The sequence below is a fragment of the Chaetodon trifascialis genome, chromosome 6 (genome assembly GCF_039877785.1).
Source record: "Chaetodon trifascialis isolate fChaTrf1 chromosome 6, fChaTrf1.hap1, whole genome shotgun sequence".
Taxonomy (NCBI): domain Eukaryota; kingdom Metazoa; phylum Chordata; class Actinopteri; order Chaetodontiformes; family Chaetodontidae; genus Chaetodon; species Chaetodon trifascialis.
Window position 1 is genome coordinate 28,964,124 of NC_092061.1, and position 144,179 is coordinate 29,108,302.

The 144,179-nt window shown below is 42.5% G+C and overlaps 3 protein-coding genes across 5 annotated transcripts; 1 reads left to right on the forward strand and 2 right to left on the reverse strand.

The window, feature by feature from the left end:
- Positions 1–466: 466 nt before the first annotated feature.
- LOC139332543 (putative nuclease HARBI1) lies at positions 467–74,232 on the reverse strand. The gene is made up of 4 exons (XM_070964568.1): positions 73,968–74,232; positions 73,644–73,811; positions 2,604–2,689; positions 467–589 (listed from the first exon to the last, which is right to left on the reverse strand). The coding sequence occupies exons 1-4, from the start codon at positions 74,230–74,232 to the stop codon at positions 467–469; spliced, it is 642 nt and encodes a 213-aa protein (XP_070820669.1).
- Positions 49,923–57,956, reverse strand: sub1b (SUB1 regulator of transcription b). Of its 2 annotated transcripts, none has more exons than XM_070963649.1 (5): positions 57,883–57,956; positions 55,879–55,948; positions 55,455–55,574; positions 53,762–53,870; positions 49,923–51,074 (listed from the first exon to the last, which is right to left on the reverse strand). In XM_070963649.1, the coding sequence occupies exons 2-5, from the start codon at positions 55,945–55,947 to the stop codon at positions 50,995–50,997; spliced, it is 378 nt and encodes a 125-aa protein (XP_070819750.1). In that variant the 5' UTR covers position 55,948; positions 57,883–57,956; the 3' UTR covers positions 49,923–50,994. The 2 variants fall into 2 exon arrangements, with proteins under 2 accessions (XP_070819750.1, XP_070819751.1); XM_070963650.1 differs by having other exon boundaries at positions 55,879–55,951; positions 57,883–57,946.
- Positions 74,233–107,715: 33,483 nt separating the features above from the next.
- LOC139331996 (leukocyte surface antigen CD53-like) lies at positions 107,716–112,331 on the forward strand. Of its 2 annotated transcripts, XM_070963645.1 has the most exons (9): positions 107,716–107,753; positions 107,982–108,060; positions 108,854–109,042; positions 109,431–109,505; positions 110,173–110,283; positions 110,492–110,599; positions 110,931–111,014; positions 111,921–112,121; positions 112,161–112,331. In XM_070963645.1, exons 2-8 carry the CDS (start codon positions 107,998–108,000, stop codon positions 111,987–111,989), a joined length of 699 nt encoding a protein of 232 aa, XP_070819746.1. In that variant the 5' UTR covers positions 107,716–107,753; positions 107,982–107,997; the 3' UTR covers positions 111,990–112,121; positions 112,161–112,331. The 2 variants fall into 2 exon arrangements, with proteins under 2 accessions (XP_070819746.1, XP_070819747.1); XM_070963646.1 differs by lacking the exon at positions 107,716–107,753 and having other exon boundaries at positions 107,818–108,060.
- The last annotated feature ends 31,848 nt before the right edge of the window (positions 112,332–144,179 follow it).

The following is a 144,179-nucleotide window of genomic DNA, read 5'->3' on the forward strand; positions in this document are numbered from 1 at the left end:
CGGTGGGTGACAAGGAGGTTCCGGGCACGCCGTGTCCTGGCACCATGGCTGAAAGCCTGGCTGTCCCCAGCACCAGTGTGTCCCGACTGCATGAGGCACCAAGAAGTGGCCGAGTCCTGACAGACGCTGTCCTTCAAACACAAAGGGACACCATCAGTGCCATTAATGAAGTCCGTGACGAACTCCAGCAAATACGCACAGTGATGGGCAACATGTGTAAGGTCATGTCTGACATTGCCAGCTCCATTAAAGATCTTGTTAAAGAATGAAACATACTTGCTGTCTTATTTAAAACGCCGCATGACACCTTCACAGAGCCTTGCTCCCTGCTGAAATTCCTCATGTCGAGGAGGTGGTCCTCGTGGTGTGGGGGAGAGAGGCCATGCGGGAGGGGAACAGCATTCCCCAGTGCCACATTGTGCAAAACTCCACAAGCCATTATTAATTTAAACACCTTTTTAGGGTGTTAAAGCAGTCTGCCCCCTGAGACATCCAAACACTTCCACCGACCTTTGAGGAGGCCGATGGCTCTCTCCACATTGGAGCGCGCGCGAGAGTGTGCCACATTGAAGCGCACCTCCTCTGCGCTCTGCGGGTTGGTGAAGGGGGTGAGGAGCCAGTGCTTTAGGGGGTAGCCACTGTCACCTGCAAGGTATAACAGAAGAGTAATTATAAATCAGGCTTTAATGGGTAGAATCTATACAATGGTGTTTATGTACTAAAGTCAGCTATGGAGTTCCGCAGGGTTCTGTGCTTGGACCAATTCTATTCACCTTATATATGCTTCCTTTTGGTAGGATTATAAGGAAGCATAAATTTTCATTGCTATGCAGATGATACCCAGCTATATTTATCAATGAAGCCAGAAGAAACCAGTCAGTTAACTAGACTACAAGCATGTCTTCATGACATAAAGACCTGGATGACCTGCAATTTTTTGATGCTAAACTCAGACAAAACTGAAGTTATAGTAGTAGGCCCTAAACATCTTAGAAAGTCACTTTCTGATGACATAGCAGTTATGGATGGCATTGCGCTGGCCTCCAGCACCGCTGTAAAGAATTTGGGAGTTATCTTTGACCAAGACATGTCCTTTCACTCCCATGTAAAACAAATTTCAAGGACAGCCTGTTTTCACCTACGTAATATTGCAAAAATCAGGCATATTTTGTCTCAAAATGATGCAGAAAAATTAGTCCATGCATTCATAACTTCCAGGCTGGATTATTGCAATTCTTTACTATCAGGCTGCCCAAATTCGTTGCTGAATATTCTTCAGTTGCTCCAGAACGCTGCAGCACGTGTTCTGACAAAAACCAGGAAGAGAGATCATATTTCTCCAATACTAGCTACTCTGCACTGGCTCCCTGTAAAGTTTAGAATACAGTTTAAAATTCTCCTCCTTACTTACAAAGCCATAAATGGCCAGGCACCTTCTTATCTTAAAGCGCTCATAGTACCTTACTGCCCCACTCGAACACTGCGTTCCCAGAATGCAGGTCTACTTATGGTTCCTAAAGTCTCAAAAAGCAGAACAGGAGTCAGAGCATTTAGCTATCAAGCTCCTCTCCTGTGGAACCATCTTCCAGTCTTTGTCCGGAAGGCAGACACTGTCTCTACATTTAAGAATAGGCTTAAAACTTTCCTTTTTGATAAAGCTCATAGTTAGGGCTGGCTCAGGCTTGTCCTGGACCAGCCCCTAGTTATGCTGCTATAGGATTAGACTGTCGGGGGACCTTCAAAGATACACCGAGCTCCTCTGTCCTTCTGTCCCTCTCCATCTGCACGCTTTCATGTCCTACCACGGCGTGTTACTAACTTAGCTCCTTCCCCGGAGTCTCTGTGCTTTGTCGTCTTGCAGGTTCCACAGTGGCTGAATCTGGATTGTGGATTGCAGCTGCGTCTCCCGCCTTGGCCCTGCCTGACATCCACTGCAACTGCTACTGCTATTATTACATCCACTGTCACTGTTACTGTGATTGCACGTCTGTCTCTCTGTCTCTCTCTCTCCCTCTCTCTCTCTCTCTCTCTCTCTCTCTCTCTCTCTCTGACTGCATTTCTGTCTGTCTGTCTGTCTGTCTGTCTGTCTGTCTGTCTGTCTGTCTGTCTGTCTGTCTGTCTGTCCCTCTCTTGCTCTCCCTCTCTCACCCAACCGGTCAAGGCAGATGGCCGCCCACCCAGAGTCTGGTTCTGCTCGAGGTTTCTGCCTGTTAAAAGGAAGTTTTTCCTCGCCACTGTCGCCAAGTGCTTGCTCATGGGGGAATTGTTGGTTTTCTGTAGATAAAAGAGCTTGGTCTGTACCAGCTCTATATGGAAAGTGTCCTGAGACAACTTCTGTTGTGATTTGGCGCTATACAAATAAAACTGAATTGAATTGAATTGAATTGAATTGAATTGAATTGAATTGAATTGAATTGAATGTACTTACCCAGGAGCCAGCCATTATGTGCAGCGCCTACCTGCAGACTGCTCCCTACACTACTATGCGTCAGGATGAATGAGTCATGTGTTGACCCAGGCCACCGTGCCACTACATTCGTCAAGCTCATGTCCGAGGTACAAATAATTTGTACATTGAGTGAATGCACATTTTTTCGGTTCACATAAGCAAATTCATTTTCACTCGGAGCCCTTATAGCAATGTGAATGCAGTCAATTGCGCCAATTACATTTGGGAAACCGGACATTGCTCCAAATTGCCTTTTAATGTTGGCCTGTTCACCCACAGTGTAAGGAAACCTGATGTATCGACTGGTCATTTTTATAATGCCATCCAAACCGGCTGGCATTATGGCGCTGAGGGATGGCTGCGATATCCCAGACCTAAGGACATAATTTAACTGAATTATATCATACCCAAAAGGGGCTCTAGACAGACAATGTAACATTATATAATATTAATCATATCAAACACTTACCTGTCGGCTAATTCCCGCTGAAAGGAGCCAGTCGCCAGAAACCCCAGAGTGGTCAGCACCTGGATATGCACCGGGACGGCGCGGTTCCGGCGGTTGGGTCTATCTAACACTGGGCCCAGTTCAGCACATAGATCCAAGAGCACCGCTCTAGGGAATCTAAAACGGCTTATTAGCCAGTCATCATCATGGGCCAGGAAATCTCTGTGGTCCCTAAACCTTCTCTCCATCCTGATCCTACCATTTGCGTGATCTTCCAGCAGTGCCAGTGCATCCATTGTGCAGCATTACGCACAAGTGTCACCACACTATTTATATGCTTACTCAGCAGATTGAATAATTGTTACACACCTGGTCACAATGGATACTAATCCATCAGTGCCATCCACCACTCTGTATCATTTGAAGATGGAAGTATGATATATGAACATTGTGCATACAGTAGTAGGCCTCACTAAAGGAACACATCTATAACACTGCAGACTTGGGTGTTTATGATTACGCGGGTCTATGAGTCTGATATGTGATAACATTAAATGTATGAGATCAATCTGGCTTCAATTCACCACCTCACCATCTGCACCGCCAGTTCCCCTGTCTCCAAAATATTCGTACGCAAGCATCAAAGTTGGTGTACCGGTGTGCACATTCTCAAGTTTATTTTTATAAATCACAACCTTTGCGTAGGAAGTTGCGTATGCAACTTTCAAGCCCCGTTTTGTGCGTAAGCAAGTTTTATAAATGAGGCCCCAGGACAATCTGGCAATGAGAGCAGCCCTTACATACCCATACCAGCCTGATACGTGCCAGGTGCGCTGCTGATCAGGTGGGCAGAGCTAAGAGCAGGAACACACCCAGCATAGACAGACAGGGAAACAGACAGCCAACCAGATAACACGAAGGAAAAGGGGAATTGAGAACACTAGGAACAGACAGGTTTAGCGGATCGTAACAAGTTGGAAGTGTTTTTTAAGTTGATCTGAGGGAAATTTTGAGCAATTCATTTATGAAGGTCCTTGAGACAGCTAATGAGTGAGACAATATAAGTTAAGACACTAGGGTCACAGTTGAGGTAACCTGGGTATCGTTTCCATCCATCCATCCATCCATCCATCCATCCATCCGTCCATCCATTTTCTCCCGCTTCATCTGGGGCCGGGTCGCAGGGGGAGCAGTCTGAGCAGGGACGCCCAAACTTCCCTCTCCCCGGACACTTCCCCTAGCTCTTCCGGGGGGATACTGAGGCGTTCCCAGGCCAGCCGAGTGACATAGTCACTCCAGCGTGTCCTGGGTCTTCCCCGCGGCCTCCTTCCGGTGAGAACACCTCCCGAGGGAGGCATCCAGGGGGCATCCGATAAAGATGCCCGAGCCACCTCAGCTGACTCCTCTCGATGTGGAGGAGCAGCGACTGTACCCTGAGCTCCTCGCGGTTGACAGAGCTCCTCACCCTATCTCTAAGGGAGCGCCCCGCCACCCTGCGGAGGAAACTCATTTCAGCCACTTGTATCCAGGACCTCGTTCTTTCGTCATGACCCAAAGTTCATGACCATAGGTGAGGGTAGGAACATAGATTGACCGGTAAATCGAGAGCTTCGCCTTTCAGCTCAGCTCCTTCTTCATCACGACAGACCGGTGCAGCAACTGCATTACTGTGGCCGCTGCACCGATCCGCCTGTCAATCTCACGTTCCATCCTTCCCTCACTCGTGAACAGGATCCCAAGATACTTAATATAGGCACCTGCTCACCTGTGTAGTTAGAGAGAGAGAGAGAGAGAGAGAGAGAGAGAGAGAGAGAGAGAGACGGTGAGCGGGGTCGACATATTGTTGTTGACCACTGTTTTGAACGCTGTTTTCTTTGATCACTGTGATCACTTTGATTCTGAGTTTGTGCACAGTATCATGAGTTGATTATTGTTTTTCAATAATAATAATAAAAAAGCTTAAACGTATTTTTCCATATTGCAGTGATTTTTTTCCATTAAGCGAGTCGGACAAAGGAAGGCTCTGGCCTCAGCCTCTCAGCGACTCTTTGTGTTTTGAAGTTGCTACATTTTTGTTGACAAAAAAGGCATTAAAAGGAAACATCATCATACAGCGCAACAGATATAACGGCGATAAACTACGGAGGTAGGCGCTGGCTGTTTATCAGAGTTGGAACCACCGGCAAAACGGACTACAGCCAGGTAGGCTCACCTGTGGATGTGCGCATGAAGCTGTATATTAATGGAAGGAATGCGGCTTGCATATTGACTGCTATTTGTTCACTGGGAACGATGGCTTGATGCATTGAGGACTGAATCCTTTGGCATACCGGCGTTATCATTATTGATGCAGAATTTATCTCCATGCAATAAATGTGTGAATTTCTGCTTTGTCACTCTGACGTTGTTGCTGCTCTGCTGCTATGTGGCACGATGATTATTGGAAAAATCAAAGGATGTGTTTCAAAGGTACAAACTGAAAAATCAAGGGATGTGTTTTAAAGGCACAAACTGAGGAAAAAGTCAAAGTGAAACCAAAGTACGAAAATGAGTGAAACAAATGCTGGTGTTGAAATAGAGTGTGGGAAAGGAGAAACCAAAACCAAAAAGCATGAATTCAATTCAACTTTTTGAAAATGTTATCACGTCACCTCTACTGCCTGAGGACGAACAAAAGAAACAAAATCAGTGATTTGCCAGCATCGTGGAATACACTGACACATTTGAAGAGGATTTTAAAGAGTGGCTAAGTGAGGAACCACAACAGAATAACAAACTTGGTCAATCGGATCCTGCTGCAATCAGAAAAGGAGTGCTTCATTGCCCAACAGAGGATGAAGATCAAGCACCAACTCAGGCTGTGTCCATAATCATGACAGAGGACATGCAAGATAACATATAACCAAGTGACAGTGTGTCAGATGTAGGAAGTAGAGCATTCAGATCACAAAGCTCTGCTACAGGAAGAAAGCAGTCGTGGCTCCTGACAAATTTCTCAGGGGGGGCAACTGTTGCGATGATGGCTAAGATGACCCGTTCAATGAGTAAAATAATAATAAATAAAAGTCTACAATTTATAGGCAATGGATGCCATAGCAATAATCAAATCAACACTGTGCGTATCGTCCGAGCACGCATCAGTGCATATGATGAAATCTTGTTGGGGCAAGCCCTCCTGGAGCCCACAGAAATGAATTGTAAGGTCCAAAATTTTGAAAAAAAAAAAAAAAAAATACAAAAAAAAATCTCAACATGTAAGTCTATGACAGTGCCTGGGATGATTTTCAATCTGACTGAAATCATCCCAAGGGGGCGGGGCTTATGGTTGGAAAGTGATATTCAGGCTGCTGAATGTCACAGCAATATTCAGGCTGCTGATTGGGCAATAATATCAAGACTCAGACAGGCAAAATAAACAGTTTTCTCTTTTCTTTTTTTTTTTTCGTGTGGCTTAAGGAAGGCAGTGCCCACTATGGGCCAGCCGCCCCAGGAAGAAAGTCTGCCACTTCCAGTATTTCTTCTGCATGTCTAAGAGCTGAGGTTGAATTGGTAGCATTGAAAATAAGACAAAAATTACTAAAGGACAAGCATGAACTGGAAGAAGAGGAGGAACCTCTACGAAAGAGGAAGGAGCAGCTACAATTGGATCTGGAAATTGCAGCACACATGGCTAAACTAAATGTATTCAGATCTCAGAGCATCTTAAATGGGAAAAGCTCTATGACGAAGATGGATTTAGATGGAATGAACTCATATTTGGAGAAAGGACAAGGAAAGACACAAGCCCTCAGTGCCAAGGCCAATCCATTTGTACCACAAATGTCACTGAAGGAAATCAAAAGTGACCACATGGATACATGGATAAGGTCTGAGGAAAAGAATCCATTTCAGTTCATGAATGCAGAGTCTGTATCAGTTAAATGCCATGAACCTGAGCAACATTCAGTGTATCACAATGCACAAGGAAGTGCACAAATGCAATATGGAGGAGCTCTAAAAGAAAGCAAAATGAAATAACTACACTGTTGATACAGCAGCAATGTCTCTCATCTTTGCCAAAGAGAGAAATACCTTTTCTTACCCTTTGATGGTCTTTGATGGTGATCCATTACAATATCATGCATTTGTGAAGGCTTTTGAGAATGGTGTGGAAAGGCGCACTGGGAGCGACAGTGACCGACTCGATTTCCTAGAGCAGTACACTACGGGTCATCCCAAGGACCTTGTCAGAAGTTGCCAGCACATTGATCCTGAGAGAGGATATGTTAAGGCTAAGTTTTTATAAAAGGAGCCGTTTGGAGACGAGCAGAACATTGCTGCTGCATATATGGAACATGTTTTTTCATGGCCTCCCATGAAAACTAAAGATGTCAAAGCTCTTCAAGATTACAGCCTTTTTCTCAGAGGCTGCTGTAATGCCATGGAAGACGTGCAATATCTGCATGAGCTAGACATGCCAGCTAATATGCTGATTATAATAATGAAGTTGCCCTACAAATTCAGAGACAAGTGGAGAACTTAAGCCTGTGAACTGCAAGAAAGGTGCAGTGGGAGAGCTACATTCATGGACATCACTAACAAGTGACAACTGACCAAATGTTTGGAAACATACAGGATGCTCTATCGTTGCCAACAAATAAAGGTGTGAACAAACACAGTCCACCACTTCATTCTGGAATTAAAGGAACTAGCATTGCGACTACTGTGGGAAACAAAACTCAGCCTGGAATCAAAGGGAATGAGCCAATTCAAATGGCAAGGAAGACATGTTTTTGCTGTGGAGGAGGACACGCATTGGACCTGTGTCCCCAGTTGGGCAAAAGAGAACACAAAGAGAAGATAGGTTTCTTGAGGGAAAATTATATCTGTTTTGGCTGTCTGTGTATAGGACACATCAGTAAAGATACCAGAAATTGGATTTCCTGTGAAAAATGTGGTCTCAAACATCCAACCATACTTCACATTCCTCCAAAGGAAAAGGAAAAGGACCCTAACCAAAATGGGAAGAAATCAGAGGTGTCAGTGGACAGCACTCTGGTGTCGAGTGGTCTTACTGGGGCTGGTGATCATGATTGTAAGCTTCCTATAGTGCCAATGCAAGTCAAGTCCAAAAAAGGCAGCAAGTTACCACTTACGCTTTTTTGGATCAAAAAAGTACAGCAGTATTCTGCACAGAGGCACTGATGCACATGGAGGAACTTGTATTGAAACCACCTGAGCACAAGGGGAAGCTGGTGAGACAGTACCTGACTGGGATGACAACAGTGGTGTGGAGAAGAGGTCGGTCAGCGGTTGGTGACTAGTATTGACCTATGATGAGCACACCTGGTCATTTGAGCAGGTAGCAGGCCACAATCAAACTGCTGGAGCATTTAAAACTGAGTAAAATGTGTTGTCCGTTAAAATACGTGTACCCAGCCTGCTGGGATGGATACCATCTCTCCAGTAAAAGGAAGAACAATTCCAAAAGATGTTAAAATAAAAAAAAGATCATGGGGTTTAATAAAAAAAACATCCTGTGTGCTGCACTGGCAGACTGGAACCACGTATGGAGGCTAAGGATCCAGCTGAAACGGCCGATGTGTTGGCCCAGAGTCAGAGGTCCGGAAATGAAAACAGACTTTCCACAGTCTTTCTGCACATAAAGGAGCCTGCTAAAATCATGTTTTAAAATTTCAGAAATCTGGTTGGAGACGTCATTGTATCCATAACAACATAACAACATTCCTGGTGCTGGGATACCTCGCCAGGAGGCCGGGAATTTTCGCTTGGATGTCAACCACTTCAGCACCAGGAAAAAAACTATGTCACCACCAATTGTTTCCTGACGTGCCTCATAAATGAGTCACCAATAACCAGGGTGACAGGAGACGCAGCTTGCGGATGAGACTGTGGACCCGGTATAGGAGTGGATGATGGAAGACAGACAGAAGAAAACCCCAGAGGAGCCGGGTTAAAATTCAGCTGTGCATGGCGAGGGGTGGGGCGGGTGGTTCGCCCAGGTCTGATCACCGGGACAACCGGGAGTAGTGGAGATCTGCTGTATTCATTTGAAATCCTGGGAGGTGAAGAAGAAGGCCCCAGGCTCCCAGCCAGCGGAGGAAATTCTTGTGAGTCCAGGATGTCATAGCGATTTCGTAGCTGGATGTCACAGGTCGTAAGAGTGCGAAGTGACAGCCTCTCCCTCCTTTTGCGATTGGTGACAACCACCCAGGTGTCCGGGTGCGAAGGAGTGGAGCTGACTGGGGCCTTGGGTTTAGCCCCAAGCTGGAACCAGGAGTCCTCAGGAAAGGCGGGTGGAGTGGAACACGTGGCCAGGGTCATAGTTGCGTGTTGTGTGGAGTCAGTAGCTGGAGGAGTGGAAGCATCAGCCGAGCAAGGAGCCGTGGCCTCAAGCTCTTTACCGGTGGCAGAAACTTGTCCAGGGCCGAAGAGGATAGTGTCCAGGTGTCTCTCAGCTTCCTGGATTTTGTAGAGAGTGGAAATCCTCTGCTCCAGCTCAGCGATTTTCTTACCAAGGTCGACACAGCTTTGACAGCCGCATGGTGAGGTAAGTGGAGCCATGGCAACTGCTAAATGTGGGCATGGCTATTAAAAGACAATCGCTGCGTCCTCCCTAAGAATATCTCCAAAGCTTTTTTTTTTTTTTTTAGCTTCCACCTTTGTTCAGTTACAGTTCTCTGAGTTAGAAAACCAAAGTGAGCACTCACAACAGAGTTTTAATCTGTGTTTTCACTTGTTTTTCCCAAGTTTGTTTCCTACCGCAACAGGAAAAGCAACCGGAACTGGAATTGTGAAATAGTGTAAAAATTGTGTGATGAATAAAGGGGATTGTCCCTCCGGTTCTTCTTGTGTTGTGAGCAGCCAGAGCTCAGTGAACAGAGTGTCAGTGGTGAATTTGGATGAAATTTGGCAGCTATTACAAGATCAGCTTACCATTAAGGAATGAGGAACTCAACATGCCATACAATAAGAAAATCACTGAGCAGCCAGCCTTACACCTGAAGAAGAAGAAGAAGAAGAGGCTTCAGAGGGATTCATCATTTCATGCTGATTATATGGCCTTCAGGTATGTTGAGACTGCAATCAACCCAGCTGATGTTGCCTCCAGGGGTGTGAAAGTGGATACATTTCTGAAAGATGCAACATGGGTGTCAGGGCCTCATTTTCTCTGTCAACCTGAGAGTGAGTGGCCTGTCAATCCAGATGATGTTCATCAACTTCCTACAGATGACCCTGAGGTCAAGAGAGCTGCTGCAGTGAATGCTGTACAAGCTAGGGAGGAGCTTGATGCAGTGACTTGATGATCCATTACTTTGACCATCGGATCCATCTGAGAAAGTCTGTGGCTTGGATATTAAGATTTAAGACCTGGTTCTTGTCCTCTGGTTTCTGTGTCAAAAGAGGAGAAAGCTGAGCATGGTTCTTGCACAGTCAGAGTTAGATGCAGAACAACAGTGACATTCATTGGAGAATGATATGGAAACTTTCAAGAGGAAGACTGTTTCAAGTTGTCTACAAATGGAGAGAGTACTTGGCGTGGAATGGTTCATCCAGTCTGATACTTTCAAGTTCAAGATTGTGATCAAGGACAGACCACTCACCAGAAGAGGAATTCTCTCAACAGATAGCTCCATCTATGATCCTCTTGGTATCTTGAGTCCTGTCATCTTGTCTGCGAAGAAGATGTTAAGGAATCTGTGCAGGAATGCACTCAGCTGGGATGATGTCATACCTGAGTCAGTTGCCAAGGAGTGGACCAGTTGGCTGGAGGAACTTTGTTATTGGGAGAAATGTAACATCATGAGATGTCTGAAACCATTGGACTTTGGAGAAGAACATTGCTTTGTGCGTCAGGTGCGCATCAAGAGCAGCTGCCTGGACCGGCCAATTACCAAGGTCTGTCTGTTGCAGGAGTTTGAAGCTGGATGAGGACCAGCTGCAGAACATTGTGCACTTTGACCCCTAGCTTGACTTTGACTGGCAGAGTGATGGTGAAAATCACTCTTGAATGAGGCTATGTGCTAGTAACCTCAGGTCTTACTGACTTGTGACCCATTTACAAAATCATGAGGAAGATAGAAGACGGAAATATAGAGTCATTTTATGAACTTTGATTCAGCTGGTGAGCTGGTGCAAAGTCAACAACCTGATCCTGAACGTGAACAAAACCAAAGAGATCATTGTCGACTTCAGGAAGAACCAGCCCAGCCATGCTCCACTTCTCCTCAACAACACAGCTGTGGAGGTGGTCAGCAGCATCAAGTTCCTGGGGGTGCATATCACAGAAGACCTCACCAGGTCTGTGAACTCCACGTCACTGGTCAAAAGGGCACAGCAATGCCTGCACTTTGGATGTGGAGAGCCCACCCTACACTATCATTATTGATTGTTATTATTAGGCATATTAGTCATAGTTAATGTTCTACAGATTGTTAACCTGACCCAATTCTACTCAAGACCTTCATTAGGTGACTGTAATCATGGTTCAGCATGCAATAGTGCTTAAGGAGAGCAGTTGGTATATTAAGTCTTAAAAATCAAGTCATGTCTAACCATGCCAATAGACTGCTTTTTTGGTGACTGTAAAGTTTTGAAAAGGTGAACATGTTTGCATTTTAGGCCAAAATTGTAATATTTTAAAGACTCTAAAGAGAGAACAAATCTTACTGTGAAAACTAAAAGCCAAAACAATCATAAAATATTGTAATGCCTGATTAAATGTTCTTTTTTCCCTGTCAGTAATTCAGTGAAAGGCCTGCTTCTTGGACTACATAGTCCATGTCAAGCAATGTTTCGGATATAATATGGTAAGTTAGACAGGCTTGCTCTGTGCCAGACATGTTTTTAAGCTAGGAGTCAGCCTAGCCAACCTCCAGTTAGATCAACTTAAATAGACTCAATGGGCTCTATTTTCGACTCCGCCGCCTCCAGGTGCGGCGCAAAGTCAGGTTCGCTGCGCGATGGGGTGTGGCGGCACAGACTTTGCTATTTTCGCGTGCTGCGCCACTGGCGCATCTCCTCCCCCTTCTCATCTCAGTCCCACCCAGCGGCGCAACTTGGAAAGAGAGAGGGGAGAAGGCCTGGAGTGGGTTTGACACAGCCGAGTCAAATTTTCACCAATCACAGCAGCTCCTCGCCTCACCTTTAGGATGCCACGGCTGCTTCTGGTTGGCAAAGCGACATCAATTGATTAGTTCGCATCCGTTTCACCTGTGTACATTCAGTCAGGGTGAGTGACCATTACGCGTGCCGAACACACTTGTGATTTTGTCAGATGAGATACTGATCAAAATTTAGGTCTGACTGTGTGTGCTGACTCAGATAGTTGCATTGAATCGTGGCTGTTGCTAATTATTGATCGCAGTGTGGGTTCGATGACTGACCAAACACTGCTGAAAACACCATTAAAACCATGCTGCCGTCTTGTTGACGGTGTGATATATGGCGTCATCAACCACGTTTTCAGTGGATAGCTGTTATTACCTAGCAGCCACCCATGCAGAGGGGTGTCCCCATGAAAGACTGTAGGAATGCTAGAATTTGCCAGGATGAGCGAGTCATGTGCCGACCCAGGGAAAGTGGCATACAAGTTTGTCACCAGGCAATTTGAGTCACAGATCACCAGACATCCCTGTTTCACCCGTGTGCATTTGGTCAGGGTGAGTGACCATTACGCGTGCAGAACACGCTTGCGATGTTGTCAGATGAGATACTGATCAAAACATAGGTCTGACTGTATGTGCTGACTCAGATATTGCATTGAATCGTGGCTGTTGCTAATTACTGATCGCAGTAAAATGCCAGACACTGTGGAAACCTGACTGTGAGGTGTTGGTGACGTGAGCGCATGACTCTGCTGGTTTAGGTAAATCCACTTGCCCGGCGATGCGCCGCTGGCACACAGAGTTGACCAGGTCTGAGGTGGCGAGCTTTCAGCGCACTTTGACGCCGTCAACGCAGACCAAAATGGTCGCAAATCCCAATGCGCCGGCTCATCATGCTGACACCTCCCCGCCACTGCGCTGCCAGCGTGGCAGAGTTGAAAATAGAACCCAATGTGTGCTTTTGTCCTTTTTTAATTAGTTGCACAATACTCCCATCTAGTGGTTCAATAGAAGCTCTGAACTTTCACACTTTTAAGTTCACACCCAAGGTTGTCTTAGTGCTATGCTCACAGTGTACAAGTATATTCATGAAGAGGAATAAATTGGACATGTTCAAGATACGCTTTCACAATCAGTTGAAATGGGTTGAAGATTTAGTACACTGTGGCTAAGTGACATTTCATTAGCCTTATTATGCCCACTGTATGGTCTGTCTCTCTACTGCTTCTTCCTGGCTCTCCTTGATATGCTTGGATTCATCAGTCTGTGATCAGTCTAATGCTGCTGTGTTTAATCTCCTCACAGGAATTATATGACATGCCATCAATATATACAGTACTGTAAGCTGCTGTATATTTTGGTGCAACAGGTTTGATCAGCTTAATGTAAACATTTCTCAAGTGATTTTTTTGAATGTGTAATCTACTTCACTTTAAGGTTTTTTGTTGTTTGTTTTTTTTTTCGTTTTAAAAATTGCGTTACTGTGTAAATGAAGTGGGATATACTGTGTATTCCAAATGTGCTAGTGTCATTTTAAAATTACATTTACTCACATTTTGTAGATTACCAAATGGACAGAAAAACATGACTTCTCAAGAACAAAGTTGGAACTTACAGAAATGATGGCCATAATGTAACCCTGGAGTGACTAGATTTTTTCTGAGAAACTCCCGTTAATTCAATAGTATTGCAGTTAGTGTTTAAAGTAAAATTTCATGTAAGTAACAGACTGTTTGTGTTCAGTGAACACATTTGGATTCTCCAAAAGATCAGTTGCTTTAAGTGGCCAGTGATCCAGTTAACCGTTTTCTTCAAGAAAAAGAAGGATAACTTCTATGACCCTCTCTTTCAACTAAGTCAACTCTTGGCTGTCCTCTGCTGCCTACCAAGACCAGCCTGCTGTTAAAAACAACTGAAGATGCAACACAAGAGCCCTGCATTATTTCTTACACACTGGATGCAGCAGTCTGCTACTGAAGGAGCTGCTTAAGCCCCCTACTGTCTCATGCAGGGGGTGGAATTGGTTGTCCATGATCGATGTCAACCCGGCTAACACCCTCCTCTATGGTATCCAGAGGGAAAATCAGGATTAGCTCTTTGGTTGTAACTACAGTGTATCTTGTTAATCACAGACAACAGACAATGAAGATATTGTAAAAACACACAACACCCTTCAAGATAGAAGGCTGAGTTTTAACATAGCTAGTTATTTTTGAAAATATATATTCTATATTACACTTAAATTGAACTGTTGATTTTTCACAGAAATTAGTTCAGGAACAAGACCATGCCTCAAACACACCCTATTTCCACACTAAGGTATTTAAGCACTCCCGATTCATTAATTTCCCCTCGACTTGTTTTCTGCATGGTCTCATTCTCTGCAAGTCAATGCCACCGCCAAATCCAGCTGTGCTCAGAAATCAACTTCCCCCAACGGTCGCAGCACAACAACTATGCTTGTAAACATCAACATCCTTGCTCTACAATCTCACAGAGCCACTAACATGGTTGCAGACTGTAACAGCACATCACAGTTCCATGCTGTTTATGCTGAAAAAGTGGCAAAATAAAGCATACTCTAATTACAGTTGTAGACACTGTGTACACCAACTACAGTCAATGTTTTGAAAGTGCTGTTGATCAATACTATTCTCCCACAGTGCAATGCAGAAAGGAAAGGGAGAAGCAGTAAATTGTAGATGGTGGTCAGACAATTCCAGAATGATTTTGGTAAAGAAAAACAGACATGTTAATTTTCAAGGAAAGTGACATTTGACAATCACAGTCACGATTAACATTACATATTGGATCATTTTAATGATAATAATAATAATAATAATAATAATAATAATAAGAAGAAGAAGAAGAAGAAGAAGAAGAACTTGACAATTTCCCCTGGGGAAATTTTGAAAGGGCCACGGGGGCTACTGCCGGAGTGTGTACATTATGACAATGCAAACAGCGGCTAATGCTAAGCTAACATTAGCATGTCAATAACACATAGAAAAGATCTCAAACACCATTAGAATGCTTTTAAGAATCATTTTAATGTAGGTTAGCATGTCAGCATTAGCATGCTAACATTAGCAAATTAGCACAACAACCTCATATCAAAGTCAAACCTGTCTGCACCAACAAGATCATAGGACCTCATGTTAGCATTAGCATGTTAGCATTGTGGCTAATGCTAACAGGCCAACATTACTCATCACATTACATTTCAAACTCACCAGTAATAGTAAGCAAGACAAGTGGCTCATTATCAAGCCACTGCAGAGCTTGATGACGAGCTGATCATTTGAATCAGCTGCATAGCTGCAGCTGAAGCTACATGTGTGTTTGTGTGTGTGGGAGAGGAGTGTTCAGAGAAGTACCGAGTCTCAGAGGTTGCCATTGACTATAAGGGCCCCCCAGGCAGAGAGACAGGGGCAGAAAGAAAAGTGGAGAATAACAGCCATTTTCTGCCTCTGCACTGGTCTGACATTTGGGCTTATGCTGACAAAATGGTAGCTCCTATCAGAAAAAAAACACAGACCGTCATCGCTGTCAGGACTTCCTGAACGATTAGTGTGATTTTGGTGTTTCTACAGTCAATATTTCGCAGACACTTGCGAGTTTAAAACTCTTTGTATTGAAAATCTTGAAAATCTTTGTATTGGAGTCAATGAGGAGCAGAGACAGACATGGCTGCACTTAGAGACTGTTAATTCAAATTCTGTAAGTCTCTTCGATTTCTTGAGCACATTGTGAGAGACAGAACAAATATGTCTACAAGCTTGGAAAAAATCATGCATGTAGAGTGTAAATTTTGGCTGGGAGGAGTGTGGAAAGAGAAAAAATCTGGACTTTTTTTTGGCTCTCTCCCACTCTGACCGATGACATCACCCACTCTGACACGAACTTTCCGTGCAATACACACCCATTATAATCTCCAGCAGTTGCCATGGTGATGGGCGCTTTTGGCTCTGTGAGGGTCTGAGAAACGTCTGAGTTTGGCCTTGGAACACCCCTTGAGCAAATGACAAAAAGGTTTGTCTACAAACCTGGAAAAAATCATGCGTGTAGAGTAGGGGTCGACAACCTTTAACACTCAAAGAGCCATTTTGACCCGGTTTCCACGGAAAAGACAACACTGGGAGCTGCAAACACTCTTTGACATCTGAAACAAAGATGTTAGCCTATATATATATATATATCTTTACACTTGTAAAATAGTGTTGCTTATGAAATCCATGCAGTCCATCCATGTTTCAGAAAATTAAATTTTATTTATCAAATGAACACATTTTGAACTCTTATAAAAAAAAATAAAAGTCGTTGAAGGTCTCTTTCAAATGAATTAAAAAGCTGAACTTAAATTATCCATCTAGCAAACAAAAATGCCGTGAGCAGTCATCCTTTGGGCTTTCGGAGCGTGTAGCGGAGCCTTGACCTGAATTTAAAAATACAATGGAAAAAAGAGCGCTATTTCACTGAACAATGAAAATAAATATTTGCAAAATAACTGCCTGAATATTTTACCTGGTTAATGGGACTTCTGCTCCTGAACCTCTGCGCACAGCGTCTGCAAATCAGGGCTGTAGGAAGTCACTTTCATCTTTACGCAGGACTGTAAGCTGCCGTCTGTGAGGCGTGAGCAGTGTTTGTTTTTAACATAGTTCAAGGTGGAGAATAGCTGCTCACGTGAATATGTGGACCCAAAGATCGACAGGACTCCGAATGCATATTTCTTCATGTTTTTGTAGGTGTCGGGATGGCATTCCATGTTTCAAATACAAGTTTGTCCGGTCTTGAAAGGTTCACAATATCACTCCATTTGTGATTCTGAGCAAGAGTGGCCTTCTGACGGGAAATATCTTCAAGATCATCTCTCAGGCGTTTAAACTTTGACACCCATATATCTCTGTCGGCTCTGTCGGCTATGTCAGCCAGCTTTATTTTAATATTTCGAGATCACAATAATCTAACAATTTACAACTACAATTAAACAAACGAACAAATACAAATAAGATACTTTGTTCTGATATTGTGCAGTTTTGGTGTTGCTGGGCTTTCCAGACGTGGCCGCACTTAAAGGCTGCTAATTCAAATTCTGTAAGTCTCTCTGATTTTTTGAGCACATTGTGAGAGACAGAACAAATTTGTCTACAAATGTGGAAAAAAATCTCCCACTCTGACCGATGACCTCACCCACTCTGAAACGAACATTCCGTGCAATACACACCCATTATAATCTCCAGCGGTTGCCGTGGTGATGAGGCCTTTTGGCTCTGTGAGGGTCTGAGAAACGTCTGAATTTGGCCTCTGCGCACCCCTTGAACAAACGCTTCTCAGGCAAACAGCAAAACTCCTATTGCTAAAATTTCTTCACCATCAAAGCCACAAGGCTTTGCTGTACACGCTGATCACTTTATTTTTTCGCTGTGGTTAAAAATGTGAATTTTAGAGCGAGTTAAAAAATGGGTGGCTTCTGTCTCTCCTGTTTTTGATTTGTATTGGACCTTATGGGCCAGGTCAGAGTTACTCTCCTCGCTCAGAGGATCAGAAGTCAAACATCCTAAGTCCTATTGTTTAGCCAGGCACATTGTGAGAATCAGTGCAAGCGGCACTACAACTTCGGAAAATTTCACACATGTAGAGTGAAATTGTTGGTTTGGAGGAGTGTGGAAAGAAAAAAATTTCAGACACTTTTCAGAACGTCTCTCCACTCTGGCAGTTGGTCTCCACTCTAGCATGAACATTCCGTGCAATACCCACCCATTGTAATCTCCAAATTTCTCCCAAAACGATCATGGTCATTGAACAGCGATTGATCAAAAACTATACGACCTATCAAAACGTGGAATAATACACCAATACACAAGACTTGTGTCTACGTTTTAAAGTTGGAATGGCGTCTTTAGGTGAACGTATGCCAGAGCAGTATTCCTTTGAAAAAGGTCGAATTTTTTTTCACTTTTTTCGCATCATCCCATTTACTTTGAATAGGAAATTTTCGTGCAATCGTGTATAAAGTTGTATAATAGCACACCATCCTGATCAAGACGCACGTTTTGATATATACTTTGCCTGGGTGCTCACTATCGTACTAGACAAATTCCCCCCGGTGAAAAATTTTGAGAGTGATACAGTGCGCAAACGCCGGGGTGTGTGGCAAGCGCTAGCATATTAGCACAAGAAACCAAAATCGTCAAAAAGTCAAACCTGTTCATAGGACCCAATTTTATCATCACCCACAATGCTAAGCTTACATTAGCATGTGAAATAACACATTGAAAAGATCTGAAACACCATTAGAATGCATTTAACAATGATTTTACTGTATGTTAGCATTAGCATGCTAACATTAGCATATTAGCAAAACAACCTCATATCAAAGTCAAACCTGTTCATAGGACCTCATGTTAGCCACAATGCTAACAGTGGCTAATGCTAAGCTAACATTAGCATGTCAAGGAACACATTGAAAAGATCTCAAACACTATTAGAATGCATTTAAGAATCATTTTACCACAGGTTAGCATGTTAGCATTAGCATGCTAATCCTTAGCATGTTAGCACAACAACCCAGCATCAAAAGTCAAAGCTCCATGCACCAAAAAGTTCATAGGACCTCATGTTAGCATTAGCATGTTAGCATTGTGGCTAATGCTAACAGGCCAACATCACTTACTACATTACTAACATTTAATTCTCACCAGTAATAGGCTCAGATGTGGCTCGTTATCAAGCCACTGCAGAGCTTGATGAGGAGCTGATCATTTGAATCAGCTGCATAGCTACAGCTGAAACTACATACTGTATATGTGTTTGTGTTTGTGTTTGTGTAAGTGTGTGTGTGTGTGTGTGGCAGAGGAGTGCTCAGAGAGGCTCAGAGGTTGCCACAGCAACCTGAGGTCAGGCCAGCAGTTGCCATGGTGATGACCCCTTTTAGGCTCTGTGAGGGTCTGAGAAACGTTTGAATTTGGCCTCGGCGCACCCCTCGAAGAAATGCTTCTCACGCGTCTCTAGGTGAACGTATGCCGGAGCAATAGTCCTTTGAAAAACGTTGAATTGTTTTTCTCTTTTTTCGTGCATTTTTCGCGTTGTAAGACATAAAAATACGTATTCTGTAGAGAAAAATAATAGCACACCGATCCCGATCGAGCCACATGTTTTGGTGTATCATGTGCCTGGGTGCTCGCTATGGTTTTTGACTAGTAGCAAACTGTAATTTATCCGGGGGGGGGGGGGGTGGCTGGAGCCTATCCCAGCTGTCAACGGGCGAGAGGCGGGGTACACCCTGGACCGGTCGCCAGTCGATTGCAGGGCAACACACAACAAACAACCATTCACACTCACACTCACACCTAGGGGCAATTTTAGAGTCACCAATTGAGGCACGCGCACTACCTGCTGCACCACCATGCTGCTGTACAGAAGATGAATAATAATATTATATGAGAAGAAGCAGCGCACAGAAGAACAACAGCGTTCAGTGCTCAGCACTGTATCACTAATAAAAAGAAAAAAACATGCAGTATAACCATAGGGCTTGGGGCTTTGCCCTATTGCCCTACGGCTATTTCATAGGCAAGTCCCCTGACTAATACTTAAGAATGCACATGCATGTATTGTACCCTGCTCACACATTGTCTGTACTTTTTAGGTAGTCAAAAAGAAGACCCAAATGCAAGGCACGGGTGGTGGGTTACCAACAGCAGACCTCACCCCAGCAGAGGACAAAGCCTTGGCACACAACAAAGGCAGGCCTGTGTTGGAGGGGATTCCTGGGGGGACAGACACAAACATATGTCCCTCCCAAGATGCCACCCGCTTCATACAAGGTACATTCTTCCATTTCTAGATGGGACATAACCACATTCATATCGAATCCATTTGGGCTGTCTGACTTTGGTTTGCCTTGCAGTTTCTGGCAACATTGTCACACTGTTGGAGCCACCAACACTAGAGTCACCAACACCAGAAGATGCTGATCCAGTGAGTACTCTGTAGGTCTGGCATGTCTCGTCTACTAGCTTCAATATTAATCCCATTAAATGTGATAGGGTGAAGGCACCAGTGCATCAGCAGCATCAGCAGCAGCAGATGACAGCGAAGATGAGGAGACCATCTCTCTGGATTCTCGAAGGCATGAGGTTACGGCTACCGTGCAGATGACATGAGGCACACGGACTGTGGACTTTTCATCTGTCATCCCACTTGCACCCCAAGTGCTATGATTGGTTGGAAGTTGAAACACTGGCTGTATTAAGGCTAGAAGAAAGGCACATAATGTAACCAGAAGTGCAATTTCCCAGATATATCAAAACACCTTATGGCAATAAAAAGTGAGTAGAGGGAGCGGTTTGATTATCTATTCTTTGAGGTAGTAGGTGACTATTTAAAAAAAAAAAAAAAAAAAAAAATTTGCAGGTCGTGAGGTGTGAGGGTGCAAAGATGTTCCTCGTTAAGTCAAGTGGGCCACTAGCCTATATGAAGGCCCAAAATGGTGTGTTCCTTTCTGCTCTAACAATGGCGTACCCATTCTTGGAAGATGTGGTGGATGAGGAAGCACTCATGCTCAGGAGAGCCTTCAGGCGAGAGAGAGTCTTCAGGGACCGGTTGGACCCACTGGCATTCCCTGATGACGACCTTTATGAGAGATACAGGTTTTCTGCAGATGGCATCAGGTATCTGTGCAGACTGCTGGGTCCCAGGATCGAACACCGCACAGCACGGAGCCATGCACTGAGTGTGGAGCAGATGGTTTGTGTGGCCTTGCGCTTTTTTGCTAGTGGAGGCTTCCTGTTTTCAGTGGGGGATGCAGAGCATCTGAACAAGGCCACAATTTGCCGCACAGTACGGAGTGCGTGTCTGGCTATTACAACATCCTACATCCTACATCCTTTCACAGCATCAATGTTCAGGTGAACATGACTTTTTGACATTGTCAATTAATGAACACTGCACATTGCTTGTGATGTGTGTTGACAGGTTTAGTAGTGTTCATCTTATAATTTCAGATGGTCTGCAATGCTGACTGTCTGATCAGCAATGTTGTGGCAAAGTGGCCTGGCTCAGTCCATGACTCCCGAATATTTCGGACATCTGGAATCTATCAGCGCCTATCACAGGTGATAGTGATGTGATAGTGATTGTGATGATGAGATTTTGTATTGACAGGTGAATTCTCTGGTGTCTTGCTGGGGGACAGGTGGTATGCCTTCCAGCTTTTTCTCCTGACACCATACACAGACCCCCAGGAAGCACAGCAGGCCTGGCGTGGTACACCCTGGACCCTGGTCGCCAGTCACTCGCAGGGCACAAACACACAACCATTCACACACAATTTTAAAGTCACCAATTAACATAATGAGCATGTTTTTGGTCTGTGGGAGGAAGCCGGAGTGCCCGGAGAAAACCCACGCATGGACGGGAAGAACATGCAAACATCACACAGAAAGGCCCGACCCAGGAATCGAACCGGTAACCTTGTTGCTGTGAGGCACACGCACTACTTGCTCTGCAGAACCCCACACAATGCTCTAGCTAATGTCCAATATTGTTAATAAACACAGACATCAAAATCAAAAGCAAGACTTTAGCAATAAGATTAGAATCCGTAATCCCTTCACTTATACACCCAGACCAGACAGGGTTCATTAAAGGGAGACACTCTTCGGAAACATGCCTGTGAATATTCTCATTCATCCGGGTCATTGTAAGCTTTAGGGCATTCAATCGATCACAACTGGACTTTGTCAGTTTGTCTTGGAAGACGTTTCGCCTCTCATCCGAGCAGGCTTCATCAGTTCATGCACACCAGACTAGATAGGACAGCTCTAGTCCAATGAAATGGTGTTAGATTCAAGTATTTATCCTGTGAATGAGGCCAACCCCCAAAACCAAGGATGGTATCACTCTATCCCCCATTAAGGCGGGGTAGGGTGCGACCCTTGGGTGTCAACGACATGGGTGTGCGATGGGTTCACCAGTATCCCCCATTGTGGCTAATTTGTACATGGAGAACATGGAAAGAACGGCCCTGAACTCTTTCAAAGGAACAACACCAAGTCATTGGTACAGATATGTGGATGACACATGGGTAAAAATCCAAAGCCAAGAAGTGCAAGCCTTCACCGAGCACATTAACTCAGTGGACAAGAACATCAAATTCACTCGAGAGGATGTCAAGGACATGAGTTTGCCTTTTTTGGACTGTAATGTCCACAATGGAGAGAACAGGAGCCTCCATATTGGGGTTTACAGAAAACCTACTCACACAGACCAGTACCTCCTTTTTGACTCACATCACCCACTGGAACACAAACTGGGTGTTATCAGAACTCTCCAACACAGAGCTGATAATGTTCCAACCAGCCAACAGGCCAGAGGCAAGGAACACAAACACCTGAGGGATGCCCTCAAAACCTGTGGTTATCCCAGCTGGTCTTTTGTAAAAAGTTCAGCCGCTTCCAGAAAGAACAGGGTGACAGAGGAAGAAAAGAGAGACAGACGGCATAACATTGTCATTCCATATGTGTCTGGTGTATCAGAGAAACTCAGGCGAATCTTTAACAAACACAACATCCCAGTACATTTCAAACCTGGGAACACTCTCAGACAAAGGCTGGTGCACCCCAAAGACCGGACACCTCATACTCAGAAGAACAATCGAGTGTATGCAGTCCAGTGCAGTGAGGAATACACAGACTTATATTTTAGGGGAAACAAAACAGCCACTGAGCAGACACATGGCACAACACAGAAGGGCTAACTCTTCAGGTCCAGATTCAGCTGTTTACCTGCACCTCAAGAAGGAAGCACACTCCTTTGAGGATAAAAATGTGCATATTCTGGACAGAGAAGACAGGTGATTTGAAAGAGGAGTGAGAGAAGCCATCCATGTCAAGGTTGAAAAACCATCTCTGAACAGAGGGGGAGGTCTGAGACACCACCTATCTCCCACATACAATGCTGTCCTTTCATCTCTTCCAAAGAGATTCAAAAACTTAGCCTCTGAAAATAAACAACAAAGCCATTCACACATGGCTCAAGGAGCCTCCCAATGACAAGAATGGGACACTAACGAGGCAGACGACTGTCGTTGACACCCAAGGGTCGCACCTTACCCCGCCTTAATGGGGGATTGTTTGCCTCACAATAGAGTGATACCATCCTTGGTTTTGGGGGTTGGCCTCACTCAGAGGATAAATACTTGAATCGAACACCATTTCATTGGACTAGAGCTGTCCTATCTAGTCTGGTGCGCATGAACTGATAAAGCCTGCTCGGATGAGAGGCGAAACGTCTTCCAAGACAAACTGACAAAGTCCAGTTGCGATCAATTGAATGCCCTAAAACTCTTCAGAAAACATGAGAAGATTATTTAATAGAACTATACACAAACAAAACATACACCAAGATCCAATACCTGGTCATAGCAGTAACTTTAGATGCAGAAAATGCGTGACAGAGTAAAGTGGCCCTTTCTCTTCACCTCCCTCAACCATTTTGGCTTCGGCCCTCATTTCACCAACTGGATCGAAATTCTTTATAACTCACCTTTAGCATCTGTAATCACCAACAGACTAATATCCAAATCTTTTTCCCTAAACAGAGGTACCAGAAAAGGATGCCCAATATCACCACTCCTTTTTGCACTGTTCATCGAACCACTCGCCTCAGCCATTAGACAGAACAATAACATCTCAGGTATTCAAACAAATTCACCACAAGATCAGCTTATATGCAGATGACATTCTACTATATTAAGCAGCCCCCTCTACCTCCATTTCATCAGTCCATAAACTCATGGACAGTTTTGGTAGGGTCTTTGGCTATTCCATAAATGGGACCAAATCTGAGATTCTACCTCTTACTCATATTGACTGGGATGCTGAGGTTGGGGACTTACCCTATAAACAAACTATTCAATCCATCAAATACCTCAGAATCCATATCCCAAAAAACCCAAAGGACATTTTCAAACTGAATTTCACACCACTACTGCAAAATATCAAAGATCTCAATCGATGAAATAAGCTCCCACTATCTCTAATTGGCCGTATCGCACCAGTTATAATGAACATTTTCCCCAAAATCAGTTATCTAGTTGACATGACATCCGTCAATCCACCCCTGGGCTGGTGTTTCTCTCTGAACTCAGCAGTAAGCTCATTCCATTGCAAAGGAAAAAAAAACCTGGATCAAATTAACCACTCTTCAAAAAACAAAACAATATGGTGGACTTGATGCCCTAAATTTCTATCATTCCTTCCTCTCTCATCAATTGCAGTATATTCGCCATTGGACCACCAATTCAAACCCTGCCTGGCTAGACATAGAACAAACCACGACCTGACCACCCAAGACATTATCTTCATAGACAAATCAATCAGAACCCATGAATACTTCAAATATAATACAATAAACACTACTCTCTCTGCCTGGTGGAAAGCAAATGAAACTCTTAACCTTCAACTCGTTCCATATAATTCCACCCCTGTCTGGCATAACCCCATGTTCACAATGCTAAACCTATCATCTTTACAACTTGGAAAAGGAGAGAAATAACTGGCCTATGGGACCTTTTCAGGGATGGCTCTTTCATGACCTTCGACCTTCTGAAACAGACATACAACTTACCACCAAACTGTCAATTTCAATACCTACAGCTCTAGAGATAATAAAAAAAAAGTCATTGATATACACAATTTTTTCGTAATCCGACCCCCCCTTTACTATTCACTCAAACCCAAGAAACTACCCTCCCAAATCTATCTTCTCACATCATGACAACACTACTTCACTACCAACAGATAAATGAACTTCAGATTCCAACAGAAATCAATTGGCAAATAATCTGCAACACATTCACTATGTCATCCAATTCTAACATACAGCCAATCCAATACAAAATATTACACAGAACACATATCACTACCCATAAAATGCACCTGATGGGCCTCACTGATACCACCACCTGTATACACTGTCCTACCATAACAGATAACTACCTACATCCACTCTGGAACTGCCCCCTAGTCAGACAGTTTTGGTCGGAGGTCATGACAGAGCTAACCAAGATCCTCAGCCTCAGCATCCCACTCTTCCCCACCATAGCCCTGCTTGGTGACCTCGCCTCCTTTTCAATCCCAAAACATCTGCAAACATTCATTCTCATCTCCACAACAGTTGCCAAAAAAAAAAAAAAAATATTTTACTTAATTGGAAAGACTGAAAAAAATATCAATTAAACACTGGTACAACTTACTAACTGAACATTAAAATTTGGAAAAACTTACATCCACCATGAAAGATAATATCAACTACTACAACAACATCTGGTCTCCTTTCTTGCAATACATCAAGAGCTGATCCCCCTACCCACCCACCCACCCACCCACCCATTGTTTTTTGTTGTTGTTTTTTCTTCTTCCCCTCTACAAATTCAATACCCTTCAACATGTCTGCTCAACACCCCTTTATTACAATGATACCCCCTATCCACTGTCTTGTCTAGCCTTAGGTTGTTTATTTGTGTGTTTTGTAACTGCCCCTTAAGGTATCCATCTACATTTGTCAATCTACCATGTCCTATAAAGTCTTGTACTTGTCTAACGTTTGTTTAATGTGTGCATAAATGTTCAATTAAAAAAAAAAAAAAAAAAAAAAAAGGCAATTTCCACGGTCATGGAGTGACCCATCACAGATGGCAAAATCAATCCCCCTCAGCAACGACACTGTGACGTGAAGGGTCAGCGAGATGGCACTGGACACTGAGAAGCAGCTGTGTGTCATCCTGCGGAGCAGTCCATTCAGTATTCATTTGGAAGAGACAACGACATCCGACAACGATGTCCTGCTGATGGCCTATGTCCGTTATTCATCTGGCAACGATATAGCTGAGGAGTTTTTGTTCGTGAAATATTTAGAAACAGACATGCAGGGGCAAACAATTTTCACTGGAGGAGTATTTGCAGGAGAAGGGCATCCCCATTGCCAACATCCTTGCTTGTGCCACTGACAGTGCTCCTGCCATGGTTGGCAGGTACCGCATTTGCACCACTCTTGAAGGAGCAGGCACCGCACATCCTGACAGTCCACTGTGTGCTGCACCGTCACAACCTGGTGGCCAAAAACATCAGCCCTCCACTCCATGAGTTTTCTGCACAATTTCGCTCTTGTTCTTTAAGTCTGTGAATACATGTTCTGATATATTAATGAATGATTCTTTTATGTATTCTCCTCTTGCAGGGAGGGGAGTGGGGCTCCAATGGTCCTTCCCGCTGTGTGCAGCGCATGGTGAACATAGCTGGAAGGATCATTGGAGCCCCACTACTCTCCCTGCAAGACATATACCCCACCTGCCTCACCCGCAAAGCGACTACAATTGTGAGCGATGCAAGCCACTCTGCACACAATCTGCTCAGCCTCCTGCCCTCTGGGAGGAGGTATAGGAGCCTCCGTTCCCGCACCACCAGACTCACCAATAGCTTTATCCATCAGGCTGTTAGGATGTTAAACTCTCTCCCCTCCCTATCCTCAACTCCATCCAACACGCTGTCAGGAAGTCTTTGTACTACTATGCCACTTGCACACTTCTGTCAAACAGAAAACTTCTGCTGCTATTACTGATGGTCTTTGCACTATTACAATCCTCAAACTTAAACTTTTTGCTGCTACTTATACATTTACAGCGTGAACTCTTATTCTCTATTGTTTATTTTTAGTATTTATTTTCAGTTTACTGTTTACTATAGTTGTTAGGACACGTCTGTCTTTATTCTTTGTGACTGTGCACTTTACTTGAAATTGTCACACCGTGGGATAGTGGGAAACGTAATTTCGATTCCTTTGTATGTCTGGTACATGTGAAGAAATTGACAATAAAGCCAACTTTGACTTTGACATCTGTGAACAGCTTCCCATGCCTGACTATTTCCTGTGTGGCCACAAAAGCCACTAGCATATGTAGTTAAAGACTCCATTCACTTCTTGAAATGATTTTTGCTCAGATCAATCTTCCCTATCATTTCAGAAACAACCACATCTCCATCCTGATATATATATATATATATTTTTTAAACATCTTTTTATTTCCCAAGAGTGTACCATAGACCAGCACCAATATGAAATCATACAATCATAACCAAGTACACTAATTTTCTTCATGTCCCCTAACCCATCCCTCCTCCCTCATACCCCCAAACACAACAGAACCAGCCCACAGCTAGTAAAAAAGAGGGAAAACAAAAACGAAAGAAAAAAAAAACACAATAAATTAATAAAATAAAAATAAAATATACACAAAAGAAAAAAGTGAGGCAAAAAATGAAAAATAGTGACAAATTTGATGGTTATAACACCTTCATGATCCATGATCCACAATACGTATATAAAAGTTCAAGGTCATGTAGTCCAAGTTAGGAAAAAAAAAAAAAAACAGAGGGAAAAAGACCCCCCAAGAAACAGCCAAATCGGTAGACAATAACAACAACAAGGAACAAAACAAAAACAAAGGGGGAGCAAAAAATTGTCCAGGTCCATTATTGGTCTCCTCTAGAAAGGTAAGAGAGTAATGGGGACCAAAGTTCTTGAAAAATATGTCCCCAATTATTTTTTTCTAGAGTCAGTTTTTCTAAAGGTACAAACTGTGATAACTGGTCCAGGAACAGCTGAAAAAAGGAGGCGATTCATTTTTCCAAAGTAAAAGTATACATTTCTTTGCTAAATATGTTATGATCATTAATATTCTGCATTTTTTGGAATCTATTTGGAAATCTGGCATATCATTAAGTAAGTACAGACAAGGATTTAAATTAAATTCTATTTTGAGGACAGATTTAGTGAATGAATGAACTGAATGCCAAAAACTTTTCAACAGATGGCGATGCCAAAACATATGCAAAAAAGATCCCTCAGCCATTCTGCATCTTGGACAGTTAGGCACATTATTCTTAGAAATTTTATGCATTTTTATAGGAGTGAGATAAAATTTATGAATGAATTTAAAATTAGTTTCCTTGATGTTAATAACTTGTAAATGGGAAATGTATTCTTTCACAGATATTTACCCTAGTATTTTCATCTAATCCCATCCCTAAATCTTTTTCCCAAATATTTAATAGGATTGGGAAAGATGATTGAGCTTCATTGGCTATAACCTTATAAATTTCACTAATCTTTCCTTTAATAGTGATGGAGGATAGAAGTATCTCCTGTATTTCGGATAATCCATAAATTAGTTCATTTTCCTTGATGAGTGAATGCACAACATTTCGAATTTGTATTTAAAAAAGTCTGTATTAGGAATGCAATATTCAGTTTTCAAATCGAGAAATGATTTTAACTGCTTGTCTTTATGAAACAAGTCTTTAATTTTTTTTATACCGAGATTTGTCCATTTACCTGTGTCAATTGATTTCAGATGTTTAATCAGATCAGGGTTCTGATGGATGGGAGAATAGATGGAAACACAATTGGTGATACCAAGTTTCCTCCTACAGTCTTTCCACGCTAGAAGTGTATTAAACACCGTAAAACACTGAGCCATGTTTTTTATCTTATTATTTTTTTTTATAAATATGAGAGAGTCCAAAGGAAGAGGATTGAAAAAAACTGGCTTCCATCTGGACCCACAGTGAGTCTTGTCTCCCCAATGACCATGATACCAAATTTCACAATTGGGCTGACCAGAAGTAGAACTGGAGATTGGGGAGACCTAACCCCCCCAGAGACTCTGGTTTCATAAGAGTCAGTATACTGATTCTTGTTTTTTTATTATACCAAATAAATTTTGAGATATGTTTGTTCAAAGATTTAAAAAATGATGTGGATAAATAACATGGCAACATTTGGAAGAGAAAATTAAGTCTTGGGAGAACATTCATTCTTACAACATTTATTCTCCCTGACAGAGATAATGGCAATGAAGACAATTTGCACATATCCGATTTAATCTTTTCTATAAGGGGGCTATAATTTTCTTTAAATATATTATTCAGATCCAGCATAATATTTACTCCCAAATATTTGAAACCTTCTGGTGTCCAATGAAAGAGACAAGATTTATACATTTTGTCTGTTGGCGTCATGTGTAAGAGGCAGGCATTAGATTTGTTGAAATTGATCTTGTATCCTGAATGTTTTCCAAATTGTTCTATTAGAGTAAGAAGATGTGATATTGAGCTTTCTGGATCCGTTATATATAATTATATCATCAGCATATAACGACATTTTGTGTTCTCTATTATTAATGTTAATTCCTTTCAAGTTTGTATTGTCTCGTACACATGAAGCCAATGGTTCAATTACCATTGCAAAAACCAAAGGCGACAATGGACACCCCTGTCTTGTCCCTCTCAAAAGAGAGAAGAAGTCCGAAGTCAGACCATTTGTGATATCTGCTGCTTTGGGGCTTTTGTAAATTGCCTTAATCCATTCAATAAAATTCGACCCCACATTAAATCTACTCAAGACTAAGAAGAGAAAGTTCCATTCGACCCTGTCGAACGCCTTCTCCACATCCAACGAAAGGAGTAGAGAAGGGGTTTGGCAAGTGTCCAAATAGTTAATCATATTCAAAAGCCTTCTTATGTTGTCAGCAGAAAATCGCCCTTTTATAAAGCCTGACTGGTCCGGATTAATTAATTTAGGCATAACAGGTTCAAGTCTTTTTGCTAATAGTTTAGTAATGATCTTATAATCATGGTCCAGAAGGCTTATAGGTCTATATGAGGAACATTTTAAAGGATCCTTTCCGCTTTGATGTAACACACTAATGTGTGCAAAGTTCATTGATTGAGGGAGTATTTTGTTGTGACAGAAATTATTTATCATTGACATAAAAATCGGCTGAAGATCATTCCAGAATTCTTCATAGAAGCTGGAAATCCGTCTGGGCCTGGACTTTTATTCGTAGGCATTAAGTTAAGTGTAGCTAGAACTTCTGCTTCTGTGAATGGCAAATTCAAATTTTGTTGGTCTGATTCCGATAATTTAGGTAAATTAATGTTCTGAAGAACATTATCCAGTTCTTCTTGTGAACTTACACTTTGAGATGTGTAGAGTGAGGTATAGAATTCATAAAAAGCTTGATTAATCTTTTTTGGATGGTATGTTGTTATTGTCTTTGGGGCAAATTAACCCTCTCTGCTTCCTCCTTTTTTAATTGATGGGCAAGTAATTTCCCAGGTTTATTACCAAATTCATACTGCTTTTGTCTGACATGATTTATTTTTTGTGTGATTTCATTTGAAATAATGAGATTTAATTTGACTCTGGCTGCAGTTAATTGTCTCCAATTCTCCTCTGTTGCTGCAGTTTTATGAAGTGCTTAACATCTCTCTACTTCTTTCTCAAGTTCTTGTCTTTGTTTTAAACTTTCACATTTTTTGAAAGCTACATATGAAATAATCAACCCTCTTAAAGTAGCTTTTGCCGCTTCCCCGATAATATTGGGGTCTATAAGAAAATCGTTATTTTCCTTAACGTAGTTTTTGATCCACTCTTGCATTTTAGATTTAAATTCTTTATCCCTAAGCAGGGAAGTGTCAAATCTCCATCGCTTAGACCTAAAGTTTTCTCTATCCAAATGAATGGATAAGTGAATTCTTCCATGATCAGAGAGAGTAATTGGATTAATTCCACAGTCATTTATCATATGCATATATCTAGAGCGAATAAAAAAATAATCTATTCTAGAATATGAATTATGACCATTTGAGAAAAAAGTATAGTCTTTGACACCCTGATTTAATTCAAGCCAAACATCAATTATTCCACACTCTGCACATAACCCTGTCAGAACCTTTGATGATTTAGGACTAAAGTTCTTAGTCTGACTAGATTTGTCTAAAAAAGGGTTCAATGTACAGTTGAAATCTCCACCCATCACTCCAAATCCTTTACAGTTTTCATTGAAAAGCAGCACCATGTCAGACATAAAAGTTGGCTCATCTGTATTGGGGGCGTAAACATTTAAAAAGGTAATCGGTGTTCCATATATCATGCCGGAAATTAAACCTACCATTTGGATCTATGACTGATTTTTCTAAATTAAATGGGATGTTTTTATTAATCAGAATAGCTGTTCCTCTGCTATGAGTTTTATATGAAGAAAAGTAAACCTGACCCACCCAGTCCCTCTTCAACTTAACATGTTCATTATCTGAAAGATAGGTTTCTTGTAGAAAAGCGATATCAATTTTGTCTTTTTTTAGAAGAGTCAAAACTTTTCTCCTTTTAATGGGATTTCCCAATCCTTTAATATTCCATGAATTTATTTTCAAGTCTGACATGGTGACTGCCGTACATTTCCGGAGTTGCCATTAAAAATGTGTAACTGAAGAGATATATGAAATTGTCACTGTTTTTATTAAGAAACTTAATGATAAAGAAAGAAAAAGAAATATTAACACAAAAAACAAAAAGAATAAACAAAACATCCACCCACCCCAGCCGTGGTTTTATTGTCAACGGCAAATCAACCATATTCATTGTAGGCCAGAGAAACAACAAGGTAAAAAAAACAAGAAAAAAAAAGTCCTCCTTGTGTTGCTGGCGACTTGGAGCATTCTGCCTCAGTGCTCCTAATTAGTGAATTATAAACACAACATATAAATCCTGTTCTCCCCCTCCAAAGGAGAGGGGGATTTGGACTAAAAAAAAAAAAGTGACCAGTTATTAAACTTCTACATATACCAATTAAAGAGAAAAGAGTAAAATAAATAAATAAATCTTGCAGTCAGATTCCAATAAACTTAGACTGAAATCCAAAAAACAAACAAACAAACAAACAAAAACCCTAGCAATAGATAATGACAATTAAAAATAATAAAATAAAATAAAAACACACACACACACACACACACACACACACACACACACACACACACACACACACACGCTCCCATTGTGCAGCTTGTAGAGTATCCTCTAATGTTGAGATCCTCTGCTCCGCTTCATCCATGCGCTGCTGTTGTTTCTCGAGTACTTGACTTGTTTTTGTCAATGTTTCTTTCATTGTTGGTACTTGCGCAGTCACACTTTCCAAACGAATATCAATGCCATCTAAGCGGCTCAGTATCTCAGATCGTTGAGATCTTAGTTCAGTCAGTATCTCAGCAAGTGAGGGGTTTGTATCGCTTTCTGATACTCCCCACCAGTAAATGTTTGTTCCTTGAGTGCTGGTTTTTGTCGTAGGTTTTTTCTTGCCATTTTTGCGTTTTCTCTTCCTTTACACGAGGAATCAAATGTTACACTTTCACTCAAAGCTTAGGACTAGATGCTACTTACTTACTTACTCATACAGAGTGGAGGTAAAACAAACTAAATTGAATCACTGAGATTGTGCAGCGCTCTCAGCTCAAGCAGCCATCTTGCCTTGTCCTCTGCCATCCTGATATTTTTGAGCAAAGGCTGCATGTTTTATTCCAGAAATGTCTTGCGACGTTTGACTTTTTGCTGTTTGCTAATTTCTCATTACATATTAAGCATACCAGTAAACCAGTCTCATCAGCAGTGAAAGCAAGTGAATCTGCCAACGTAGCATTAAACATTCTGTTTTCTTTAGACACTTTTCTTAGATTTATCCATAGTTGGAATACCTGCGGTTGAAAAGTTCAAGAAATTGCACACGGAAGGGTGTTGCACATTGGCAGTTGTGGCGCATATTATGAGTGACAAAAAATGTAACACATTTTATTTTGATTTTACAAGATCACCTTGTCGCCTTCAAATTTAGAATTACATTTTAAAAACTAATGGACTAAAATAAAACTTTTTTTTTTTTCTTTGTGCACCATAAAGTCCCCACGTTATTGTTTCAACCTCCTTGTTTTACCATGCTCAATTCATATTATAACCAGTCCACTCAGCCTCTCTGCCCCACTACAACCCTCAAATGCTTCAAGGGGGTGTGCAGCATCCCGTCTGGACTCTCAGAATCAAATCTATTGAAAAACAGATTCAGTTGATTTGCTCATTCCAGTCTCCAGATTTTGGGTCCCTTCCACTGTCACTGCTGTGGCCTGAGCAGGCCTCTACTCTCCACCTCTCTACTTGTAATCCTCCACAATGTCCACACTCACCCCCTGGATGGAAACAGGGGTCACCGGTGCCTTGGTTCTCCTCAGGTCCACGACCAGTTCCTTAGTCTTTGCCACAATTAGTTGCAGATGGTTCTGCTCACACCATGTGACAAAGTTGTGCACAGCAGCCCTGTACTCATCCTCATCACCCTTACTGAGTCATCAGAAAACTTCTGAAGATGGCAGGTCTCTGTGCAATAGACAAAGTCCATAGTGTAGAGGGTGAAGAGGAAGGGATAGAGGACAGTCTCCTGCGGGGCCCCAGTGTTGCTGACCACTCTGTCTGACACACAATGTTGCAGGCACATGTACTGTGGTCTGCCTACAATCCAGGACACTAGGGGGGTGTCCACCTGCATTACTATCAACTTGTCACCCAGTAGAGCTGGACGAATGGTGTTAAATGCAGTGGAGAAATCAAAAAACATAACCCTCACAGTGCTTGCCGGCTTGTAGCGGTAGATGATGCTGTCCTCAGTTGAGCTGATAGGCGATCTGGAGAGGGGAGTGGGGAGTGGTTGATAGTGGTCATCCAGGACAGGCAGCAGGGGAGTTGGAGGGGGGATGAGCCAGGCCTGCAGTGTCAAATCTATTAAAAAAGAGATTCAGGTCATTGGCCCTGTCAACGCTGCCTTAGAGTGTTGTCCTCAGTTGTTGGTCGTTCTGAAGCCAGTGATGGTGCTCATTCCACTCCAGACCTCTCTCAAGTTGTTCTGCTGCTAAGGTTTGTTGTCTGGAAACACCATACCTTCCTGGTAGGCACAGTATTTTCCACACAGAAGTTTATGTAGTCTGCGATGCAGGTTGTCAAACTGTCAATGTCCTCCCTGTGTGGACTACACTTTCCTGTCAGTGATTTCAAAGCAGTCCCTCAGTGCCACACTGGACACGTCTGACCATCTCCTCACATACCTGATGGTTGGTGGTTGCTTATTCACCAAAGGTATATATGCAGGAATTAGATAAACCAGGTTTTGATCGTAATGGCCCAGTAGGGAAAGCGGTGATGAACTGCAAGCATTCCTAGTGTTTGCATTCAGTAAGTCCAGTGTTGCATTGTCTCTGGTATGGCATTTAACATACTGGGTGAAGGTGGGGAGTGTGGGGGACAGGGAAGCATAATTGAAGTCACCAGAGATGAGGAGGAGGACCTGGGAATGTGATGTCTGCAGCTGTGAGACCACTGTGTGCAGGAGCACGCATGCTGCACCAGCCAACAGGGGGATGTACATCATTATTGCAATGACGTGCGAGAACTCCCTCTGAAGATAATATAGCTGAATGCTAATGGTTAACCGCTCAGTGTCTCTAGTGCAGTGCTCCTGTTTTACACTGATTTGCCTTGGGTTACACCGTCTGTTGTTCATAAACGTTGCTATGCCTCCACCTTTCCTCTGACTGCTCTCCTTCGCTCTCCTGTCCATTCTCAGCTGTTGGAAATTGTCCGGTGTAATATGCGAGTCCGACATGAGTTAATTTAACCAAGTCTCTGTGAAGCACATGAGGCTACACTCTCAGTACTCCCTCTGCAGTCTGGTTAGTGCCATTAGCTCTTCCATGTAGACAGCACTTCTAGCAATGTGTTGGTTTGTTTTTGTTTTGTTTTTTCTGTTCAACTATATGATGTGTGGTGGCTTCTGTGTGTCTGCACTGAAGGGGGGGTTACAGACACAGCACACACAGAGAACGAGACAGAGAGACAGAGAGCCGCTACAGAGACAAAACGCTGGAAAAGTGAGAAAATTAGTGACCGCAGGAAACGTAGTAAAATTTGGATGGATTCCAATTATATCGATAATATAAAGGCAGAGTGTAGAGTTAAGGTTAAAATCTCAAATCGAGCAGGCTCTCCAAATAACCTGCACCGGCACGTTAGAACTGTACATCCATCAGTGCAGTTGGAGAAAAAAAAACAAGCAAATGAAGGAAAGTGCTAGTTTGTCTACTGCAACTGTTGTTGCTGCTGCTGCAGTGTCTACCTACAACCCAGAGCTCTATGAGACAATTTGTGCAAAATGCTGTGACCCCCCGTCTTAGGCATGTGATGGCACGGAAACTGTGCATTGTAGCAATAATGAGAGAGAATCTTCTCCAAAACAGGGCAGGGCTATTACCCTGTTGGGGGACAGAGTTCAGCAGGGTAATAGTTCTGGGGAAGAAGCTGTCTGTTGAGCCTGCTGGTGAAGGAACGGAGGCTCCTGAACCTTCAATCATATGGTAGCAACACAAACAGTCCATGGTTGGGGTGGGAGCTGTCTCTGCTGATGCTGTGTGCCCTTCTTAGACACCTGAGGTGTCCTCAATAGCAGTTAGCTGGGCACCAGTGAACTACTGAGTGGTTTACACCACCCATTGCACAGCCTTCCGCTTGGAGGGTGTGCAGCTGCCGTACCATACTGAGATGCAGTTGCAGTCAGGATGCTCTCAATGGTGCAGTGTCGATGTGAATGGGGGTGTGACTGCAGCCTTAAGTTTTCCTGTAGTCCACAATGAACTCCTTGGTCATCTTGGTGTTAAGGGTCAGGTTGTTGTCGGCACACCAGATCACCAGCTGTTGAACCTCATCCCTGTAGGTTGACTCGTCATTGTTGTTGATCAGACCAATCACCGTGGTGTCGTCTACAAACTTGATGTTGCAGTTGGAGCCATGCACAGGGATGCAGTCGTGGGTGAACAGGGAGTAGAGGAGAGGGCTCAGCACACAGCCCTGTGGGACGCCAGTGTTCAAGGTCAGGGTGGCGGAGATGTGGTTGTCTAATCTAACAGACTGGTGTCTGTTGGTCAGAAAGGCCAGGTTCCAGTTGCAGAGGGAGGTGCTGATTCCGAGGTCACTGTTTGTTGACCAGCTTGGAGGGGATGACTGTGTTGAATGCTGAGCTGAAGTCGATTAACAGCATCCTCATGTAGGTGTTGGGGATGAGTGTGATGGGGCGGAAGTTATTTAGGCCCACTGCAGCTGACTGCTTCAGTACCGGCATGATGGTGGTGTTCTTGAGGAACGTGGGGACTGCCTCGACAAGTTGAAGATGTCCGTGATGACCCCAGCCAGCTGCACGTCATTCAAGATTGCGGCGCATGCACAATGTGAGGCTCAGCGTCTCAATAGAATTCAGGATAGAGTTATTATTTTCTTACTGGTTCGAGTCTATTCACATTTCCTATGCCAGACAGACAAACTTCAGCTCCTCCAATTGATTGCCAGGACAGAGAGGCCAGCCGACTCAGCTACATCGACCAGAAATGACTGCCGCCGTCCTCGAGATTGTAAACAAAGGAGAGGGAAGTGCCAAGGTCTACAGACTAAGCTACGGCTAACCCCGCACCGGCTACCGCTACCCAGTATCTTCCTTACCAAACGAAGAACAAAATGGATGTAGCAGAACTAGCCTCCAACTGACCTTCTCTTACCCTCTCTGACTTCTCATGAGAAACGGAGTTGTAAACCAGTCTAACTGATTGAACTATAGACCATCTAGAATGCTCATAATGAAATGTGATTTCGAAGAGAGACAGGATGTCTGGCTCAGTAAAGTACTCTTCTCATATGTTGAAAAAGAGAAAGCCAAAAGGTCAACGCCTATCTCCTACCCAGGATGTCCCACTCAATGCTGACTACTCCCCCAATAGCCCTAAGGACTCAATACAGTAAAGCCGGCTGGGAAGAACAAAGGCCAGGTTTCAACTGAATCCACAAACCGAGTCCGCTGATGGGTTGCAAAGTAGCCAACCTTGAAATGAACTATTTGTAAGCAGGAGGACTTTGTTTCTTGGTGTACCTGACAATTGCATCTCTGTATGACTCAACGCTGGATATATTCACATGACTAACCCATGATGTGTATGATGCCCATGTTCTCTCATGTCCCATGACAAGCTGTGAATCTAATGAATCTAACTTTGTTTTAAGATTTGCCTGAGGCTCTGACATGGAGCCTTCCTACCATCTAAGGGTTTGTAGGGTTTGAAGTTGATTGTGCTTTATTAGACTTTTATTATGGAATAATCACAAGGATGATAATCATTTTGGCAAATATAGTCTGCCTTTCTTTATTTCTTTATCTTTATTTCTTTCTTTTTTCTTTTTTTTTTTTGTATTAGTTATACATTGAGTCATTATACATGTTGGGATGAAACTGTACCAGGATTATCATTTAATGTTGTCACCCAACCATAGGAAGTGCCTAATGCATGCTGTGAACAGTGTTGAAATGTCATTGAAAATTTGTCATTGAAATTATATGTGATTGACCATAGTGAGAAGCAGATGAGCCCCTCGTATGAGTCATTGATTAATTCCAGCTCCTTGAGGCGATTGCGTCACAAACCGTCTCACATGTTCGACGGCCTGCCCATTAGACACGCCCCTGGAGCGAGGCTTAGATGTCTGCAGCCGCAGCATGAATTCAGTAGTGTGTGCGCGCGTTACTCAGTTTTGTTTTAGGTTATGTTACGTTACGTTTAGTTTTGTCTTTTAGCACAGTCGTTTTGCTCTTTAAGTTTTTCGAGCTTTTCGAACTACTCAAAAGCCTTACCGAGTAGCGTGATTTACTTTTCAGAAGACGTGTCTCTATAGTTTTGCCGTAAACTTTAATTTTTCTAAGCCAAACGTTTTGTCTTTAGTAAATTCTCGTGAAGTAATAATAATTTTGGAGACACTTTTCGACCGGCCATCGAGGAGGTTATCAGTCTTATTATTGTTAAATCTAAAGTCTTGCTTCGCGGTTGCCAACCAAGCTAAAGCCCTGCAGCCTGTCGCTAACCCGCTGGTCTGGGTCAGAACCATCCAAAGCCGTTCCTCGCCTGTCACCGACGCTGTCGAAATCCAGTTCCTGAATCATCACTGTCCAATATCAGCTCAACCTTGGTGTGCCTGGGTCTTCCACCAGACTGCCAAGCAGACGAGCCACGGACGGACACTGGAAGCATCTTCGGCTAGTTTGGAGCAGGCCTCTACAGGAACATTGCTGACAAGTAGGCATGCACTAAGCGGGTTTGAATAAGAGTTGGTCTGTGAGGTTACGATACTGTCAATTTATCCAAATTCTCTTAACTACTCGTTTAATCCCTTAACTTTACGTTCGCGTCCCTATTATCACCTTACAACTACTTCTCACTATCGCCAAACTTGTTTTACCATTGCGTTGCCATAAGTTTCTTTTGTGTCATGTCATATCACCTCATATTTTCTGTCCTACTATTCATGATATATCATTCGTTATCCATCATTCTGCTTAATAAATGAGATTTTGATATAAGTCCTGGTTAGACGTCCTAGACGTGTCCTTTTGAACTGAGTATATACGATCCCTGTATCCAGAATTTACACTTCAGGTTATCAGACTGGTTTACTGTTAGTTCATTCGTTAGTATTTTATCAGCGTTATAGCAGTTAATTTCTGCAGTCCTTCTTAGCTGAGGAAGGTGGTGCCCCGTTATTTTATCAACGAATGCAACATCAAATTAAGGTAGTTCTCCTATACACTACATGGACTTCAGATCACATCACAGAGAATGTTTATGGACTGCAATGTCATGATTTTCACCGAAACGTGGTTTAACAACAGCATCTCAGGTAACGTGACAGAGCTGGAGGGACGCTGCGTCTTCCGAATATCTGATGATCAAGTGCAGGTCTTTTTGTCTGCCTATGTAGCGGGGTTCACTCTGCGTTTTGTGATTTTTGAATAAAGACTGGGTAGACGACAGCTTATTTATCGTCACCAGCCTGCGTCCGTATTGAAATATAGTAGAACAATGATGAACACGCAGGTCCCTCTTATGGATATGCTCCACAGCACCTTCTCTCTCAAGTCCAGAAGCAGAAAGAGCGGGAACTAGCACATTACAAAACTTCCAATCACAACAGAAGTGTCCATTGCCAGAAATTATTATTAATAATAAATAATAAACAAATTCTATTTCCTTTGTAATGACTTCCTTTGGCCTTTGGAAATGCTTCTTTGCTGCCTCTGGGTCATACTGAGTTGCCGCCTGTCGCTTTGAAGGGGACTCGATGCGAAGCCTCTTGCGGTGTGTCGCCACATACTTTGGGTTGCTCTCCAGCCGATCTTGCAGTGTCTGGCAGAGTTTGGAGAGCTAAGACACTCCTTCTTGCTTCCAGCAGCTGTAAATACAGGTGTTAATATAATATTAGTACTGCTAAGAAACAATAACACATGATAACATATGTGAGCATGTTTGTCAAAAACAATGCAGCTAATAAATAAAATTCAGCCCATTTTTACATTGTTGTGAAAATAAAGCGGCATTCATGGGACTCTTACCTGCTTCCTTCTTTGTCTGCTGCGAGCTGATATCTTCACAGCTGCTGCCTGAACTGAAAGAGCTGGCTGGGCATACCTGAAGCCACACCATCTCATAATATGTCTTACAGGCCGCTGGAAGAAAATATATATTGGTTTGAAATAATTAAGGCAGGCTTCAGTAAAAACAACAACAAGAAACAACAGAAAGGGTTTAAAAGACTGCTGTCCACACCATCCATGTCTGGACTCCCAGTTAAAGTCGCCATCAAATATGACGTCACCGTTTCGTTGTGGGGCGAGTTTAGTCTGTAAAACGCAAAAAGTACAAACAGGTCATGCAACGTTTACATTTACTTATATTCTGCAGAATATTTCCTGTATATTTTATAAACTTACCCCTGCTCAGGTTCATATCGCCTGTCGTGTCTGTCACTATTGTGCAGACGTCGCACCTTTTCCTTTAAAATACAAAATACATTGTAATGTTAAATGTAACGTGAACAATTACCAAACGTTCGGAACGTAGTGCAATAAGAATAATAAAGGTTTGGCGCCCTAAAAACTGCACAATGTGGTACTAAATGCTAACGTTACGTATGTAACTTACGCACCCGTCTCTTCGTCTCCGCAGCTGCAGTTCGGTCGGGCTGCTCCTCCAGAGCGAGCAGTCTGGCTTTTTTCACGGCCATTCTCCTCGCCAACTGCGCGATCAGCTGCATTAGCAGTCAAGACAATCCACTGAAGACACTGAGCAGTTTCTTCTCTAAATTGTTTGGACTTTCTGGATATGGTCGCTCCACAGCCAGACCGTTCACTCGTCGCAGAGGAGTGCCTTCTGGGATGAACTGAAGACGACGTCCGGCCATTGTATGAACAGAGTTAAAGTTTAGCAGGACCCGAAACGTAACTGTTCTAATCCAAGCTTGATTCACATTCACAGACATGCCGAGGTCGTTTTCTGCCGACATCATTGCGTCAGAGGAGGCGTCCAATCATATGCGAGGTCGCGCTCTCGGAATTTCTTGCGAGACCATTTTTGTTGTGTAGAATGAAAAACATGCTGTGATTTTGTAAGGTACTTTGATTTTCTATTTTTGTACCTGAATATTTTATAAAACATGTAAACTTCTTTAAAGTGACATCATCGAAAATTAAAAAAAGAAAAGTTACTTTGGTGTATTCCCTTTTTATTCCTACTTAAAGAATCATCAGTGGACTGACCCTGCTGGAATTTTGCAAGCTAATCACACAAGCATTGTTCATCTGGTGTTGTGGTGGCAAAATGCGAAAAATTGTGACCAGTGTCCAAGAACTGTAGATGCTTTAATTTTCACAATTTTGATTTAGCAATTTAAGTGGAAAATTAAAGACCTTTGAGAGTCAGGACACTTATCCGGTATGTAACCTATAAAATTATTTAAACACACTTTTAAATCCTCATGAAAAAAAAAAATCTTTGTATTCTGTAGGCACAGAACACACACACACACACACACACACACACACACACACACACACACACACACACACACACACACACACACACACACACACACACACAATCCCAATTTGCATTTGTATAGCTTTGCAGCATTTACATTTGCATTTTAACACCTCATGGTCACAGTGGCTGAGAGAGAACTTCCACAGCAATTTACAGTGACGGAAATTGACGGAAATGTGACTTTTCATCCAGTGAAAGCCTATAGTACCTTAAGATGGATCCCATGGCATATGCTATTTAGCTCAGGTCACTCCCTTGATCAGGAAGGTAGATGCCTCTGAGACAGCCACATTATATTCCCCATTACATAGACACAGTTTTTCTTCCATGGTACGACATATACTCAACACTCAACAAGAGCTCAAATCCCTGTCCACAGTTGTAGAAAGACACCTTAATGTTCTTAGTAGGGTTACCTTAGCTGAGCATAAGGAGATGCAGGAAGTTAAAACTGTAGCTTTGCAAAACCACATAGCCCTTGATCTCTTATTAGCATCACAGAGAGGCACATGTAAGGTTATTTGTACTGAATGTTGTTCATACATCTGAGATGCAACAGCTGAAATTATGGATATGGTTCATGACACAGCTACATCAAGGGGCTCTATTTTTGACTCCAATGCCAGCGTGGCACAGGCTGCGCACCTAGCGCAGTGGTATTTTTGTGCAGCACAGGCAGGCGCACTTGGTATTTTGATAAACCAAGGCGTACAGAGGTGCGCCAGGATGGGCGTTGTGGCGCAGTAGGGGGAGGTGTTGGCATAATCAGCCAGTGCATTTGGATTTTCGTCCCATTTCGGTCTGCGCCAGCGGCGCAAAAATGCGCTGACCTGGTCAACTCTGTGCGTAAACCGGCGCTCACGTCACTAATACCTCAAAGGCAGTTTTCCACAGTGTCTGGCTGTTACTTACTGCGATCAATAATTAGCAACAGCCACGATTCAATGCAACTATCTGAGTCAGCACATACAGTCAGACCTAAATTTATATATTTTGATCAGTATCTCATCTGACCACATTGGTTCGGTACGCGTAATGGTCAATCAACCTGACCAAATGTACACAGGTGAAACAGGGATGTCTGGTGATCTGTGACTCAAATTGCCTGGTGACAAACGTGTATGCCAATTTCCCCAGGTCGGCACATGACTCGTTCTAGCATCCCTACAGTCTTTCAGGGGGGCACCCCTCTGGATGGGTGGCTGCTAGGTAATAACAGCTATCCACTGAAAACGTGCTCGATGATGCCATATATCACGCCTTCAACAAGACAGCAACATGGTTTTAACGGTGTTTTCAGCAGTGCTCGGTCAGTCATCGAACGCACACTGCGATCAATAATTAACAACAGCCACGATTCAATGCAACTATCTGAGTTAGCACATACAGTCAGACCTAAATTTATATATTTTGATCAGTATCTCATCTGACCACATCGCAAGCGCGTTCGGCACGCGTAATGGTCACTCACCCTGACCGAATGTTCATAGGTGAAACAGGGATGCAAACTAATCAATTAACGCTGCTGTGCCAACCAGAAACAGCTGTGGCATCCTACAGAGCATATATACTGCATCTATCTCAGAGCACTCGAGAGACAGAGAGAGACAGACACATGGAAAAAAACGTAAGTGATGATCGTTGTCCGCTATTACCCATGTCATTTCATTCCAAATACAAATGTTATCATAGTAATGCTTAACGTTATCTACTGTACAAAGATGGAGTACATTATTGCTTTGAAGAGGATGAGGAGGAGGAGGGCCGAGGATTTACCATCTAAGGACCTCATATTTAGAAATGAATGATGTCAGTCTCCTCCTGGGAGAAGTTTGGGCGTCGGACACTTTCCTGCTCAGTCATCCTCGAAACTTGTCATGCGCCTTGCCAGTGTTGTTTTTAAAGGTGAGGTGAGCAGCTGGTGTGATTGGTGAAGATTTGACTTGGCTGTGTCACTCCATGCCTTCTCCCCTCCCTCTTTCCGAGTTGCGCAGCTGGGTGGTGTAGTATTCTGAGCACGTCTGTTGTAAACACTGTGTATTGGAATGACGTAAGCAAGGTGCGCCAGAGTGACAGTGTGTAGAAAAAACACAGACGCAAAGAATAAAGTTGGAGGCACATGTTCGCCCCAGTGAGACCGACATAAAACTGTTCTGTTTATTTAGACAACTAACTGTCAATAACACGAGAACAATACATGGTGTCAGGTCATCTTAGTACGCATCGACCTGCCGATGGGAGATGGAGAGTACAGGTGTTCCCACCCCACGGATGGACTGGGATTCGTCTAGCCTTCCCGACACTTGGAGAAAGTTTCGCCAGCACGTTGAGCTGATGTTTTCCGGTCCCCTACATGCTAAAGAAGAGGAGGAGAAGTGCAGCTACTTGCTACTTTGGATCGGTGAGAAGGTCCGCGATGTATATTAACACATGGACTCTTACAACGGATGAAAGGAAATTGCTGAAGACGTACTACGACAGGTTTGAAGCCTATGTGACGCCAAAAGTAAACCCAATTTTTGCACGATATAAGTTTCATGAGAAGACACAAGGGGAAAACAAGAGTTTTAATCAGTTTGTAACTGAGCTAAGGTTGCTAGTGAAAGACTGCAATTACCCCAATAGCAATAAGATGATTAGGGACTGCATTGTTTTTGCCATAAACTCACCAAGAGTGTGTGAAAAGCTAGTTTGCCACGGTCCAGACCTCATGCTAGAGAAAGCTATTGACATTGCCCGTTCACATGAGTTATCACAGCAACAATTAAAGACAATGGTTAGCCCCGTTGCTAATGTGGCTAGTCAGTCCGTGCATGCAGTTAGCAGAAGAGCAACCAAAACACAACAGGCATGCCATGGACGCAAAACGACCATCGGGACAGACGGTGACAGTGCCGTTAGGAGCAGAGAGTGTGGTGCATGTGGGCAAGCACAGCCGCACAGAGGACTGCCCAGCAAATGGACGGCAATGCAACAAATGCAAGAAATTTAACCATTTTGCCAAAGTTTGTTGCACACAAACACCACAGAAACAGTTAAAATTTAAGCCCAAAAAAGTGCATGCTGTCTCAGACTGCATAGAGCAGACATCACCAGAGCTGTATTTTGACACTATAACGAAACTACATGCAAACACAGCCAGAGAACAGGCATTTGCAGAAATAGAAATAGGCAAAGCGAGGCACAAATTAAAGTTCAAAGCCGACACAGGTGCCCAAGCTAATGTGATACCAGCACACATGTTCCACAAAATGTTAGGAAGTGTAGTGTTAGGCCCATCAGACAGTGCCATCTCAGGATATGGAGGACAGAGGCTTAAAGTTAAAGGAGCTTGCAAGCTAACATGCAGATACAAAAATGAAACAGCTATGTTAGATTTTGACATAGTATATGTTAAAAACACTCCCCCTGTCTTGGGTCTGAGAGCATGTCTAGACCTAAACATAGTTAAACTGCTACACACAGTCGAAGTACAGCCAGGAACACACACAAGCATCACAACAGAGTTTGCTTATGTGTTCAAGGGCACTGGACTATTTCCTGGAGAATGCGTCCTTCATCTCAAGCCCTCAGCTACACCAGTGGTGTGCCCCCCTCGCCACATCCCATATGCTCTCCGCAGCAGGCTCAAGGATGAACTGGATGAAATGGAGAAAATGGACATTATCGAAAAAGTGACAGAGCCGAGTGGGTAAATGCTTTAGTGGCAGTGGAAAAACCCAAAACCTGCCTTGATCCTCGCCCCCTAAACAAAGCCATACAGAGGCCACACTATCTGCTTCCCACTCTAGATGACATTATGCCGAAACTAGCCGGAGCACAATATTTCAGCATGCTAGATGCCAGATCCAGCTATTGGTTGACCAAACTAAGCCAGGAATCATCCATGCTGACCACCTTCAACACCATCTATGGCAGATACAGGTTCAAGCGACTCCCCTTTGGAATAATTTCTGCACAGGATGAGTTTCAAAGAAGGCTTACGAGGCTTACGAAGGGCTTCAGGGCGTCGCAGCTATCGTGGACGACATCCTGGTATATGGCCACACCAAGAAGGACGCAAACCTGCGTGCCATGTTGGAGAGGACTAGAGAGATGGGGATAAAGCTCAACGAGGACAAGAGCATCATATGTGTGCCAGAGGTGAGCTATTTTGGTCACAGACTGACATGAGAAGGCATCCGGACTGACCCTAACAAGGTCAAGGCGATCAGAGAAATGGCTCCCCCGCACAGCAATAAGGCAGAGCTGGAGACCATACTGGACATGGTCACCTACCTCTCCAGGTTTGCCCCCAGACTCCCCGAGGCAACAGCTCCTCTCAGACAACTGTTAAAAGAGAGCAATGAGTTTGTGTGTGACTCAAATCATGACATTGCTTTTAAACAAGTGAAAGACCTGCTAACCCAGGAGCCTGGCCCTGTACTCACATACTTTGACCACACAAAGGATGTTAAGGTGTGGGTCGACACATCAAAATGTGGGCTAGAAGCTATGCTACTCCAAGGAGAGAAACCAGTTGCATACGCATCCAAACATTGACTGAGACTGAAGAAAACTATGCTCAGATAGAAAAGGAGCTGTATGCGGTGCTGTTTGGATGCAAACAGTTTCATCAGTACCTCTACGGTCGACAGGTGGTTGTCGAGTCAGACCACAAACCGCTGGAGTCAATCATGCGAAAGCCTCTGGTAGCAGCTCCCCCACGACTGCAACGGATGATACTGCAACTACAGCGGTATGACATTATCATTACACATAAGCCTGGAAAACAGATACCAGTTGCAGATACACTTTCCAGAAAGGCCATCGAGTGCAGTGAGAGCTCACTGAGTGAAGGTATGGACTTGCAAATACATACCGTGGTCAGTAATGCACCAGTAAGTGACAACAAAATGGCAGAGATCAGAGCCGCCATGGCGCAAGATGAGCAGCACTCAATATTGAGGCGGGTCATCACCTCAGGGTGGCCTGCGTCACACAAGAAATGTCCGCCTGCAATTTCAGCGTACTGGAATCACAGGGACGAGATATCAGAAACAAACGGCATCCTGCTAAAAGGAGAAAAATCCATCCACACAGGGCACTTAGGGATCGAAAAATGTAAGCAACGAGCAAGAGATGTTCTTTTCTGGCCTGGAATGGGAAAACAGATAGAGGCGCTGGTTGAATCCTGCGACATCTGCCTGGAGCGACGCAACTCCATCCAAAAGGAGCCGATGATATCACATCCGATCCCAGAGCGACCTTGGCAGGTGATCGCCACGGATTTGTTCATGTGGAACAACACCAACTATATTGTTGCTGTTGATTACTACAGCAGATACTTTGAGGTGGAAAAAAATCACCAGCCTCACATCCAACACAGTCATCAACAAACTCAGGGCCATGTTTGCTAGGTTTGGAGTACCACAGACGCTAATCAGCCCACTGTACCCACAGAGTAATGGGTTAGCTGAAAGGACTGTCCAAACAGCCAAAGGCCTCATGGACAGGGCACAAGCACAGCGGACAGACCCCTACCTGAGTCTTCTGGAGTACAGAAACACCCCCGTTGATGGACTGAAATCACCAGCACAGCTGTTAATGAGCAGGCGTCTGCGTTCAATCCTTTCAACCACTGACAAACAACTTGAACCAGAGCTTGTCTGCCGCAGCACATTTCACAGCAGGAGGGAAACCTGCCAGAAACGACAGAAACTGTACTACAACAGGACTGCAAAGACCCGACCTGCCCTGCCAGCAGGAGCCACAATTCGTTTCCAGCTGCCAAGTGGAAACTGGGAGCCTGCAGCAGTTACAGATTCAGCACGCACACCGAGGTCATACAACATCCTCACAGGTGAAGGTCAGGTGCTCAGACGCAACAAACGTCACCTCCTAAAGACTGAGAACAGCACAGATCGAGAAGCACCAACTTGTGACCCTGATCCTGAGAATGCTGAGCCAGTGACTATACAACAGGACACCGTGGTTCAAACAGGCCTCAAAGAAACCCTGCACTTCACCACCACTAAGTCAGGTCGCATTGTGAAACCAAGAGACAGACTAGACCTGTGAAGAAAATTGTTCAAATGTGGAAGCATGCCATGTGTTGATGTTAAAAGTGTTTCTTTTGACCCTGCAGTTAAAGTATGCCGGAGTTAACAGTGCAAATGTGATATGTGGCATTGCTAATGTTTACAGAAATGTTCGAGAAAAAGAATTTACTAATGGCATGTTCTATTTCAGTTATATCCTGCCTATACACATTGATAGGAGTAACTGCCTTGAAGTAGCTAAGCTAAGTTTAAAAGGTTTGAAATAATAATGCTATAATATTGTTGGCAGCTACAGCTATTTGCATTTTTTTAAAAGAAAGGAGATGTAGTATTCTGAGCATGTCTGTTGTAAACACTGTGTATTGGAATGACGTAAGCAAGGTGCGCCAGTGCGACAGTGGGTAGAAAAAACACAGATGCCAAGAATAAAGTTGGAGGCACATGTTCGTTTTATGTGAGACCGACATAAAACTGTTCTGTTTATTTAGACAACTAACTGTCAATAACACGAGAACAATACAGGTGGGACTGAGATGAGAAGGGGGAGGAGATGCGCCGACGGCGCAGTGCACAAAAGTACCAAAGTCTGCACCGCCACGCCCCATCGGTGAAGCGGACCTGACTTTGTGCTTGTGCCGGCGGCGGAGTGAGAGAAACTGGAGGAGAATGGGAGTTTCTGTATCAGAGAAATTCGGACAATGGGTTTTCATTGATTGACAGTGCAATGCAATGCAATTAGAGAACGGATAGTTTTACTTTTGTGATATCTTAAGGCTGTACGCTTAGAGATCTGTATACACCATCTCATCATTATGTTGTTTTTCCTTTTATTTTAATCTACTAATATACTAATGTTTTTTTTAACTATTTTAAATTTTTTGTAATCCACTATTAATTTTTGTATTCAGGTCAACGCTTGCCTAATTGAAGTAAGTCAGTGTACTCCTTCTGTTTTCAAAAGATTATATGACTTAGGCTCTAAGACGTAGATACTCTGTTTTTATTGTTAGTGTTTTTACATGGATCATTGTAAGATGTCCAATTTCCGAATGATGTGAATGTCACCAGCTCTGAGCTGATAAGAATGTCTTAGGAATGATTATGAGTTTTAACAATATTTTTCTTCTTCTTCTTCTTCTTCTTCTTCTTATTATTATTATTTATGGATGCCAGCGTAGTTTCTATAGTCCTACCTTAATTTTATTTAGGTGTTCAAGTTAGGGTGGATCATGCTTTTGTATTTGCTAAGTATTGGCTAATCAAATGTGAAAGGGATATATATACCTTTGTGGTTGAAGGTATATATACCTTCAACCACAGAAGGATGGATTGCCTGAATTCAGAACCACCTCACTGGTGGTTTAAAAACTCACTGGTTGGTTCCAACGTAAGCTTTTGAGGAGACAGAAGACTGAGGGTATTGATTTGGCTGATTCTGTTTGATTTCAGATGACATAAGTATGTTTTCCTTGTTTTAGTTCTAATTATTCGCTCGTAACATGTCTTTATTTGAATTTTGATTATATATTATTCTCCTCCCCCTTCTCATCTCAGTCCCACCTGTATTGTTCTCGTGTTACTGACAGTTAGTTGTCTAAATAAACAGAACAGTTTTATGTCGGTCTCACTGGGGCGAACATGTGCCTCCAACTTTATTCTTCACATCTGTGTCATTATATATATTTGATTATAATTTTGGGTTTAAGAGACAGAAAAATCATTTTTCCGGGGTTTCCCAGAATTTGTTATTACTTATGCTTATGTTCTTGATGATTAGAATTCCACTTTGTATTGTATTACAATTGTATTTTCTTGTGATTATTGATAAGAAAGCAGAGGTTTTAATTGGTGGTCACAGAGCCTATTACTCCAAGTCTAGTCTGGAGATGTTTGACCTGTGGCTCCTTCTATGGAGGATATTTGCATTGTTTGTAAATCACATATACATCTATCAGGTGTGTTGTGGTTTACAGATAGTGTGGCTGTAGGCCAAAGGGCATTCAAATTTGAGGGCTTTGTGCAGTTTTCATATGTTCATTGTTTGGATGTCACATGGTTCAATTAGTTTATTGATTAGTGTAGATCTTACGATCAAAAAGGGGGTAACTGTGAAGGAATTTCACAGGCCCTCTGTACAGTTAGGAGTCCAAAGGTCTCAAGGTTGGACAACACAGAGACCTCAGACACATACAAATTATCATAATATTCAGAGACCATTCTAGCAGACAGCAGATAAGAAGTATCTCCCTGTTCTAGCAATGGAGGTAGCCAAGGTCTTATAGATAAACTGTGCAGACATAGACGGGACCAATTTAAGGAGGACTGCTCAAGTTCATATTTTAATAAGGAATTAGGTCAAAGTGTCCCCAGGTAGAGGATTGAAGGTCAGGGCATATGTAAGTACAGTAGGAGGTATTGTTTGGTTTTGACTATCCAATAAAGTACCACAGATGTAGAAGGTAAGTATAGAATATCTATAGTAGGGAATAGTTTGAGTGGAAGGGAAAACAACTTGTGACATTGGGGGTATTAATACACGCCATTAGAAGGGACATCTTCAGGATTTGGTGTGGCACTACCTTGGTTTACTTGTGGACACTGTGTTGCTCATCAACTTCTCCTTGATGCATCAGGCCTGCAATAAATGCTTCTGCATAAGACACCTGAAGTCTCCTGGTGAACTCAGGATTATCCACACTGCTGAAGCAGCACTCACAAAATTAATGAATTACATTAACATCAACAGCGCTTTAAACATACTCTCCCTTTTAAAAGCAAGCTTAGGACCTACTTGTTCTCAGGCCTATGGCTAGCCAGCATTTCCATCTCTCTGTCTACCTCCCTCTGTTTTCATCCATATGGGTAGGCAGGGGATGAATCAATTTTATGAAAACCTTACTTATATATATTCATGTTCTGTTTTATTTTGTTCACATGTGTAGTGTGTGAAGCACATTGACCACTATGTGACATTTAAAGTGAAAAAATAGTGGAAATGATATTCACTATGAGGCTACAGACACGTCCTTATTGTTTTCTATCTTTATTATAATTGTAATACATTTCAAAGCACATACATTGACAATTTAAGTGGTGAAGTGCAGCCCACATCTGAATATGGTGAAACTGATATGAACTGCAAATTGATGGATGTTCATTGTGCAGCAGTAATGAAGAAACTTCGGGGAGGAACTTCTGAGAAAACGGTTTATGTGTGACAGACTAATTGTAACCCTAGTTCAGCCTGATGGTCTCCTTTCCAGTAGAGGTTTCTAACCTCCCTGGAGTATAGATGCTTAAATAAATTATTAAGACTTACACATACATAGGCCTGGACTAAGTGTAAATGTGCACATGTATTTAATGATTCTGTTTATGGAGTCATTAGTGAAGCAAATAGGAATCTGCAAATGATATAGTGACATCTATTTTTGTCAAGTATGGGAAAATTATTAGTTTTGTGAAAACTATGTGAAAGGTCATTGAAATCTGGCCTTACCCACTAAGGCCACACGTGCCTCATTGGTTCACAAATCACATTTTTTATGGCTGACAGAACTGGCTACCATAAACCTGATTGGGTAATGTAAATCTAATACAATGCTTTTAATAACTTTTAATAATCATTAATTTTCAAAACCTTACTCACAGTTCTACCTATGAATCTAATCAGCTGTAAGTACATGACTGACTGAGCTTGGCTTTCAGAACTGAAGAGCACTGATATTGTGTGCTACATACCACAAAGGTCAGATGAAACCAAGTCTGATTTATATTTACATGATAGTCAAAATGTGAACATGAACTTTCACAGTGACTGAACAACAATACTAAGCTAGTGCCTCATTTTTTTATTCAATACAAACATCACTGTATTTATGCAACCTACCCACATACTGCAATGATCAACCACCTACTCATCGACCCATACCTTTACTACAACAGCTCAAAAACAAGTTTCACACAAAAAACCAGAGAATGCAGACAACACTAGATGTATATAACTAAAAATTAGAGATCATTAGAAAACAATCCCAGTCTTACAAAACTGATTAGCCAACATGTTCAATTAGTTCAACAGATATCATAAAAGGAATGCTTATATTCTCTTAATGGCATCATCAATTTCTGAAATCTGGTCCTTCAGTTGACTCCATTGCTCAGGATTCAGAGAGATACCTACAAGACATTTAAAACAGAGCATCAAACTGTCTTACACAACTACAAAGCACATGTAAAGTACCAGTAAAACATTTGCACATACTTTCTCATTAAATGGTTTTCCATCAATTTTATTAGTTTCTAAAAATTAAGATTAATACTGAAAATATCAAACTATGAAATAACTATGTGGCAAACACTAAAGCATAAACAAAGAAAAACATGTTTTATATTTTAGATTCTTCAAAATAGGCACCTTTTGTTTTGATGACAGCTTTGGACACAAGCTTCATGAGATGGTCACCTCTAATGCTTTTCAATTAATAGGTGTGCCTTGTCAAGAGGTAAGTACAGGCATGTAAACTTCTCACCTTCTTCGCAAGATTCACTGTTTTGAATCCAAAATCGGTAACCTATGTGACTTGTGCAGCCCTTGCATGAAGAAAGTGCATGATGAAGAGGCGCAAAGATCTGATGCTGTGGATGTGTGTGCTCGCCTGTAGAAATGGATTCAATCAATTCACCTGTCACAGTACAGCGTGAGCCAAGACCATCGGTCTGTTGCCTGCTGTGTGGAAAAAGCTGCAGCAAAGTGGCGCGTTCCAGCTGCAAATCTACAGAAAATTTGTCAACTGAAAACTGAAAAATATCCACCAATCAGAATGCCTGCTTCTTGATGAAACAAGAATTGCCAGCGAGACAGCTAACATTGTTAAATATCTTGTGAGATACAGTAATGTTACCAATTTGATAACTTGATAACCTTATGTTGTTGTCTAATGTTAGCTAGTTAATCAACCAAATACTTAAGTCATAGTGAATGACAGCTTAGGCAACATTAGCCAGCTAGCTAATTTTACATTACATTAACACTATTACATGTGATGTGCATCTTAGTCCATGGGTCACATTTAGAAATTTCACAGATCGCTACCATCTGAGGTAGCAAAGCTTTAATGGTCCAACGTGGTTCTTCAATGAACAAATTGATATATAGACCTGTCAAAAGAGTAGCTAAACATATTTTAAAAGCTGTAATAGATCAGCTCATTTATGGAGAACAGCTGCAGTAACCTGGGTGCTGGTTTTTACATTAGCTAGCCTCTCCTCCATTCAACAACAAAGGAAGTGTTTTTTGTTGGGTTCCTGTACATTAAAGAGTATAGTCCTGACCAGCTTTACATGGAAAACATCCTAAGACAACTTCTGTTGTGATTTGGCGCTATGTAAATGAAACTGAAATGAACATGTTGGATATGATGGTAAATGATAGACCAGATAAATTAACAAGGCAGCTGGCTATTGCTTGCAATCACTGACTAATGTTAGTGATAAGGATTGTTTTCAATAAATATTTGATTGTACTCTTGTATTGGCCAATTTTACATTTGGGGTAATGACACTGATCCTAGATCAGCAATTAAAAGCAACTTTTGTCTCAAGTTCATTGTAATAGATTCTTACTTCTAACACTGCAGGAGAGAACATGGTAAGATGAACAGTTTTTTTTTCATTTTAAATGACCGTGGACAGAAAAAACTAATTTTGATTGAAGTTTTCATCTGGTCTATCATATGCTGTCATCCTTAAAAGTCTATTTTGTCCCATTTTCCTCCACTTTTGGATCAGAGCTAGCTTATGCATACATTACTATGTGTCATGTATTCATCCAGCATCATCTGATGCAAGAACAGAGAGATTGTGCCCAAAAGTAATCAGAAATTAGTATTTTTTTGAGTATGAAATGAGTATTTTATTAAAAAACAAAAAATAAAAAAAAAAAAATTCGTGAAATTTATCTCGTGTTTGAGATCATCAGTTGTGTTGTGCTCGAGTTGGCATACAGTAAATAGCCTTATTTGACTCTATATTATAGCAAGAACCACTCAACTATGTAAATAGAAACTACAGTACATGATTAATTTAAGACATGGAAGTCAGACAACTGCAAAATTTCAAGAACTTTGAATGCACCTTCAACCGAAGTTGCAAAACCCACCAAACACTATGATGACACTGTATCTCATGAGGACAACCCCAGGAAAGGAAGACCAAGAGATATCCAGTTATCCTACGGCAGGAGATAACTTCATTACAGTTACCAGCCTCAAAAATTTCCAATTAACTGCATCTCAGATTAGAGCTCACATAAATGCTGCACATTGTTCAAGTAGGACACACATCTCAACATCATCTGTTCAGAGCAGACTGTGTGAATCAGGCCTTTATTACTGCAAACAAAACACTACTAAGGGAGACGATAAGAAGAGAAGTGCTTGAGCCTACAAACACAAGGAATGGAAATGGAAATCTGTACTTTGGTCTAATGAGTGCAAATTTGACATTTTTGATTCCAACTGCTGTGTTGATGTTTGCTGTGTGATGTGATTCCCACCATGAAGGATAGAGGGGGAGACGAGATGGTGTGATGTGCTCAGCATATATGGGAACTTCTTTAAGCTTGTTGCAAAAGCATTCTAAGGGAATACTTGTGGAGAGAATACCAATAGTGTACAAAGCCATCATTAAGGTAAAAGACAAAAAGGAGAATCTAAAATATAAAAAACTGTTTGCTTTGTATGCACTTTTTTTTGTTGAATACAAAATTCTATATGTGTCGAAACTTTTTAAGAGTTTCGATGTCTTCAGTATAAATCTACGATGCAGAAAATAACAAAAATAGCAGGCCTTTCTGATGTGATTACCTTTTTTCCCTGGCTTCATCTCCCCATCTTGGTTCATCCAGTACTCTCTGATGTCAATCAGGACTTTACCTTTGAAGTCCCTGACACTGACATATCTCATCTTTCCAATCTGTAAGAAGCAAACAAGCTGTCAACTGGACTTGACTTTTGTCCAGCAAACATTTTTAGGATAAATACATTTTATGGCCCTTATAATAACATAAAATTAGATTAGATTAGATACAACTTTGTCATTGTCAGAGTGCAACACTGAGATAACGAAATGCAGTTTAGCATCTAATAACAAGTGCAAATAATGCAAAAAAAAAAGCTAATCTATAAATACACGTAAGTAGTACAAGTGGCATGAAGTATACACAGTATAAACGGTTGAAGTAGGTGCAGGTAGTGCAAGTAATTCTATGAAACCATAAGACATGTGCAACACGGTATGCAAACAAAAACAAACGGTCCATGATAGGGGTGGGAGCTGTCACTGCTGATGCTGCGTGCCCTTCTTAGACACCGCTCCTCAAGGGCAGTAAGCTGGGCACCGGTGATGTACTGGGCAGTTTTCACCACCTGTTGAAGGGGCGTCCACTCAGAGATCGTGCAGCTGCTGTACCATACTGAGATGCAGTTGGTCAGGATGCTCTCAATGGTGCAGCAGTAGAAGTTGACTAGGATCTGACGAGCCAGGTTAACTTTTCTCAGTCTCCTCAGCAAGTAGAGGTGCTGTCGAGCTTTCTTTATGAAGGTGGAGGAGTTGAGGGTCCAGGAGAGGAGAGATGTGGACGCCCAGGAACTTGAAGCTGGAGACGCTTTCAACCTCAGGCCATCGATGTGAATGGGGTTGTGACTGCAGCCTTTGGTTTTCCTGTAGTCCACGATGAGCTCCTTGGTCTTCTTGGTGTTGAGGGACAGGCTATTGTCGGTGCACCACATCACCAGCTGCTGAATCTCATCCCTGCAGGCTGACTGTTGTTGACCAGGCTTATCACCGTGGTGTCGTCTGCGAGTTTGATGATGGAGTTGAAACCATGCGAAGGCACACAGTCGTGGGTGAAGAGGGAGTAGAGGAGACGGCTCAGCACACAGCCCTGTGGGGCGCCAGGTGTTCAGGGTCAAGGTGGCAGAGGTGTGGTTGCCTGACCTAACAGACTGGGGTCTGCTGGTCAGGAAGTCCAGGGTCCAGTTGCAGAGGGAGGTGCAGTGCTGTGGAGATAGCACCCTCCATCGACCTGTTTGGTAGGTATGCAAACTGATGGGGTTCCAGTGTGGGGGGACGACAGCATTTGAGGTGGGCCAAGACCAGTCTCTCGAAGCACTTGGTGATGATGGGGGTGAGTGTGACGAGGCGTAACTCATTTAGGCCCACTGCCACATAATGAGTACTTAACAAATACATCCATCCACTCAAAAGGTTATGGTACAATACTGAAGGTGTTAACCCAAAATACAAGGGTACACTACAATAGCCTAACTAAAAATAGTGCCGTACATGAGGATTTTCTGGAATAGATACAGCTAAATTAAAACATTCTTCTAGTCTATTTAATTAAACCTTGTGAATTTGAGTTTTACATATTCTATCTACCACTTACTTTTAAAATTGATATGTCGAATAAAAAATGTTAAAGAATACACTTAACGCAATGGCTTGAAACTCAATGCAATCAAACAGCTGAAACTACATTATATCTGTGATACCTACCTGGAACATGTTGTCATCACCATTACTGTTGCCCTTGGATGAGCCACCTGGTTTGGAACTCTCTCCGCTCTTTGGTTTCTTAGCTGGTTTCTCTGGTTGAGTTGACTTCTTTCTTTTTGCCTTACAAAAAACAGAATAGATAGATGACCACAATCTTACAGTGTTGTACCTATGAGTTAACACATTAAAAAACAATCCAAAGAGCCAAATACTTTTCAAAACAGTGTATCATCTTTTGTAGTTAGTTTGGGAGTGAGTTAGGAAGAGTTCCATGCCATCTGACTTTGAAATGTGCAAACTGTCAGTTGCCTAACATGGTCTATCTCAAAGTAAGGTCTGCTTTTAGTATTTCATTTTGATGCATATCGATATATTCAAAGTATACGGATAAAATAAACAAATTAAGTTATATTAAAGCACAAACCTTGCTTTCTACATCACTGTCAGAGTCACTTCCAGATGTGGAAGACAGAACCTCCTTTGATTTTGGCATTCTGCTGGAACAGGGATCAAATATCAGACCTTCATTGCAGTGCAGAGACATATGTATAGACAGATTTATTCTAGACTCTCTGCAGAGATTGACAGTGAACTGCAAAAAAAACCCTCTTTTTCAAACTGGATCCTGAAAGGTAATGAGTAGTAGCTTCAGTCTATGTAACTGAAACAGAACACATTATAAATGTTGGCATGCACATAAAATTTAAACCATTAAAGGACAATTTATGTATTTGCACTTTGAACAGATGACTTAACAGCAAGTATGGAAAAGAATGATGGTTACATTCAATATTCATATGAGCGCATAAGTACTGAATCAAGATTAACATGAAAAAAAGTCATTTTGACAGAATATCAGATGTCAGATCAGATATCAGGTAATATGATAATATTTGGCATTCATTTTGGCAATACAATTATGGATTCTGTTCAGAGGCCGGCCACTGGCAAGTTACAGGGGCTTTTTTCTGTAACAGACAATGATATTCTGTGGGAAAAACATTGGAATGTCAGAAACTATTGTAAATTACATCATTATGTACATTATTTTTATTCTTATCATTATATTTATGAAAACATCTGTTTACTAATTCAGAAAGACAGTCTCCCTATTATGTTGTTACAGTAAGGGACTATTGCTGCAGAAACTACACTCAAAATTCACTATCATTCAAATCAGACAGAAGATTAATATTAAATATTAAGAATTAATAATAAATACAGGGAATTAAAAGCAATGTAATGAGCTTATGGGTTCTTGTTTAAGCAGGGTTTACATTTTTTACCTTATGATAGTCATTCATAAATGTAACAGAATGCTGACATGTATTAGTTTCTTTTCAGAGGAACTCAAACTGTGAGCCAAACTGATGAAACAAAGTGTCTCTGGACCATGCTCTGAACAAAGCAGGTTCATTACTGGATTGGGGGGAGAAACACGTAGAATATTTAAATCATCACACCTCCCACAAAGAATAGATTGTACAAGTGGTCTTTGAGACAGTTCAGAATTGAATGTTTACCAGTGTGATACAAGAGGTTATTACTGTATACAGTAATAACATTCGTTTCTTAAAGAAATACCGAGCCTTCCTGAAAAATCGCACTCCCTAAGCCAAACAAACAGGGATGCTAACCGGTTACCTGAACACGAAGTTGCAATCTGAGTAAAGATCTTGTAACGTACGGGGGGAATAGTTTTTCATCCACATGAGGAATCTTTGAGGATTGTGGAAATAACGTTAGCAGCTACCTTCACAGGAAGCGTAAGTGTTGCTCAACGACAGCGAGAGCTTTACAAACATCGCATGGGATCTTCTCTAGAGACAGATGGTTTCGACTGAGAGTAGATTTAGTAGTGCCAGAATGCCGAGCGACAGTTCCATATCAGCGGGTCTTTTAATCTGCGTAGATTCATACATAAAACACTTTAGGATTTGCTACCATGAGCCATTCGTTTTGTTGTTGGCCATGTATTGAGGCGTTTCACCGATACGAATTGCGCATCACGCATATTCTACATATGATTTTAAACAGTTACCACTTGAAATCCATCCCGTGTAGCCTATATTACTTAAGTCAAGACTGTCATACTAGGTGATGAACGAAAGTGAGGGCACGTGTTTAATCTATGTGTTGCACTGTAATGATAAGACTGTGCTTGTATTCAGACATGGACGTTAGCTAGCTAGTTGGCTAAGTTAAATGCTATCTGAAGAGTTTAGCGACGGTAACAAACGCTAGCAGAGCTTAAGCACCGTTGCACATGTATGCTTGGTCGTTATGTAGCAAGGTGATAAAATCTCTTTAGCCAGTATATTCTAACATAGTAGCTGTGCAATAAAACCCCGTTCTGTTCTTCTATTAAATCTAATGTTTTCGTTAAAAACACGATTTGTCATGTTCTTCTGAAGCTCTTAACGCTTACTTGATATGATGTAGTAGTGCGGAGTCTGATGTCTTGACAGGAAGCTGAAAGCTGACGGACTTTCCGGTGTGCGCTCTGCCTGCCTTCCTAGAAATGCACAGAGCCGTTAAATCAGACATTTAGTGGTTTCTTAAGTGAATTGCTGTTAACATCTATAATCTATTATGTAATGTACTTATGATAGTTACTGTTTTATCAGACAGATGTTTCCTTAATAACAGTTTGTCCTGCGGCATATTTTTTCGGGCGAAGTTGTTCGTTGTCCTGATCAGAGGAAGCATTTCAGACAGTTAGACTGTATGCTCTAAAATTAGGTTTCACATGCCGAGTGAATGCCACAAGCATCAACTTCATTCGTCTTGATTATTTGACAGAGCTGACTTTCCGCCTGCAAGAAGGATATGAAATTCACTATATGTGCTGCCAACATCAAATGATGTCTGCTGAGAAGTTGGGATGCAATCCTCTGCAGAACTCATTTTAAAGATGCCAAGTTTTGCATGATTTCAGCAAAGATTATTGGTATGAGAGCCTGACTTGGAATCTAAAATTTCTCTCATCTCCAGGGCCCTGTTCTTTAAATGTGGTTTAACTGAGCCAGGAAAATGCAGGAAAATATCAGACTGAAATATTCCTTTTTATTTCCATCCATCCATTTTCTATGCCACTTATCCCTTTCGGGGTCGCGGGGGGGCCGGAGCCTATCTCGGCTGTCAGTGGGCAGGAGGCGGGGTACACCCTGGGCCGGTCGCCAGCTGATCGCAGGGCACACACACACAACCATTCACACTCACACTCACACCTAGGGGCAAGTCACCAATCAACCTAATGAGCATGTTTTTCGTCTGTGGGAGGAAGCTGGAGTACCCGGAGAGAACCCACGAATGCACGGGAAGAACATGCAAACTTCACACAGAAAGGCCCGACCCGGGAATCGAACCTGCGACCTTCTTGCTGTGAGGCATGCGCACTTCCTTTTTATTTCCCTCCACCTAATTGGATCTTGAAAAGCAATTTGAGGACTAATTTGTTAATCCTGGATGAAGTTATCTTGAATAACAGTGCACTCATATTGTGAGATAAAGGTAAAATGACTAGAGAGCTGAAACTATGATTATCATTCATATGATTGGCTTAGTGATGATTTTGTGATTGCAGTTACATATGGTAGGTAAGAATGACCTGTATGCACTGAGGCAATAGAATATTTCAAGTCTCGCAGCATGTCAAACTATTTCTGGATTGGTTCTTTTAAGTGTACAAATCTTTTTTTTGTTGTATATTTCAAGGGGATGCAATAATATAAAAAAAATATTCATGGTACAATAATACTTTGATATTAAGGCCGTGATACAATATCTATTGTGATATTTTTTTTTAACTTTAAGTGCTTCTGCTTTCCTTCTTAAAATAAAATAAAAGTAGCCAGTCATGACCAAAGCATTAGCAAAAAAATTGTCATTAGTTGTCTTTGGCAATGAGTGATTGAATCACATACAATTTAAATTCAGTTCAGTTCAGTTGAGTTCAATTAAATCACAACAGAATTTGTGTCAGGACACTTTCCATATAGAGCTGGTACAGACCAAACTCTTTACAGAGACCCAACAATTCCCTCATGAGCAAGCACTTGGTGACAGTGGTGAGGAAAATCTTCCCTTTAACACGCAGAAACCTCCAGCAGAACCAGGCTCTGTGTGGGCAGCCAGCCAAAACATGGCGGACACAAACATGGCGGACACAAACATGGCGGAAAATTTGAAAGTGGTGGCGCTTGCTACATCCATGGCTGCCACTACGGTGACTCCACTTACCTCCCTACACAGATGTGATGGCTGTCTCCAAAAATCCCAGGCCATTGCACAACTCAAGTGCCTTATCTTCGATCTTTGCTGGATCCGGAATGAAGAAAAGCTCCTGGACTCATTGATCACACTGGGCGCTGGTCTGCCGGTCAACTCCGAGTTGGTCTCTACCATCCCGGTTGCGGATGCTAACCATCTGGCCGCCTCTGTCTCTCAGCCTTCCCTTGGCCTCGGGGATAATCCAACTTCAACCGGGTTGGCTGCCTTGGTCCCACCATGTCTCCAGTCTGATGACCGCTGGCTATTGCTGGGTGCAAAGCTTAAGCGTATGTCTGCTGCTGCTCTGGATTTTACCCCAAATCCGAGGCACAGAGCGCGTAGTTCCACCCCGCAGCAAGAGCCTTGGACCACGGTACCAGGCAGGAAGGCAGACGGGACCAGCCTGCAACCCCTCGGTGAACTTCAGCTGTCCAACCGGTACGATGTCCTGAGCTTGGAGGATTTCCCCCCGCTGACCCGGGAGCCGGAGTCGGAGCCGGAGGTTGTTCCTGAACGGGCCGCTGTTTCCATCGCGGCAGCTTCGGCCGGCGCTCTCTTCACCGAGGCTCAAGTTGGTGTCTCCTCTTTTGCTCCAGCGGAACTCATCCCTGCAGCCTCAAATCGCTTGGAGCCGGGCCGGAATGCACCCCGCTCTGCTGGCTTGTCGGCGTGGCGAAGGCTGCTCAGGGAAGCAGTGCGCCGGCACTCACAGGAGACCTCTCACCGTGCTGCTCCCGAGCAGCAGCAACCAGAGGGAACCCGATCCCAGTCCAATGGGGACAAGGTAACACCGGCACCCCCTTGTCCTCTTTTCCCTCCAACCACCTTAATTGTGGGTGACTCCATAATTAGACATGTCCACTTTTTCAATGCTGTCACTCGCTGCTTCTCAGGTGCTACTGTACCTGTCATTTTAAATGAACTTCCGGAGCTTCTGCGCTCCCTGCCCGGTACGGTTAACAAGATTATTGTTCATGTGGGATGCAATGATACTGCGTGTAAGCCGTCTGAGCAGATGAAAGCTGATTTTAAAGACCTTTTTAGACTCCTGTGCAGCACAGATTACGCCGTCTTCATCTCCGGCCCAATCCCAACACTGGCCCATGGAGCTGAGCGGTTCAGCCGTCTGCTCAGCCTCAATACCTGGCTGCTTTCCGCCTGCAGAGACTGTGTTGTGGCTTTTATTGACAACTTTAATCTATTTTGGAATCGCTATTCCTCATACAGGCCAGACAGTCTACACCCAAACAAATTGGGCAGCACTATGCTAGCTGCTAATTTGCAACACGCAGTGCAATCTGCCACACGCGCTGCACGTGACTGACGCCCGTTTACATCACACACCCCCTTCCAGACCTCTTCCTCTCCACCTTCTGTGGCAGCTCGTAGTCCTGCCTCACTCAACACCGCCCCCCATGGACCCACTATCCCCCACCGCGACCATATCCCCACTGTTCACTACCCCATCCCAGTAAAAATCAGTTCACGCCATTCCCATCCACATAGGCCCGCCTCTGTTGGTCCACGGCCCCGGGTGGCTTTACGGAGCTGCTTGGTGCCGCGGACCTGTGGAGGCGGTGAGGTGCGCGCGTTCGGCAGGGACATTAATTTGGCCATGCTGAACGTGCGCTCTCTTTCAAACAAGACTTTTATCATAAATGATCTGATTTTAGATAATAAGCTTGATATTTTATTGCTCACAGAAACATGGCTTGGTTCTGAGGCAGGAGTTTGCCTCACTGAGGCCTGTCCACCTGATTTTAACTTTTTATTTTCTACCAGGGGAGGTAGGGGAGTAGGGACTGCATCTTTTATTCTGAAATCTCTTAACTCTCACGAAGTTCCCTTTAAGATGGCGGCACGTCTGTTATGTGTCCTCTGTTTTTACTAATAATGCTCTTATTCTTTTAACATTCATTTAAATTAAGCAAAGAACCTTCATAGTGCATATATGCACACTATTCTCTGCAAAAGTCTCCCCTTTCTGGCTCATCAAATTGGATTTAAACTGATCCGATTGTCTGAATCTGATTGTGGTCTACGTATTGGCCACTGGGTCCTCTTGCACCTCACCGGCTCTACCTGCCTGGCCTCTCCTCCTGGGCTTTGCCACTGCATCTCCTACTCCGGTTCCCACCCCTCTCTACCGGCAGCCTGCTCTCCAGCGCTCCGGGGTTGCAAAAATCCTCCAGGCATCTCAGGCTCTCACCTGCCTCGCCACCTGGCCTCCCCACCACACGCATACCTTCTCCTCCTCCTTGACTGCGCGGCTTGGCTGACGGCCTGCAGTGGGCTTGATTGCGCTGTCTCTGTCTCACACACACACACTCGCACAGGTACGCACACACGCACACACTATCTCTCGCTGGACAATGAGAATGGCGTTTCTCATGACTCTACTATCTAACAATGTGTTTCGCCTGCAGGACATTGCGTATGGAGGCACTTGAGCTTTGACTGTTTTTAAATCCGTGCAAACCCCGAAGTGTTTGGCACAGGACATAAACATTTCACAAACTTTGCCCAAAGACTTGCCCCGCCTTCAAAGCCTTCTGACTTTAAATGACTGTTTTACATTCAATGAGAAATCTCAGTCGGACCAGAAATATGAGATGACGAAGTTTCCACATGTAATTGTGTCAAACGGAGATGGTTGATTGTTTTGCTTTTGCTTATATCTGGTAATGTGCAACCTAATCTGGGCCCTGACCTGCAGTGTGTTCAGACACCATCTGATTTTAAATCTCTGTCAGGGCTAAAAATCATTCATCTCAATGTGCGCAGCTTGTTGTCTAAAGTGGATATGGTCAGAATATGGATTAAATCAACAGATGCGGACATTGTTGTAATATCAGAAACATGGCTGACAAAATCAGTCACTGATAGAGACATTAACATAGATGGATACAATGTTTATCGTGCTGACAGAACAAAGAAAGGTGGTGGTGTGGCCATTTTTGTAAAATCTAAATTTTGTGTTAGGGTAATTCTGACTGAATCACTCAGCAAACAGCTGGAATTTCTGGCAGTGAGTATAGAATTGTCTAGGGGTCTCTGTTTAACTGTTGTTCAGTGTTATAGACCCCATCTGCACTGAGTGATGCGTTGCAGTCTTTGATGCACCTTTTATCCAAATTAAATTATAATGAAATTGTGTTAGCTGGTGATCTTAACTGGGATTGGCTCAAGCCAGTTTTAGATGAATTTAAATCTTCTTGTGACTCTGTCAATCTTACCCAGTTGATTAATTCACCAACTCGGCCAAATCCTAAACAGCCCGAGAGATCCACTCTAATTGATTTGATCCTGACTAATGTTCCTCATAAATTTTCAGCTGTTGGTGTTTTTTGCAATGATTTAAGTGACCATTGTGTTGTTGCTGCTACTAGAAACACTAAAATCCCTAAATCCAAGCCACGTGTTATTTTGAAGAGGGATCTTAAACACTTAAATGAGCAGGGAGTTTTTCATGATTTGTTTAATTTTCATTGGAGTAGAATAGAGCAGATCCCTGATGTTGAAGCAGCATGGACATTTTTTTTTATGATGGTTTTACACAAATTTTAAATAGACATGCACCTTTTAGAAGATACAGAGTTAAGGGGCGTGATAACCCCTGGTTTCCCCCTGAACTAACTGAATTTATTCATGCACGTAATGTGGCTTGGGCAAAGGAAAGGGCAACAGGTTCTGCTACTGACTGGACTATTTTCAGACAACTGAGAAACAAATGTTCCTCTCTTATCAAGAAAGCAAAACCTGAATATTATTTGTCTGTCACTACAAAAAATTTAAATGATCCAAGGAAAGTTTGGAAAGCTATAAAGTCCTTTTCTGTCAGCAATCATTCTCTAACAGTGCCCAACTTTGTTATGAAGGATTGTGTTGCTATTCATAACAAAATGGAAATTTTGAACTGTTTTAATGAGCATTTTGCGGCTACTGGCTCCCTGTTGTATTTTAAATGCAGATAAGACAAAGCTTATGTTGTTTACCACCTCAAAGGCTAGGTTACAAAATGTACCTGTGGTGGTCACTGTTGATGGAAAGGAGATAGAAGTTGTTAACTCGTACAAGTACCTGGGTATTTTGATCGATGACTCCCTTGATTTTAAACCTCATGTGCTGAACCTGGTGAAAGAACTGAGGCTAAAACTGGGTTTTTATTTTCGGAATAAGTTGTGTTTTTCTTTTAATGTAAAAAAGCGTCTAGTTGCTGCAACTTTTTTACCTGTATTAGACTATGGTGATCTCTTGTACATGCATGCCTCTGCTCAATGTCTCCATATGGTTGATACAGTCCACCATGCGTCCCTAAGGTTCATTACAAATTGTAAAGCACTGACTCATCACTGTGAGTTGTACTCTCGGGTAGGATGCCCCCCCCCCGGCGACCCATAGGCTCCTACATTGGTATACCTTTATATACAAGGCAATTCTTGGTCTGCTTCCATTTTACCTGTGTGTTTTCATCACGCAGAAAAACACCGGGCAGTATTCACTGCGTTCTCAGGACCTCTTTATGCTCTCTGTCCCAAATGCTCGGACTGAAACTGGGAAAAGGGCCTTTGGGTATTCTGCACCCTCAGCCTGGAATTTGTTGCAGAATGATTTAAAACTGAAGGAGCTTGTGTCGTTAAATGTTTTTAAATCTAAAATGAAGGACTTGGAAGCAGTTTCTATGGGATGTCAATGTTTTTAGCTTGACCATTTGTACAAATTACTCTCAGAAACACTCGTCTTGATTTATTGATAGTTTTTCTTTATGCAAATTTTAGTGACTGTGAATTGTACTTTGTCTCCCTGTGTGTCTCTGCCTGCAACTTTGTGTTTTTGCTGCTGACCGTCTTGGCCAGATCTCCCATGAAAAAGAGATTCTTAATCTCAACAGGACTAACCTGGCTAAATAAAGGTTAAATAAATGAATAATTAAAAAAAAAAATTAACAGTTACACATCCTTTGAACACCATGCATTTGTTTTTAGCAGTCCCCCTATCCTCTGTATTACAGTCTATAGGCCACCCCGCTATTCCAAAGCTTTTATCAGTGAGTTCTCAGAGTTACTCTCAATCGTGCACTCAACTTATAACAGGATTTTAATAACTGGTGATTTTAATTTACACATTGATAACGGATCGGACGCAACATCCAGAGAATTTTTAAACATTTTAAACTGCATGGATTTTAACCAGCACGTTACACAGCCAACTCACAACAGAGGACACACCCTGGACCTGGTCATAAGCTACTGCCTGTCCACTGGTGTGTCCTCTGTTGTTGACCTGGCTGTGTCTGACCACTATTGTGTGTTTTTTAACTTCACCAGCTTCAGCCATCAGGAGGCCCCAGTGAGAACGGTGAGGAAACGCTGTCTTACTTCTGAAGTGGCTGCTAATTTTATTGAGATTTTACAGAGCACTCCTGCTGAAGTTTTACCTGCACTTTGTGATTTTATTGTTGATGATTTTAATAACAAGTTAAAGACATCACTAGATGCAGTGGCTCCACTTTTAACTAAAACAATAAGAACAAAGAAAACACAACGCTGGAGAGATGACAACATCAAAAAACTGAAAAGGAAATGCAGGAGTGCAGAAAGAAGGTGGAGAAAAAACAAATTAACAGTTCACTATGATATATACCGGGATCAACTCAAAACCTACTATAACTCAGTCAAACTGGCAAGAAGGGCTCCTTTCTCAAAACTCATTGCAGACAATAAAAACAATCCAAGGTTTCTTTTCTCCACCTTTGATCTTTTAACCAGCACTGATATTAATAAATCCTCCACGATACCAACTGAGATCCTCTGTGAGGAGTTTGCAGACCACTTCAGAAGTAAGACAACATCAGATCCAGTCTTTTATCCCATCAGAATGCTGTTCTTAATACACCTGGATCACTGCTTTTACCCGAGAAAACACTGGAGAGTTTTAACCTCGTTGATGCAAGGGCCCTTGGTCGAGTTTTCTCCCAAGTAAACCCAACAACCTGCCTCTTACACCCAATTCCCACATCACTTTTAAAGACATTTTATGAATTCTTTGAGGAACAGATTTTAAACATAGTCAATTGCTCTCTTCAGACGGGCGTCTTCCCCACTGCCTATAAAACGGCAGTGGTGAAGCCCCTTCTGAAGAAGAGCAATCTAGACGACAACATTTTTAACAACTACAGACCTGTATCCAACTTACCATTTTTTTTTAAGTAAAATTTTAGAATAAGCTGTTTTTAACCAAATAAATTCTTTTTTAATGAGAAACAATATTTTTGAGAAATTTCAATCTGGTTTTAGGATGAACCACAGTACTGAGACAGCACTTTTAAAGATTTTAAATGACACCAGGTGCAATTTAGATAACCAAAAACTGACAGTATTGGTCTTACTGGATATTAGCACTGCCTTTAGTAGAGCATCACATTTTATTAAACAGACTGAAGCACCTGGTTGGCCTCTCTGGTACTGTTTTTAACTGGTTCTGCTCCAATCTCACAGATCGATCTTTCTTTGTAAGTATGGATACACGTTCCTCCAGAACACATGAAATTAAATGTGGGGTCCCCCAAGGGTCAGTTTTAGGCCCACTTCTTTTTCATCTTTACATGCTTCCCTTGGGGGATGTCATCAGGAGACACGGCATCAGTTTCCACAGTTACGCTGATGATACGCAGCTGTACATCGCCGTGTCTCCTGATGACACAAGGCCACTTGATGCCCTTCTTAACTGCATTTCAGATATAAAGTCAGCTCAACCAGGATAAAACAGAGGTTTTAATCATCAGTCCTGAAGGCCATGGAGAGACACTTTTACCAAAACTACAAGATTTTAAACCCTCACAATGTGTAAAGAACCTGGGCGTTATTCTTGACTCTGAGCTCACTTATTCCCCACATAAAGAATATTACGAAGATAGGTTTTTACCATCTTAAGAATGAATGCTTTTATCTCGAGTCGTTTAGATTATTGTAATGCCCTGCTCTCTGGTCTTCCTAAAAAGAACATCAATAGCCTACAATTATTACAGAACTGACCTGTTCGCGTGCTGACGAGGACCAGAGGGTGGGAGCATATTACCCCAGTTTTAGAATCGCTGCATTGGCTCCCCGTCCACTTCAGGATCGATTTTAAGATTCTTGTAAATGTCTTAACAATCTTGGGCCATTTTATTTATCCATGCATTCGTAACTTCCAGGTTGGATTATTGCAATTCCTTACTATCAGGCTGCCCAAATTTGTTGCTGAATATTCTCCAGTTGCTCCAGAACGCTGCAGCACGTGTTCTGACAAAAACCAGGAAGAGAGATCATATTTCTCCAATACTAGCCACTCTGCACTGGCTCCCTGTAAAGTTTAGAATAGAGTTTATAGTTCTCCTCCTTACTTACAAAGCCATAAATGGCCAGGCACCTTCTTATCTTAAAGAGCTCATAGTACCTTATTGCCCCACTCAAACACTGCGTTCCCAGAATGCAGGTCTACTTATGGTTCCTAAAGTCTCAAAAAGCAGAACAGGAGTCAGAGCATTTAGCTATCAAGCTCCTCTTCTGTGGAACCATCTTCCAGTCTTTTCCAGGAGGCAGACACTGTCTCTACATTTAAAAGTAGGCTTAAAACTTTCCTTTTTGATAACGCTTATAGTTAGGGCTGGCTCAGGCTTGTCCTGGACCAGCCCCTAGTTATGCTGCTATAGGATTAGACTGTCGGGGGACCTCCAAAGATACACCAAGCTCCTCTGTCCTTCTGTCCCTCTCCATCTGTACGCTTTCATGTCCTACCACGGCGTGTTACTAACTTAGCTCCTTCCCTGGAGTCTCTGTGCTTGGTCGTCTTGCAGGTTACACAGTGGCTGAATCTGGATTGTGGATTGCAGCTGCGTCTCCTGCCTTGGCCCTGCCTGACATCCACTGCAACTGCTACTACTGTTATTACATCCACTGTCACTGTTGCTGTGATTGCATGTCTGTCTCTCTGTCTCTCTGTCTCTCTCTCTCTCTCTCTCTGACTGCATTTCTGTCTGTCTGTCTGTCTGTCTGTCTGTCTGTCTGTCTGTCTGTCTGTCTGTCTGTCTGTCTGTCTGTCTCAGTCAGTCTGTCTGTCTGTCTCTCTGTCTCACTCTCCCTCTCTCTTGCTCTCCCTCTCTCACCCAACCGGTCGAGGCAGACGGCCGCCCACCCAGAGTGTGGTTCTGCCCGAGGTTTCTGCCTGTTAAAAGGAAGTTTTTCCTCGCCACTGTCGCCAAGTGCTTGCTCATGGGGGAATTGTTGGTTCTCTGTAGATAAGAGAGCTTGGTCTGTACCAGCTCTATATGGAAAGTGTCCTGAGACAACTTCTGTTGTGATTTGGCACTATACAAATAAAATTGAATTGAATTGAATTGAATTGAAATTGAATTTATCTGACCTGCTTTTATCATATCAGCCATCGCGGACCCTGAGGTCCTCTGGTACCGGCCTTTTAACCATTCCACGAATTAAGACAAAAACGGCCCTTATCAGTGGAACAGCCTGCCAGAGAACCTCAGGGCCTCAGAGACCATTGATATTTTTAAGCGGAGGCTCAAGACATACCTTTTTAGTCTGGCGTTTAATTGATTTTATTTGTTCATTTATCTATTTATTTGTTTTTAATTGATTTCCATCCATTTAATTCACTTATCTTAAGTCTTTGCGCATTTTATTTCTTTGAATTATCTCTTAGCTCTTATTACTTTTAGACACTACTGTTAGACTGCATTTTATTTTCTTAGTAGCTCCAGTGTCTCCTCATGAGGGCCCTCCACACCATGGCGGTGCTCCCGATGTCTGCAGACAGTGGTGCCTCTTGGTGTGGATGGCCCCTTTATGCGATTTTCCTCACCAGGATCCTCAGTACCAGCGCTGCATGAAAAACCACATTTTCGACCCATAAATTCCCGCGAAGTTCATTGATTTTCGGCGATTTACAGCAAATTTACGGGGAACTTCGCTAGCTCCGAATATCGTCGGAAACGAACCATCTTTCGGCGGGGGGCTTAGTTAATCGCGCCTTCGCAAAGGTGCAAATAGCTCTAATTAGCACATGAATGCTACTGACGTTGATCTACACAGGCATTTTAAAAGGAAACCATCATGTGATTGGACAGCAACTCCAATCACATGAGTGAGCGATCATGTGATTGGATGACAACTCTGCTGCTATTGGTCATCTGTGTGCCACAAATAATAATAATAATAGATACATATTAAATTGATTACTATATAATATATTAATATATTAAAAATAATTCTTATATTGTTATATTTATGTATATATATGATTCATTGATTTATTTGGCAATCCATCTTCTACACTACCACACAGTAGAACACAAAGAACATAGTTGACAGAAGCATTTTGAAAAAAGTCTTTAATGAAATTGTGCCACACACATGAACAAGGGAAGGGAGAAAAAAGAAAGGAAATGTGGGGGTTCACACAGTCTCTGGGTTGGGCCATGAAAATGCCTTTTTGCTGCCTCTGAGTCATACACAGTTGGTGCCGGTTGCTTTGATGGGGACTCAATGCAAAGCCTCTTGCGGTGTGTCGCCACATATTTTGGGTCGCTCTCCAGCCGCTCTTGAAGTGTCTGGCAGAATATTCAGCAACGAATTTGGGCAGCCTGATAGTAAGGAATTGCAATAATCCAGCCTGGAAGTTACAAATGCATGAACTAGTTTTTCTGCATCACGTTGAGACAAAATTTGCCTGATTTTTGCAATATTACGTAGGTGAAAAAAGGCAGTCCTTGAAATCTGTTTTACATCGGAGTGAAAAGACATGTCCTGGTCAAAGATAACTCCCAGATTCTTTACAGTGGTGCTGGAGGCCAGCGCAATGCCATCCATAACTGCTATCACAGCATGAAAAACCACATTTACGACCAGTAAACCCCCGCAAAGTTCGCTGATTATCGGCAATGTACGACCAGTTTACGGGGAAGTTCACCCACTCAAAATATTGTAGGAACGGACCCTCTGTCGACGGGGGGCGTGGTTATTCACGCCTCCGCGAAGGTGCCAGTAGTTCTAATAGCACATGAATACTACTGACGTTGATCTACTCAGGCTGGCCTGCTGTCTTCACAAACAACATTGGATGATTCCACAGGCATTATATTTTATTTTTGATTCATTTATTTGACTATCCACCTTCTAAAAACTACACCCACTACCACACAGTAGAACACAAAGAACACAGTTGACAGAAACATTTCGAAAAAGTCTTTAATGAAATTGTGGCAAACACACATTAACCAAATAAAATCAGTGACTACTGGGGAAAAAAAGCAAGGAAATGTGCAGATGGGTTCACTGATAAGAGTCTCTGGGTTGGGCCATGCCGCTGGTCCATGGTGCATGAAAAAAAAAAGAGCCTAAGGCCTCTGGAAATGCTTCTTTGCTGCCTCTGGGTCATACTGAGTTGCCGCCTGTCGCTTTGAAGGGGACTCGATGCGAAGCCTCTTGCGGTGTGTCGCCACATACTTTGGGTCGCTCTCCAGCCGCTCTTGCAGTGTCTGGCAGAGTTGGGAGAGCTAGGACACTCCTTCTTGCTTCCAGCAGCTGTAAATACAGGTATTAATATAATATTAGTACTGCTAAGAAACAATAACACATGATAACTATGTTTGTCAAAAACAATGCAGCTAATAAATAAAATTCAGCCCATTTTTTCATTACACTACAATAAAGCAGCATTCATGTAACTCTTACCTGCTTCCTTCTCTGTCTGCTGCAAGCTGAAATCTTCACAGCTGCTGTCTGAACTGAAAGAGCTGGCTGGGCATACCTGAAGCTCCTCCGCACCGTCTCATAATATCTCTTACAGGCCGCTGGAAGAAAATATATATTGGTTTGAAATAATTAAGACAGACTTCAGTAAGAACAACAACAACAACAACAACAACAACAACAACAACAACAACAAGACACAACAGAAAGCGTTTAAAAAAAACAAAAAACTTACAAGTCAAGTGTGACGTTACCACTTCGTTGTGGGACGAGTTCAGTCTGTAAAACACAAAAAGTACAAACAACGTTAACATTTACTTACATTCTGCAGAATATTTCCTTTGTATGTCTGTGTATTTTATTAACTTACCCCTGCTCAGGTTCATATCGCCTGTCATTTCCGTCACTATTGTGCAGACGCCGCACTTTTTCCTTTAAAGTACAAAATACATTGTAATGTTAAGTGTAACGTGAACGGTTACCGAACGTTCGGAATGTAGTGCAATAAGAATAATAAAGGTTTGACGGCCTAAAAACTGCACAATGTAGTATTAAATACTAACGTTACTTACTGCATAGCAATGAAAATTTATTGAGTGCTTCCTGATAATCTTACCTAAAGGAAGCATATATAAGGTGAATAGAATTGGTCCAAGCACAGAACCCTGCGGAGCTCCATAGCTGACTTTAGCAAGCACAGAGGAGTCGTCATTAACGCGTACAAACTGAGAGCGATCTGACAAGTAGGATTTAAAACAGCTTAGCGCAGATCCCTTAATGCCAATGAAGTGTTCCAGTCTCTGCAATAGGATACCATGGTCAGTGGTGTCAATTGCAGCACTAAGATCCAATAAGACTAGTACAGAGACAAATCCTTTATCAGATGCAATTAGAAGGTCATTTGTAACTTTAACTAGTGCGTCTCTGTGCTATGATGCACTCTAAATCCTGACTGGAAATCCTCAAAAAAACTATTTTTGTGTAGAAAGTCGCACAGCTGATTTGCAACTGCTTTCTCAAGAGTTTTTGAGAGCAAGGGAAGGTTGGATATCAGTCTATAGTTGGCTAAAACCCCTGGATCAAGAGTAGGCTTTTTAAGTAGGGGTTTTATCACAGCTACTTTAAAGGACTGTGGTACGTAGCCTGTTGATAAAGACAGATTGATCATGTCGAATACTGAAGAGTCAATTAAAGGTAATGCTTCTTTAAACAGCTTAGTCGGGATGGGATCTAAAATACAGGTTGATGATTTTGATGATGAAATTATTGAAATTATTTGGTGAAGGTCGACAGGTGTAAAACAGTCTAAAACTGCGACAGGCTGAGTAACAGTTTCTACGGTTTCTGTGTTTGAAGACAAAACAGTACCTGTTGACGGCAGGAGCCAATGAATTCTGTCTCTAATAGTTAGAATTTTATCATTAAAGAAGCTCATGAAGTCATTACTGTTCAGAGCTAAAGGAATACATGGTTCAACAGAATTATGGCTCTCTGTCAGCCTGGCTACAGTGCTGAAGAGAAACCTGGGATTGTTCTTATTTTCCTCTATTAGTGCAGAGTAATAGGCTGCCCTGGTGCTGCGGAGGGCTTTCCTGTATATTTTAAGACTGTCTTGCCAGGCGAACCGAAATTCTTCCAAATTGGTAGAACGCCATTTCCTTTCTAATTTCCGTGAAGTTTGCTTTAATTTGCGGGTTTGAGGAGTATACCATGGAGCTAACCTCCTCTGTTTAATTTTCTTCTTTTTTAGGGGAGCAACAGAGTCAAGTGTCATACGCAATGAACCTGTAGCACGATCAACCAGGTAGTCAATCTGGGCGGGACTAACGTTAGCATAGGAATCCTTTGTTGTATTGAGATATACCATTGAATTAAATACTGATGGGATCATATCCTCAAATTTAGCTACAGCACTATCAGACAGGAGTCTGGTATAAGGCTGTCATTATCAGCGTCAACATGTACATTAAAGTCACCTACAGTAATTACTTTATCTGCTTTAAGGACTAAACCTGATAGAAACTAGGAATGTGAGTGTTAATATGGCTCAGAGGAGTAGCTTCATTTAGGCTCACATACTTTTCAGGACACAGCCAGGTTTCAGTCAGACAAAATAAATCAATATTATGGTCTGATATTAACTCATTTACTAAAACAGCTTTAGAGGACAGAGATCTGATGTTGGGAGTCCACATTTAATTCTCCTATCTTGTTGTACTAGTACAGTGGTTGTTTTAATTTTAATTAGATTTTTATCTTTCACTCCTCTGTACTTTTGGTTTACTTAGTTTATGTGGTTGTGGGGGCAGACACGGTATCTATGGAGTGTTGGGCGGGTAACTGCTCTAATGGAAGCGCAGAGAAGCATGTAAGACTGCAGCTCTGCCTCCTGGTCTCAACTTTCAACTGAGTTGTCAGGGGTTAGGTTCATAAATAAAATCGGTCAGATTTCTAGAGATGAGAGCTGCACCCTCCAAAGTGGGATGGATGCCGTCTCATCTAATCAGACCAGAGGCCTGTACCATAAAGCTTGATTAACCTAGCCGGGCTTCCTCTTACTTATCGGGCTTCACTTAACGAGACATCCGCCCTCCGGATTTTCGGTACCATAAAGCCGGCTATCAACTCACTAATTCAATTCAGGCTTGTCCAATCTAGATCTGTGCGCGCTCACATAAAAAGGGCGGAGTTTGCTGCATGCGACCAATCGCAAACATGGAAAAATCAGCCTGAGCCGCATATTTCACTACGGAGGAGCAAACAATAATAATTAATAAATACGAGGAATACAAATCAATAATCCAGGCAAAAAGCAACACAGTTGCAGCTGCCAAACGGCGCAAGGATTGCTGGCAAAATTGTATATCTGACTACAGTAACATTTGTGTGTTCCATAAATGTATGTGTGTATGAAATTTTTCGTTATGGCATGTGATTGTAGCCTTATTATTTCAGATGCAACCCGAGTGGAGCAAAGAGAACATGGGAGCAAATCAAACATAAGTATAAAAATATACTTCAAAGTGGTCAGTACCCTTACTATATCTTATACATGTAACATATGTATATGTAGGCCTACATGTTGGAGGCTATATACAATACAATATACAACGGCAAACATCCCAGGGCTTAGTCTACATTATGCAAATTACACATCAACCTTGCTTACCTGCAATGTCATAAAAGCCCTCTTTGATGCATTGCGTGGGCAGGTGGCCGGGAAACACCACGAATGCATCAACAAGCTCAGTCAGGGCCTCCGCGACTTTATGAATAGCTCTACATACTATGTTTTTCCCGAGGTTTTCGGCATCGCCAACAGAATACATAAAAGTACCTATGAATGAATGAATCAATCCATGATTTACTTACAAACAACTTACAAATAATTGATTAATGGCATTTTATCTGTGGCTTGCTTGTACTGTAACCCATCCAACGAGGGATTTAAAGACATCATAATAATTCCAAACATCACTAAGAAATATATTACCTGTGGCAAAAAACCTCAGTGCAATGCACACTGTTTGCGGGACTGTCAGCGCGTGGTTGCGGTGCATTACATTACTGATGTAAGGCTCCAGCAGCTGACAGTTGTATTGTAACCCCTCTCCCGAAAACCTGTACCTTTCGTACAGTGATTGTTCAGACAATTCGAACGGATTACAGCGATCTCTAAATGTTCTCTCGCGCCTGAGTGCTCTTCGCACAAGCTGTGCACCAAGATCCACCGGGTTCTCATAAAACGGACAGGCCATTTTCCAAGAGAACTGATTGGTCAGTAGGTGGGGCTTTTATACCTGCTGAGCTCTTATCCTGAACTGATCCTGCTCCGGAGTAGGTTAGGTGTTCAGCATAGGTTACCACGGCAACGTAGCCCGATAGAAAGTAAGCCACCTTTATGGTACCAAAAAGCCAGGGTTAAGCCTGAAGTTATCTCGCTATACCGTAATCCAGCTTTATGGTACAGGCCTCAGGTCTTCCCCAGAAAGTCTGCCAATTATCAATGAAGCCCACACCGTTTGCTAGACACCACCTCAACAGCCAGCAATTGAATGATTACATGTGGCTGAACATATCATCGCTGGTCAGATTTGGCAGGGGTCCGACATCGTTTTTGCATTCCACATTAATTTTAGCGACCTCCGATTGGCGTAACCGGGTGTCATTACTGCCAACGTGAATAACAATCTTACAGTATTTACGCTTATCCTTAGCCAGCAGTTTCAAATTTGATTTGATGTTGCCCACTCTGGCCCCCGGCAGGCATTTGACTATGGTCACTGGTATTGCTAATGTCATGTCAGACCAGGTCATTCCCAGAAAGTCTGCCAATTATCAATGAAGCCCACACCGTTTGCTGGACACCACCTCGACAGCCAGCGATTGAATGATGACATGTTTAGCCGCATGTCATTATTCAATCGCTGGCATTTGACTATGGTCGCTTGTGTCGCTAACTTCTCGTTTCTCAAAATGGAGCTGCCAATAATCAGAGTTGGTTTCTCAGTGGGTGTGTCGCTGAGTGGGGAGAACCTGTTAGAAACATGAAGCGGTTGGTGGTGACCCGTGGCCTTCAGCTTGTGACTATGCTTCCTTCGAACAGTCACCCAGCCTCCCTGGTTTCCTGGCTGCTCGGGAGCTGTCGAGGAACGGCTAGCCGGAGCTGCGCTTGGTCGGTCTGCACCGGCTGTGGGGGCCTGGCTAACTACAGCTAATGGTTTGGTTTCCATGGTGCGGAGCCGAGCTTCCAAATCACTAAGCCTCGCCTCCAACTCACCAAATAAACTACATTTATTGCACGTACCAGTATCACTAAAGTAGCTAAACATGTGACACACCAAGCAGGAGAGAGCTGGAGAGGGACAGAGAGAAGCCATCACTAGCTGCTAGGCTAAGCTGGTGTAGCTAGCAGAGCAGACAAGTGCGTAGACAAATAAAATTGATGGTCGCTAAATAAACAGACTTATTACTGTTACTGTATTACTGTTGTATAGTGTGATGGCTTGTGGCAGGAATGATTTCCTGAGCTGGTCCTTGTGACAGCAGATCTGCAGCAGTTGATTGGAGAAGGAGCTCCACTGTCTGTCCATGAGGTGGTGAAGAGGATGTTCAGGCTTCAGGCCCACCACTGCTCTGTATTCCTCCTCTCGTACATCCTTTACAAACCCCACCATCGCTGAGTCATCTGAAAACATCTGTAGGTGGTACAATGAGGAGTTGTACTGGAAGTCTGAGGTGTACAAGGTGAAAAGAAGGGTCAGGGACCCCTGGTTGGCACAAGTCCTCAGGACTCTGGAACTAATGCCATCAGGGCCAGTGGAGGTGCTAACTAGCTAGTGCTAGTGAAGGTGTCGCTGTGGGGGATGGTAGGAGATGTGGGAGTTGAGTCCAAGGGAGGGATCACCAGGGCAGGTTGAGGGTTGGAGAGAAATGCTTGGGCAGAGGGGGGTTATGGTCATGGACAGGAGTGAGGTGTGAGAGAGTGGGGGAATGCAAGGCCACTCCTGCCGTGAGCTAAACCTGTTGAATAAATGGTTTAGCTCATTGGCCCTCTCGAGGCTGCTGGCTGCTGGTCTTTCTCTTGGCTTGATTTGCTTTCATTCCTGTCCACACATTCTTCACTCTGTTCTGATGGAGTTTGGCCTTCAGCTTCGTGCTGTAGACATCTCTGCTCTGCCTCAGCTTCTACCTCAGTTCATGCTGAACACTCCTCAGTTCTTTTTTGTCCCCGGACCTGAAAGCTTTTTTGTTCCTTAGTGAATTGGAAGCTTGGCTCCGCACCATGGAAATCAAACCATTAGCTGTAGTTAGCCAGGCCCCCGTAGCCAGTGCGGACCGACCAAGTGCAGCTCCGGCTAGCCGTCCCTCGACAGCTTCCGAGCAGCCGGGGAACCAGGGAGGCTGGGTGACTGTTCGAAGGAAGCATAGTCACAAGCTGAAGGCCACGGGTCACCACCAACCGCTTCATGTTTCTAACAGGTTCTCCCCACTCAGCGACACACCCGCTGAGAAACCAACTCTGATTATTGGCAGCTCCATTTTGAGAAACGAGAAGTTAGCGACACAAGCGACCATAGTCAAATGCCAGCGATTGAATAATGACATGCGGCTAAACATGTCATCATTCAATCGCTGGCTGTCGAGGTGGTGTCCCGCAAACGGTGTGGGCTTCATTGATAATTGGCAGACTTTCTGGGAATGACCTGGTCTGATTAGAAGAGACGGCATCCATCCCACTTTGGAGGGAGTAGCTCTCATCTCTAGAAATCTGACCGATTTTATTTATGAACCTAACCCCTGACAACTCAGAGTTGAGACCAGGAGGCAGAGCTGCAGTCCTACACAGTTCTCTGCGCTTCTATTAGAGCCCACCCAACACTCCATAGAGACTGTGTCTGCCCCCTGAACACATAAACTAAGTAAACCAAAAGTACAGAGAAGAGGAGTTAAACCTAAAAATCTAATTAAAATTAAAACAACCACTGTAATAGTACAACAAGATAGGAGAATCAAATGTGGACTCCTTTTTTTTTTTTTTTTTTTTTTTTAACTTTTTTTTTATTGGAGTTTTGTTTCCGTCAACAAATCAGACAGTGCCTATGAACATTAGACACATAACAAGACACAAAACAAGTACAGCAGCTCTCAATAAAAGATATCATGACAGCGGAGAAATACAAAAGACGATGGATCAGCGTTATGATGGAACAGGCTTAAAGTAAGCAGATGTCGCTCACAACAGTCCTTTCAGTAGAAGGGAGGAGAGGTCTGGTCCGATATAGTCCAAAAATGGGCTCCATACTCTGTAGAATTGATCTACACTGTAATGTATGACGTTGGTCAGATATTCCAGGGGGATCAGATCGAAAATGATCTTACGCCAGCCACAAATAGAGGGAACCTTGTCATTAACCCAGTGCAAAAGAATGTTTTTCCTAGCTGCAAACGTTAAAATATTGTACAGTCTTTTGTTGGCTGCTGTTTTTAAATGGTCACTTGAAAGACCCAGGATCAAGGATGTGGGATCCATGTCTATGTTAACATGAAAAATTCTCTCCAATTCACTTATAATTTCAACCCAGTATCTTTGAAGCTTGTGACAGGACCAAAAACAATGAGTTAAAGTTCCCACGTCAGTTTTACACTTGAGACACAAAGGGGAGAGCGAGCGGTTGAAGAGATGTCTGCGATGAGGAGATATATGTAATCTCTGTAGAATTTTAAGTTGTAATGCTTTTGTCCGAGTACAAATTGAAATCTTTTTGGCAAGAGCCCAAATAGTGTCCCATTTTTCTTCATCTATGGTCACAGACAGCTCCTTCTCCCACAAGCCTTGGATCCTCTGAGTATCAGTGGAAGATAAACCAATAAGCACACGGTAAAATAAACTCAAAGATACCTTCAGCTGATGTTGGAATAGAATTTTCTCGATAGCAGATATTTCAGGGTGATCAATAAGGGTTGTGCTATGAGTGATGTAATGTCTTATTTGCAAAAAGCGAAAGAAATCGTGTTTGCCCAATTTATAATTATTAGTGAGTTGTTCAAATGACATAAGTTTACCATCTGAGAGAAGGTCCCTGAGAGATTTAATGTTTTTATTAGACCATTGCCGAAAACCAGGGTCTGAAGAGCCTGGGGGGAAAGCTGGGTTGTTTATTATTGGGGTGAAAATAGATGTTTTATTTGACCTTCCCTCAAGACGGCGGACAAGCCTCCATGCTTTTAGAGTATTAATTGTTACAGGGTTTGTACAAAAGGCTTTAATTTCTTTAAAGTTATTAAAGAATAGTAAATCACTTAATCTGCATTGTGATAAAGCTGCCTCGATATCCATACAGATTGAAGTTCTACCTTTAACCCAGTCGTTAACAAATCTTAAGTGGGCACAAAGTTGATACATTTTAATATTAGGTAAGTCCAAGCCACCCATTGAGCTTGGTAGGTGTAACACTGCCATCTTAAGCTTGGGTCTGCGCTTATTCCAAATAAAAGAGCTGAGCCACCCATTTACATCCTTCAAGACCCGTTTGGAAAACAGAACAGGAATCATTTGAATAGGATACAGTAGTCTAGGTAATACATTCATTTTGATCAGGGCAATGCGTCCTAACCAGGAGACAGGAAGTGGAGTCCATCGCTCTAAGTCCTGCTTAATTTTACAAAATAAGGGTGTGAAGTTGGCCTCGTATAATTGGTCAAAGGATGGGGTAATGAAAATTCCCAAATACACAAACCCGTTAGGAGACCATTTGAAAGGAAAGGCAGGTACAGTAGTTGGTATTTTTGAAAGGGTGCCAAGGGGCATAGCTTCTGATTTGGCCAGATTGATCTTGTAACCAGAAAAGCAACTAAATCTGTTAATCACATCAAGAAGACCTGGTACTGATGTTTCAGGGTGGGTCAAAAGGATCAAAACATCATCTGCGTACAAGGTTATTTTATGACACAGCTGTCCAATTTCTAAACTACGTATTGTGGGTGTCACCCTTATGGCCTCAGCCAATGGCTCTATGGCCAAAGCGAATAAGAGGGGCGACAGAGGGCAACCCTGCATCACCCCTCTGTGAGTGTTGAAATATTCAGACCTGAGCCCGTTAGTCAAGACCGCTGCTTGCGGCCTAGTATATATAATTTTGACCCATTTTATGAAGTTCTCCCCTAAACCGAATTTACCCAGTGTATGAAGTAGGAAAGACCATTCAATTCGGTCGAATGCTTTCTCTGCGTCAAGAGAAAGCACCAGGCCATTAATAGATTTTTGTTTAAAAGCTAGGATAGCGTTCAACAAACGTCTAACATTAGTGGCTGGATTCCGACCCTTTATAAAACCTGTCTGGTCTTCCTTAACCAGTATTGGTAAAAGATTTTCTAAACGGGAAGCTAAGATTTTAGAAAGCAGTTTCCTATCCACATTTAAAAGGGCTATGGGTCTGTAGGAGCTGCAAGATTCCGGACATTTCCCTTTCTTTAAAATTAAGGATATATTGGCCTCCCTTAGAGTGCGTGGAAATTCTCCTGTGGTGAAAGAGTGATTGAACATATTAAGAAGCGGTTCTACAAGAATATTTTGGAACTGTTTATAGAATTCACAGCAGAAACCGTCAGGTCCTGGTGACTTTCCGTTCTGTAATGTATTAATGGCTTTGATCACTTCAGTTTTAGTTATGGGACTATTAAGGGCAGACTTTTGCTCTTCTGATAAATGTGGTAAGTCAAATTGAGCGAAGAAATTATCCATTAGTTGTTCGGTTTCTGGAGTTTGTTCGGAAGAGTAAAAGTTTTGATAAAATTTTTTAAAACAGCTGTTTATCTGTTTATTTTCGTATACTTTGTGACCATCCTCATTAGATATAGCTGCAATAGTTTGGGATTCTGCACGTTTCTTAACATGGTAGGCCAGACATTTGCCTGCTTTATCTCCATGCTCATAAAACCTCTGTCTGGTATATTTCATTTTCCTCTCTGCATCCCTAGTAAGAAGGCAGTTTAGAGCTGATCTGAGTGTTGTGATTTCTTGCCATAGTGATGGTGATGGAGAAGCAATATATGCTTTTTCTTTATCCAACAGATCACTCTCCAAAGAGTTTTGTTTCTCCTGTCTTTGATGCTTCTTAGATGCAGAGTATGAGATAATTAACCCTCTTGCATAGGCTTTGCACGTTTCCCATAAGATGGAGGCATTACTGGCCGATGAGGCATTGATTTTCAGGAATGCATTGAATTCAGTGGAGAAATTAGAGATAAATTTTTCATCTTTAAGAATAATGGTATTAAGTCTCCAGTGCCGAGATCGATGTAGACCTGTTTTGAGGTTTATATCCATTATTACTCTAGCGTGATCGGAAATAATTATACTGGTTATATCGCATGATGAAACTGAATATAAGTCAGTTCTTGGCAGAAAAAAATAATCGATCCTAGTTTGGCACTTATGTGGAGCTGAGTAAAATGTGTACTGCTTGTCCATGGGGTGAATGCACCTCCAAGCATCAATAAGCCCAAACTCCTCGCATAAAGCATGGAGTGTGTTGGCCTGAGGAGAGGGGGGAGAAGTGCTATGTGGAAATTCATCAATAAGCGGGTTTAATACTAAATTAAAATCACCACCAACAATAACAGTGGAGTTAGGAAGAAATGGAGCTAAATCCAGAAACATTTTGGTAAGGAAAGTAATTGGGTGGGCAGGTGGAAAATATACATTCATCATAACAATATTTTGACCTTGCAAAATTCCTTTGATAATCACATAACGACCATTCAGATCCTTAACACAGTCAGTTATTGTAAGAGGTAGGTTTTTCCTAATCAAAACTGCTACCCCCCTACTTCTTGTTGTGAAGGATGAGAAAAATACTTGTCCAAATGGCCCTTGTTGCAGCTTTAAATGTTCAGTGTCGTCAAGATGTGTCTCTTGCAACATAGCAACATCTATATCATCCTTCTTTAAACATGTAAGTATTTTTCTCCTCTTGATAGGGTTATGGACACCCCTTACATTCCAGGTGCATACTCTCATCTTCATTTTTACTGTTATTATTCATGTAGCCTAAAATATAAAGGACATGAAGCCAAATCCACCAGACTCTTTGTGGGGGAAAAAATAAACAAATAATAATAATAATAGTACAATAAAATAAAATGAAAAAGTCATGCATGTGGGGAAAGAGAAACAGAGAGAGCTGTGTGACACAACATTTTGAAACAGTAACTAAATGTGGACTCCTTAACATCAGATCTCTGTCCTCTAAAGCTGTTCTAGTAAATGAGTTAATATCAGACCATAATATTGATTTATTTTGTCTGACTGAAACCTGGCTGTATCCTGAAGAGTATGTGAGCCTAAATGAAGCTACTCCTCCGATCCATATTAATACTCACATTCCTTGAGGCAGCGGCAGAGGAGGTGGAGTTGCAGCCATTTTTCGCCTGGCTAGACAGTCTTAAAATATACAGGAAAGCCCTCCGCAGTGCCAGGGCAGCCTATTACTCTGCACTAATAGAGGAAAATAAGAACAATCCCAGGTTTCTCTTCAGCACTGTAGCCAGGCTGACAGAGAGCCATAATTCTGTTGAACCATGTATTCCTTTACACAGAAACCGTAGAAACTGTTACTCAGCCTGTCGCAGTTTTAGACTGTTTTACTCCTCTCGACCTTTACCAACTAATTTCAATAATTTCATCATCAAAATCATCAACCTGTATTTTAGATCCTATCCTGACTAAGCTGTTTAAAGTCGTATTACCTTTAATAGACTCTTCAGTGTTAGACATTATCAATCTGTCTTTATCAACAGGCTACGTACCACAGTCCTTTAAAGTAGCTGTGATAAAACCGCTACTTAAAAAGCCTACTCTTGATCCAGGGGTTTTAGCCAACTATAGACCGATATCCAACCTTCCCTTTCTCTCAAAAACTCTTGAGCTCCTTCCCCGGAGTCTCTGTGGTTGGTCGTCTTGCAGGTTCCACAGTGGCTGAATCTGAATTGTGGATTGCAGCTGCGTCTCCTGCCTTGGCCCTGCCTGACATCCACTGCAACTGCTACTGCTATTATTACATCCACTGTCACTGTTACTGTGATTGCATGTCTCTCTCTCTCTCTCTCTCTCTCTGACTGCATTTCTGTCTGTCTGTCTGTCTGTCTGTCTGTCTGTCTGTCTGTCTGTCTGTCTGTCTGTCTGTCTGTCTCACTCTCCCTCTCTTGCTCTCCCTCTCTCACCCAACCGGTCGAGGCAGATGGCCGCCCAACCAGAGTCTGGTTCTGCCCGAGGTTTCTGCCTGTTAAAAGGAAGTTTTTCCTCGCCACTGTTGCCAAGTGCTTGCTCATGGGGGAATTGTTGGTTCTCTGTAGATAAAAGAGCTTGGTCTGTACCAACTCTATTTGGAAAGTGTCCTGAGACAACTTCTGTTGTGATTTGGTGCTATACAAATAAAATTTAATTAAAAATTGAATTGAATTCATTTAAACAGCTAATCTCTACCAACCTCACAAACTCCAATATTTCAGTTTTACGTATTATTTGCACTACTGCAATATTGCACAATATGGTTAATTGTATACATTATTATCATTTATCACATTCAACTTGCACATATTTTTCCTGTTATATAGTTTATAGCTCTGGCTCTCTCTCTCTCTCTCATAAGAACTGCTATTAATCTTTGTTTATATACTTAGTTATTGTGTATATATTTTACATACTTAGTTATATTTTCAGAATTGCTGCTGTTCTATGTTTAGTTATATTTTAAGAATTGCTCCTATTCTATGTTTTTAGACTTAATTGGATTTTTTAAGAATACTCTTTTCTCTTTGGTTTATTCTATGTTTATGTGTATTGTTTAATCTGCTGATGCAATAAAAGAATTTTCCAAACTGGGATCAATAAAGTCAAGTCTAAGTCTGAGTGAAGTCCACCCATCTTTGGTTATTGTGATGCAGTCTGCTTCAGGTTCTGTGTCATTTTAGCTTTTGTGTCGTGGTACAGAGCTGCTATCACTCTGCGACTAAAGTGTCGTCTTGGTGGAATTATATACTTTGGCTCCAGTGTGTTTACAAACCTCTGAAATCCATCATTGTCGACCACAGAAAATGGCCAGAAGTCTTTGGCTATATTGTTATGCGGAAGCAGGGCTCCAAATACCTCTTTCAGACTCCTTTGGCCCAGCTGAGGCTTTGCTGGTGATATGATTTGAGCTTTCGCAATTTTGTGAGATCCGATATATTAATACATCCCTAATATTTCATCATGTTTCAATATACCTTACTCTTCATGATGATAATGAATTTATGATACACTAACAGACCATGTAATTCATTGACCGGAGCATATTCTCATCTAAAATCACAATTATGCAATGTCAACACTCCTTTATTGCAAAGAAAGTGAATCATTTGTATTAATAAATTAGTTCATATATCCTATGGGGTTCACCTCTTGATACTTTCCTTCCATGCATCTGACATATTGGTACATGACATAAGCCCCTCGTTGCTTAAATTTCACTGTCCTATACAATAGAGAGCATAAAGAATATAAATGTTGCAGATATGTGAAACATCTAGAATTACTAAACATAGGGCACACAATTAAACATTCACTGCTCATTTAACAAAATCAAATTTACCTCTGAAAGGATACAATGAACATCGAGCATCAACATCAAAACTTATTTTCAGTACAGGAGAGGGTGGCTAGGGCAGCAGCAGCAGCAGCAGCAGCAGCACATAGAACATGAAACATCGAACATATATAAAATAGATGAAATATAAAGAGAATAAAACTGTGACTATAACACATGATAGGAAGGATAAGATAAATGTATCCATAAGGGCTAAAAATGTCCGTCCTCTTGTTTACATTGTCTTTGGAAGTCAGCTGTACTCTGGGCAAGTAAATCAGCAGCTACATCCTGCCACAGTCCATTTGGCAGTGTTGTGGATTGCAGTGGCTCTAGCACAGTGGTTCTCAACCTTTTTTGGATGAACGTCCCTCTACTCAATGCCCACACCTCTTGCCGCCCCCACCAGTGAGAAAGCAGTTGGAACCCCTGTATATTGATATTTATGATTGAAATTGTGTGTTTCACTGGCCTATTTGAGATGTAGGCCTACCCTCTGTATTCATAGCCACTGTAGGTCCTGTCATTTAACATTGTTTGATAATTAGTATAATTCTTCGATCAAATAATAACATATTGTTAAATGTAAAATTAATGAAGATTATGCTTTTTTTATTGGTTGAACATGCCTGTGAATATTCTCATTCATCGAGGTCATTGTAAGCTTCTAGCTCGGACTAGAGCTGTCCTATCTAGTCTGGTGCGCATGAACTGATGAAGCCTGCTCGGATGAGAGGTGAAACGTCTTCCAAGACAAACTGACAAAGTCCAGTTGTGATCGATTGAATGCCCTGAAGCTCCCATTGGTTGAACATTTATTTATTACCTAATTCCAACATTAATTAGGCTACCTCACTGAAACTTGAGGAACCAATCACATTTCAAAATAATAAATAAAAAAAATCCCAGCCAATCAAAAAATGCAATGAGCTTGAACAAGAGAGACATCAATGGTAACTGCTAAGCTGACAAAAAAGGCTTTTTAACATGCGCAAACTATTTCTGTGTTGTTTGCATCGGGCCAGAGAATTGCGCTTTAGTGCTTAGTGTTTTTTAGCCAGCTTCTTCACCAAGGGATGAAGAGAAGTTAATTTCAGTGTGAGTGTGCCAGAGGTGACCAAATTTAACCTGTTTTGATATGTGGATTGCATATGCAGGACATGGCTTAAGCCCTGCTCAACAAAGTAGGAGGTGGGAAATGCGAGGAGGAGGAGCCGGGTAACGCTGGCTGTATGTTCCCCACATCACATGCCAGCTGGACACACGGAAAGTTGCCTGGGCCTCTTCGTCGCTCTGGAGGTCAATAAGATGTTCTTGCACTCCATGACATCAGCCCAAAAGGTCTCCACCACCCAGTTGGGGACAGCAAGATTCTGGAGGTGTCTGAAGTGGATTTCCATGTCAGCCTGTACTGCTCTCAAGTGGTTGGTGTAATGGACCAGGCGGTCATCGGTCAGCTCATCACACCCCTGAGACAGGTATAAACCACAAATATATTCTATGAGTGTACTTTTGGGCTATTTTTGTTTATTCATTAGGTCACACATGATTTATCATTGGTGAATTTAAAAAAAAAAATAATAATAATAATAATAACCTTGGATAGCTGGGGGAAATTAATGAACTGACTCTGGCTCTGTCTCTGTCTGTACAGTTCCTGCATGTGACACACTTTCCCAGTATAGTGATGTCCAATTCCAAATAGCCAAGGTATGGCAGCTCTAGACCATTTCCTGCCCTAAGATCTAGCCATGCACAATCACGTAACTGAGCATCAGTGAGGTGACTGAAATGTTCTTTAAAAAAACTCTCAGTGATAGTTATGACCATGATGGAACTACAATTTCACCCATTTTAACTTCAACTACTGGACACTAGCTCACCAGTGCAGACTTTGTGGCCCCTGTGATCACAGCGAAAGCATCTAGGCTTTCCATCAGGATTTCTTTTAGTTCTAGGTCGGGGGTTGGCCCCCAAACTCCTGTTTTGAAGATTGCAGTGCTTTTGTTAGCAAATCTAGCTGCCTCTGTTGCTCTTCAATGAGGGCTTTTAGTTCAGAATAACTTGATTTATTTTCTAGTGACTCGCAAGACGCCTGTGCCTGCACTTCATTGGAGAACGTTGAGGAATGTTTATCCTTTTGCTTAAATGACTGCCCCTCACACTGCGTTGTCCACTGAACAGCCTCCCTACGTGCATCACGAATTGTCCAATGGGGCGAGCTTTGTCTCTCAGTCTTAAACTCAAACTCTAATCCCTGAGACCCTCACAAAATTGGTCATGCAGGTCTCTAATTCTACAACCTGGTCCATTAAGGGCATGGAATACATCAGGGCATGGAAGTAGTTCAACAGTGACTCTATCTCCCTTTGTTTACAGTTGAAAAACCTACGCTGCACGGAGGTCAGCTAGTGAACATCCATAAACTTCGTAAATATGCCAATGTCTCCCTCTCCTGTTTAGGCAGATATTTAACTTCTATACGGGCTGCCCCTTCTAAATGATTATACACACAATTGACTTTTTCCATTTCATTAGCTTTCAACTGGATATGATTCTCAATCAGCTCAGTCCATTCTTCCAGACTAGGAGAGTCATCTTCGTCCAGATTACCAGAGAACTTTGGGATCTTCTCACTCTGCTGAATGTAAACCATCCCTGTTCCCCCCCTCAGTCTTAGCAGCAGATAACTCAACACCGTCCATGGCACTGCTGGAAGGTCCAGGTGGAGAAGTTATCGAGTATAGTCTCTGTAGCTGTTGCTCCAGTTCATGTATACACTGCTCCATGATTTCTCTCTGAGCCTCCTCCATGACCAGTGAGAGCTGAGGACACCACTGAAGCCCAGGATGCTCTCTGCCACGTGGTCCTGGCCCACTGCTGTTTGCTTGCCGTATTCTCGGTCCAAAACAACAAAAAAACAATAACGGCAGCAATTTCCACCAGACTAAACCTTACTGGTTCCACTAGATCCTGCCAACAACGGCAAAATGTTACACCCACTGCAGGTCACTAGGACCAGAAATGACGATCAGCCATGAGGTATGAAAGAAGCATTTATCTATTACAAGGAAACTTGGCTTGACAATTATATTCGATAAGCCATTACCATACTTAACCTCCTTGCCGTCAACCTCCAGTCAGATTTACACACGTGCAAAACATTTACACTGCAAAAAGGGTAAGCACACCTTAAGCCTGCCCTGACCACCCAACTGGGGTCGACCTATTGGTAAGATAAGTGATTGAATGGGGGAAACGAGCCGAACCAAAAATAAGACTAATGAAAAATAAAGAAAATGAAAACTAGTCCACCCCAAGGGCAATACCCAGCTCTTTTGCCTGCTACCAGCACACTAGCTGAGGTGGACTAGACAGAAAAGAAATCCGAAGAAAACAGCAAAACAGTCCCACGACAAGAGCAGTGAGTGGACAACTGATGCAAATAAACACCACCGATCAACAATTTATTAACAAATTAAAATACATACTGATTTCAGCCACGTGTTAAAAACTACATAACTAAAACTTTAAAATACCTGGTATGTCGATCTATTTCAACATTGAATACCAGCCGCCTTCAACCCAGCAGGGATCGAAACAGGTCTGAAATACATGGACACATTAAATACAACACATATTCAAACTAAACAATATAATGCACATTAAACATGGAAAAAAGGCCTACCAATTATTCCTGCACGCCCGCTTTCACTGCATGCCAGCTTGGAATGAGGTGTGCACCAGCCTCACTCCACCGGCCTGAACACCTGCTGCCACCTGCGTTCCTCCTGCAGGTAGCCCTATATCCCTGGCGTGACTAATTGGCACACCTCCCCCTTTCCTACTCTGTTCCACCCACCACACTTTGTTTATTTTGTATTTTTGCAACCTGTTCAGTCTTTTGCTTTTCAAATTCCTTCTCTGTGCACACATACTTGGCCATTTAACTTGTTTCTGATTCTGATATTGTGCATTACATTTACAGTACTTACATATTTGCTAAAATGTGTAAGAGAAAACAGTTGTTTGTGTTTTTCCAATTCCTTTTTTAATCAATAAAATAAAAAAAAGTAAGGTTACAAGGATTGGTAATGTATATAATAGTGACAGTGTAAAGGAATTGTTGATGTCACTGAATACCGTGCTGTTTTTCACTAGCTGTATAGCTACTGATTATAAATTTGTTTCCATTTTAGTAGTGCTTGTGTGGCCACGGGTGTGCAAAGGGGGAGAAAGATGATTTAAACCTGTTTTCTCTGCCTGCAAAGAGGCACTATCTGTTCAGATAAGGCAGGCCATGCTTGGTGTGGCAAATTTGTAACACATCATGCTGTAGAATCTGATCAGTGCTCTTTTTTTTTTTTTTTTTTTAAATATTATTTTTATTAACAGATTTGTGGTGACAAAAAAGGAAAACAATCATATCCCCAACCCCATTCTCAGTCCCCCCTCCCCCCCAACCAACCAACACAGTCACCAATATGCACACACACACACACGCACTTCTGACTGATAAGGAGGGGTACAGAAAAAAAAAAAAAAAAAAAGAGAAATTCATAGTGACTCTTGACAAAGGGCACAGAAAATATACATTAAGCCTACCATGGTAATCCTTAAACATCTTTGTACAGATAATTGTGACGGACTCTGAAACAGGACTCAGATGCAGAGCGGCAGAAATCACAGTTTATTTTCAAAGTAACAACAAAAGAAGGAAACAACTGAGGGCGCTGATAAACGGGAACGGAGATGACAGTCTCTGCTGGAGGACACTCGACAGCTTCTAATGAAAAAACACAAAACTACGTTAAAGAAATGTACACGGGCAAAAGGTCCAAAAACAAACGCTGGAGGGAAAACTCAACAGCCACTACAAAAAACTCAAAATCACCACTCGGGGGGAAAAAAAACTCACTGGTAAGAAGAAACTCAGGTGCTGGAGAAACTCCAGCCTCAGGTAAGAACTCAGGGAGGACGGGAATAAACTCTGCTGGGAAAAAGAGCACACAGTACACAAAAGAAACAACAAGCGCTGGAGAAACAACTCGACAGACACTTAAACAGAAATCACTCAGGCAGGAACAAAAACTCACAAAAGTCACTCAGCGTGCACAAAGGCAAACGGCTGGAGAACACGAGGCAGGGGTCAGGTAATCGGCACTGAGATGTGGACACAAGCGTAAGCACGGGTATCATCTGGCACCAGAGTGTGGGAGAAGCCTGCTTAAGAAGGGGAGTCCTGATTAGCGGCAATTAGTGACAGGTGTGTCAGGTAGACGCTCAAACCCCAGCAACGATCAGCCCCGCCCCTGCCTCGCTCCAGCCCTGAAAGAATACACAGAATAAATCAGAGCAGATCGCTAAACCACGGCCACAACAGTACCCCCCCTCCCCCCCCAAGGGGCGCCACCTGGTGCCCTACCAGGCTTACCTGGAAACTCAGCGTAGAAGTCACGTAACAACTGGGGATCTGAAACGAGGGAGCGCGAAATCCATGATCGCTCTTCGGGGCCGTACCCCTCCCAATCGACCAGGTATCTAAAACCACGGCCACGCCTGCGGACATCCAGAATGCGGGAGACAGTGAAGGCAGCATGACCATCGATGAGGCGGGGGGGCGGTGGTGGAGCAGCCTGAGGATGCAGGGGACTGTCGGTCACTGGCTTGAGAAAGGAGACGTGGAGCACAGGATGGATACGCAGGGAGGAGGGAAGCTTCAGGCGGACGGCACTGGGGTTTATTATTTTCTCCACCGTGTATGGACCGATGTATTTGGGAGACATCTTCCTGGAGTCCGCGTGGAGAGGGAGATCCTTGGACGACAGCCACACCCACTGGCCGACTTGGTATTCTGGAGCTGGTGTGCGATGACGATCTCCGAGCCGCCGGTTACGCACAGCCGTTCATCCCAGAGCCGCCCGGGCCTCCTGCCAAACTCGTCTGGCTCGGCGGAACTGTGTCTGGACGGATGGAACGGCCACATCTGCCTCTTGGGAGGGGAACAAGGGAGGCTGGTAACCCGTCATCACCATGAAAGATGACAGCCCCATGACAGAACTGATCAGGGAGTTGTGCTCATATTCCACCCAAGGAAGATGTCCGGACCAGGAGGCAGGGAGACGGGACGCTACACACCGGAGGGAGGCCTCCAGCGCCTGATTGGCTCGTTCCGTTTGGCCGTTTGACTGGGGGTGATAACCTGAGGTGAGGCTGGCTGTTGCTCCCAGCGCTTGACAAAAGGCTTTCCACATCTGAGAAGTAAACTGGGGTCCCCGATCTGAAACTATATCTTGTGGAATGCCGTGCAGGCGGAAAACATGCAGAATCAATAAATTCGCGGTCTCTAAGGCTGAGGGAATTTGGGGAGAGCGACAAAATGGACAGCCTTAGAGAACCGGCCAACTATTGTCAAAATAGTGTCATTACCGTCTGAAGGCCGGTGACGAAATCCACCGTGATGTGGGACCAGGGGCGTGGTGGGATGGGCAGTGGTTGCAGGAGACCAGCGGGGGCTTGTGCGACGGTTTGTTCCGGGCGCAGACAGTGCAGGCTGAAACAAAACCGCGGGTGTAAGCTGCCATCAACGGCCACAAGTTCTGTGGGCACCTGGGTGACAGGCAATTCTGGACGAGTGACCCCACTGAAGCACTGAAGATCTGACTGCAGGTGGAACAAATAATTGTCCTGGAGGGCAACCATCCGGCGCGGGGTGATCTCTCAGAGCGGCCCGGACCTCCTGCTCCACCCTCCACCGGACTGCGCCTACAATGCAGGAAGGGGCAAGGATGGTCTCGGTGCAAGACTCTCTCTCCACCGGGGAGAACTGTCGGGAGAGGGCGTCTGGCTTTTGATTTTTCGAACCTGGGCGGTAAGTGAGAGAAAAGTTAAATCTCCCTAGGAACAATGACCACTGTGCTTGCCTAGAGTTCAACCTAGGGGCTGAACGCAGGTATGACAAATTTTTGTGATCTGTCCACACTATAAACGGCTGAACCGTCCCCTCTAACCAGTGCCGCCACTCTTGGAGAGCCAAGACCACCGCTGGTAGCTCCCGGTTCCCCACATCGTAATTACGCTCCACCAGAGTGAGACGGCGTGAGAAGAAGGCGCAGGGATGAATCTTCTTGTCTGCAGGCAGGCGTTGGGAGAGGACGGACACATTAAATACAACACATATTCAAACTAAACAATATAATACACATTAAAGAGAAAAGGCCTACCAATTATTCCTGCACGCCCGCTTTCACTGCATGCCAGCTTGGAATGAGGTGTGCACCAGCCTCACTCCACCGGCCTGAACACCTGCTGCCACCTGCGTTCCTCCTGCAGGTAGCCCTATATCCCCGGCGTGACTAATTGGCACACCTCCCCCTTTCCTACTCTGTTCCACCCACCACACTTTGTTTATTTTGTATTTTTGCAACCTGTTCAGTCTTTTGCTTTTCAAATTCCTTCTCTGTGCACACATACTTGGCCATTTAACTTGTTTCTGATTCTGATATTGTGCATTACATTTACAGTACTTACATATTTGCTAAAATGTGTAAGAGAAAACAGTTGTTTGTGTTTTTCCAATTCCTTTTTTAATCAATAAAATAAAAAAAAGTAAGGTTACATGGATTGGTAATGTATATAATAGTGACAGTGTAAAGGAGTGAGAAGAAGGCGCAGGGATGAATCTTGTTGTCTGCAGGCAGGCGTTGGGAGAGGATGGCCCCGACCCCCGAATCCGAGGCATCAACCTCGACCACAAATTGACGAGCTGGATCAGGGTGAATCAGAACAGGTGCATTAGCGAACATATGTTTCAAACGTTTGAAAGCAGCTTGAGCCTCAGGTGACCAATTAAACTGAATTTTGGTGGAGGTAAGCTGGGTGAGAGGAGCAGCTATGCGACTGTAATTTCTAATGAATCTGCGGTAAAAATTAGCAAAATCTAGAAATCGTTGTAGCTGCTTTCGGGTGGTAGGAACAGGCCACCCTTTAACTGCCTCAACCTTGGCCGGATCTGCTCTGATCTGCCCTTTTTCGACCACATACCCCAGAAAGTTTACAGACGTTACATGGAACTCGCACTTTTCGGCTTTGACATAAAGTCTGTTTTTCAATAGTCTCTGTAGGACATCTCTGACATGGCCTATGTGTTCCTCATAGGTGCGAGAAAAAAATCAGGATATCGTCCAGGTAAACAAACACCACACGGTTCAGCAAATCTCTGAGCACATCATTTACCATGGCTTGAAAAACAGCAGGTGCATTTGTCAATCCAAACGGCATCACTAAATATTCAAAGTGACCCAGGTGCGTGTTGAATGCTGTCTTCCACTCATCCCCTTCTCGAATTCTTACTAGGTGGTAAGCGTTTCTTAAGTCTAACTTGGAGAAAATTCCAGCCTCATGGAGAGGACTGAAAGCTGAGTCAATGAGGGGAAGAGGATGCTTATTTTTAACAGTAATTTCATTCAGGCCGGTGTAGTCAATACATGGGCAAAGGGTTTTATCCTTTTTCTCTACGAAGAAAAACCCCGCCCCCACTGGAGATGAGGATGGACGGATCAGGCCGGCCGCCACTGTGTCGTTGATGTATTTCTCCATCGCCTCTCTTTCGGGTCTGGTGAGGTTGTACAGCCGCTTAGTGGGGAGAGGCGCACCTGGGAGGAGATCTATTGCACAGTCATAAGGACGGTGTAGTGGGAGAACACACACCTGTTCTTTGCTCAAAACTTCTTTGAGGTCGTGATACTCACGGGGAACGCTGGTTACATCCACCTCTTTGGGAGGGCTGGCGGTGTCAGGGATCTTAGCGGGAACAGCGGCTTTTAAACAGTGTGTGTGGAAGCTGCTGCTCCAGCTTCGGATGGTGGAAGTGGACCAGTCAATAAGAGGGTTGTGTTTCTGCAACCATGGGATTCCCAAAATGACAGAGGACATAGGTGAGCTGATTACAAACAGATCTATGTGCTCGTGGTGATTATTGGAAAGAATTAGGTGGATGGGATCGGTTTTATGGGTGACCACCTCCAGCAGCTTCCCGTCGATTGCTACCACTTCCTTGGGAGTCGGAAGTCTGTTCAGAGGGAGATTGTGAGTTTTTGCAAATTCAAAGTCAATGAAATTATCATCGGCACCTGAGTCCACTAGCACCTCTAGTGGGAGTGATTGTTGTGAGCCGTGAATCATACCTTGTACCGATAATCTGAAGGAGGAGGAAGAAGAGATTCGGCTCACCAGCGCCCCCCTGCCTGCTGATGAGCCCGGCCTTTTGGCACTTCTGGACACTGGGCGAGGAAATGCCCCTTCTGCCCGCAGTATAGGCACAGCCGGTCTTGACGACGCTGCTGCCGTTCTGCGGGAGTGAGAACGAGCCCGACCCAGCTGCATGGGTTCCTCAGATGAGCTAAGTCGAGCTTCGGAGGTGGCGGCGAGTGGAGAGGAAGTGGGTTGCACCAATTACCCCGGTCCGCTCCGAGGGAAGGTTTGAGGTCGCGCTCCCCGGCGATCATAAGCCTCCCTACGCCTTTCCCTTATACGGTTATCCAGGGAGATCGCTAAGTCTATGAGACTGTTTAGCGAGGAGCACTCGTCTGGAACTGCCAGTTCGTCTTTGATTTCCCCTGCTAACCCCTTGTAAAAAATCATTTGCAGTGCCGGCTCTCCCCAACCACTTTCTGCTGCCAGAATACGAAAGTTCACTGCGTAAGAGGACACTGACTGCTTTCCCTGCCGCAAATCTAGCAGGCGACTTAGCGCCTCTCTGCCCTTTACAGGGTGGTCAAACACTCTCTTCATTTCTTTGGAGAACAGGTTATAGTTTGTAACTAGCTCAGTATTCTGGTTGCAGATGGCAAGAGACCAAGCTGCTGCTTCTCCCGATAGTAGGCTCATAACAAAAGCTATTTTGGATTGATGGGAGGCATAAGTGGTAGGCTGCTGGCTAAAAACCAGTGAGCACTGGTGGAGTAACTGTGCGCATGTTCCCATATCTCCTGAGTACCGAGCCGGGATGGGTATGAATGGTTCTCTAGCCTGGAGGGTGGCGTTAAGCGGAGGGTCGGCAGCTGGCACTGGAGGGGGAGGATCGGCGGGTGACGCTGGAGAAGTGAGCCGGTCCCGGATGTTGACCAGCTGGCCTCCCAGCTGAGTCACCCTGGTGGTGAGCTGTTGGAGATGCTCCATAACCTGGCACAGCGTGGTTTCATGCTGTCCAATCAAGATCCCCTGGCTGGAGAGGACTTGTTTCAGCCGATCCGTCTCCATACTGGCCAGATGATTCTGTGACGGACTCTGAAACAGGACTCAGATGCAGAGCGGCAGAAATCACAGTTTATTTTCAAAGTAACAACAAAAGAAGGAAACAACTGAGGGCGCCGATAAACGGAGGACACTCGACAGCTTCTAATGAAAAAACACAAAACTCCGTTAAGGAAGTGCACACGGGCAAAAGGTCCAAAAACAAACGCTGGAGGGAAAACTCAATAGCCACTACAAAAAAACTCAAAATCACTACTCGGGGAAAAAAACTCACTGGTAAGAAGAAACTCAGGTGCTGGAGAAACTTGACAGCCTCAGGTAAGAACTCACGGAGGACGGGAAAAAACTCCGCTGGGAAAAAGAGCACACAGTACACAAAAGAAACAACAAGCGCTGGAGAAACAACTCGACAGACACTTAAACAGAAATCTCCACAAGGGGATAGCATTCAGGCAGGAACAAAAACTCACAAAAGTCACTCAGCGTGCACAAAGGCAAACGGCTAGAGAACACAGGCACGGGTATCATCTGGCACCAGAGTGTGGGAGAAGCCTGCTTAAGAAGGGGAGTCCTGATTAGCGGCAATTAGTGACAGGTGTGTCAGGTAGACGCTCAAACCCTAGCAACGATCAGCCCCGCCCCTGCCTCGCTCCAGCCCTGAAAGAATACACAGAATAAATCAGAGCAGATCGCTAAACCACGGCCACTACAGATAATAACAGCGAGCAATAAAAGAAAAATAACAATGAATAGAAATGTGATTAGGATGATTCCAAATGTTGCAGAAGGGGACCCCATGTTTTCTCCAATTTGAGTTAGAATTTAAGATTACTGTTTCGCAGTTTTCTAAGTGAATGACTGAAACAGATTCATGCAACCAGTTTTTGAAGCATGCTGAAGTTGGTGTTTTCCAATTTTTTTAGAATAATTTTTTTTGCTAACACCATGCCCATGAAGAGACCTGCTTGTATGTGTGCAGGGAGCACTGATGAGTCCTCTGAGGCTCCAAAAAGAGCAAATTCCTTGTCAGGAGGGAGCTTCCTCTTATAAACCTAAGAGAAAAAAGCAAAAATTCTGACCCAGAACTAGTAGATTAACGGACAGTCCCAAAATAAATGCGACATTGTACCATCACTGACTTTACATTTATCACATTTAAGAGAAACAGAGGGGTAAAACTTATGAAGCTTGTCTTTAGAGTAAAAACAGTGAATTACAGTATACAGTGAACTGTATCAACCTATGTCTACTATTTACTGAACAACTATGAATACGGGAAAGAGCAGTCTTCCACAGTTGGTCAGAAAACACAACAGTTTCTCTTTCCCAAGCTTTCTTAATACTGTTGGCAGATAGTGAGTCTTCTGAAAAATATCTTACAAATTTGGTAATGAGCTTCTTACTGCTAGGTAAAAGAGAAAACAGTTCCAAAAGAGCATGTCTATCACAGTTTGACTCAAAGTGAGGGATGTTTTCTTGCACAAAGTGTCTTAGTCGCATATAACGAAAAAAACTGGAATGAGGTATATCATATTTGCAGCTTAACTGCTGAAATTACGCAAAATTGTTGTCTACATATAAATCCCCTATACACCTCAATCCTTTGGCACACCATAAAGAAAATGTATTGTCCAGCAATGCTGGGACAAAAGCATGATTATTGCAGACAGGAGTATAAGCCGATATACCAGAAGACATTTCTTATTTGGTTAAAAATCTTAAGAGAATTTCTCACAGCAAAGCTGTGACTAACTGATTTAATAGCAGAAGAAAGGTTGGTAAAAAGTAAGGAGGAAAGGGAAGAGTATGTTTTTTTCAATGATGCAAGCTCCAATTGGAGCCAGAGGGGGGCACTGCCAGTATGCCATTGCCCTAGCATTTGCTGCCCAATGTATACACACACACACACACACACACACACACACACACACACACACACACACACTCGCCAATGTACGCTCCTTGGACAACAAACTGGACTATATACACCTTTTGAGATTGACCCAGCAGACCGTGAGAGAGTGCTGTGTTTTTGTTTTATGGAAACATGGCTCAATAACAGCATACTGGACTCCGCCATCCAGTTGGACTGGCTAACATGCTATCGAGCAGACAGGGCCCTCATTGGAGGAGGTAAGACCCGCGGCGGAATGTCTGTGTTTATATCAGGGATGCTTGGTGTCAAGATGCTGTGGTGTATTGTGGACATTCTTCACCCCTTGTGGAGATTATGATCATCAAGCGCCGGCCTCTGTTAATGTGCTGTACATAGCAGCATTGACAATAAAGTTGACTTGACTTGACTCATTCAGCTCATTCAGCAACAGACTGATCCATCCCACTGCACCACAGAGTGACAGAATTTATTTTATTTTATTTTATTTTATATTAGGAATGGTTTCTACTCCTTCTAACTCTTAAGTATATTACCTTTCTTGTTTTTCATTTTTATTCAGGGGCTTTTTGTAACAAAAGAATTTCCATTTCCATTTGATGACCATTGTTCAAACTACTACAATAGTTTCTGTCCTGCGGGCTAACAGATGCCAGATGTCACTGATAGCTAGACCAGTAGGGGGTTGGACTTATGTAAATGAGATGCGATGAGCCACACAGTGTTACCTGGCTCCCCTGCTAGGTGAAAATCTTTCAGGCTGGATTTCTCAGAGTGCCTACATTCAAATGGCCACATCTTTTTCAAATATTTTCAGATTTCCATGTGTTAGACATCATTGGAAAGCTTAGAAACTACACTTTCAGAGTCTGTAAATAACTCAAAACGGCCCCTGGGAGACTTGTTGCTGGTTTTCTCATGGCTGGTCACATATTCCCACCCACCATCCACCACCCCCCTCTCTATCTCCCTTCCCATCAGAGCATATGTGTCTCTCCACCAACCAGATACAGCGCTACATTCTCAGAGATCCACCATTTTGTTATCGAAAGCATTGGTTTAGGAATCATGATGTCGAGGCGCCACGCGAAGTGTTCTGTTGTTGGCTGTAAAGACGAGCACAAATCACTCCATTGTGTCCTAGCCGCAGAGGACAGAAGACGGGCGTGGATTGAATTCATTTTTGAAGGCAACGTTGCAGCTACAGTTAGCAAAAAACTGTCGGTGTGTGCTAACCACTTCGAGTTTCGAGTTTCCTCAGTCAGTACAAGGCAGGATTTGCCGGGAGACTTTTTCTAAACGAGGAGTTGCAACAGTTCTCCTTATTCATAAACCTAAGGGGAAAAGCTACTACGCGCTAATCTAAAGGTCATGGTTGGATTGGATGTGTGTGAGTTGGGCCACTCCCAGAAACTGATCAAACAAGTTATACTCATAAATTCAAAGCACAAACATAAACCGAAAAAACTGAAGTTTCAAGCCACAAAGGACCAAAAATCTAATTCAACAGTGACCAATTGTTCAAGGAAAAATCTTCTTGAGAAAGTTCAAAAATGATCAGCTGGAGACAGGATTCTAAAGAGCAAAAAAGGCTTTATTGCTGGCAATAAAGAGAATAGTTCAGATATGCACAAGGTACAAACCCAAAGGATTCTGAGTTACACTGGTCAATGCCCTGTCTTATATCCAGTTTGGTAAGGGTCTATTCCCGCCTCTGGGACCTCCTCTAATTTCTTTCCAAAGTCTGCGTCTTTCTACACCATTAGGTTGTCATTGGACCATTGACTTGCCTTAACAGTCTCCTCCTATTTTTAGCTGGTGTTGACAGTGCAGCCTCAGGGCACACGTTTTTTTTTTTTCTCAAGATATGTTCTAAATGACACCATTATTTCTTAACTAATTGTTAATTTCTTAAAAAAAAAAAAAAAAAAGATGAATAAACATAATCTTTAATGATACATGCATAATATAATGTTAGAAGATCATAGCATGCAACAATATGGTTACTGAGCGCATTCAAGATTATAAGAACATGTTCTTCATCCATAAAATCATGATAAGTTTATAAGAACACTTCATTTATCAGCAATCACTCATGATTATAAGGTATAAGTATGAGACTTAGAGAATACACTCAAAAGGCCACTGGCAGTCAGTAGGCCATATGAAACTATTAGGATGAACCTGTTTACCCAAAGAACTAGCAACAAAGACGCCCGGGCTGGAGCCATGGGAATATCTCTGAAGGCCCTTGGCAGGTGTGTTGACCATAATACTTTCTGGGGTCAATGTGTCTATGACGCCTAACATGTTTACTACAGCTTCATATTCACTACTACAGCTATTGATTACCATTAAGTACAGCTTTCCTTAAATAGTCACATTTCTGTTAAGAAAAAATTATACAACAGAGTCCTTAAACCAAGGAAAGTTAGGCCGATTGTCCTCCCACGCCGCTGACCTCTATCCTCTCTCTCTGTCTCTCCCAACCAATGTCACTTCCCGTTTTCAATACCTCCAAAGCACTCATAAAATAAAATGAATAACAACAAAAAGTCCATTTCGTAGTCCCTTGTATAAGTGCTACAGCAATATGGCCACTGATAATATTCACTACTTTCACATAAAAAAAGGGTAATGGGAGAAGACAATCAGAAAAAGATACAAACATTTACATTCTTAACCATCCCAAAATACCTGACACAAGGTGGACCTAGGCAACCATTACAGGGTCACTTCCAACTTTGCGTGAAATACGTGCAAGAGAGGGACTGTGTGTTTGGGACTGTGTCTAGCTGTGTGTTTCTTTTGTAGATTAGTGTGAACTCTTGCATGTTGTAGCATGTGTTTTGCCATTGAGAACGATGTAAGACCAACTGCTAACTTCTATTTACTTCTTTTCTCATGGCATCTGTAATCACACAAATAAGTTTTCATAAAATTTCACAAGTCCCAGTTGCAACCACCAGTTTTTATGTTTTAAAAGGATACATAACCACTAGTTTTTCAACTAAAAGTCTGCTGTCTAACATTTAAAGGACAAGTTCAACATTGGATGGGTGTGGCGGCGCAGTAGGGGGAGGTGTCAGCAGGATCAGCCAGCGGATTTGGTTTTCGGTCTATTTTGGTCCACGCTGGCAGCGTAAAAGTGCGCTGAAAGCTCGCCACCCCAGACCTGGTCAACTTTGTGCGCCAGCGGCATGCCGCTGGGCAAGTGGATTTTCGTAAACCGGAGGAGTCGTGCGCCCATGTCACCAATACCTCACAGGCAGGCTTCCACAGTGTCTGGCATTTCACTGTGATCAATAATTAGTAACAGCCACGATTCAATGCAACTATTTGAGTCAGCACATACAGTCAGACCTAAACTTATATATTTTGATCAGCATCTCATCTGACCACATTGCAAGCGCGTTCGGCACGCGTAATGGTCATTCAACCTGACCAAATGTACCCGGATGAAACAAGGACGCAAACTAATCAATTAATGTCCCTGTGCCAACCAGAAACAGCGGTGGCATACTACAGAGCATATATACTGCATCTATCTCAGAGCACTCGAGAGACAGAGAGAGACAGACACACAGAAAAAACGTGAAGTGATGATCGTTGTCCGCTATTACCCACGTCATTTCATTCCAAATACAAATGTTATCATTGTAATGCTTAATGTTATCTACAAAGATGGAGTACATCATTGCTTGGAGGAGGATGAGGATGTAGTGGAATACACGTATTACATTTTAAGAAGTGTTTGTGAATGCACCTCCAGGCTGCACTCCACCCAAACCACTCCCTCCAATCAGGGTCAGGCCATATAAAGCACCAGTGAGCAGGTGATCACTCCCTTTGACTCCTGCTCCTGGTACACATGTGGCCTCTATTGTTTGGTGTGCTGGCGGGTAGGTGAGGAAGCCATTTTTTATTTGATAGTAACCCTTTAATTTTTGTACATAGTTTACTTTCCTCTCTCTTCCTGTAGAGTTGGATGGCCCACAGAATAGTGTTAGTCTTTTCTTTTAGTGAGGCGGTGCACCATTTTGTTGAGGAGGCTAGGCACCCCAGGTGAAGTTCCTACACCTAATGTATGTGAGTAAAAGCACTGGGGCACAGTTGTTGACTACGCTATATCTGCTGTGAGTGTTGCAGTGTTGCTGTGTTTCACTAAGGTGAGTAGTAGTAGCACCCCTTAGTGTAGTCTGCCTCTTCACTAGTGGCCTCTGCCAACTGTATTCTCAGTTTGCTTAGTTCATGTTGGACTGGGTTTTAGGTATTTAAACATGTTTCTATTGTTTTTTTTAGATTGTACTGTTAAGGCCTTTTTTAGATGGTAAAATAGTAGTAAAAGTATTTCTGACCCCCCCTTATTGATTTGATGTGATTTGTTAATTCTTTCCTCTTTTGCAGCTCTTTTGTCCCTGCCTGTTTAGTTTTGAATAGTAAATAAAGAATATGTGGTTCATTTGGAAACGTCTCTGTCCTGTCTCAGAAGCGAGCCTGTGTCCGATCAGTTTCATTTCCTTACCACCATGTGCTGAGGTAGTATTTCCTGGGGTCTAATTCCTCAGGTGCCATTGTCGGTGTTCCTCCCTTACATTACTCTGTACCGCCCCTCCTCCCTCCACCACAAGGAGGAGGAGGAGAAGGCAGAGGATTCATCTAAGGACCTCATATTTAGACACGAGTGAGCAGGAGTGCAGGTGGGCCACAAAAATAATGCCAAACTAACATGCCTCCGCTGTCTGCTCGGCTATACATGCTATACATGTTTCCTCCAGTCTAGTCCGACATGCATCATTTTCCCTGCAACATCTGAGAGCCAGAAACTAAGCAAGGGTTCTTGTTGAAATTTGGATTCCCAGGGGTCCTGGGAGCAATCGACTGCACTCGTGCAGTTGCGCCCCCCAGAGACCCAAGCCCACATTTATGTGAAGCGAAGGGGGGTCCGTTCCATCAATATCCAGGTGATCTGTGACTCAAATTGCCTGGTGACAAACATGTATGCCAAGCTGGGAGAAGTTTGGGCGTTGGACACTTTCTTGCACAGGCTCAGTCATCCTCGAAACTTGCCATGTGCCTTGCTAGCTGCGTTTTTAAAGGTGAGGTGAGGAGCTGGTGTGATTGAAGATTGGACTCGGCTGTGTCAAACCCACTCCACGCCTTCTCCCCTCCCTCCTTCTGAGTTGCGCCACTGGGTGGGACTGAGATGAGAAGGGGGAGGAATTGCGCCCATAGCGCAGTGCACAAAAATACCAAAGTCTGTGCCACCACACCCCATCGGCAAAGCGGACCTGACTTTGCACCGTGCCTCCGCCGCACCGGTGGCGAAAACAAAAATAGAGCCCTTGATGTTAATGTTAAGCTGGCTTCTCCCACACTCCTGTGCCAGATGATTCATGCTCTTGCCCTTCGTGTCTCGCCACAGAGTTATCTCCTGGTCCCTGCCACACTTCCCCAGCCGACGCGGCAGTCTTCTCCAGTGCTTTTGAGTTGTGCTGGCCCTCACCACAATGAATTGTTGTTCTTTTTTATGAGTTCAGCATTTTTCCCCCAGCTGTGATTTTTTTTTTTTTTGGTCTGCCTGAGCTGCATTTTTCCCCCAGCGGTAATTTTTGGTTTTTGTCTGTCTGAGCTGCATTTTTCCCCCAGTGGTGATTTTTGGTTTTTTGTCTGCCTGAGCTGCATTTTTTCCCCCAGTGGTGAATTTTGGTTTTTTGTCTGCCTGAGCTGCATTGAGTTGGTAATTCGTGAGAGTCAACTGATGCGTAAGGTCTTTTATTAATCGTGTTGTGGTCGTGGTCTCCAGATGCTAACCCTGTGACCCAGTCAGTCCAGTGATACATACACAGACGCATCGCTGGGTCTAAGCTTCGGGAATTTATGAAAAGAATGCATTTGGAAATATTTTCTTAACTGGAAAATGTTAGCATAGCCCAGAGGCAAAATGAGTGTATGGTTGAGACTGTTACATCACAACACAATTTACACTCCACGCCAACCATTCTGTGCAACGAGTTTCTTCCCTTGGAGTTTATTTATGAGTGATGCTTTTTTACGCTGTCTGTAGCTGTTGGCATAGCTATGCATATAAGATAAAGTTGATGTCACTTCTCTCTTTTTATATAGGCCAGTGCATCATTACAGCTACCTGCTACAAGAGATATTGGCTGCCAGACTGAGCCACCACAGAGACACTGTGTTGGCACACAACTCTCTTTGAAGACTCTTCATTCACATTACAGAAGCAAAGGTTTGTAGTGTTCCAGATTGCAAATTGCTGTTGATCAACCCTATAGTGCTTGAATTTAACTGTGTAACACTGTGACAGTGCTGTCATGTTTTAAGTATGCCCTGTTATCATACAAATATAAATATCCTGGAGAAGGAGCTGACCAAAAAGACAGTCTTGAAGGACATTGCAAAGTTCAGTCTCCACCACCAGACATCCTCTTTGGAGGCGTTTCACAGCGTGATCCTGCGGTTCGCTCCTAAAAACGTGGTCTATCCATAGCTAGGAATGCTGTGCAGGTAAATTAAACTGTGATTACTTTTATTATTTTTACAATTATTTTCATGTTTGATTTTCTTTTACTGTCCAAGACTCTACCTGACTGTACTGCATTACAACGAGAATGCCAAAAAAGCCAACACATCATCAGGGGGTCCTCTCAGCTTTCCAAAGTCCAGGAAGGGAGAGTGCAGAGCCAAATCAGTGAAGACTGAGGCAACATTCTGTAACTGTTAACTTCTTTTTTTTACTCACTTGAAGCCTCTGTATCTTCCCTGGGCGTCAGGAAACTCCTGACGTATCCGAAGTATGACGCATGATGGGATGACTACACGAATCTTCTGCCCAAGGAAGCCCCAGCACCATCTCACAAAACTCCTATAGGCCTGTAACAACTGAGAAAATTGAACATTATGTTAGTCAACAGCTTCTAAATTCATCTCAACATCTGTATTCACATTTTTCTAATTTGGATTCAGTGAATCCTTTACTTGTACTGTAAAGGATTCATGACTGCAGTCAATAAATATTTACTGTATATCTGAAAAATGTTTGATGTGAATAAATGTGTAATATAAAGTATTTACTTAGGGAAAAACTTGGCTATATGTTCAAGAAAAAATATGATCTGAATTTGTGGCATTGGCTGACTATGTTTAGTTTATTATGGTAGATGAAACTCACTGCTCTATCCCCGTATCGCGTAAAGGACCATAGTCAGCCCAGTAAATGTTGTATGCATTCTGCAGTTAGAACACATTTAGGCAAACAGGTTCTAAACCTGGATGGTCAATCATGCATGGAGGCCTTTCATCCAGCTGCTGCAGCCGTCTTGTAACCTTTTATGCATGACACAAGTTGAGTATCTGCAATCGTACACTGTGATCATAAGTGTAGGGAAAGATAATGCTACCTGTGGCACCTCCTGGCAGCATATGTTCAGCACAATTTCCACATGTGCACCTATACAAACAAATAAAAAAATCATGCATGTATAAAGCTAAAGAAATAAGAAACCTTACATATCAGTATTTGCAACCAATAATAGCACCCACATTTTACATTTGAATGTGTCTGCTCTAGCTAGCTACTTTTTCTCAGCCTGAGGTGAATCGCCAGTAGAGCTGGTCAGCAGTGTAGTCTGTGTGCACTCTGCCAATTCGTGTGTAAATGACAAGAAGTGCTGAAAATAACAGCACAGTTAGACCGGTCAATGTCTCAGCAACCCAGTGGTTGAATATGATGATCGACACCCCTATTGACCAGTCAAAATCAAGAGCATCGAGGGGCAGCACCCAAATTCGCCATAGAAACACGAATGATGATCCAGAAGGAAATAACCCCTGAGACAGTATACTGCATGACAAGTGCTCCCCCTTCACTCTAGAAACCCCCCCTTTATGTTAACAACCAGGACCTTCGGACTCTCTGCTTTCATATGATAACAGGCTTGTGTGTTTTGCGTGATGTGGTGAAATCAGCAGACGCACTAAACTGGACATACATTATTTCCATGTTTTCATTACATGCCCATATAATTTCTTGGGGTATGAATTATGTTTTGTTTGGGTGGCAATGCTTGGTAGAGGCTTTTAGCTGAGTTTCTCCCATCATTCTGGTATGCTACAAGTTAGGATTGGTGCTTCCTAATGTGGGCATTGACCGTCTGAACTGCGGGCATCTCACGCTGCCCCCTGTACAGGCAGTGCTTGTGTTGAAGAGAAAAAAAAAATAGAAAGAGATTTTTTGACTAACCATTCAGAAGAGTCCTGCTGAATTCTCTGAGTCTGAGGTTCTGAAGGAGCCTCCCCTCCTTCAGGATCTGATTCAGGTTCGAACATGTACACAGCACGGTGCGGTGGACAAGTGATAACACTGTTGCCTCACAGCTAGAAGGTCCGGAGTCCAATTCCCACCTGGGGCGCTGTGGGCACTGTGGGCACTGTGGGCACTGAGGGCGTGTCCTCCACCATGCCGACAGTGCCTGCTCGAGGAAAGGGGCCTTTCTGTGTGGAGTTTGCATGTTCTCCCCATATTCACCTGGGGTATCCTCCATAAAAAAGAATCCCCCTCTAAAAACATGCATGAAGATCACCACCTGACCAATGGTGACGAAGAAGGAACTGGGTCCCCGGGCGCTGGTCGGCTGGCAGCCCACTGCTCCTGGTCCTGGTGGGTTAAGCGGGAGAAAAATTTCACCTAAGCATGGCATGTGTGGATGCTGTGTAGTGTGACGAATAAAGGATGTCTTTCCTACGGTTGAACTATTGAAGCACTCGGTCTGTTCATTGCCGCCATGTCCGTTACTTTCACACAGGCAGTGCTACCTTAGAGTCTAAGCCCTCCCTCTTACCATGGTAACACTTTATGGGTGGGGCGTATGCATGAGCAGCAGCAGCTCATTTGCATTTAAAGCTAGAGACACCAGAAAGGGACATCTGAAAGGGACTTAAACGGAAATAGAGGGATGAGACAATCTTTTCCTAAAAGCTATTTCCAGCATACAGCTTCAAAAACATCCATCAATCCATCCATTTTCTATACCCGACTATCCCTTTTCCGGGTTGCGAGGTAGCTGGAGCCTATCCCAGCTGTCTATGGGCGAGAGGCTGGGTACACCCTGAACCGGTCACCAGTCGATTGCAGGGCAACATATACAGACACAAAACATTCACGCTCACACTCACACCTAAGGACAATTTTAGAGTCACCAATTAACCTAATGAGCATGTTTTTGGTCTGTGAGAGGAAGCTGGAATGCCCGGAGAGAACCCACGCATGCATGGGAAGAACATGCTAACTTCACACAGAAAGGCCCTGCCCGACCCGGGGATCGAACCGGTGACCTTCTTGCTGTGAGGCACGTGCACTACCTGCTGCACTACCATGTCGCCTCACTTCAAAATCATCTTTTGTGGAAATCATAGAGCTATGTAACTTAGTGAAAAAGCTTCATAATATGTCACCTTTAATGAACAAAAACAAACGAAAATGACAGAGGTACTGCAACTGGCAGCCACCTAACACAACTCCATCTTGTAGGTGTGACATGAATGAATGCAAATGAATGCAGCCACATAGAGAGGTCTTTAGAAAAAAACTTCCTGCAGAGTGCACAACACCTTAGTCACAGGCATTCACCTTTCAGCATGCACCGGATCCGAGCATACAGCCAGCACAATGCTGAAGTTGTTAGGATCTGCTAACCTATCTGTCCCTTTTGTTTTCCCTTTTCCCTTTTTCTTTGTGTTATTTGTCTATCTGCCTGTTCCCCTGTCTATCTGAGGCTGGGTGTGTCTCTACACTCAGCTGACTGTCTAATCAGACAACAGACCATGTAATCAGCTGTGCACCTGTGGCGCATTAGGCTGATGAAGGTCTGGAGTATTTAAGGTCGGCTCTCGGCTTCATCAGTTGCCAGTTGGTCCTAATCTCTCCCATTACTTATGAATGTTTCCCTGTGTGAGTATCGCCAAGACTATTATACCAATCCCTTCCTCATGTGTGCTAAGACCTTTGATGCTGGATTTTTGTTTTGGACTGCCACTCACATGTGTTCTTTTTCTTTCAGTGCCTACCAGCTCTCCCACTCCTAGAGAGTACAATTTTTGTTATTGCCTGCTCTTTGCGAGTGCACTTTTGTTTATTATTTATTGTGTAAATAAATTACTTATTATTTGTTATCTTGACTCCGGTCTGCATTTTTTGAGGCCAAAAAGCCAAACAGAAGAGGCTTTTGGATCAGTCTCTCAATGTCCTTGAATGATGATTCAGCCATAGACTGGACTTCAACCCTGGAGAACCTTGAGGTGGTGGTTCACAGACACCCTCCAGTGTCTGCCAGAGTCAATGATACAAATATGTCTTTTGATTAAACTGTGTGAAGTTATTGTCCTATTCCCAAACTAACTGTTGGCATGCTTATTAGCTGTGAGAACTTTATTTTAACTCCTTAATAGCCTAACATTTTATTGAACTATGATGGTGAACAAAATGCCAGGGAGAGGTAAATTGTGACTGACTAGCACTAAGACAGGCCAGGCAGGCTAGCATGTAAAGAACCAGAGTGTAAGCCTTGGGGGATCTATGTAGAATATGGCAGAAATTAAGAGGCAGCACGGTGGCGCAGCAGGTAGTGCGCGTGCCTCACAGCAAGAAGGTTGCCGGTTCAATCCCCAGGTGAGGCCTTTCTGTGCGAAGTTTGCATGTTCCTCCCGTGCAAGCGTAGGTTCTCTCCGGGCACTCCAGCTTCCTCCCACAGACTAAAAACATGCTCATTAGGTTAATTGGTGACTCTAAATTGCCCCTAGGTGTGAGTGTGAGTGTGAATGGTTGTTTGTCTTGTGTGTTGCCCTGTGATCAACTGGCGACCGGTCCACGGTGTATCCCGCCTCTCGCCCGTTGACAGCTGGGATAGGCTCCAGCCCCCCCGCAACCCCGGTATAGAAAATGGGTGGATGGCAGAAATTAATCCAATATTTCTAAGCATGTATTTATTAGTCTATAATCACCTAAAAAAAGAGGGAGTTGGCCCTTTTCATTGATGTCTGCTGTGTTGCCACAGTTGGCCAGAATGGACAAGACTGGGTATAGACAGTGTTTTAAGCAAGTTTTGCGGCCACTGTCCTTTCTGCTACAAGGTTGGAAAGGCTGGGGTGAGGCAAGGAATGTTCAATTGGTTGCAATCTGCAACCTAAATGTAAACCTAAACCAAATCCTAAACACCTATGCACCAATTCATCCTACACTATAATGCCCAAAAAACTGCTATGTTGACTATTGGTAGAGTTTAACAGCATCTCTACATGCTTGTGTATATGACCAGAGGAAGCAAAACACACAAGTGCAGATGCCCCTCCTCTTTAGTGTTGGTCATGCAGGTATACAATATGCTCTTACAGCCAGTTGGTAGGCAGAGGCCACAGCTGTCTTCCCCCCTCCCCCCTCCCTGTCTGTTTTCAGTTAACACTGAGAATGTTAGAAACAACACCAAAGAACTGCTCACAGAATCTGTCACTGCAATATTCCTGGATACAGAGCTGTTAAGGTAAGCCCTTAGATATTTAATCAGTTTTATCGTGATAAATGAGTTAATATCAGTAATGAGACTGTGACTTAACAAACATTTTTACAAATCACAGCTTTACTTATTACAAACAATCTAAAAAACAAAGAAAATTCACTTAATAAAACATTGACAGTGACATATCAAAGTATATGTAATATTGCCGGGGGTATTATAGTAGGACTTAATCAGCATTAATTTTAAAAAATCACTTTGACATGTAAAGACAAATGCAAGAATACATAAATAATCTACAGAATATGAATACCACTGCAGAAAGAGATTGTATAGCAAAGACTAAAAACAGTGACATTCTTACATTTGGTTTTCTCAACAGAAAGGAAAACAAGCACCAATTTTCCTTGACAAAAAAATTATTTTACATTGAGGTATAAACTTACAACAAATGGTTCATCTGGAGGTAAAACCAGGTGATAATTATTAATTGGAGCCCGAGTAAGTCACTAGTGTCCATTGTGCCCCATGGCTTAGTGTTGTCATATCAAACAACTGTGTCCTGTAAACACTCTGCCACCAAGTGTAACAGCAGCCTCATTTGTTTGTTCACAAGTATTGAGGGCTAATTTAATTTGATCTAAAATCTTTAATTATCTAACTAGCATTTGAATCAACCAACTTTCTTACAGATCTTACAGAAGAAGATAACCGCGAAGGATGAATCGCTCCTGTGTAAACTGTTTGAAAACTATGGTGATAAATCTCAACTTTCTATGCTGGGTAGGTTGTTGAAGACCTAGATATCCCGCAGCCATCACATACTGTCAAACCAAACACTTGATTGTCTTGTCTGCAGCTCTTTTATATCTAGAGGCATTATATTTTATCCCACTTTATATAGGGTTAAGTAGTTTAGTGGTTTAGGAGTCTTGCCCACTTCAATAGATCTCATGAAAAACCTGGGGGATAGGGTGGGAAAGAAGAATAAACAAAGCTCTGCAACATAATTTTCTCTTTCATGGGGGGGCAGGGGCATTTCAGAATTGTGGGAAAACATAGGCACATGCATTTAAACATACCGTATACAAAATTTTCACATTGTACAAAAGTGCATGACATGTGTGTGACACTGTCATGTCTAATGTCATTCAATCATTAAAAGAGATTTATCTTCAAGACATTAATAAAATTGTTATTCTTTATTTAGCTTGAAAAGGAATTTTTCCTATACTGTCTAAGGTCAAAATCCTACTCACTTTTAAAGGGGCACTCCAAAAAAGCAGAGGGTGAGAGCCTGAATTTATGAATAAAATTGATTGAGTGTTCCTTTAATAGAAAACAACTACAAGAGGCTGTCTTGTGGAAATAAAATTAATAAATCTGGAGAAGGTTTGACATAGGTCTGGAGGTAAAGGGCCATGTGTAAGTGTCATTGTTATCCTGGCTTTCGGTGTCGAGTTTGCTATGGCCTTTGAAAAATTGACTTGATGCTGTAGAATCAAACTTAAACCCACATACCCAGAGCAACAACATGAGGTGTTTTATTTTTTAATCTCTCTTGTGTGTGTTGGAGCTGTGTGGTGCATTTGTAGTGGCATTTGGGGAGTTTCAGATGATGCACTCAAAGTTTGCCTCCCTCATCACCACCTTCTGGCCCATCTACCCTGCCAACACTCTGGTGGTCACCGGAACCATTGTTACCTGTGTGTGTTACGTTGGAGTGTTAGGGGGCCTGAGGGAGAACCGCTGCATGCTCATCAGTGTGAGTATGAAGCATGATATTTGTCACAAGGTTAAATAATAAATAGGCAATTTGTATAGTTTAGTGCATCTATTATCTTAAAGAATTTATTTTTGATGGTATGACTGGCACAGCTTGGTACAACTCGACTTCACTTGCTTGGAACCATTCTTTTTTGGTTTTCTATTGGCAGAACTTGTAGTGCTTGGTACTGATATTTTTTTTTTTTTTTTTTGGTGGTGGTGGTGGTGGTGGTGGTGGGGGGGGTCACCTCAGTCAAGGTCAAGGTCAAATCAAGCCAAGCTATACCATGCACTGGAAATGAGGCATACATTGTTTCTCTCAGTGCAAATAACAAATTACAATTTTGTTTAAAAACTCATTATTGAATTTGATTTTCTGACCCCAGTATTTCATCCTGCTGTTCATCCTGATGCTGGTGGAGCTGGCCATGGCCTGTGTGTTCCTGGTCTACAGCAGAGAGGTAGAAGAATTTCTATGTTGCCTATACAATACATTTATAGTAGGTTGTTTGTGTTGATCTCATTGATATGGTACTTCCTTTTCACATCAAACAGCTTGGCTGACAGAATTTTCAGGCAGACATTTCCCAGCTAAACTTGTGTCAAACTGTGACGAGGTTCACAATATCACTAGCCGAAGGCTAATAGAGGGACAACCCATGTATTCAACTTTTTTACTGCTGCTGCTCTTTCCACCAGCACATATTGCTATGCAACTACAACTGAATGTCTTTGATGCCTTGTAGGCAGTATTACAGGCAATGTATAACCCCAATTCCAACAAAGTTGGGATGCTGAGAAAGTTGTAGAATGTTCAAAAAGCATCTGTTCGGAATATTTAATAGGGAAAGAGGTTTATTAGTAACAGTTGATAGTATCATGCCTGGGGATGAAAGGGGCATCCTTGAAAGGTTCAGTTGTTCACAAGCAAGGATGGGAAGAGATTCATCACTTTGTGAAATTTGATTTTATGATTGATATTACTAAATGGGGTTGGAGACACTTTGTAATACTGTTATCAATAAGACAGGCTGTTTGGAAATTACTGCATTCTGTTTTCATTTACATGTGTCACAGCACACCAATTTTTTTGGAATCAGGCTTGTAGCTTACCTGTCTGTTGTGCAGATTGACACATACTTTGAGAAAGACCTGATGCAAAGCTTGGAGATCTACAGACAATCCAGTCCAGACGGCAACAAGACCATTAAAGATGACTTTGATTCTGTTCAGCATGTGGTAAATAATGCACTACTCCACGTTACCAACAGTGAATTCCACTGCTATATGTCTTCATATGTTCTTAATGAATATTTTCATATATCTTGAATATGTTTTACTGCTGATTATTTACACACGTCATGTAGATTAAAGAAGTAATCATTAATTTTCCCCTGCTCAGATGAAATAGATGTTCGTTCCATTGACATAGGTTTTTCTTGTACAGTTTAAGTGTTGTGGAGTTCATGGTGTGGCAGACTGGAAGGGTAACGTCCCAATCTCCTGTTGTACCAAGGACCCCTGTAACACCCTCTTCCACGCCAACTGGCAAGAGGTTACTTTTATTGTATTATCACTGTATAAACATGTGGTTCTCAAAAAGGATCTCCAAGTAGACAATACTCTGTAGTTCCTCGTTTGATCGAACTCAGATTCTGGGTTTGTTTTATGTACACTTATGTACACTATGATGCATACTGAATGTGTGTGTATGTGTGTGTGTGTGTGTGTGTGTGTGTGTGTGTGTATACATATACACACACACACACACACATACATATATATATATACACACGTATATACGTATACACACACACACACACACACACACACTAAGCCAATTTACTATATATGACAAAAGGATGTGGACACATTTTGTCTTACAGGGTTGTCTCATGAAACTGAGGAACTGGTTTGCCCAAAACTACCTGAGCACAGGTGCAGGTGTTGTCACAATGTTTATTATACAGGTACAGTACATGCAGAATGAAAGGATAATTCTACCCTTGGACCAAAATTTAAACTGACAGAGAGCAGTGTAGCTGTAGGTTACTGCTCTGAGATGCAGCACTGAGTTACTTTTGGAGGTAGCAGCAATTGCTGCCATATTGGAAGCAACGAGCACTGCACAGAAACAGCAAAAAACAGCTAAATATCTTTTTATATCCATCAATAGAGCTAAATAAGCATGGTTAATTTGTGTTCTGTTTATGTATGAGAACATTTCAAGCCATCTAGCTAATCATTACTAGCCATCTGTCATTGTTTTTGGGCCACCTGAGCACAGTGGAACATGCGGTAAACCCGACATTGACATATTAACACCACATAAACTTGATATGGAGCATTCATTTGGAGTCATGTTTGTAGCTATATGGCTAATCTAAGTTTAATAGATAAGAATATCTGGCTTTGTCTGCTAAATGCTCCACTTTATTCACTATTAACTTTGCCAGGCAGGAAGTGTACTGTGGGTTTAACACTTACTGTTGACATGATGTTGATCAGAGTGAGTCCAAAACAGTACGGTTTCAGTACGTAAAACCAAAATAGTAAGCTGAGAGAGGCTAAAATGCTCAACTTAGCAGTCCCCTCAGCTACAAACTGGTTTTGTCAGTACAAGCAAGCTCTTTAACCCTTAGTAATTTCATGCATTGTTAAAGTGAAAATATTCCTACGAGCAGCTTCAAGGTGTAACATTTGTAGAGTGGCTAATGTTCTAACAATTGCAGCTAGGATTAGTGTGCTTTTGCTTACCTTTAGTGGAAAGCCAGACAATGTACAGTTTGGCTTATCAACTTTTGTATGTTCATTTGTGTCTTGGAAAAAACATTGATCTCTGTTAAATTATATTTTCTTGTCCTCTTTGTTCACAGTTTTTTTGTCTGTCTGTCACCATCCCACTTTTTTGTCACTTCAGTCGACGTGGACTGGATTACCAGTGAAAAAGGGCCAATGAAACAGCATTTGCAATTTACAGCAACTTTATGCAGGTCAACAGCTTGCTTGCCCTTGTATCAACTTTTTATTAATCCATTCAGAACACCAAGGACGGTCATTTCCCACAGTCAGACAGGGTGGCATCAAAAAGCCTTAGCTGTATGATCAGGGACAAGCTGAGGATCGCAGCTTATCTCTGTTGCCAATGTCATATTAGGTGATGGACCATTCAGTGTGATACTGAGAACATAAGAGACATTCAATTAATAGATAAGACATCATTATGTCGGACCCGTTTTAATTCACAAAGACCCCAAGACCCCTTCAGTGAGTGCTGGACAAATGATATATGCACTTTGGACACTTGCCCTTCCCAGTTACTTTCAAGAACATTCTGAACTAGACATAGACAAGCCAGACTTAGAGAAATTCATCATTAATATTTTGAACAGTAACAAATCAATTCTATTGGATTTTGCTGCCTATTATGATTATCAAAGCACCATTTTTTTTTTTTCAATCTTTTTCTTCCTTTATTACAATTTTTTCATTTTGTGATTTCACTTATTTTAAGCAATGGAAAAAACTCTTCAACTTAATAGTACTTTACTCTGCTTAATAAACTGACACACATGCTGATTTAAACTGACATGTCTGAGTTGTTTTTTCTTTCTTTCTCTGTGTTTTGTATATGGTGTCTCTTAGATGGGTTCAAGTCCAAGCTTGTACCACAGGTCACTGTCATGGTGTGGACAGAAGTGTTAAGCTTTTGCTTGTAAATATTTTTAGGACCCAAATATGCAGACCAGTGATGAGATAAGAAAACAAAATGACAATTTATTTTAACAATAAATATGCAACAAAAGGTGCTCTCAAAAGGAGTGGGAAAAGAACAAACCAAAGCACACTCAATAAAGTAGAGTGGAATGATAACTAAGGGAAGCCTGAACAGGTTTTGAGGCTAAGCACAATGCTGATGAGGCAGGAAGGCACTGAAACATAAAGCACACTATGAGTGGCAGTTCAAACGAAGTCCAACATTAACAAGAAGGCACTCGAGGAGAGGGATTCCAGAAACGTAGTACTCACATTGAACAAACAAGGAAACTGCCAAGGCAATCAAGACAATCTGGCAAAAGGTAACAAAGAAGCTCTCCCTTTTATCCTGTGCCATCATCAGGCTGATGCTAATAATAAAATAGTATATGACATATATATATGTAGTATATATCGCATAGTATATACATGATACATTTTTGTATGTGATATATGTACATGTTAGTAACAGGTAGTGCATGCATATAATACAACACTATGATTAATAATAATGGAAGTATCACTAATAGTAATAGCAGTTGCAGTAGATGTCAGGCAGGGCCATGGTTGGAGACATAGCCATAATCTACAATCCAGGTTGTAGAGGCCAGCAGAGCGACACAGTCTCCAGCGTGTCCTGGGTCTTCCTCGGGGCCTCCTCCCGGTGGGGCATGCTAAGGGAGTGCCCTGCCAAAGTGGTAACACTGTCGCCTCACAGCTAGAAGGTCCCTGGTTCGAATCCCGCTGTGGGCGCTGGTGGCGTGTCCTCCATCATGTGGCGTGTCCTCCATCATGTCTTCAGTGCCTGCTGCTTGAGGAAAAAGGGGGGCCTTTCTGTGTGGAGTTTGCATGTTCTCCCCGTGTTCTACCGGGGTTTCCTCCTTAAATAACCCCCACTAAAAAACATGCAAAAAGATCACCACCTGACCAACGGTGACGAAGAAGGATGGGTCCCCAGGCGCATCGGCTGGCAGCTGGCAGCCCACCGCTCCTGGTCTGCCGCGGAGGAACGACGGACCGAGGATGGGTCAAATGCGGAAAAAATAATTTCACATAAAGCATGGCGTGTGTACAGTCTCCTCCTCCCTGTAGCATGTGTGTGCTGTGAAAGATACTGGGGACATTTTGTGGCCATTTGGTTTTTACTTTAAAGCCATTTTGGCTGTGTTGAATGAATATAGCCATGAATATGCCAAAGGATATTCATTTTTAAAACATTTTAGAATTTTCATCTCAGTTTCTTAAATTAGCCTAAAATGGCTAAGCTACACAAAAACCGACACATTTTATCCTAGGGACAAAAAAATGCCCCATTGAAAACCATTGAAAATGCCTTTTTTGATCCCACATTTATCTTAACATAAACTAATGCATTCCTATATGTTAGGATTTCATTTTGGTCTACTATCTTTAAATTTAAAATTTTTATATTTGTCCACCAGGTGGCGCTACTTTTAACCCCTTCAAAGCATGCAGCAAAATTTCACCTTTTTTACTGTTTTCTGTGAGGGTGCTTTGCCACTGAAATGATAAGTGTGTGTCGCTTTGATGTTGGATAATGGTGTGTGTGTGTGTAAAAAAAGTGTGTGTGTGTGTGTGTGTGTGTGTGTGTGTGTGTGTATTCGTGTTTGAATGCATCTATTAGTTCTTCGTTGTATTTGTACAACAGACATACTGGCATGTGCATTATAGGTGCATGTACATTCAAGGTTGTGTGTGTGTGTGTGTGTGTGTGTGTGTGTGTGTGTGTGTGTGTGTCTGTGCATGTGTGTCTGTGTGTGTGCGTGCAACAAGTCTTTTCTCTTAGAGGGCCACACCTGGCGTTAGAAACTTATTCTACAATAAAAATGATGAGTAGCTTGTTTTGGTTTTCGCTCGGGTTATTTATGCAGGTGCAATGCAGCCATGGTTATAAATATGAGTAGTAGTACGGGTGTTGTCATTTTGGTGATGGAAAGACTTGTAATCATGCACTCTGAGTGCGAGGATGGCTCCTCATCCACCTCTGAGGATTCCGAGGCTGACATGGAGGAGGCCTCAGAGGTTGAAACTGACCAGCTGGAGTCCAACTCATCTGAAGACTCAGCTGAAAATGAGAGCGGAGGAGAGATGGATGAAGCAGCTGGGCTTCAAAGAACGGCAAAATTATTTGGTCTCCCACAAACGCCGAAACATGCGTTTATCCCCGCTCATCAGCCGCTGCAGGAATCGTTGCAGATCTGCAGAGTGCTGCTGCAGGCCCCTCTCCCATGAGCAAGTCTAAGAGCAGGAGGCAGTGTGGCTTTTGCACAGACAGAAAAAGGAGGAGGAGAGTTTGCAGCACCTGCTGCAAATGTGGCAAGTTCATGTGCAAGGACCACAGTCTGTCCATCTGCAGCCTCTGCTCCACCTGAGCTGGACTCTCACACCCTGACAAATATGCTCTCTCTTTCTCTGTCTCTCTCTCTTTCTCTGTCTCTCTCTCGCCCTCTCTCTCTCTCACCTTCTCTATCACCCTCTCTCTCACTTGCCCTCTCTCTCTTTTGCCATCTCCCCATCTCAGCCTCTCCCCATCCCCAACCACATACATAAATGTTCCACATTTCTCTTTCAATGTTCATCATTCAATGTTCATCTTTCTGTGTTTATCATTCGGTGTTCATCTTTCAATGTTCATCTTACAGTGTTTATCAGTCAATGTTTGTCTTTCAGTATTTATCATTCAATGTTCGTCTTTCAGTGTTCTTTCAGTGTTCATCATTCAATGATCCATCCATCCATCCCTCCATCCATCCATCCATTTTCTATGCCGCTTATCCCTTTCGGGGTCGCGGGGGGGGGGGGGGCGGAGCCTTAATATAATTAATATTTGAAATGTATATTTCAGGCTGAAGTAGTTTTAAAAGATTGAATCATTTAAAGTAGAAAAAAATATGAATATATATTTTTACAGCAGTTTTTGGGAAGGTGGCACGTTTTTGTCCCTAGGATAAAATGCGTTAGTTTTTCTCTAAATCTGACACTGCAAAAAAAATAACAATGCACCAAAATCAATGTTGCTGCCAATCATTGACCCATCTCAGGGCCTAATAATAATGATAATCAAATACTCCTTGAAATGTATTTTATGGAAATTATTTTAGTTTTGTTGGGTTTTTTTATTAAAAAACAATGGAAATATGTAAACATACTGGCATTTAAAGGGTTAAAATCCCCAAAATATAATTAATATTTGATATGTATATTTCAGGCTGAAGTAGTTTAAAAGATTGAATCATTTAAAGTAGAAAAAAATATGAATATATAATATATTTACAGCAGTTTTTGGGAAGGTGGCACGTTTTTGTTTTGTTATTTGATTGACTTGGTGTCTGAAGGAGAGGATGTTGTTGAAAATAGGTTGCAGAATCTGTGGAAAGGGAGGGCATTTGATTCATTCCCAGTATAATTTGAGTTACTCTGACCTTTTTAAATATATTGTTGGGTCACCAAAAATGTTTAAAAGCTTTTTATAGCAAATGAAATGTCCCCTTTAAGCAAGTGCAAAAAAAGACATACATTTTGTATTTAAATCAGAAAATATCTTTTTATTTTTCAGTTGATACCACCTATTTTGTCATGTGCCTCATGGCATGATAGTGTACTTGGATGTAACTAATAAAATGAGAAAAAACACATTTTGCCATTCATATAAACATTTGTGTGTTTTTTTTATAGTAAACTCTTTTCTCTCAATGAATTTGTGATTACTCTTTACAATGATAAGTTAACTCTGTTACAGAGTAGGTTTCCTTTTACAATGCACAAAACATCACCCCCTTTTGATATTAATAATCACCATGATATCATCTGCATAGGCTAAAAAGTTTAACAGCTGAAGCACAACCTGGATAACAAACACCAAACAGAGGTTCAAGAACGAATGAATACAACATGCCAGAGAGACAGAGCATCCCTATGTGCCCCCCTCTGCACACTAAAAGGTGCAACCAAACCACCATTTATATCTGAACTGGTGTCCAATCCGGTCAAAAGCCCTTTCCTGATCTATGGAAAAAAGATCACTATCAATACCCAGTGAGCCAGAAATGTCAAAACAGTAAGTCTGGTCAACATGGATGACCTTACTCATCACCTTGCTGAGTCTGGAGGCTAGAACTTTGGAGCGGACTTTATTGTCCCCACACAGCAGAGAGACAGGTCTCCAGTTCTTCAGATCTTGTAAATTTCCCTTTTTGGCAGCAAGGTAATGACTACTCTCCTGTAGCTCAGCAGCAGCTGTCCTCATCCACAAACTGTCACAAAAAATCTCCAAAAGATATTCATCAGCCACTGACCAGAGAGACAGACATAAAATCCTTCAACCAACTCCACATCCTCTACATATACAGTGGGGTAAATAGTTATTGATCCCCTGCTGACTTTGTAAGTTTACCCCCTCACAAAGAAGTGGAGGGTCTATAATTTTTTATGGTGGGTTTAGCTTAACAGAAAGAGATGGAATATCAACCAAAAATCCAGAAAAACCATATTATATAAAGGTTATAAATTAATCTGCATTTGATCAAGTGAAAGAAGTATTTGATCCTCAAGCAAAACATGCCTTAGTACGTGGTGGAGAAACCCTTGTTGGCAAGCACAGAGGTCAGATGTTTCTTGTACTTGGTCACCAGGTTTGCACACATCTAAGGAGGGATTTGGGTCCACTCCTCTTTACAGATTAAGGTTCCGAGGCTGCCGCTTGACAACTGTCTCGACTGTATGTTTTGGGTCACTGTCATATGGAAGACCCATCCACAACCAATCTTCAGAGTTTTTGGTGAGGGAAGGAGGTTCTCCTCCAAGATTCTACAGTACATGGCCCCGTTCAATGGGCCCTCAATGTGTTGAAGTCTTCCTGTACCCTTACAGCCCCAAAGCATGATGTTATCCCCTCCATGCTTGAAAGTGGGGATGGTGTTCTTGGGGTCACAGTCAGCATTTCTCTTCTTCCACACACGGCGAGTTGAGTTGATGCCAAAGAGCTCAATTTTTTGTCTCATCTGACCACATCATATTCTCCCAAGCCTTGTCTGAATCGTTCAAGTGTTTATTGGCAAACTTCAGACGGGCCTGTAAATGTGATTCTGTGACAGGTGTCTTTCATACTTATGACGAGTTGAGACAGCACTAATTTGTTTACCCCATGGGCACTTAACTGGTCTGTGGGGGGTCAAAATTCTTGCTGGTTGGGAGAAGATCAAATAATTATTTCCAATGATCAAATGCAAATCAATTTATAATCTTTATATAATGTGTTTTTTCAGGATTTTTTGTTGATATTCTGTCTCACTCTGTTAAAATACACCTACCATAAAAATTATACACGGTTCATTTCTTTGTAAGGGGGCAAACTTACAAAATCAGCAGGGGATCAAATCATTATTTCTAGGGCTCCCCAGGGGACAGTGCTCTCCCCTTTCCTCTTCACCGTCTACACATCGGACTTCAGATACAACACAGAGAGCTGCCACATCTAGAAGTTCTCCGATGATACAGCCATGATTGGACATGTATCACAGGGGAACAAACTGGAAAACAGGGAGGCTGGAACCAACTTTGTCGACTGGTGTGAACTGAACCACCTGCACATAAGCTAAAGCTAATTAGCACCAAGATGCCTCTTTTCTCCACAGATGACCACTACAAACTTCTGCAGCAGGTTGCAGTGATGGAAAAGTCCAGCGTCTGGAAATAAACGCAGAAGTGAACAGACTTTGTGGAAATGACAGCACCTTGCCACTGACTCAAAACATTAGAGTGGAGAATGCTAACATCCAGCTAGTTAGCTCTGATACAGCTCCCTCAAAACTAAAGGGCTGCGTACTGGGTAATAAATCTGCCAGTATTAGTCCTCCCTGGAAGGCTCTTGGGGCAAAACCCAGGAGTAAATCAGCTGATATGGGAAGACGTCCAACAGGTAGAACCCAGCGCCCAGAGATCTCTGACACGACAGGCTGGCCTGCGTTAACATCCTACTCAACACCTGTGCAGAGTAAGACACAGTCATGGATAAAAGCTAAAGGGAAGTTGAGCAACAAAGCTCCCAAACCAGCTAGTGGGCAGTTACAAAATCGGTTTGCTCCACTACTGCAGGACCCCGGATCTCCAACTGAAAACCTGGATAACTTCTCGGACTCACAGAGAAAGGTAAGGCCTGACAGGAAGTCAGAAGCCAGAAAGCTACAAGGAAAGCTACTGACTGGTCCTGAGACTCTGATTGTTGGTGATTCTGCTATTAAAGATGTGGGAAGAATGTACAGCAGAAACACAAAAGTGTTGTGCTTTCCTGATGATACAGTCTGCAACATGACCGACAAAATCCTCAGTATTGTTGCAGAAATTCCAACTCTGAAATACCTTGTACTGCACACAGGGGCAAATGACAATCTGAAGTTCTCAAACGAGATTTAGGTAAACTGCTAAATATAGTGAGCTCTCTGAATGCTGAAGTCTTCTTCAGTGGGCCTTTACCACCAGTCAGAGGAGGAGGAGAGAGATTCAGCAGATTGTTGGCTGTCAACAGATGGCTTTCAACTGCATGTGATGTCCACTCACTGCATTTTATTGACAATTTCAACTTTTTCTGGGACCGCAGACATTTTTTCAAAGGAGACAGACTTTCCCTAAACAAGTCAGGAGTAAAACTTTTTGCCTCTAACCTATCTTTCTTCCTGCGTCACACTGTTCCCACTCCCAAGGACAAGAGGCAAGAGGAATCCAAACAAAAGCAGCAAACACCAAAACATGAAGGAGAACCAACTCTCCCCCGCTTGTATGCTCTAACCATGAGGGATGCCAGAGCAAAAAAGCGGATGCCTCATGTCCTCCACCAGAGGCCACTGCTCGTGAGGATTCACTGACTCCAACCACTAAAACTCCACCTAGGCCACCATCTCCAACTGCTCAAACTCCATCCAACTCATCATCTTCACTGGGTATCCCATCACCCTCCTCCCCCCTGCTGGAGTTCACTGACCAAATGAACAAACTTGTCAGTGCTGGTATCAGGCTTACTTCTCGCCCATCTGGGATCCTGTCCCCCCAAATTCCACCCCGCCCCCTACAACCACCCTGTCGCCCTCGACCACCACAGCGCCGACGGGCACCACCTCCACCCCCTCCACGGCTTGATCTGAACCTACTCCAGTCCCCTAGTAAGAGCCCAACACAGCCACCTATTTGTGTTGGTAACTGATGTGTTCTGGGTCCAGCTTTTAAGGCAAATGTTATGCCTGACTTTTCCAAGGAAAAGCCAGGGCCCATTGTGCCGGAAGCTGCATTGATTCATGTCTCAATAGGTAGGAGGAGAAGATCGGTCCATCTCTCCAGAAACATCACATCATTGAATTTAACATGTATTCCATGTCAGTCACAGTATGTTCTAAAACATGGGGATGTTAGACTTTTTAGCGCATTTAAGTTAGCTCTTTTAAATGTTAGGTCTTTGGCAGGCAAATCATTCTTAATCAATGACTTTACCATGAAGCACAAGCTTGATTTTATGTTTTTAACTGAAACTTGGTTAGGACAAGATAACAGCACAGCAGTTCTCAATGAGTCAGCCCCTCTGAATTTCAGTTTCATAAGTGAAGTAAGAATGCATAAGAGAGGAGGCGGAGTTGCCATTTTGTTTAATGATAGCATTCAATGCAAGAGAGTCTCTTACGGTCAGTTTGAATCTTTGGAGTATGTTGCCTTTCAATCAAAGTCTCCCTGTCGATCAGTCTTCGTAACCATCTACAAGCCCCCAAAATACAATGCAAAGTTTTCTGATGAGTTTGCCAATCTACTGTCTGTTGTTTGTATTGATTTTGACTGTGTTGTGTTAGTGGGTGACTTCAACATTCATGTTGATAATCTCAAAGATGGATGTGCTAAAGAACTTTTAAACATCCTGGATCAATTTGGCCTATCTCAGCACATAACACATTCAACACATAACAAAGGGCATATATTAGATTTGGTTATCTCCAAAGGGCTTAATATCTCTGAGGTTGTCTTGACGGATGTTGCTCTTTCTGATCATTACTGTGTGTCATTTAAAATGGCAACACCTGCTATTCTTAACAAAAGTGGAACAGAGGTAATCAAAAAGCGTTATATTAATGATAACACCTGTGCAGTCTTCACTCAGTCTTTTACACCATCACCAACACTGCCCTCAGCTTCAACTGATGACCTTGTAAATAATTTCAGTTCCAAAGTTATGACTATTATTGACTCCATTGCCCCAATTAAGACCAAAGCTCTGTCAGGAAGGAAAAAGGCACCTTGGAGAAACACCACACTGGTCAAAGTCCAGAAAAGAGTCTGTAGACAGGCAGAGCGCAGGTGGCGAAAAACCAAACTCCAGGTTAGCTATGAAATTTACAAAAACAGTCTCCACACCTATAACCATGAACTAAAGAAGGCAAGGCAATCATTCTTCTCAGAGATTATCAACAGAAACTGTAATAATGCGCGCACTTTGTTTTCTGTTGTGGATAGACTGACAAACCCCACAGCATCATTCACTCCTGAGCTGCTATCCAACAAGTCATGCAATGATTTTGCAGCCTTTTTTTTACAGATAAAATATCAAGGATAAGGCAAACAGTGTGCAGCTCCAACTCAGGCAAAATGATAAGTCCATCTGTGCCTTCTTGTTCTCCAGTTAATCTAGCACATTTTAACCTTCTCGATCACACAAGGCTGACAGAAACTGTATCACAGTTAAAATCCACAACGTGCTGCCTTGATACTCTGCCAACAAAGTTTTTTAAAAATGTTTTCAATTGCATAGCTCCAGACGTGTTGCAGATAATAAATAATTCTCTTCAGTCCGGTCAGTTTCTACAGGCCTTGAAAACTGCAGTAATAAAACCTCTCCTAAAAAAGACTAATTTGGATGCTTCAGTAATTAGTAACTACAGGCCAATATCAAATCTTCCCTTTCTAGGAAAAATTATTGAAAGGGTTGTTTTTCAACAAACGCATGCTTTCATGATGCAGAACAATCGTTTTAATGCATTTTCAGTCTGGATTTCGTCCACACCACAGCACTGAGACTGTACTTATCAGAGTTTTAAATGACATACATCTGAATAATGATGCTTCCAAAACCTCAGTCTTAGTATTATTAGATCTCAGTGCTGCCTTTGATACGGTTGATCATGACATACTTCTTGACAGACTAGAAAAGTGTGTGGGACTTACTGGCACTGTTCTACACTGGTTCAAATCCTATTTACAAGATAGAGACTACTTTGTGTCAATTGGTGAGCATGTGTCTGAACAAAAAAAGATGATGTGTGGGGTGCCACAAGGGTCCATTCTCGGACCACTTCTTTTCAATATTTACATGTTGCCCCTTGCTCAGATTATGGAACATCATAATATTTCTTATCATACTTACGCAGATGATACACAACTTTATATTTCTGTGTCATCACATGACTACAGTCCCTTACTTTCACTGAATGAGTGTATTCATCAAATCAATGGGTGGATGTGCCAGAATTTTCTTCAGCTTAATGCAGATAAAACAGAAGTGATTGTTTTTGGCCCTAAAAATAAAAGGTCAAAGATCAGTGCTCAACTTAACTCCATGTCACTGACAACAACAGATAAAGCCAGAAATTTTGGTGTAATTATTGATTCGGACCTGAATTTTAACAACCATTCAAAGCTGATTACCAAATCAGCCTACTATCACCTGAAAAATATCACCAGAATCAAGGGATGTCTGTCCAAAGAAGACATGGAAAAACTTGTTCATGCATTCATTTTCAGTAGGTTGGACTATTGCAATGGAGTCTTTACTGGCCTAAACAAAAAATCAATTAGGCAACTACAGCTGATCCAAAATGCGGCTGCACGAGTCCTTACAAACACCAGAAAAATGGACCATATCACACCAGTCGTCAGATCACTACATTGGCTTCCTGTGAGTCAAAGAATAGACTTTAAAATCTTACTCTACAAATCATTAAACGGTCTCGGACCAAAATATATTCTAGATTTATTAACTCCATATGCGGTATCCAGACCCCTCAGGTCATCAGGGACAGGTCTACTGTGTGTTCCCAGAATGAGAACCAAACAAAGTGAAGCAGCTTTCAGTTATTATGCTCTTCACCTGTGGAACATTCTCCCTGCACACCTGAGGTCTGCACCAAGTGTCAGCTCATTTAAATCAGGGTTGAAAACATTATTATTTGCTACAGCTTTTACTTAAAGTAAATGTATTTGCTCAATGGTTTTAATCATTCTAAATGCTAAATTATTGTCTTTTACTGGCTTCTGTTTTTAATTTTCCTTTAATTGCTTTTATTTTTCTATTCTCTTCTACTCTCATTCTTTCTTTGAAATGTATGATTTTGATGTATTTTTATGCTTCTGTAAAGCACTTTGAATTGCCTAGTGTATGAATTGTGCTATACCAATAAATTTGCCTTGCCTTGGTTCTCCTCAGGTCCACTACCAGTTCCTTAGTCTTTGCCACGTTTAGTTGCAGATGGTTCTGCTCACACCATGTGACAAAATTGTGCAGCAACAGCAGCCCTGTACTCATCCTCATCACCCTACTGATACATCCAACTATCACAGAGGCATCAGAAAACTTCTGAAGATGGCAGGTCTCTGCGCAATAGTTGAAGTCCATAGCGTAGTGGGTGAAGAGGAAGGGAGAGAGGACAGCCCCCTGCAGGGCCTCAGTGTTGCTGACCACTCCGTCTGACACGCAGTGTTGCAGGTGCACATACTGTGGTCTGCCAGTCAGGTAGTCCACAATCCAGAGCACTAGGGGGATGTCCACCTGCATTGCTGTCAACTTGTCACCCAGTAGAGCTGGACGAATAGTGTTAAATGCACTGGAGAAGTCAAAAAATGTAAACCTCATAGTGCTCGCCGGCTTGTCCAGGTGGGTGTAGACACGGTTGAGCAGGTAGATGATAGCGTCCTCAACTCCAAGTCGGGGCTGATAGGCAAACTGGAGGGGGTCCAAGAGTGGCTTGACCATGGGCTGGAGCTGCTCCAGGACAAGTCTCTCCAGGGTTTTCATGATGTGGGAGGTCAGTACCACAGGTTTGTAGTCCACGGAGGCCTTGTGGCTTTGAGCACCCTGGGGCTCTATCAGGGCCTGGAGCCTTGTTTGAGTGGAGACTCATCAGCTGTCTTCTCACCTGGTCAGCAGTGAAGCCCACTGTGGAGGTGACAGGTGGGGGAGAGGTGTAGGTGACTAACTGTACTCTCCAACTGAGAGTACAGTCAGTGGGGAGTGGTTGTCCGGGACAGGCAGCAGAGGAGTCAGAGGGGGGATGAGCTAGGCCTGCAGTGTCAAATCTATTAAAAAACAGATTCAGTTCAATGGCCCTGTCAGCACTGCCTTCAACTCCTCTATTGTTGGTCATTCTGAAGCCAGTGATGGCCCTCATTCATTCCACTCCAGATCTCTCTCAAATTGTTCTGCTGGAGTTTCCATTCCAGCTTCCTCCTGTATTTCTTCTTAGCCTCCTTGATTTTCACCTTCAGTTCCCCCTGTATTGTTCTCACCTCCTCCCTGTTACCAGCTCTGAAAGCCCTCTTCTTCTCATTGAGGATGACTTTCATGTCCTTTGTTACCCATGGCTTGTTATTTGGATAATGGACAGTCCTGGCTGGCACAGTGGAGTCCACACATGTGTCTCCTCTGACCATCTCCTCACTGTCCTTGTGGTCGCAGTCTGACTCTTCACCAGAGGCACATAACGGATTGAGGTGCACAAGGTTGTCATCTGACCTACCCAGAGGGGGGAGGGGGAGCCAGCTGCATGCATCCTTGATGTCAGCATACAACAAGTCCGGGATTCTCTCCTCTCTTGTAGGACAGCTCACATACTGAGTGAAGTTGGGCAGTGTTGTTGCCATGGTGACGTGGTTCAAGTCACCCGAGATAGCAATGAATGCACTCAGGCGTTGAGTTTGACGTCACATGCCGACATCGGGTTGGCAGAGGGGGTGATGTAAAACAGCTACAATAATGGCATGTGAAAACTCCCCTGGGCAAATAATATGGCCTGAACCCACCAGCCAACAGTTCAATGTTGGGGCAACAGATACGTTCCTTAATAGTAATAGGACAAGGATTAAACCATCGGGTGTTGACTAGAATGGCAAGCCCCCCTCATCTATGCTTACCGCTCTCGGTGCAATCCTGGTCGGCCTGAACAGTCTGAAAGCCACTGACGGATGCGTTGTCGTCGGGTATGTCCTGGTGCAACTATGTCTCCATAAAACACATCAGACTGCACTCCCAGTACTCCCTCTGACTCCTGGCAAGTGCTGTTAGCTCATCCGCCTTATTTGCCAGTAACCTCACATTACCCATGATGAGAGAGGGGAGACACGGTTTATATCTCCTCTTCTCCATAAACGTCCGCTGTGTCGACCCAGCTCTTTTTCTCCACTGTTGCAGTCCTCCCGTGCATCCTCTGTGTGTTTTCCTGCAGATTTCAGTGGGGATCTCTGATGTTCTGGCAGACAAGCCAGCCAACCTCATCGCAATCAGCTGATCTCTGGAGTAAACAATGCGGCCATGAAGTCGCTGCGGATCAGTGCTGTGTTCCACTGAGACTAGCAATTCCAAAGCGAAGAAACAGACCAGAAATCTCTCAACCAACATGTTTAGAGAGGGCACAGATTCAAAATATCAGTCATAAAAATACACGCGGTATCGTAAAGAATAAAGCCAAAAAGTTTTGGAAAACTAAGAAAACAAACAGGAGTGACTGCAACAGGCTGCACACACAGTCGGCACATGATCATGGACAACCCATTCCACCCCCTGCATTAGACAGTCGGGGGCTTAAGCAGCTCCTTGCTGCATCCAGTCTCCAAGAAAGAATGCTACCACAGGTCCTTCATCCCAACAGCTGTCAGACTATTTGACTTCAGCACCATGCAGTGTAGCACTGTGTAGACTGTGTAGTCTTTCTTGAGGGTTAAAATGAGTGCAGCGCCCTCTGCTGGGGCCCTGCAGACTTGGGGTGGTGCACCCCGTACATAGGTAACAGTCTGTGAATGCCGTCTCTATGGTAAGTGTGCATTTTATCAGCTCCATAAAAATACAGAGATATTAACTTTGTTTTGTGGCTAAAAATGTAGTTTCTGTACCTTGTATGATGACTTAAGGCCTCTATCACTACAGAAAATACTGTATGTTAATTTCAGCTGTCTTTTTAATTGTTTAAGTCACGGTATTGGGTGCAGCACGTGCAGTTGATTTGCTAGCTTAATTTCTGTATGTAAAATGTGTGGGATAGTCAAAATATATTTTTCTTACTGTGTTATTTTCGTATTTTCGAGAAGTCTGTATGCAAGACTGACTGTGAAAGGTTACTTTGTTTACCACCAGGTATGCAGTATTGGTTATTTAATTTCCACGTAACAAAAATAGTCTGTGAATGCCGTTTCTGTGCATTTTTGAGAAGTCCATGTGCGAGACTGACTGTTAGGGGTTACTTTGTTTACCACCAGGAATAATAAACATCTGGTTGATGCCGAAAGTCACGGTCGTACTGCTGCTTTTTATACAACACAATGCAACAGAGAGAGAGTACACAACCGCTACACTGACATTATCCATTTTATCTGGTGCAATTTGTAGTTGTATATTTCTCTCAACTGTGCAACATTTACTATTTCATCACTGTCCGATAAAAAATGCGTACTCCACTTATGGTGATTGCCTTTTTTTTTTTCTATGAATGGCTTGTGCACATTCTTGTCCATGTACTGTCAGTTCTAGGCATCTATTTGACCAATGAAAAGATGTTTTATTACACTGTCAATTTAACAAGTATCTCCATTGACTGTCAGGCGTGTAAAACAAAACACGTATGTCACACTCAATGCCCCTAGCTCTTGTTTGACGAAAGTTTGGACCAAGTTGAAGATACCTCTGTTCATGTAAAGTATAACCATGAGATAATTGTTCAACAACTGTATTCTCATTTGTACTGGTTTACATTAATTCCCGTTACGATTTAGCGGGGGCTAATAAACGCAGTCGATTTGTAATGTGGTTGACACTGAAATATTAGCTTTGATTAAACATTGAGTTTGCCAATGTTAACCTCCGTTAACATTACCTATATATCAGATTATTTTCCATGTCCTTACTACCGCATTTTTAACTGAATCGATTTCTCCAATCGAGTACCTTAAGTTGTATTGACTGTGCTTTTTTCTCTGTTAGAGGATAGATATGTCTGTCTCTATAGAAGAGCTATCTGCTTTGGTGAAAGTGAAATATGATAGGGCACTCGAGGCAGAGGAAAGGGTCAGCAGTGAGGAAGGTATATGGAAAACAAGGGCTAAGTCAGACACAGGAAATGATGAAAACTCCTAGCAACAATTTATTTTGTCAGCATTGCATTCAGTGTATTTGATGTGTTCCTTTTTATCTTTTCAAGATTCACTTGAAAGTGAACAGGCTCTCCTGCTTATCCACATTAATCTGAAAATGAAGGTGGGTATTAATATCATTATGTTTACCATGTTTGTACAGAACCTTTGATAGAAAAATACAACTGGACGTGTTTCAAACATCTAAATTTAGTTTCTTAAATCAAAAATATGTTAAACCTTAAAACGGTTTTTGTTAATGCTGTATTTCACAAAGTATTATGCCATTTGATTCTGTAGGTGTCTTTGAAAACTACAAAGATGATAATTAAGTACAGCACTCGTAAAATAAGCTAGGATTAAGTCTGCTAGAGCAAAGGTTACAATCTCTAATCGAAATGTGTTCTTTATCTTTTAAAGATTCTCTTGAGAGTGACACCTTCAAGAACTGAAGAAGGTTTTGGCGAAGGACTTCCGTGTCTGCTATGATTGACTTGGCTATGAATTATGCCTATCATCAAGTGAAATCACTGAAAACACACACACACACACACACACACACACACACACACACACACACACACACACACACACACACACACACACACAAATGTACATAGACAAATTGGCTGCAGTTTTGAGGTTATGGTCACAATTTTGTTTATTGAGTGTAAATGTATTTTTAACTTACGTTTGTGATGGGTTTACTGATGTTACATATTAATAGATTTGTGATTTTTATAATTAAGCTCTATTAAATAGTGTTGACAATTATCTCTCTTTCTTTCCTGGTGGTTCATAATACTATTTAAAATAAATATAAAGAATTTGTAAGGTCTTAACATTTTAATAAAAACATGGAATTTATTTATTTATTTATTTATTTATTTATTTATTTATTTATTTTTGGTCAATAATGAGTGTTGAGTAAGCCAGGTTTACATTATTTGGTCATCATTGTGTGGTGCATGCACAACGGTAAAGAAATCTTGTTAAATTTGTAACGTTGTTTTTAAAACCTGCACTTAGTGTATTATCTCAGATAGCATCAGTTATGCTATTGACTAGAGACTACAGGTAAGTTTTGGAGAAAAGTGTTGCAGTTACTTTCATCTCAGTTACCTTTGAACACATAGCCAAAAGGTATGGTCTTGTAGTAATTACAGCAGTACAGTGCAGTTTTCTGAAAAAGCAAACAAACAAACACACACAAAAAAACAATCATGCAAGGAGTCCAAAATGATCATTTTGGTTACATAATATTAGGTTTTGAGCTGAGCATAGATGATAAACTCTGATTTCCCTGAATGGATTAATGGGTGCACGTTAGTGTCGGATAATTATATGAGCTTTTAGCCTATGGATTCTGCTGATTTACGTGTAAAATGATAGACAAATATTTGATTAGGCCAACTTGATATGAGGAACATGTAGGACAGCTTGTTATCAATTGTTTAGTGGGACATGAACAGGTGATTTGAGGCTCTGAACTAACTGCGCATCATGGGAACTTGTTATTGAAAAAAAACAACAACAAACGAATACCCACTTTTCTTCTCTACAATCAGTGTAAACCCACTGAAAGCTGCAGTAGGTGAGATCGAGAAGAGAGCAGACTTAGCCTGAAAAAAGGAAACCAACACAAGTTCAAGTCACTCCCCCTCCCTCTCCGCTACACTCATGCCCTGCCTCCAAGCCTACTCCCTACTCCCTGCGGTGTCTGCACGGCTGCCGTGACAATTAGTAACGTTAGCCTTAGCTAACTCTGCCCTGCTGCTATATCACAGTCGCTGACATACCGTATGCGCTGCTGAGTGTTACTGTAACAATCACCATACTAGCTTTATGGTTATTTGTTGTCTTAGCCATATATGCAGTTGTTGGCAGCAGTCGTTTCCAGCGCCGTCGCGAGTGAAGCCCTTCTAGCAGCTCCGTGTGTGTTGTGTGCTATTTTGTACTTTTTGAACTTTCAGTGCTCTTATTTTTTGTTTTGTTGCTGATTACCCTTTATCCTATGGATATGTATTTTAACAAGCCTAAACTCATTTATTCAAGGAACCAACTGCTCACACCACAAACAAATCCCGTGCTGGTGTAGTTCCCCAGTTACCTGACCAGGTGAGGAGGCTGTATCAAGGCTGCAGAGCCGGCACTAAGCTAAAGGCTGAGAAAGTGGAGATGCAAGCCTTCGGTACCTTCGGTGATCATGGGAAATGTGAATGCACTACCCAGCAAAATCAATGAACTTCCAGCACTGGTGAAAACGTCAAGATCTACAGGGAGTACAGTTTGCTGTGTTTTTCTGAAACGTGGCTCAAGACAAACATCCCAGATGCCAATGTGGAGTTACCCAGCCTCAGCACAGTCAGGGCAGACAGAGACACAAAAGCCTGCGGGAAGAGAAAAGGAGGACTCGCTATATACATTCAATTCAATTCAATTCAATTCAATTTAGTTTTATTTGTATAGTGCCAAATCACAACAGAAGTTGTCTCAGGACACTTTCCATATAGAGCTGGTACAGACCAAGCTCTTTTATCTACAGAGAACCAACAATTCCTCCATGAGCAAGCACTTGGCGACAGTGGCGAGGAAAAACTTCCTTTTAACTGGCAGAAACCTCGGGCAGAACCAGACTCTGGGTGGGCGGCCATCTGCCTCGACCGGTTGGGTGAGAGAGGGAGAGCAAGAGAGGGAGAGGGAGACGGACACAGACAGACAAACAGACAGACAGACAGACAGACAGACAGACAGACAGAAATGCAGTCAGAGACAGAGACAGAGACAGAGAGACAGACATGCAATCACAGTAACAGTGACAGTGGATGTCAGGCAGGGCCAAGGCAGGAGACGCAGCTGCAATCCACAATCCAGATTCAGCCACTGTGGAACCTGCAAGACGACAAAGCACAGAGACTCCGGGGAAGGAGCTAAGTTAGTAACACGCCGTGGTAGAACATGAAAGCGTGCAGACGGAGAGGGACAGAAGGACAGAGGAGCTCGGTGTATCTTTGGAGGTCCCCCGACAGTCTAATCCTATAGCAGCATAACTAGGGGCTGGTCCAGGACAAGCCTGAGCCAGCCCTAACTATAAGCTTTATCAAAAAGGAAAGTTTTAAGCCTACTCTTAAATGTAGAGACAGTGTCTGCCTCCCGGACAAAGACTGGAAGATGGTTCCACAGGAGAGGAGCTTGATAGCTAAATGCTCTGACTCCTGTTCTGCTTTTTGAGACTTTAGGAACCATAAGTAGACCTGCATTCTGGGAACGCAGTGTTCAAGTAGGGCAATAAGGTACTATGAGCTCTTTAAGATAAGAAGGTGCCTGGCCATTTATGGCTTTGTAAGTAAGGAGGAGAATTTTAAACTCTATTCTAAACTTTACAGGGAGCCAGTGCAAAGTGGCGAGTATTGGAGAAATATGATCTCGCTTCCTGGTTTTTGTCAGAACACGTGCTGCAGCGTTCTGGAGCAACTGAAGAATATTCAGCAACGAATTTGGGCAGCCTGATAGTAAAGAATTGCAATAATCCAGCCTGGAAGTGACGAATGCAAGTTTTTCTGCATCATTTTGAGACATAATATGCCTGATTTTTGCGATATTACGTAGGTGAAAAAAGGCTGTCCTTGAAATTTGCTTTACATGGGAGTGAAAGGACATGTCTTGGTCAAAGATAACTCCCAAATTCTTTACAGTGGTGCTGGAGGCCAGCGCAATGCCATCCATAACTGCTATGTCATCAGAAAGTGAGTTTCTAAGATGTTTAGGGCCTACTACTATAACTTCAGTTTTGTCTGTTTTGCATCAAAAAATTGCAGGTCATCCAGGTCTTTATGTCCTGAAGACATGCTTGTAGTCTAGTTAACTGACTGGTTTCTTCTGGCTTCATTGATAAATATAGCTGGGTATCATCTGCATAGCAATGAAAATGTATTGAGTGCTTCCTGATAATCCTACCTAAAGGAAGCATATATAAGGTGAATAGAATTGGTCCAAGCACAGAACCCTGCGGAACTCCATAGCTGACTTTAGTGAGCACAGAGGAGTTGTCATTAACGCGTACAAACTGAGAGCAATCTGACAAATAGGATTTAAACCAGCTTAGCGCAGTTCCCTTAATGCCAATGAAGTGTTCCAGTGTCTGCAATAGGATACCATGGTCAATGGTGTCAAATGCAGCACTAAGATCCAATAAGACTAGTACAGAGACAAATCCTTTATCAGATGCAATTAGAAGGTTATTTGTAACTTTAACCAGTGCTGTCTCTGTGCTATGATGTACTCTAAATCCTGACTGGAAATCCTCAAATAAACTATTATTGTTTAGAAAGTCACATAGCTGATTGGCAACTGCTTTCTCAAGAGTTTTTGAGAGAAAGGGAAGGTTGGATATCGGTCTATAGTTGGCTAAAACCCCTGGATCAAGAGTAGGCTTTTTCAGTAGCGGTTTTATCACAGCTACTTTAAAGGACTGTGGTACGTAGCCTGTTGATAAAGACAGATTGATCATGTCTAATACTGAAGAGTCAATTAGAGGTAATGCTTCTTTAAACAGCTTAGTCGGGATTGGATCTAAAATACAGGTTGATGATTTTGCTGATGAAATTATTGAAATTAGTTGGTGAAGGTCAACAGGAGTAAAACAGTCTAAAACTGCGACAGACTGAGTAACAGTTTCTACGGTTTCTGTGTTTGAAGACAAAACAGTACCTGTTGACGGCAGGAGCCGATGAATTCTGTCTCTAATAGTTAGAATTTTATCATTAAAGAAGCTCATGAAGTCATTACTGTTCAGAGCTAAAGGAATACATGGTTCAACAGAATTATGGCTCTCTGTTAGCCTGGCTACAGTGCTGAAGAGAAACCTGGGATTGTTCTTATTTTCCTCTATTAGTGCAGAGTAATAGGCTGCCCTGGCACTGCAGAGGGCTTTCCTGTATATTTTAAGACTGTCTTGCCAGGCGGACCGAAATTCTTCCAAATTGGTAGAACGCCATTTCTTTTCTATTTCCTGTGAAGTTTGCTTTAATTTGCGGGTTTGAGGAGTATACCATGGAGCTAACCTCCTCTGTTTAATTATCTTCTTTTTTAGGGGGGCAACAGAGTCAAGTGTCATACACAATGAACCTGTAGCACGATCAATCAGGTAGTCAATCTGGGAGGGACTAACGTTAGCATAGGAATCCTTTGTTGTATTGAAACATAGCATTGGATTAAATACTGATGGGATCATATCCTTAAATTTAGCTACAGCACTATCAGACAGGAGTCTGGTATAAGAATTTTTGCCTACTGGCTGGTAGTCTGGTAATATGAATTCAAAAGTTATTAAATGATGGTCCAATTAAAGAGGATTCTGTGAGGAGACTATTAAGTCTTCGATTTCAATGCCATATGTCAGGACAAGGTCAAGGGTGTGGTTAAAACAGTGAGTCGGTTCATGTACATTCTGATGGAAGCTGACTGAGTCTAATACTGAAATAAACGCAGTGCTAAGGCTGTCATTATCAACATAGACATGTACAATAGAGTCACCTACAATAATTACATTATCTGCTTTAAGGACTAAGCCTGATAGAAACTCCGAGAACTCAGCTATAAATTCGGAGTAAGGACGAATAAAACTGGATGCACTGTTTTCCATTTTTCATGAGAAAGAATGAGAACAAGGCTTTCAAATGAGTTATAGTCGAGTTTAGGTTTAGGGTTGATCAAAAGGCTTGAGTCAAAAATGGCTGCAACTCCACCTCCTCTGCCGCTGCCTCAAGGAATGTGAGTATTAATATGGCTCGGAGGAGTAGCTTCATTTAGGCTCACATACTCTTCAGGACACAGCCAGGTTTCAGTCAGACAAAATAAATCAATATTATGGTCTGATATTAACTCATTTACTAGAACAGCTTTAGAGGACAGAGATCTGATGTTAAGGAGTCCACATTTAATTCTCCTATCTTGTACTATTGCAGAGGTTGTTTTAATTTTAATTAGATTCTTATGTTTAACTCCTTTTCTCAGTACTTTTGGTTTACTTAGTTTACGTGGTCGGGGGGCAGACACAGTCTCTATGGAGTGTTGGGTGGGTAACTGCTCTAATGGAGGCGCAGAGAAGCGTGTAGGACTGCAGCTCTGCCTCCTGGTCTCAACTCGGAGTTGTCAGGGGTTAGGTTCATAAATAAAATGGGTCAGATTTCTAGAGTGAGAGCTGCTCCCTCCAAAGTGGGATGGATGCCGTCTCTTCTAATCAGACCAGGTCGTTCCCAGAAAGTCTGCCAATTATCAATGAAGCCCACACCGTTTGCTGGACACCACCTTGACAGCCAGCGATTGAATGATGACATGCGGCTAAACATGTCATCACTGGTCAGATTTGGCAGGGGTCCAGAGAAAACTACGGAGTCCAACATCGTTTTAGCATATGTACACACTGATTCCACATTAATTTTAGTGACCTCCAATTGGCGTAACTGGGTGTCATTACCGCCGACGTGAATAACAATCTTACGGTATTTACGCTTATCCTTAGCCAGCAGTTTCAAATTTGATTCGACGTCGCCCGCTCTGGCCCCCGGCAGGCATTTGACTATGGTCGCTGGTGACGCTAACTTCACGTTTCTCAAAATGGAGCTGCCAATGATCAGAGTTGGTTTCTCAGCGGGTGAGTCGCCAAGTGGGGAGAACCTGTTAGAAACATGGAGTGGTTGGTGGTGACCCGTGGGCTTCAGCTTGGGACTATGCTTCCTTCGAACAGTCACCCAGCCTCCCTGGTTTCCCGGCTGCTCGGGAGCTATCGAGGGACGGCTAGTAGGAGCTGCACTTGGTCGGTCCGCACCGGCTACGGGGGCCTGGCTAACTACAGCTAATGGTTTGGTTTCCATGGTGCAGAGCCGAGCTTCCAATTCACTAAGCCTCGCCTCACAGAGGAGTAGCTAAACATGTGACACACCAAGCAGGAGAGAGCTGGAGAGGGACAGAGGGAAGCCATCGCTAGCTGCTAGGCTAAGCTGGTGTAGCTAGCAGAGCAGACAAGCGCGTAGACAAATGAAATTGACGGTCGCTAAATAAACAGACTTATGGGTGCTTGAGCAGAACTAATGTTACTTTAGAGCGCGGACAAAAGGCCGATGTAACAAAACACAGAGCAAATTACACTCAGAGGACCAAGAGCGACAAACGCACGCTACTCCTAAGGCAGCAACCAGAAACAGGAAGTGAGACGATGCGCTTACCTCAGCACGTCAGCCTTCATGTAGGCTACTGGAGGAACAGAGTTTAGCTGGCTGCTAGCTACAGTGAACCAATTAAGAGTTGAAACATCCAAATACTTCTAAAACACTCAACATGATTAAAAAAAAAAAATGCTCACAAAATAACGTAGCAAACATATTTCATATCATTTCATACCTGAAAAAGGAAGATGTCAGTAAAGCCAGTCCTTCTTCACAGGACTGTATCGGAAATTCACATTCAAAATAATCACCTATTTATACATGAATTCCTTTGTTAGCCCACTGCTATCATTGACTATATCACGTACATCAATAATCTGTTTTCTGATAAAATCAACCTTTTACAATGGCTCCATAGTAAAAGAGTCCAGGTGATAAACTGGTGTGCCTGCAGTCCTGACTTGTCACCCATTGAAAATAGATATGAAATGTAAAATGCGACAAAGGAGACCCCAAACTGGTGAGCAGGTGAAATCATAAATCAAGCAAGAATGGGAAAACATTGAATTTTCAAAGAGACAGCAGTTGGTCTCCTAAGTTCCAAAACACTTACAGAGGGAGAGAGGTGATGCAACGGAGTGGTACCTGTCCACAATTCTAAATGAGAATATGCTTTTCAGACATTTCATATGTTGCCATTGTGCTATTCTCAATTAAATATCGGGGTTCAGTGTTTTGCAAATCATCACATTCTGTTTCTTTTTACATTTTACATAATGTCCCAACTTTTTTGAAGATGGTGTCGTTGCAGCTTATGTGGAGATTATGATCTGAAAGACCAGTAATTAGGTTATATGTTTTTGTTATCCTGTCCTCTTTATGTTTAAAAAAATTAAAAGGTACTGACTCCAGAAATCAAGTGGTACAGTGAAATTCCTCAGTTTTGTGTGGTGATGACCGTTTACAATCAGCAGACCAGTTTCTCCACAAAATTATGATTGTGAGAATCAACAGATACAGCGCCAACATCGTAAGACATGATGTTGCCTTAGTTTTGAGGGTTTTATCAAGTAAGATCGATATAGCACCATTTAGGAGAGGTGAGGCAGCAGTACCTGCCATGCTGCCAAAAGCACCTGCCACCATTGTGTTCAGAATCTTGGTAGTTAATGTTGATCTCTGCAATTATGATCTCAAGGTCAATACTACAAAATTCTGACCAAAAAATCTAGACTTGAAGTAACGCACAATTATTTAATTGCTTTAAATCATTCAAATCATTCATCACAAGACTGAAAAAATAATGACATGAAAAAATTCAAAATCAAAATGAAAAAAAAAAAAAAAAAAATCAATATAGCTGAAAACAATGTCAATATTTATAAAGGTTTTTAAGGTCAACAGTGATATAATTTTTTTCCCAGAGAAATTTTCCCAGAGTATCCATAGCCCACAGATACTAACAGACAAAGGAACATTAAATAGCTAAAGTCAAACAGTACTCTTCAGAGTTGCCTCCATATATTGGAGAGATTTTTTTTTTACCCTTGCTCTCACTGTTGCTTGCTGCCTGCAGCATTGCCCTTTTAATTACCTAATGTATCACTACCTACCCCGAGACCAACAATAATAACAAATAATAACACCTTTATTTAATTTGCAGCCATTGGCAGCAGGGCTCTGTGTGGTGACATCACAAGCATTCATTAGCTAATTCAGTTGTCCCAGGACTATTCAATTTTTCAATTCAATTCATTTTTATTTGTATAGCGCCAAATCACAACAAAATTTGTCTCAGGACACTTTCCATACAGAGCTGGTACAGGCCAAGCTCTTATATCTACAGTGACCCAACAATTCCCTCATGAGCAAGCACTTGGCGACAGCGGTGAGAAAAAACTTCCTTTTAACAGGCAGAAACCTCAGGCAGAACCAGGCTCTGGGTGGGCAGCCATCTGCCTCAACTGGTTGGGTTAGAGAGGGAGAGCAAGAGAGAGAGAGACAGAAATGCAGTCAGAGAGACAGACAGAAATGCAGTCAGAGAGACAGACAGACAGACAGACAGACAGACAGACAGACAGACATGCAGTCACAGTAACAGTGACAGTGGATGTAATAACAGTAGTAGCAGTTGCAGTGGATGTCAGGCAGGGCCATGGCAGGAGACGCAGCTGTAATCCACAATCCAGATTCAGCCACTGTCCATGGGAACCTGCGAGACGACAAAGCAGAGAGACTGAGAGCAGAGTGGCTAGTATTGGAGATATATGATCTCTCTTCCACGTTTTTGTCAGAACACGTGCTGCAGGAGAATATTCAGCAACAAATTTGGGCAGCTTGATAGTAAGGAATTGCAATAATCCAGCCTGGAAGTTACGAATGCAAGTTTTTCTGCATCATTTTGAGACATAATATGCCTGATTTTTGCAATATTACAGTACATGGGTGAAAAAAGGCTGTCCTTGAAATTTGTTTTACATGGGAGTGAAAGGACATGTCCTGATCAAAGATAACTCCCAGATTCTTTAGTCAGAGCATTTAGCTATCAAGCTCCTCTCCTGTGGAACCATCTTCCAGTCTTTGTCCGGGAGGCAGACACTGTCTCTACATTTAAGAGTAGGCTTAAAACTTTCCTTTTTGATAAAGCTTATAGTTAGGGCTGGCTCAGGCTTGTCCTGGACCAGCCCCTAGTTATGCTGCTATAGGATTGGACTGTCGGGGGACATCCAAAGATACACCGAGCTCCTCCGTCCTTCTGTCCCTCTCCATCCGCACGCTCTCATGTCCTACCACGGCGTGTTACTAACTTAGCTCCTTCCCCGGAGTCTCTGTGCTTTGTCGTCTTGCAGGTTCCCATGGACAGTGGCTGAATCTGGATTGTGGATTTCAGCTGCATCTCCTGCCTTGGCCCTGCCTGACATCCACTGCAACTGCTACTGCTGTTATTACATCCACTGTCACTGTTACTGTGACTGCATGTCTGTCTCTCTGTCTCTGTCTCTCTCTCTCTCTCTCTCTCTCTCTCTCCCTCTCTCTGACTGTATTTCTGTCTGTCTGTCTGTCTGTCTGTCTGTCTGTCTCACTCTCCCTCTCTTGCTCTTCCTCTCTCACCCAACCGGTCGAGGCAGATGGCCGCCCACCCAGAGTCTGGTTCTGCTCGAGGTTTCTGCCTGTTAAAAGGAAGTTTTTCCTCGCCACTGTCGCCAAGTGCTTGCTCATGGGGGAATTGTTGGTTTCTTTGTAGATAAAAGAGCTTGGTCTGTACCAGCTCTATATGGAAAGTGTCCTGAGACAACTTCTGTTGTGATTTGGCGCTATACAAATAAAATTGAATTGAATTGAATTGAAGCTAACCTCCTCTGTTTCATTATCTTCTTTTTTAGGGGAGCAACAGAGTCAAGAGTCATACGCAATGAACCAGGTAGTCAATCTGGGAGGGACTAAGGTTAGCATAGGACTCCTCTGTTGTATTAAGACATGGCATTGAATTAAATGCTGATGGGATCATATCCTTAAATTTAGCTACAGCACTATCATACAAAATGTTTGTCTTAGACAATAATCACTTGGCAAAATCAAGATGTAGAAGTGACACTGATCATTGTCTTCAAATAATTGAAACTTCAAGAGACCGTCTATGCTGAATAGGTCAAACTTCAGTGGCTTCAAAAATCTCAATTGTGTTAGTACACAGTCTGTATGTATTAAGAAATTATCATCAAGTAGTGGTAATAATATGTCCACCTTTGTAAATCTTTAAAGGTATATTAAGCCAAATTAGTATTGACTTAGAAGTCAATAAATAAAATCCTTATGTAGGAATGAGAGCAGTCTAAACTTTATCACCTAGGCATCCTCAAGCCCTCATTCACTTTCTAGGCCAACTGGAATGTATCAAGTTTGTCCTCAAGTCACCAGCCCCTTCATTTAACCTGCTTGTGAAAAACTTGTAGATCATAACATGTGCAGAGTTTAACTCTGTTACCCAGTTTATATCCCATCTGCAGAGGCATACACACCAACCAGTAGGAACTCCTCACACACAAACACTCACTTATGTTTGATGAAGCACCTGGCTCTGCTGGCTGTGTAGTTGCCCTGACTCTAAATAATTTGTAAATATTTATCTGCATTAAGACAGGTAAATCATCTATGAATGTTTTTAAAATAGTTCCTTACTTCTTATAGACAATTTCAATGATTTACAAGTCATTCATAATACATCATGACATTGTTCTTTCACCAATTAGTTATGATTATTTGTGATCACTAATTGTTTATAAATGACTTACAACATGTTTATGATATATCAATAACATAGCATTTATAAATAATTAGAGTTTAATTTGATTATTTTGTATTTTTCATATATATTATTATATTTAATATACTATTATTAACTGAAGGCTCATAAGTAACTAAGTCCTAACTTTACCTGTTGCCTGTGTTACCTTCGTGTTACCAAATTTTATTTTATTTTATTTTTTTTTTCAGCTATGCCCATTCTATGTCTGCTGTGCAGTGGATTGAGGGATGGCAGTGTTCATCAACAGCACACTTCAAGTAAACTCAAACCACAGTTGGACTAAGTACTGTATATAGTGTGGAATTAAGATACACTATTCAGTTCCTAACGATATTCAGTATTAAATCAAGCAAACACTTCATTGTCCTGCTGTGGCACGGGTTTGTTTTGCATTGGCTCTTGTCATATTGCCCCTGTGGATTTGCTCTGAGCATGTGCTCATATGTTAGAATCTGGATCAACCTCTCTCACAGATAAATCACTGAAGGATTGCCAGCAAACCTTTCTGCAATGCCATTTCTGAACCATTAGGGTATCCTGACTCTAGCTAAAGTTCTCATCATCTTGATGCATGGTGAGAAGAAATGCGATGGCAACTGTTTGAGCAAAATTTATTGTTTACTGATGACCTGTCCTGACCCTAAGGAGTATTTGTTGACATTTCCCAGGCACTTGTGGCTGTGTGGACATGTAATTCCAACAAGGAGTGACACGTAACAAAGTCAGGCTGAAATACATGCTCTTTAGACCTTACATATATTCGTTACTATTAATTCATGCAGGGCTGCTGTTCTTCTGCGGTATAAACTCACCCAGTGGTGGACGTGCAAGTCCATGTAATATTTTGAAAATAAAGCAGGTGTCTAGATAATGTAAAAAACTGCCAAATTAAATAAGTTGTACTTAGTTATCATATGGCAGTGGTGATAGCTGATGAGGTTTGCGATTTAATGTTTTTAAGGTTTGTTTATAAAGGGTTTCTATTGGTTTAAGAGTTGTCATGTTTGCTTGGGACAAGTTTGTGAAAAGATCATGGCATGCATAAAAAGTTTGGCTACCTCTGTTGTTAGATATAGCCTTATGTGTTTAAAGTTAGCCAGATTAAATCTGATGGTATTCGCTACCTTTTTAACATGTTTTTAAAAGTTAAATTGGAGTGTAAAATGATTCCAGGGTATTTAAAATCAGACACAACCATGATTTTTTTTTCTCCTTCAATAAAAACATCAGCCTGCTGTGCACTTTCTGAGAGAAGAACATACACTGTATGCTCTAACAAAACAATTTAAACAATTTCCCCTCGGAGATCAATAAAGGAACGCTGATTCTGAACCATGAGGGATGGCAGAGCGAAAAAGGGGATGCCTCATGTCCTCCACCAGGGGCCACTGCTCGTGAGGATTCACAGACTCCAACCACTAAAACTCCACCTAGGTCAACATCTCCAACCACTAAAACGTCACCTAGGTCACCATCTCCAAATGCCCAAACTCCATCTAGCTCATCATCTTCACTGGGTATCCCATCACCCTCCTCCCCCCTGCTGGAGTTTACTGACCAAATGAACAAACTTGTCAGCGCTGGTATCAGGCTTACTCCTCGCCCATCTGGGATCCTGTCCCCCCAAATTCCACCCCGCCCCCTACAACCAACCCTGCCCCCTTCCACCACCACAGCACTGACGGGCACCACCTCCACCCCCTCCACGGTTTGATCTGAACCTACTCCAGTCCCCTTGTAAGAGCCCAGCACAGCCACCTATTTGTGTTGGTAACTGATGTGTTCTGAGTCCAGCTTTTAAGGCAAATGTTATGCCTGACTTTTCCAAGGAAAAGCCAGGGCCCATTGTGCCGGAAGCTTCATTGATTCATGTCTCAATAGGTAGGAGGAGAAGATCGGTCCATCTCTCCAGAAACATCACATCATCGAATTTAACATGTATTCCATGTCAGCCACAGTATGTTTTAAAACATGGGGATGTTGGACTTTTAAGCACATTTAACTTAGCTCTTTTAAATGTTAGGTCTTTGGCAGGCAAATCATTCTTAATCAATGACTTTATCATCAAGCACAAGCTTGATTTTATGTTTTTAACTGAAACTTGGTTCGGACAACTGCACAGCAGTTCTCAATGAGTCAGCCCCTCTGAATTTCAGTTTCATAAGTGAGGTAAGAATGCATAAGAGAGGAGGTGGAGTCGCCATTTTGTTTAATGATAGCATTCAATGCAAGAGAGTCTCTTATGGTCAGTTTGAATCTTTTGAATATGTTGCCATTCAATTAAAGTCTCCATGTCGTTCAGTCGTAACATCTACAAACCCCCAAAATACAATGCAAAGTTTTCTGATGAGTTTGCCAATCTACTGTCTGTTGTTTGTATTGATTTTGACTGTGCTGTGTTAGTGGGTGACTTCAACATTCATGTTGATAATCTCAAAGATGGATGTGCTAAAGAACTTTTAAACATTCTGGATCATTTTGGCCGATCTCAGCACGTAACACATTCAACACTTAACAAAGGGCATATATTAGATTTGGTTATCTCCAAAGGGCTTAATATCTCTGAGGTTGTGGTGACGGATGTTGCTCTTTCTGGTCATTACTGTGTGTCATTTAAAATGGCAACACCTGCTATTCTTAACAAAAGAGGAACAGAGGTAATCAAAAAGCGTTATATTAATGATAACACCTGCGCAGTCTTCACTCAGTCTTTTACACCATCACCAACACTGCCCTCTTCTTCAACTGATGACCTTGTAAATAGTTTCAGTTCCAAAGTTATGACTATTATTGACTCCATCGCCCCAGTTAAGAGCAAAGTTTTGTCAGGAAGGAAAAAGGCACCTTGGAGAAACACCACACTGGTCAAAGTCCAAAAAAGAGTCTGCAGACAGGCAGAGCGCAGGTGGCGAAAAACCAAACTCCAGGTTCATTATGAGATTTACAAAAACAGTCTCCACTCCTATAACCATGAACTAAAGAAGGCAAGGCAAGCATTTTTCTCAGAGATTATCAACAGAAACTGTAATAATGCCCGCACTTTGTTTTCTTTTGTGGATAGACTGACAAACCCCACAGCATCAGTCCCTCCTGAACTGCTATCCAACAAGACTTTTTTACAGATAAAATTTCAAGGAAAAGACAAACAGTGCGCAGCTTCAGCTCAGACAAAATGATAAGTCCATCTTTGCCTTCTTGTTCTCCAGTTAATCTAGCACATTTTAACCTTCTAGATCATACAAGGCTGACAGAAACTGTATCACAGTTAAAATCCACAACACGCTGCCTTGATACTCTGCCAACAAACTTTTTTAAAAATGTTTTTTCATTGTATAGCTCCAGATGTGGAACCTCAGTCTTAGTATTATTAGATCTTAGTGCTGCCTTTGATACAGTTGATCATGACATACTTCTTGACAGACTGGAAAAGTGGGTGGGACTTACTGGGACTGTACTACACTGGTTCAAATCCTATTTACAAGATAGAGACTACTTTGTGTCAATTGGTGAGCATGTGTCTGAACGGAAAAAAAAAATGTGTTGTGTACCACAAGGATCCATTCTCGGACCACTTCTTTTCAATATCTACATGTTGCCCCTAGCTCAGATTATGGAGCATCATAATATTTCTTATCATACTTGCAAATGATACACAACTTTATATTTCTGTGTCATCACATGACTCCAGTCCTTTACTTTCACCGAGTGAGTGTATTCATCAAATCAATGAGTGGATGTGCCAGAATTTTTTTCAGCTTAATACAGATAAGACAGAAGTAATTGTATTTGGCCCCAAAAATGAAAGGTCAAAGATCAATTCAATTTCAATTCAATTCAATTCAATTCAATTTTATTTGTATAGCGCCAAATCACAACAGAAGTTGTCTCAGGACACTTTCCATATAGAGCTGGTACAGACCAAGCTCTTTTATCTACAAAGAAACCAACAATTCCCCCATGAGCAAGCACTTGGCGACAGTGGCGAGGAAAAATTTCCTTTTAACAGGCAGAAACCTCGAGCAGAACCAGACTCTGGGTGGGCGGCCATCTGCCTCGACCGGTTGGGTGAGAGAGGGAGAGTGAGACAGACAGACAGACAGACAGACAGACAGACAGACAGACAGACAGACAGACAGACAAACAGAAATGCAGTCAGAGATAGAGAGAGAGAGAGAGAGAGACAGACAGAGACAGAGACAGAGAGACAGACATGCAGTCACAGTAACAGTGACAGTGGATGTAATAACAGCAGTAGCAGTTGCAGTGGATGTCAGGCAGGGCCAAGGCAGGAGATGCAGCTGAAATCCACAATCCAGATTCAGCCACTGTCCATGGGAACCTGCAAGACGACAAAGCACAGAGACTCCGGGGAAGGAGTTAAGTTAGTAACACGCCGTGGTAGGACATGATAGTGTGCGGATGGAGAGGGACAGAAGGACAGAGGAGCTCGGTGTATCTTTGGATGTCCCCCGACAGTCTAATCCTATAGCAGCATAACTAGGGGCTGGTCCAGGACAAGCCTGAGCCAGCCCTAACTATAAGCTTTATCAAAAAGGAAAGTTTTAAGCCTACTCTTAAATGTAGAGACAGTGTCTGCCTCCCGGACAAAGACTGGAAGATGGTTCCACAGGAGAGGAGCTTGATAGCTAAATGCTCTGACTCCTGTTCTGCTTTTTGAGACTTTAGGAACCATAAGTAGACCTGCATTCTGGGAACGCAGTGTTCGAGTAGGGCAATAAGGTACTATGAGCTCTTTAAGATAAGAAGGTGTCTGGCCATTTATGGCTTTGTAAGTAAGGAGGAGAATTTTAGGGGAATTGCAATAATCCAGCCTGGAAGTTACGAATGCATGGACTAGTTTTTCTGCATCATTTTGAGACAAAATATGCCTGATTTTTGCGATATTACGTAGGTGAAAAAAGGCTGTCCTTGAAATTTGTTTGACATGGGAGTGAAAGGACATGTCTTGGTCAAAGATGACTCCCAGATTCTTTACAGTGGTGCTGGAGGCCAGCGCAATGCCATCCATAGCTGCTGTGTCATCAGAAAGTGACTTTCTAAGATGTTTAGGGCCTACTACTATAACTTCAGTTTTGTCCGAGTTTAGCATCAGAAAATTGCAGGTCATCCAGGTCTTTATGTCATGAAAACATGCTTGTAGTCTAGTTAACTGACTGGTTTCTTCCGGCTTCATTGATAAATATAGCTGGGTATCATCTGCATAGCAATGAAAATTTATTGAGTGCTTCCTGATAATCTTACCTAAAGGAAGCATATATAAGGTGAATAGAATTGGTCCAAGCACAGAACCCTGCGGAACTCCATAGCTGACTTTAGTGAGCACAGAGGAGTCATCATTAGCGCGTACAAACTGAGAGCGATCTGACAAGTAGGATTTAAACCAGCTTAGCGCAGTTCCCTTAATGCCAATGAAATGTTCCAGTGTCTGCAATAGGATACCATGGTCAATGGTGTCAAATGCAGCACTAAGATCCAATAAGACTAGTACAGAGACAAATCCT

Excerpts from the sequence above, each read along its gene's own strand:
- LOC139331996 (XM_070963645.1), top strand. The coding sequence starts at position 107,998 with ATGAATCGCTCCTGTGTAAACTGTTTGAAAACTATGGTGATAAATCTC. Across the intron at positions 109,043-109,430 it reads ACCGCTGCATGCTCATCAGT|TATTTCATCCTGCTGTTCAT; the intron begins GTGAGTATGAAG and ends TTCTGACCCCAG. Across the intron at positions 110,600-110,930 it reads TCCACGCCAACTGGCAAGAG|GGTTGTCTCATGAAACTGAG; the intron begins GTTACTTTTATT and ends TTTGTCTTACAG.
- sub1b (XM_070963649.1), bottom strand. The coding sequence starts at position 55,947 with ATGCCAAAATCAAAGGAGGTTCTGTCTTCCACATCTGGAAGTGACTCT. Across the intron at positions 55,575-55,878 it reads ACAGTGATGTAGAAAGCAAG|GCAAAAAGAAAGAAGTCAAC; the intron begins GTTTGTGCTTTA and ends GTTTTTTGTAAG. Across the intron at positions 53,871-55,454 it reads GTGATGACAACATGTTCCAG|ATTGGAAAGATGAGATATGT; the intron begins GTAGGTATCACA and ends TGCTTCTTACAG.
- LOC139332543 (XM_070964568.1), bottom strand. The coding sequence starts at position 74,232 with ATGGCCTGTCCGTTTTATGAGAACCCGGTGGATCTTGGTGCACAGCTT. Across the intron at positions 2,690-73,643 it reads GGGCTTTTATGACATTGCAG|CAATGTCCGGTTTCCCAAAT; the intron begins GTAAGCAAGGTT and ends GGCAATTTGGAG. Across the intron at positions 590-2,603 it reads GTGAAAATGAATTTGCTTAT|AGCGCAGAGGAGGTGCGCTT; the intron begins GTGAACCGAAAA and ends ACCAACCCGCAG.